The sequence below is a fragment of the Oncorhynchus mykiss genome, chromosome 5 (assembly GCF_057628025.1).
Source record: "Oncorhynchus mykiss isolate SJ-2025 chromosome 5, ASM5762802v1, whole genome shotgun sequence".
In the NCBI taxonomy this organism is placed as follows: Eukaryota; Metazoa; Chordata; class Actinopteri; order Salmoniformes; family Salmonidae; genus Oncorhynchus; species Oncorhynchus mykiss.
The window spans coordinates 79643509-79787687 of NC_143026.1; the positions used below are offsets into that span (position 1 = coordinate 79643509).

The following is a 144179-nucleotide window of genomic DNA, read 5'->3' on the forward strand; positions in this document are numbered from 1 at the left end:
CCGCCTCTGTCTTGTAAAAGAATGTATCATGTACCAATATATATCTGCTACTGCCTCAGGGGAGGGTTAGGGAAGGGCAGACATCAATGTGTTCATCTCATACCATCTATTGTTTTGAGAAATAGTGACAGTATATGAAATGTAGCCTACTGCACCACTGTGTCTATACTGCAATATTCATTTTTATATTAGTGTTGATGAAATGGATATAATATTTATGCTTTAACAGTGTAAAAGAACTGTGCAGTCATTAGAAATCAGAGCAGTGGTATGTCATAATATCATATTATGTTTTGCTGTACACAATTCCAGAGAAGGAAAGTCACAAATCTGACAGAATATGTCTTTGAGAGTCAGCAGCATTAAGTCAGTTGTCTCAGCAAACATAAAAGCAATGAACAGCTGAGGCCTCATTCCCATGCTCACACTGTCACATGGACTCTCTCTCTCTCCCATCCCATGTCATTAAAAGGACCAAGTAATACAGTGACTGTTCTTCCACGCTGCCTGATTAGATGTTTCTTACATACTTTGGGTGAGATCTCAATCCTTTCCCTTTTTTTAATCTTACAGTATTCTACATGACACTCAACAAGAAAAAAAGAAAAACTAAGAATGTACACACAAAAATAACTTACATAGCTAAATAATGACCATAATAATATACTACAGGCAGTGTGTGCGGTATAGCTGTACCAATCCCCCTGACTAAAACAAAATCAGAGCCCAAAAAGATGGAGACTGGCGTGGGTGGTCGGAAAACAGAAACATGTCACAAAGAAACACAAGAGCATAGCTTGTGCGGCCATCAGAGGATGTGTGTGTGCAGAACTGGTCATCTGCAGTCAAATGACCAAATCGTCATCTAGTGGCCTCATGGGTGGAGTGTAATTCCTATTTTTCATTTTTTTCATATTTAATAAACATGATTTCAAAAACCCACTGAAAATCCGGTGATTTTATGTCACCCGTTTTTGTTATATTTCGGTCTTCTCTGATATACACTGAGTGTACAAAACATTTAGAACCACTTCCTAATATTGAGTTGAACCCCCACCCATTTTTGCCCTCAGAACAGCCTCAATTCATTGGGGCATGGACTCTACATGGTGTCAATAACGTTCCAAAGGGATGCTGGCCCATGTTGACTCCAATGCTTCCCACAGTTGTGTCAAGTTGGCTGGATGTCGTTTGGGTGGTGGATCATTTTTGATACACACGTGAAACTGTTGAGAGTGAAAAACCCAGCAGCTTTGCCATTCTTGACACAAACCGGTGCGCCTGGCACCTACTATACTACCATACCCTGTTCAAAGGCACTTCAATCTTTTGTCTTACCCATTAACCCTTTGAATGGCACACACATAATCCATGCCTCAATTGTCTCAAGGCTTAAAAATCCTTCTTTAACCTGTCTCCTCCCCTTCATCTACAATGATTGACGTGGATTTAACAAGTGGCATCAATAGGGGATCATAGCTTTCACCTGCATGCACCTGGACAGTATATGTCATGGAATAAGCAGGTGTTCATAATGTTTTCTCTACTCAGTGTATATAAAATGCAACATTGCAATGCAAACACAAAATATGATATATTTCAACTCTATTTATCCGACATGGTACAGGTACATGTATATTAGTATTTTTAAGCCCTTATTAACCATGTGTATGAGGTGTATACTTTTGTTTCAAAGTTTTGTTTAAGACTACCAAGAAACACTCTGTGTGACCCTGATTTAGTCCACTGCAGTATTAATGTAGGGTGATGAATCTAATTGGTGCAATATCAGCTATTGCTATCAGCTGATGCAAACACTCTGGTTTCCTGTCTGAACTGGCTTCGCTTGATAAGAAGCAAAACAAAAGCCCCTCTTCACTTTACTGAAATAGAGCGTATTCTATCCTTAGAGAGAACGTCCTCGATCAACAGTTCCCATCCGATGCTCTATGTTTTATGGTTCTAAAAGGAGTTGTGTGGGGCTAGGCCTGCTGCTCTGCCCCCACCATGGTGTGATATTTGACAGGACTGTTAGAGGCTGCTGCTGTCATTACTTTTAATAACTGGAATTATATTACAGAGAATCGTGTTAGCCAGGGCAATATTGTCTCATATGAAATTAACAAATGCATTGCCATGGCAATTTACATTGTACAACTGATCACTACTGCAAATAATGTAGCTAGTTGGGTTATTAGCATTTTCTATTGTATTCCAGTTGGTTTGTGCAGCATGTACGATCATGTGGTCTTTCAAGACTGTGGTTTTACCTATATGGCGGATTAATAGGTCATCCGTATAACATACTTTAAATCATTCATTTCATTCAATATTAATCTCTTGTTGGTTTATGTGTTTGGTGGCCATGAATAGAATTTAATAACATAAAATAGCATCAGAACATGTTTAGATAGCTAAATGTCTTGGCTGATAAGAGAGCTCAGCAGATGTTACTCAGTGTAAATGTCTGGTGCTGAAACACACAATCCCCCTCAGGTATTTTCAGTGTGTGTAGGTGTGTGTGTGTGTGCGTGCGTGCGTGCGTGTGTGCGTGCGTGCGTGCGTGTGTGTGTGTGTGTGTGTGTGTGTGCAGACAGGAAGAGCTAGGACACAGCTCTGCAGCTTGCTGGCTTCACCAGGGACTGTGGGAGAAAGAGTCTGACATGTCACTGTCAGTACAGCTCAAACTCAATATGCTAAACAGCTGTATTCCAATGAGCTCAGGTCATGTGTATATTTTTTTGTTATTCTTGTTATAAAAATAAAACACTTGGCCTGATTCTAGAAAAAAATATATATGATAAAGCACATTCATCTTAGAACACTGTTGGGTTTTAGGGAACATATATGATTTGATAAAAAATGGAAGTGCATTGCTACTCTAGACAATTTTCACCTATATTCCATACCAACAAATCTCTTTTTTTAATCTGAGTGCAAATCTAGCTTCCTGAATAGTACAGCATTGTTCATACTTAACATCCACACTCAAGAGCCTGGGCTCTTCCTCCAACATGATCTCACAGTGTGAAACTGTTTGACTTCAGTATTCAAGGGTCTTTTTTTGGGGGGGGGGGCAAACATCACATTTCGACAGTTATGTTTAGGCATTAATTCCAAAATAGTTAAGTTAAAGGTTAAGGTTTAGGATAGGGTTAAAAAACCAAAAAACCAGGTGCCTAGCACTGGGATTGAACACTCCATCTCCATCCACAACACCCTAGAAATCCGTAAGCCTTCTTGATGGTAATAGCGCTCACCGTTGGTTCTAGTGGATGGTCTTGAAGGCATCTTCCGACGTTCTGTGAACCTGGGCAAACATTGAATATCGCCTTGGATCTGGAGTGACCTGGCTGCTCCCTCCCCTCCCCTAGCTGTGTATGCCCACTAAAGCAACAGGAACAGTGGTACTATTGACTGAGGGCTGTGATTCGGGCTGTGTTCCAAATGACAAACTGTTACCCATAGGGCTCTGGTTAAAAGTCGTGCCCTATAAAGGAAATAGCGTGCCATTTGGCACACAGCCCTGTGCTGTGCTGCCTGGGCCTGAAGGGCACTTTTCAGCCTGGCCAGACACACATGGGCCTTACTGCTTGGCTGCGCACCATGGGTCACCGGCTTACATTAGGAGCGCCCAGCCAAACCCAGCCATGCGCAGCCCTCCAACATACAAACAACATCTAGGCCTACCTACCTGAAATAACATAAACAATGTGAGGGCAGTGTGCATTCTCAATGCACCACAATTCAAGTGTAAATATCCACTGAAATAGGAATGGTTATGGGCTACTCTAATCAAATGTTACATTGTATCAAACTAAATATGAATAGCCTATTATTGTAATAATGTTGTTATGCAATTTTTGCCTAATATATTTCAGTGTGATCATTCTACTTTAGTAAGTGGATTCTTCTTCTCTGGCATACATTTTTAAATAAGTACCTTATCTATCTACAATGAACAAAAATATATACACAACATGTAAAGTGTTGTTCCTATGTTTCATGAGCTGAAATAAAAGATCCCAGGAATGTTCCATAGCGCAAAACGCTTATTTCTCTACAGACATTGAACAGAAATGCACAGAGATACTGTGAAGAGATCCTGAGGCCCATTGTCGTGCCATTCATCTGCCGCCATCACCTCATGTTTCAGCATGATAGTGCACGGCCCCATGTCATAAGGATCTGTACACAATTCCTGGAAGCTGAAAATGTCCAAGTTCTTCAAGAGCCTGCATACTCACCAGACATGTCACTCATTGAGCATGTTTGGGATACTCTGGATTGACGTGTAGGACAGCGTGTTTCAGTTCCCACCAATATCCAGCAACTTCTCACAGCCATTGAAGAGGAGTGGGACAACATTCCACACGCCACAATCAACAGCCTGAACAACTCTATGTGAAGGAGATGTGTCGCGCTGCATGAGGCAAATGGTGGTCACACCAGATACTGACTGGTTTTCTGATCCACACCCCTAACTTTTTTTAAGGTATCTGTGACCAACAGATGCATATCTGTATTCCCAGTCATGTGAAATCCATAGATTAGGGCCTCATGAATTTATTTAAATTTACTGATTTCCTTATATGAACTCTAACTCAGTAAAATATTTGAAATTGTTGCATGTTGCATTTATATTTGTGTTCAGTAGAATACTTTTCCTTAAATGAAGGAGATGGTCGATTGTTTTGATTAGTGTAGGCTACTGCAGTGGAATAAGTCTGCTTCTTGGCAACAGGCAGAGGATTAAATGGACTGGTGTGGAGAGGAAGTGTTGATGCTTGTGTGGTCAGAGGGGGAAACTACCGCAGACCTCTTGTGTCAACCCACTATTATTTATTTGTAGTTCAGGTTCTATCCATCACAGGGTTGCCACTCTGAACTGTCCCAGTGCTTACAGCTGGCCACATCTCCAAGCTTTGCTCCTTCACACAGCGCTATGATTGACGTTTCACGAGAGGCACCTCAAGGTGGGGCTAAATGGTCTCTATTCCCAATCATGTCGCGTAGGCGGAGTCTGACTTTTATACTCTCGCTATGTGCTGCCTTCCAGTGACTGCCGTTCCGTACTGTATGCAACAAAAGCAAGCGGATGGAATAAATCGAAATAGCCTTGAAATTCAGGTTTCCATAACTCACCTTAGATACGGCGCTGTCTCTCGGAGAAAACGGGATTGTGTTTCGGGAAGACACAGGCTCTGACACATGAAAGGAAGAAGCGTCCAGATTCATAGTTGTAGTTGAAGTCTGCTTATCTTTTACACGCAGTCTGATCTGCACAAGGCAGCATTTCAGATCAGATTTCAGATTCACTTCAGACCAGCTGGAAGAGCAGAGAGAGCGAGAAAGAGGGCTTCCCCTCTGACTCTGTGTCTTGGAGAACTCCGGAGCGCGAGAGTGCGAACCAGAACGTGGAACCCCCGGACCCGGGTGGGAAGGAATTTGGTCAAGGATTCGCTTTTGCGAGATTGACGCGAAGGTGAGAGTTTATAAATAGATCGGAAGAAATGGACGAGCAGCCGCGGTTAATGCACTCTCATGCGGGAGTAGGGATGGCAGGGCACCCCGGCCTGTCGCAACACATGGAAGGCACGGGAGGAACGGAGGGCGATGGGAGAAAACAGGACATTGGAGACATTTTACAGCAAATAATGACCATCACAGATCAGAGTCTGGACGAAGCTCAAGCCAGGTAAGGGGCCAGCTATGCGCAGTAACCTACCTTGTCAACATGGACAAGGAATGTGTGGCAAACTACTGTATGCATTCAATTACGATCGATAATAAGACATTTGAAGTCAGTCAGATTTCTAGTGAAAAATATTATATTGATGAAATGGAGAAGAATTGCGCATTCGAGCCCATCAGCCCATAATGATAAACGGGCGAGCGCGCATTTGGAGAAATAATAACACCCACAGTGCAGCAGACTACATTTCAACTTTGAAGTTATCTTATTATTAGTACAGTGGACATATCAATTGTTCCTGAATTTCCCCAAATTGTATAATATTGCAGCAGTATAACGTATAACGTAGATTCAAAGTGTTTTCACTATAGATTCAATGTGTTTTCACACTTCTGACAAATCAATAACGACGTACAAATCTGACATCTCAAGTTTGTAGATGCGATTTGTCATAACAATAACCAGCATCACAATGATTGACAACATCATAATTTCGATGAACTTTTGTGCAAGCACAGCTCTCTCTCCCGCTCTCTCTGTCACTCCAGTCAAAATTCAACAACTGATCATAGCCTACATTTAATAGAAATCTAGAATACGCTATTTTGTATTTTTTTATTTTTTATTTCACCTTTATTTAACCGGGTAGGCTAGTTGAGAACAAGTTCTCATTTGCAACTGCGACCTGGCCAAGATAAAGCATAGCAGTTCGACACATACAACGACACAGAGTTACACATGGAAAGAACAAAACATACAGTCAATAATACAGTATTATAGGCTATAATTTGTTATTTACATGGGCTATACAATGGGCCATTCATAGTAATTGAAGATAAATCATTTGCATCCAGTTATTAGATATTCAGTTGACTCAGAAGCTAAAGCGAAGTGCTTTGAGGCGCGGTGCGTGTAGGCTGTGTTCAGCCTTTCACCGTGGAGGGCGAGCAGCTGAGAGGAATCTTTCAAAATACAATGAAACTCTTTGGACAACCTTTTCCCACTGTCCCGTGTTGCACTGCTATGAACATGACTGTAATTTATACAAATTCAACAACAAACAAGACATTTAATAATTGTTGATAATACTTAACCATTCTAAACAACAAAATACATATTCAAAATTGTTTATAAATTATTGTTGCTATTGCTGCTCAATCAGTCCAGAACCTAAAAATGCGTTGCATTACATTTTTAGGTAGTAACAAGTATCTATATATTCCAGTTAACTTTCTTTACTTGCTTCCAATAATAATAATAATATAAATATTAACATGTGATTTTAAATAGTACATATGCTATCTTAAGCACGCATATACAAATACAGCAGGTTAGCAATAAAAGGTTGACGCGATCCGCAACATTTGCATCACATATTTGCCTGTCTACATAATTTGCGTCATAGGCTACATGCGTCAATAAAACCGTTCTAACTATGTTATAGGGCTAACGCTTTTAGGATTGATGTGATTTGTTGAAGTTACTTGATTTTGTTTTATAGGAAACACGCCCTGAATTGCCACAGAATGAAGCCTGCTCTCTTCAACGTCTTGTGTGAAATCAAAGAGAAAACAGGTAGGCCCAATGCGGTTTCTAAAGTTATCTACTGGGATATTGAATGCACGTCAAATACAGACCTACACAATTTGAACAAAAAACTATAGGCCTACTAACCACTTAGAAAAACTAAAAGTGCCTTCTTCTTCGGCGACAGAAGCCCACGTAAAGGGGACATTGTATGCGCTCTGTGTAGGACTCATTAATATCTCCAGAGAAAGCGCGTTTTGCCTACAATTCACAGCCATTCACCAAGATGAACTTGTAGCAGCCAGGGCAGGCATGTTTTTCAATGTGCTTTGAATTACATTCTTGTCTGAGAAGAGAAATACAAATTGGCCTATTTTTCAGACCTGTGTTTTTACAATTTGCACATGTTTTGGGAGTGCAATCCATTTTGTGCTATTACACAGCCCTACAGTCAGTGCTACTTCATTGAACATCTTTTCCAATTATAGTGTCAAACATCTAAAGGTTTGATGGTGTTGATGATGGAAAGTGTTGAAAGCTAAATTACCGTCTTCATCATAATGTTTCCCCCTTGTGTGCTAGCTGTCAAATCTCTCTGCTGTGTGTCTCATTTCATTCACTTGTGTGTGTCTCTCCATTTGTCTGGGCTGTTGTGAGAGACCTTGTCGCCAGAATAATTTCACTAAGAGCAGATGTAGTGACATCAGACTTAGGGAGAGGCAGAACATACCTCGTCTTTCCAGAATACAAACCCCTTTTCCCATTGACATTTCTGAAATTGGCACAGATAGAATTCAGAGCTGCTCATGAGCGATAGTGTGTATATATCTCCTCTGTTATTTTCCCCTTCTAAGATATGGCGTGAAATGAGGACTCCTTTAAATTTGTACTTGTGAGATATTGAGATGCTATCGCTGTCTGGGTTTGATGTGGAAGCGACTCCACTGTGTTTCACAGTCATTAGTGCATGAAATAAAATGGGATAGATAGAGGATAAAAGAGAAATCATTTTTATTATCTCTCCGCTCTCACTTGGTCCATACATCACGCTTCACTGCTGTGGAGCTGTGTGTGGAGGTGATGGGTTGTGTTGTATATTTTATTCCCTGTGTGTATGTAATTCTACTTTTACATGATGTTTTCATTTTCAATGAAGTTCAACCCCCCGCCACCCTCCACCTCCACTCCCCAACGACCCAGTCCTCCTACCCCATGTAGTGCACCCTCAATTGGGCCAGTGTCTAAGGGGAGCAGGGGACCTTTTGAGGCCTGCTGGCTCTCTTTCCTTTCTCTGTTGTCTTGGTAGGGTTTTGGAGGGGGAGTGAGTGACACAGTTATGCATAGAGGTTTACTCCCTGGCGTTTTTCAGAGTTCATCCAAAGTTTGTCTCCACATGGAGTACAAAGTCACTTGGATCTGGTCCTGTCTGGGAGTGCTGTGCTTTCTCTCTCATCTCTCTCAGCTGGCTACGACCCGACATCCCAATAGCCCAGGTTTCTGTTTCTCCTGAAGGAGAGTGTCTCTGAGTCTGACCACCTCTTCTCAGAGGAGATTTAGTTACACATACCTGCAGTGTTTGAAGGAAATGAAGTTTATTATATCAATTGAATATAGATGTATGATATACTACTGTATATACAGCACATGGTTCTGAACATCTCTACCCTTTCATGTACTGTATGAGACATTGTTCCATCCGCCCTCTAGTGTTGCTGTATAAGGTGTTAGAATTAACTTGTCAGAAGTAGTTTTGAAAATGTTTTTGAAAAGGGTCAGCTGCTGAAGCCTAGAGCACATCTCTGTTAAGTAAACCTCGACTGGGTCCTCTCGTCTGGGTGCCAAAGTATTAAAAACCCTATGATTCTCTCAGTAAAAAAACACACCTGTTTTTTAAACATTATTACAAGTCTGCCTGTCACAGTACAGACTACAGACTAGCCCCAGTGAAGCTGTGTTGAGTTGAGGACGGTTTCTGTTAGGTCTTAAAGTAAATAAAGCTCAGAGCAGAACTCACTGACTGTCTTGTTTTTCACCATTAAATATGTCTGAATGCACCAGAGACATTAAGGCTATTTCTAGAGTGTTTGTTTTACACCACATGATATTCACTGAGGATAACTGTGTTGTTAATGGCTTATTGTAACATATATGTTTTTCTTTCTGACAAGACTATCATTTGCCATTTTTATTTATTTGTAGAATTTTGTCATAGCAACATTTGAGAGCTTTGAATTGATATAATAACTGCATATATTACATTCAAATATATATATTTTTTATTAGTAGTATTATTTTTATTGAATTAGGTAGCTTTTATTTCAAAACCTTAATTTACAGTTTTTTGTTTTTATAAATATATTTATTTTTGTATTTGGTTTTAGTAAACAGGATTATCTCTCCCCTCCATCTCCACTACGCACTTTACGTCTCTGACTGTCCCCAGTACTAGAAAAACTGACATCACCTGCAGGCGTCAGGAAATAATATAATGCCATACTCAGGCAGGCAGGACAGGCAGCCAGCGGTGAGTAACTCCTGAACTCCTGACCCACTCTGTGTATTTGTACTGGGATACTGTGGTGTGGTGAGCGATCGGTGCCCAGCAGAATGACTACTCACTATAAACAAGCACACTGCTGTGTACTGCTCGCACCCGGGAGGAAAGGAGAAGGAACACTTTATTTCCACCCAGGGTAGGCATCTTTCTTTTCTTTTCTTCTTTCAGACACTGGTCTCTTTTTTCCATCCTTGACTGCTTAGTTTCATCCTGATCATATTTTGGTTTTCTTTCTCAACTTAAAGGAAAGTTACTTTTCACTCAGAGGCGTACGGTGTGTGTGTCTGTGTGTGTGTGTGTGTGTATACAATACTTGATAAAAATAGATTTACACCTCACCTGTATGGATTATTACATTTAAAAACAGTTAGATTTTGACACACACTCCTAAGGTTACTGTTGGATTAGTGGATTAGTGTTCACTGTGAGAAGAATAAGAAAGAGAAGTTGAACTCAGTGTTAAAGGTCTTGTCTGTGACAGTAGGCTACAAAGTATCCACCCTGAGCCACGTTATAAGAGGTATTGGCACAGGGTGCTTTCCAAAAATACACCCAAATAATTTGACTCCAATGCTACTGCGCCATGAAACCTTAACCTTCTGCAAACTCAATGCATTATAGAATATACGAATGTGACACAACTCAATCTTACATCATGTTTATACAAATATTTCTAACTTTATTAATCATGAGATGAATGTGGCAAAATGGGAGATAAGTGTAATTAAACCCTAACCATGCCTTCAACACAACATTCTAAAACTAAATGTAAAGGATTGTAAAAAAATATATGTTTTAATCATGCTTTTAAAAACATTTCCACAGGTGGTTTTTGGAACTGGTCTAAAGGACCTTGCTTCTCCTTTTGATGAGAAAACTGTTGACATCATCCAAAATGGTGCTTAAGAAAATTAGCTAAAATGAATTGACTTCTATAAACACCTCGTCAACGTCATAAATCTCCAACAGTGTCAAACATAACCTCTCTGCGACACTGAGACACTTGCTCAGTAAATGTAGGGATGTGTACCAAATGACACCCTATTCCCTATATAGTGCGTTACTTTTGACCAGAGGCCTATGTGCCCTGATCAAAAGTAGTGCACTATATAGGGAATAGGGTGCTATTTGGAACGCAATCCTGCTGCTCTGACTGGCTGTTTTTTTTTCTCTCTCAACCTCAACAAAAGGCCAGTTTTCTGGTGGCCTTGTTTGAATAGTGTAAGGTTTCACGCCTGGGGGATGCTCCATTTATAAAAATGACTAGCGGAGTGATGTAATGTTATTTTTTGAATGGTGAAATGTAGTTTTTCTCAGAGGGCAGCAGAGTAATATTTAACACGGGTGAAATTAGCCAGAGATCTGATTACAGAGGATATGTCTCAAATGACAACATATTCCCTATGTAGTGCATTACTTTTGACCAGAACCATATGGCCTCTGGTCAAAAGTAGTGCACTACACAGGGAATAGGGTGCCATTTGGGACGTAGTCATAGAAGTGTATTGGGATGCAGTCAGAGAGATACAGTACACTACACTACATTGAGTTGTCAGTCCATTCAGATGGCTTGGAATCTGCATATTTTTACTCTAGAAAGTGCCTCCATTCCCCAGAGTCCAGTCAGAACCCTACAAACCCCAGCACACCATCGTAATATAAACAATTTATGTTAGCCGTCATTATCCGCAGAAGCAAACCTGTTTTTAGCTTTGAACCCCAATGTGGTATAGAAACCCATAGGGATTTACAGTTTGACTGTATATACAGTATATCTTTTTTTTAGATTAGCAGATGAGTGTATTTTGAGAGTGCATTGCCAATGCCAAACTGCTGGTAGTCAAAAGGCTAATATTGACATATCAGTTCGCTCTCTATCTAAATCCCTCTGGTGTCACTTTAGTAGTATGCTTTTTGTAAGTAGCAGGGAACATTTACTATACAGTGCACTATGGTCCCTATGGGTCCTGGTCAAAATAGTGCACTATCAAGGGAATAGGGTGCCATTTGGGACGCAAGCATAGGCTTGGCTGGGGCCTGTTCAGAGCTAATGTAAACGATTCATTTTATGTATCCTTTATTTAACTAGGCAAGTCAGTTAAGAACAAATTCTTATTTACAATGACGGCCTACCCTGGCTAAACCCAGACGATGCTGGGCCAATTGTGTGCCACCCTATGGGACACCCAATCACCAGGTACTGCAGTGACATCTCTTGCACTGGGATGCAGTGTCTTAGGCCACTGCGCCACTCGGGAGCTGAGCGTAACAGCTTATTTCCATCCAATCAAAACAGGAGGACGTCTACTCAGATATAGAATGTTGTGTTGCAGTGATATGCATCCCCCTCCTGTCCTGGTCTGTTAGTGCACTGACTGGGAGTGTTGATGTTAATACATGCAACAGCTTTTGTCTTTTATCCAGCCCGCTCCTCTATGCTGACACAGCAGTATTCAGAGAGAAAATGTGTGTGTGTGTGTGTGTGTGTGTGGGAGAGAGTGTGTGTCTGTGAGAGTGTGTGTGTGAGAGTGTGTCTGTCTGTCTGTCTGTCTGTGTGTGTGTGTGTGTGTGTGTGTGTGTGTGTGTGTGTGTGTGTGTGTGTGTGTGTGTGTGTGTGTGTGTGTGTGTGTGTGTGTGTGTGTGTGTGTGTGTGTGTGTGTGTGTGTGTGTGTGTGTGTGTGTGTGTGCATATGTGTGTGCATATGTGTGTCTCTGTGTGTGTATGTATGTGTGTCTCTGTGTGTGTGTGTGTGTGTTCTCCACAACTGTTTCCCTCCTATCTCTCTGTTTAATCATCCAAATATCTCTCTGTTTAATCATCCCCCATACCCTTGCAACCACTGCTGAAAAAATGAAAAAAATCCTGATGGTGGTGACCGTGAAATTGATCTAGCGGTTTCACGTTGAGGTGTTGTTTCTCCCCCTCAATGTTTTCCTGTGATGTTATCCCAGTGATGATGACAGGGAGCAAGTGTCTATGTTGCGTGTGAAAGCGAGTAAGACTGAAAGACAGCGAGGACTGAGAAATAAGAAACACAAGAGGAAAGACCCATGTAAGTCAAATTCCTCTTTCATAGGCTTGTGAGCTAGCTACTAAAATTACTGTCATTTTTCCTGTTACGGCATCAGGGAAATGTTAAATGCTATTCATTAAAAATGAAGATTATGCGCTTGTGGTCTCCAAAATAAAGCATATCCTAGTCATTGGGGTGAAGGAAATGTATAAAATGAATAACTGGTTGGATTTAGTCCTCATGCCTCACCAGACAGAATTAACAGACCACAGCATCCACTGCTGTAAGATGGGATATGGTGGTGAACATCTGACTCTGCTTGCTTTTTTTACTCCTTTTTTCAATAATGATCTCTGTAAAGATGTGGTCTGCCTTGGCTCTTTTTTGTGTGCTGCTAGCTTCCTCTAATATTTATTCAAATCCACAAATTTGTTATGTACATTAAATTGAACATGCAACGGCACTTTTGAATGTGGTTGCCATACCAACCCCCCAGGAGTTCATTTTCCTTAATGCAGGGCTCTGAATCTAATTTCCTACACACTCCCCTGCTGCTAAGAGCTGCTCTGAGCAGGCGCTACCTCCAGTCTTCCACTGTACCGCTGATACAGCACCGCTCCACCGACACAGCCTTCAAACGCTAGAGCTTTTATCAAGAGAGATGGAGAGAGGGAGGGAAAGAGGGAGAGCGGGAAAGAGAGGGGGAGAAAAATAAAACAGAGAGAGAGAAAGAGAGCAGGAGAGAGGGAAAAGGGAAAGAAAGCGCGGGAGAGAGGTAGACAGAAAGGGAGAGGCCTCTCTCCGCGCAGTGGAAATGACACAAATTAATATACACTACTTAAACCAGACTAAGATTAATGGTTGCCTTTCGCGGCAGCTTAGTCCCACTGTCAGTTGCCGGGTGCTCGTTGGATAAAATCAACACTAATCAACATTTATTCCCCTTTTGCCCTGGGCCCTCAGGATTCTGGCGGGCGGCAGGACTGTGTTACCCCCCTCCTTCTCCCCCTCTCTCTTCCCCTCGCCTCCCCCGTCTGTCTCGCTACGCTTTTCACCTCCCATCCAGCTCCTCCATACATCACCCTGCTCCCTCCTCCCTCCCTGCCTCTTTCCGGCCTGGCTCCTCACAGGGGAGAGCCCACTCCCATCAGGACACATTACAGTCATGATAGATTTTCTCTTTTCATTTGCATCTGATATTTAACACTAAAGCAGTTGCTCTGGCACTTTACAGTACAGGAGCTGCGTGTGGTCTGCGTATGGTGTGTACGGTGTGTATATTTTTATGTGTGTGGGCATTATCTGTTCTCAATCTGCTATTGCATTATCACTAACAAGATATGTGTTGTGTTGTGTGAATGCATTATGTACATATCTGAGTGGGTTTTCCTGAAAACAGAATTATGTATGTGTGTGGCCCATTACTAGGAGACTGAGCTCTTTCTCTCCCAATAACCTTGTATTTCCTTCAGGGGGAAAGACATTGCAATTAACATTGTATATTTTTGTCCTCATTTCAACGAAACATAATATATTATACATTTCTGTGAAGTTTATCAGATTATGATGCTACCTTTTACTGTAGTGTTGACACTATTGTGTTGTACTACATATTGTACATGTATGTAGACCTAGACCAAAGATCTGGCCGTGTTTGACTAAACTGGAATTATTGTAAGATTATTGATTATTTTAGCATTCATTAGGTTAACCACAACCAGACTGCCTCTCACATCACCTGTAGAATGAATCATTGTACAGATAATATTGTTGTCACGTCCTGACCGTAGTTCTTTTTTTATGTCTCTATTTTGGTTTGGTCATGGCGTAAGTTGGGGTGGGCATTCTATGTTTTTCATTCTATGTTTTGTTCTGTGTGTTGTATTTCTATGTGTTTGGCCTGGTATGGTTCCCAATCAGAGGCAGCGGTCAATCGTTGTCTCTGATTGAGAACCATACTTAGGTAGCCTGTTCCCACCTGTGTTTGTGGGTAGTTGTTTTCTGTTTTTGTATTCTGTACCAGACAGAACTGTTTCGGTTTCGTTCATTCTCTTTTGTTGTTTTTTCATTCAGTGTTCAATTCATAAATAAAGATGAACACGTACCACGCTGCACCTTGGTCCTCACCTTCTTCAACCCACGACAGCCGTTACAATTGTTACTGTTTCATCTGTGTTAATGTGGAGCAAAGATGAAGAGATTCCGCCTAAATCTCCTCCTTGGAAGAACCCACCCGTCTAACTTTATGCAAATCTCATAATTATACAGTCTAATATATGGCGGTAATCAGCTTCTGTTGCTCATTATATCTTCCTCGACTCCCACTGTGTCACTGGGAAGCATTCTCACAAGGAACATTTTATCTCTACATTTCAGTCTGTAAATATGCTAGAGGAACATTTGAGTCTCTAAATATGCCGGAGGGTATTTTCAGTCTCTAAATATGCTGGAGGATCATTTCAGTCTCTAAATATGCTGGAGGATCATTTGAGTCTCTAAATATGCTGGAGGGTCATTTGAGTTTCTAAAGATGCTGGAGGGTCATTTGAGTCTCTAAATATGCTGGAGGGTCATTTGAGTCTCTAAATATGCTGAAGGAACATTTGAGTTTCTAAATACGCTGGAGGAGAATTTGAGTCTCTAAATATGCTGGAGGGTCATTTGAGTCTCTAAATATGCTGGAGGGTCATTTGAGTCTCTAAATATGCTGGATGATCATTTCAGTCTCTAAATATCCTGGAGGGTCATTTGAGTCTCTAAATATGCTGGAGGAACATTTGAGTTTCTAAATATGCTGGAGGAGAATTTTAGTCTCTGAATACGCTGGAGGAACATTTGAGTCTCTAATTAGGCTGGAGCAAAATTGTAGTCTCAAAAAATGCTGGAGGAACATTTTTGTCTCTAAATATGCTGTATTTGCTATAAAACAGAAAGGAATCCAAATGAATTAAGGCTGATAGTACACCTGAATGTCATTTTATTTTCTTACACATTCTTTGACTACAAAATACGTTTCTCTAAGAAAATGACAGTGAACAAAAATATAAATGCAACATGCAACATGTAATGAGAAAGAAAATGTATTTCACATTACTGGGAATACAGATATGCATACTGTTTGTTGGTCACAGATACAGTACTTAATAAAAAGGTAGGGGCATGGATCCAAAAACCAGTCAGTTTCTGGTGTGACCACCATGTGCCTCATGCAGCGAGTTCGCATGGAGTTGATCAGGCTCTCTGTGGAATATTGTCCCCACTCCCATTCAATGGCTGTGTGAAGTTGCTGGATATTGGTGGAAACTGGAACATGCTGTCGTACACATTGATGCAGAGTATCCCAAACGTGCTCAATGGGTGACATGCCTGGTGAGTATGCAGGCCATAGAAGAACTGGGACATTTTCAGCTTGCAGGAATTGTGTACAGATCCTCGCGACATGGGGCTGTGCATTATCATGCTGAAACATGAGGTGATTTTATTTATTTATTTTATTTCACCTTTATTTAACCAGGTAGGCTAGTTGAGAACAAGTTCTCATTTGCAACTGCGACCTGGCCAAGATAAAGCGTAGCAATTCAACACATACAACAACACAGAGTTACACATGGAATAAACAAAACATAGTCAATAATACAGTAGAAAAAAATAAAACAAAAAGTCTATATACAGTGAGTGCAAATTAGGTAAGTTAAGGAAATAAATAGGCCATAGTGGAGAAGTAATTACAATATAGCAATTAAACACTGGAATGGTAGATCGGCAGAAGATGAATGTAGAGGTAGAGATACTGGGGTGCAAAGGAGCAAAATAAATAAATAAATAAATACCAGTATGGGGATGAGGTAGGTAGATAGATGGGCTGTTTACAGATGGGCTATGTACAGGTGCAGTGATCTGTGAGCTGCTCTGACAGCTGGTGCTTAAAGCTAGTGAGGGAGATGTGAGTCTCCAGCTTCAGAGATTTTTGCAATTCGTTCCAGTCATGGGCAGCAGACAACTGGAAGGAAAGACGACCAAAGGAGGAATTGGCTTTGGGGGTGACCAGTGAGATATACCTACTGGAGCACGTGCTACGAGTGGGTGCTGCTATGGTGACCAGTGAGCTGAGATATGGCGGGGCTTTACCTAGCAGAGACTTGTAGATGACCTGGAGCCAGTGGGTTTGGCGACGAGTATGAAGCGAGGGCCAACCAACGAGAGCATACAGGTCGCAATGGTGAGTAGTGTGACAAAAGGCTTTGGTGACAAAACGGATGGCACTGTGATAGACTGCATCCAGTTTGTTGAGTAGAGTGTTGGAGGCTATTATATAGATGACATCGCCGAAGTCAAGGATCGGTAGGATGGTCAGTTTTACGAGGGTATGTTTGGCAGCATGAGTGAAGGATGCTTTGTTGCGATATAGGAAGCCGATTCTAGATTTAATTTTGTATTGGAGATGCTTAATGTGAGTCTGGAAGGAGAGTTTACAGTCTAACCAGACACCCAGGTATTTGTAGTTGTCCACGTATTCTAAGTCAGAGCCGTCCAGAGTAGTGATGCTGGACGGGCGAGCAGGTGCGGGCAGTGATCGATTGAATAGCATGCATTTAGTTTTACTTGCGTTTAAGAGCAGTTGGAGGCCACGGAAGGAGAGTTGTATGGCATTGAAGCTCGTCTGGAGGTTAGTTATCACAGTGTCCAAGGAGGGGCCAGAAGTATACAGAATAGTGTCATCTGCATAGAGGTGGATCAGAGAATCACCAGCAGCAAGAGCGACATCATTGATGTATACAGAAAAGAGAGTCGGCCCGAGAATTGAACCCTGTGGCACACCCATAGAGACTGTCAGAGGTCCGGACAACAGGCCCTCCGACTTGACACACTGAACTCTATCAGAGAAGTACCAGGCGAGGCAATCATTTGAGAAACTGCCAATAAGAATGTTGTGATTGATACAGTCAAAAGCCTTGGCCAGATCGATGAATATGGCTGCACAGTAATGTCTCTTATCGATGGCGGTTATGATGTCGTTTAGAACCTTCAGCGTGGCTGAGGTGCACCCATGACCAGCTCTGAAACCAGATTGCATAGCGGAGAAGGTATGGTGGGATTCGAAATGGTCAGTAATCTGTTTGTTAACTTGGCTTTCGAAGACCTTAGAAAGACAGGGTAGGATAGATATAGGTCTGTAGCAGTTTGGGTCTAGAGTGTCACCCCCTTTGAAGAGGGGGATGACCGCGGCAGCTTTCCAATCTTTGGGAATCTCAGACGATACGAAAGAGAGGTTGAACAGGCTAGTAATAGGGGTTGCAACAATTTCGGCAGATAATTTTAGAAAGAGAGGGTGCAGATCTAGCCCGGCTGATTTGTAGGGGTCCAGATTTTGCAGCTCTTTCAGAACATCAGCTATCTGGAGAAATGGTGGGGGCTTTGGCGGGTTGCTGTGGAGGGTGCCGGGCAGTTGACCGGGGTAGGGGTAGCCATGTGGAAAGCATGGCCAGCCGTAGAGAAATGCTTATTGAAATTCTCAATTATAGTGGATTTATCAGTGGTGACAGTGTTTCCTAGCCTCAGAGCAGTGGGCAGCTGGGAGGAGGTGCTCTTATTCTCCATGGACTTTACAGTGTCCCAGAACGCTTTTGAGTTAGTACTACAGGATGGCAGGCCTCAGGATCTCATCACGATATCTCTGTGCATTCAAATTGCCATCAATAAAATTAAATTGTGTTTGTTGTCTGTATATTATGCTTGCCAAACCATAACCCCAACCCACCATGGGGCACTCTGTTAACAACTTTGACATCAGCAAACCGCTCACCCACCCTACACCATACTGTCATCTGCCCGGTACAGTTGAAACCAGGATTAATCCGTGAAAAGCACACTTCTCCAGCATGCCAGTGGCCACCGAAGTTGAGAATTTCCCCACTAAAGTCTGTTACAACGACGAGCTGCAGTCAGGTCAAGACCCTGGTGAGGACAGATGGACAGACACGCAGTTGAGCGTCCCTGAGACGGTTTCTGACAGGTGGTGCGTAGATTCTTCACTTGTGGAAACCCACAGTTTCATCAGTTATCCGGGTGGCTGATCTCAGATGGTCCCGCAGGTGAAGAAGCCGGATCTGGAGGTCCTGGGCTGGGATGGTTACACGTGGTCTGCGGTTGTGAGGCCGGTTGGACATACTGCCAAATTCTCTAAAACAACGTTGTAGGTGGCTTATAGTAAAGAAATTAACATTTAATCATCTGGCAACAGCTCTGGTGGACATCCCTGCAGTCAGTATGCCAAATGTAAGCTCCCATTTTAGAGATGCATTTTATTGTCCCCAGCACAAGGTGCACCTGTGTAATGATCATGCTATTTAATCAGCTTCTTGATATGCCACACCTGTCAGGCGGGTGGATTATCTTTGCAAAGGAGAAATGCTCACTAACAGGGATTTAAACAAAATTTGAGTAAAATACGCTTTTTGTGCTCATGAAACATGGGCCAAAACTTTACATGCTGCGTTTATATTTTTGTTCAGTGTACATTTTTGTATATGAGCCTCCGTTTAAGATTGTTTCCATGTTTCCGGTAGTGTGCTGCTGGTATCTATCATTTCTATAGTCCATCAACACTACACCATACACACTCTCAGCTGTAGTGATATGATTGATTACAACCATACTCATTGTTGTGCCACCAGTTGGGATACTTGTAGCGACATCAACCAAGCGCTTCTCTATGGATATGTCCCAAATGGTACCCTATTCGATATATAGTGCACTACTTTTGATGATAGCCCTGGTCAAAAGTAGTGCACTATATAGAGAATAGGGTTCCATCTGGGACGGACACTATCTCAGATGCCAATCTGGGCACCCAGAATAGATCAGCAAGCTTCATGGCATGGCCTCCTAGCAGGAGAGACGTTTATGTGTGTTTTGTGTGTGTAGAAAAGTAGAAGGAGCATGTTGGTCCTCCGCTGCAGAAACGCAGCGCCGTGCTGGTTTTGGATGGCTTCCCTGTGCACAGACCACAGACACAAGTGACATTGTGGGTAACTTTTAGAACTGGAAGAGGGGGAGGAGGATGGGGGGGAGGGGGGTGCTCAGTGTAGCACTGGATAATGTGGTAAAGGAGGTTTCTGAAAAGTGTGTTTGAGGATATGTAGCTCATGTAATCATAATGTGATAATAATGTAATAATAATATTATAATAATGTAATCATAAAGCTCACTGACCAGGGGAGGCATTTTGGGCATTTTAGGCTACCCATTTTATTTTTAACCTGTTAGAGCTCTAGGGGCGCTATTTCATTTTTGGATAAAAAACGTTCCCGTTTTAAGCGCGATATTTTGTCACGAAAAGATGCTCGACTATGCATATTCTTGACAGTTTTGGAAAGAAAACACTCTGAAGTTTCAGAATCTGCAAAGATTTTGTCTGTAAGTGCCCCAGAACTCATTCTACAGGCGAAACCAAGATGATGCATCACCCAGGAATTAGCAGAATTTCTGAAGCTCTGTTTTCCATTCTCTCCTTATATGGCTGTGATTGCGCAACGAATGAGCCTACACTTTCTGTCGTTCGCCCAAGGTCTTAGCAGCATTGTGACGTATTTGTAGGCATATCATTGGAAGATTGACCATAAGAGACTACATTTTCCAAGTGTCCGCCTGGTGTCCTGCGTCGAATTCGGTGCGCAATTGCCAGCTGCTTCTACTTTACCATTTGATTCAGGGGAGAAAGCATGTGTCCAAGAACGATGTATCAATGAAGAGATATGTGAAAAACACCTTGATGATTGATTCTAAACAACGTTTGCCATGTTTTCAGTCGATATTATGGAGTTAATTTGGAAAAAAGTTTGCGTTTTGAGGACTGAATTTATGGATTTTTTTTGGTGGCCAAATGTGATGTATAAAACGGAGCTATTTCTAATACACAAGGAATCTTTTTGGAAAAACTGAGCATCTGCTATCTAACTGAGAGTATCCTCATTGAAAACATCAGAAGTTCTTCAAAGGTAAATGATTTTATTTGAAGGCTTTTATGTTTTTGTTAATGTTGCGTGCTGGATGCTAACGCTAATGCTAACGCTAAATGCTAACGCGAAATGCTAACTCTAGCTAGCTACTTTTACACAAATTATTGTTTTCCTATGGTTGAGAAGCATATTTTGAAAATCTGAGATGACAGTGTTGTTTACAAAAGGCTAAGCTTGAGAGATGGCATATTTATTTCATTTCATTTGCGATTTTCATAAATAGTTAACGTTGTGTTATGCTAATGAGCTTGCTGATAGATTTACACAATCCTGGATACAGGGGTTTTTTCATAGCTAAACGTGACGCAGAAAACGGAGCGATTTGTCCTAAACAAATAATCTTTCAGGAAAAACTGAACATTTGCTATCTGAGAGTCTCCTCATTGAAAACATCTGAAGTTCTTCAAAGGTAAATGATTTTTTTGAATGCTTTTCTGTTTTTTTGTGTAAATGTTGCCAGCTGAATGTTAATGCTAAATGCTACGTTAGCCATCAATACTGTTACACAAATGCTTGTTTTGCAATGGTTGAGAAGCATATTTTGAAAATCTGAGATGACAGTGTTGTTAACAAAAGGCTAAGCTTGAGAGCTAGCATATTTATTTCATTTCATTTGCGATTTTCATGAATAGTTAACGTTGCGTTATGGTAATGAGCTTGAGTCTGTATTCACGAACCCGGATCCGGGATGGGGAGATCAGAAAGGTTAATAACGTATGCATGTCATGCAAGTGTATACCAACACACAGAATTGTACTACATTTCTGATTGTGGATTTTATCCTTAACCTTTCTGATCTCCCCATCCCGGATCCGGGATCGTGAATACAGACTCAAGCTCATTACCATAACGCAACGTTAACTATTCATGAAAATCGCAAATGAAATGAAATAAATATGCTAGCTCTCAAGCTTAGCCTTTTGTTAACAACACTGTCATCTCAGATTTTCAAAATATGCTTCTCAACCATTGCAAAACAAGCATTTGTGTAACAGTATTGATGGCTAACGTAGCATTTAGCGTAGCATTTAGCATTAGCATTCAGCTGGCAACATTTACACAAAAAAAACAGAAAAGCATTCAAATAAAATCATTTACCTTTGAAGAACTTCAGATGTTTTCAATGAGGAGACTCTCAGATAGCAAATGTTCAGTTTTTCCTGAAAGATTATTTGTTTAGGACAAATCGCTCCGTTTTCTGCGTCACGTTTAGCTATGAAAAAACCCCTGTATCCAGGATTGTGTAAATCTATCAGCAAGCTCATTAGCATAACACAACGTCAACTATTCATGAAAATCGCAAATGAAATGAAATAAATATGCCATCTCTCAAGCTTAGCCTGTTGTAAACAACACTGTCATCTCAGATTTTCAAAATATGCTTCTCAACCATAGGAAAACAATCATTTGTGTAAAAGTAGCTAGCTAGCGTTAGCATTTAGCGTTAGCATTTAGCGTTAGCATTAGCGTTAGCATCCAGCACGCAACATTTCAACAAAAACATAAAAGCCTTCAAATAAAATAATTTACCTTTGAAGAACTTCAGATGTTTTCAATGAGGAGACTCTCAGTTAGATAGCAGATGCTCAGTTTTTCCAAAAAGATTCTTTGTGTATTAGAAATAGCTCCGTATTGTACATCACATTTGGCTACCAAAAAAACCCGAAAATTCAGTCCTCAAAACGAGAACTTTTTTCCAAATCAACTCCATAATATCGACTGAAAACATGGCAAACGTTGTTTAGAATCAATCCTCAAGGTGTTTTTCACATATCTCTTCGATGATATATCGTTCGTGGAAGTGTGCTTTCTCTCCTGAATCCCAGGAGAAAATGCCCGCACCTGAAGATTACGCACAAATTTAGACAAAGGACACCGGGCGGACCCCTGGAAAATGTAGTCTCTTATGGCCAATCTTCCAATGAAATGCCTACAAATACGTCACAATGCTGCCAAAATCTTGGGGAAACGGCAGAAGGTCTAAGCTTATTCCTGTCGCATTCACAGCCATATAAGGAGACATAAGAAAACAGAGCTTCATAAATTCTGCTCATTTCCTGTTTAACGTATCATCTTGGTTTCGCCTGTAGAATGAGTTCTGGGGCACTTACAGACAAAATCTTTGCAGATTCTGAAACTTCAGAGTGTTTTCTTTCCAAAACTGTCAAGAATATGCATAGTCGAGCATCTTTTCGTGACAAAATATCGCGCTTAAAACGGGAACGTTTTTTATCCAAAAATGAAATAGCGCCCCTAGAGATGCAACTGGTTAAGATTTTGACTGTGAACTTGTAGCCTTATAGAAGCCTCAGAGGCCTTTTGAGAGACTCTTACATGAGCTATGTATACTGTATATTATAACCTCTGCTATGTTTACTGTAGCTTTCTAGATTTCTCCCAGTACTGAGGAGTAATATTTGCTTGTTTAACAGGCATTGAATGTTATGTCAGAGGCCCGATACATTTAATGACATAACCTAAAATTCATTTCTGCAATGTGGAATTTTTAATTTTTACTCAGGGCTGTGATTAGGCTTGGTGTAAGCTCTGCTTTGTCTAGGAAGCTGTTGTCTTGTTGTATTTTTCTGAACATAACATGAGATTTTAGGAAATCAAATCAAATCAAATGTTATTACCTTACGGTATGGGGGGGTTAATGTAAATAGTCCAGGTGGCCATTGATTCATTACAAGCAAACCTTGGCCCTGTTAAATGATTTGACAGGTCTTTGTTATCCACACACGGAGGGCCTTGTACAGTAATATGAATAGTTAGTTTTACTGAAGTCCTCTTTGTGTTCTATAAATGGCCATCGTTTCCTTTCTGTGATGCTGTGCATTAATACACACCAGCACCTTTGATCCGGAAGGAGAAAGAAAAAAAGCAGATGTATGATTTGATTGATGACTGAAGTCACATTCCGCGTTCATCCCAAATGCACCCTATTCCCTTTATAGTACACAACTTTCAACCAGAGGCCCTGGACAAAAGTAGTGCGCTGTAGGGAACAGGGTGCCATTTGGGACGCACTCTCAGACTTCCTTATGGGAATGGTTGGGATGGTGTGTCATATTTGGAGACTGTCAGTTGGCACGTCTACAAATTGCAACCACTGCGGCCTCACCTCTTTTCCCTGGACATGTGGCCTTGAGCGTGTGATTCCTGTTAGAATTGAGGCAGCATCCCAAATGGCACCCTATTCCCTATATAGTGCACTACTTTTGACCACGGTCCATAGGGAATACAGTAGGTTGCCACTGAAGGTACAGGGAGTCAGACTGAGGGTCTGAAATGGAGGAAGTGTAGTTCTATAGCTATATCTATAACAATGATGGCCAAAGGACTAATCATACAGACAAAGGATAATACTGCTCTCTGTCCCTGGGGACAGTGTGGACTGTCTATGTACTGTACTGTATGCAACTCTACTCTATGCCACACTTCATTCTACATACATGTGAACTAGAGAGCTGGTCAGGGAGGTAGACTTTTTTGTTGGTATTGTAGGTCATAATGTGGATTCTGTTGTTAGAGTTCAGATGGATGGATCATTGGAATTTCATCACCGCTGCATATGTCAAGACATGGCATCTGTGGGTGTGGTGAGATTCCCAATGGGTTGGACAATATTATTTTTGTCACTTATATTGAAGAAGCTATTACTTAAATACTGGAAGTCAAATCATACTCAAACGTTAAGAGAATGGAAGAATCAAATGCTTTATGATTTAAATATTGAAAACAATCTGTCTACAGACAGAAACAACATAACACAATTTAAAGACATATGGGGCAGGGTCCTACAAGCATTAGAAACAACATAACACAATTTAACCAGTTAGAGCTCTAGGGGCGCTATTTCATTTTTGGATAAAAAACGTTCCCGTTTTAAGCGCGATATTTTGTCACGAAAAGATGCTCGACTATGCATATTCAGAATCTGCAAAGATTTTGTCTGTAAGTGCCCCAGAACTCATTCTACAGGCGAAACCAAGATGATGCATCACCCAGGAATTAGCAGAATTTCTGAAGCTCTGTTTTCCATTCTCTCCTTATATGGCTGTGATTGCGCAACGAATGAGCCTACACTTTCTGTCGTTCGCCCAAGGTCTTAGCAGCATTGTGACGTATTTGTAGGCATATCATTGGAAGATTGACCATAAGAGACTACATTTTCCAAGTGTCCGCCTGGTGTCCTGCGTCGAATTCGGTGCGCAATTGCCAGCTGCTTCTACTTTACCATTTGATTCAGGGGAGAAAGCATGTGTCCAAGAACGATGTATCAATGAAGAGATATGTGAAAAACACCTTGATGATTGATTCTAAACAACGTTTGCCATGTTTTCAGTCGATATTATGGAGTTAATTTGGAAAAAAGTTTGCGTTTTGAGGACTGAATTTATGGATTTTTTTTGGTAGCCAAATGTGATGTATAAAACGGAGCTATTTCTAATACACAAGGAATCTTTTTGGAAAAACTGAGCATCTGCTATCTAACTGAGAGTATCCTCATTGAAAACATCAGAAGTTCTTCAAAGGTAAATGATTTTATTTGAAGGCTTTTATGTTTTTGTTAATGTTGCGTGCTGGATGCTAACGCTAATGCTAACGCTAAATGCTAACGCAAAATGCTAACTCTAGCTAGCTACTTTTACACAAATGATTGTTTTCCTATGGTTGAGAAGCATATTTTGAAAATCTGAGATGACAGTGTTGTTTACAAAAGGCTAAGCTTGAGAGATGGCATATTTATTTCATTTCATTTGCGATTTTCATAAATAGTTAACGTTGTGTTATGCTAATGAGCTTGCTGATAGATTTACACAATCCTGGATACAGGGGTTTTTTCATAGCTAAACGTGACGCAGAAAACGGAGCGATTTGTCCTAAACAAATAATCTTTCAGGAAAAACTGAACATTTGCTATCTGAGAGTCTCCTCATTGAAAACATCTGAAGTTCTTCAAAGGTAAATGATTTTTTTGAATGCTTTTCTGTTTTTTTGTGTAAATGTTGCCAGCTGAATGTTAATGCTAAATGCTACGTTAGCCATCAATACTGTTACACAAATGCTTGTTTTGCAATGGTTGAGAAGCATATTTTGAAAATCTGAGATGACAGTGTTGTTAACAAAAGGCTAAGCTTGAGAGCTAGCATATTTATTTCATTTCATTTGCGATTTTCATGAATAGTTAACGTTGCGTTATGGTAATGAGCTTGAGTCTGTATTCACGATCCCGGATCCGGGATGGGGAGATCAGAAAGGTTAAAGTCATATGGGGCAGGGTCCTACAAGCATTAGAAACAACATTGAGTTTGGATACCATGGGAACATGTGGGTCTGAGCAAATGTGAAATCATTCATGTTTGTGAAAATGTATGTAAACGTTAAGTTGTTTATCGTTTTTTTGTCTAGGTACGTTTTTTGTTGTTTGTTAACAACAAAACAGTAAAGAAAAAGTTAAATAAAATATAATAAAATGTTTTTAAAAAAGGCCCTGTGCTGTTTGTATTAATATTGTTTCACTCAAATAAATGAAAGTGTCCATTGACAACATTGTCATTGGTCGCCTGCTCCTCTGACATTCACATCACCACTCCAGTGTTTTCATATTTCCCTCCTCTATGTATCAATTGTGTTGATAGCCTAATATTCTGTCAACAGAGGCGAGATAAAGAGGGTTTTAGGAGTTTGGAGGATAGGATAACCTTGATAAAACGTTCATCTCCATCTGTCGTCATCCGTTATGAAGTATGCAAATGACCTGTGGGATGTGAGCGGATGGGAAGTACAGTGCTGTAAAATGGGCCGTTTCAAGTGTTCTGTGTACCATGCTGACTTCCAAATTTACCACCATTGCAATCCAGTGCATACTCGTGATTTTCCTCTCTCACTCTCTCTCCTACCCCTTCACTCTCTCCTTTATCCTTTATCTCCCTCTCTCTCTCATTCCCATGGTCCGGTCTTCTCTTCCCCCATCACTCTGTCTTTCCATCTCTCCTCGATGCTCCCCATCTTTTTCTCTCCTACTTTGCCTTGCTATACAAATTAGCGATGTACTGCACAGGTTCAGAGGGGCTAATCATAAAATATTAACAGCATGTAGATGATTGCACGTTGCCACTTACATTTTTTAAACTGTGTCAGCACAAGCTGTGGCACAGTTATTTGTGTTTTCATCTGTTTTGATACTGGCTATATATGAGTCCATTGTTTTATATATATATATATATACAGTTGTGAATATATACAGTTAAAGTCGGAAGTTAACATACACTTAGGTTGGAGTCATTAAAACTCGTTGTTCAACCACTACACAAATTTCTTGTTAACAAACTACAGTTTTGGTAAGTTGGTTAAGACATCTACTTTGTGCATGACACAAGTAATTTTTCCAACAATTGTTTACAGACAGATTATTTCACTTATAATTCACTGTAACACAATTCCAGTGGGTCAAAAGTTTACATACACTAAGATGAATGTGCCTTTAAACAGCTTGGAAAATTCAAGAAAATTATGTAATGGCTTTAGAAGCTTCTGATAGGCTAATTGACATACTTTGAGTCAATTGGAGGTGTACCTGTGGATGTATTTCAAGGCCTACCTTCAAACTCTTTGTTTGACATCATGGGAAAATCAAAAGAAAAATTATAGACCTTCACAAGTCTAGTTCATCCTTGGGAGCAATTTCCAAATGCCTGATGGTACCACGTTCATCTGTACAAACAATAGTACGCAAGTATAAACACCATGCGACCACGCAGCCGCCATACCGCTCAGGAAGGAGACGCGTTCTGTCTCCTAGAGATGAACGTACTTTGGTGCGAAAAGTGCAAATCAATCGGAGAACAACAGCAAATGACCTGAGAAGATGCTGGAGGAAACAGGTACAAAAGTATCTATATCCACAGTAAAACAAGTCCTATATCGACATAACCTGAAAAGCCGCTCAGCAAGGAAGAAGCCACTGCTCCAAAACCGCCATAAAAAAAAGCCAGACTACGGTTTGCCACTGCACATGGGGGCAAAGATCGTACTTTTTGGAGAAATGTCCTCTGGTCTGATGAAACAAAAATAGAACGGTTTGGCCATAATGACCATCGTTATGTTTGGAGGAAAAAGGGTGAGGCTTGCAAGCCGAAGAACAACATCCCAACCGTGAGGCACGGGGGTGGCAGCATCATGTAGTGGGGGTGCTTTGCTGCAGGAGGGACTGGTGCACTTCACAAAACTTCCACAAAATGTATTGTGGGAAGCTTGTGAAAGGCTACCCGAAACGTTTGACCCAAGTTTCAACAATTTTAAGGCAATGCAAACTTCTGATCAACTGAGATTGTGATGAACGAATTGAAAGCTGAAATAAATCATTCTCTCTACTATTATTCTGACATTTCACATTCTTAAAATCAAGTGGTGATCCTAACTGACCTAAAACAAGGATTTTTTACTTGGACTAAATGTCAGGAATTGTGAAAAACTGAGTTTAAATGTATTTGGCTAAGGTGTATGTAAACTTCTGACTTCAACTGTATATGTATGTATATGTTATGGGCCCTAATAATTGTATATTTGTGGCCATTTGTGATTTAGGATACGTGTTTATTGGGAGTTGAATTATCTCTGTATTTATGCTTTTGTGAGAAAGGATAAGACTAGACCGTTTTAGAAACGTGTGGCTGGTAGTTGTTAAAACGTCTCCATGGTGTGATACTGTTGAACAGATGGGATTCGACATATTATGATACACATAACCTTTAATAGCCATTATAAAAAAATATATGGGCCCAATTAAAAGTTGTGAACGCATAATAGGCAACAAATCTATAAGGAGGAAGATATTACACAATATAAAGTACTGTGATGGTGCTCGATGCTCGTGGATGTTTCAGGAATTGTTTTGTACTGAGCTTCAGTTTAAGCTGAGTCTAAATCCCAAATGACACCCTATTCCCACAAGCCCTATTGATATAGTGCACTGCTTTTGACCAGAGCTCTGAGGGCCCTATGGGCACTATAGGGAATAGGTGCCATTTGGGACATATCCTGAGTGTCTGTGAGGGAGGTTGGACTTTTATAGATTTATCTGCTCAAGCTAAGATGATTGATTCAGCGTCTCTATTTTATCTCTGGTTCATGACTGGCCTTCCAGCACATTGGCCCTGTGGGCGGGTCGAGGGGATGGCCTCTGTGTCTGACTCTGCTGCTTTGTTGGATGGTGGCCTTCTGTAAAAACAGAGCTGTCAATCAAATGAAGGGATTCCCAAATCCTATATGCGTCCCAAATAGCACCCTATTCAGAAAATAGTGTACTATGTAGGGAGTAGAGGTCGACCGATTTCAAGTTTTCATAACAATCGGAAATCGATATTTTTGGGCTCCGATTTCCGTTTTTTACATTTTTTTATTATAATTTTTTTAATACCTTTATTTAACTAGACAAGTCAGTTAAGAACACATTCTTATTTTCAATGACGGCCTAGGAACGGTGTGTTAACTGCCTTGTTCAGGGGCAGAACGACAGATGTTCACCTTGTCAGCTCAGGGGATCCAATCTTGCAAACGTACAGTTAACTAGTCCAACTCTCTAACCATTGCACTCCACGAGGAGCCTGACTGTTACGCGAATGCAGTAGAAGCCAAGGTAAATTGCTAGCTAGCATTAAACTTATCTTATAAAAAACAATCAATCATAATCACTAGTCATAACTACAAATCCAGTTTAACAGGCAATATTAACCAGGTGAAATTGTGTCATTTCTCTTGCGTTCATTGCACGCAGAGTCAGGGTATATGCAACAGTTTGGGCTGCCTGGCTCATTGCGAACTAATTTGCCAGAATTTTACGTAATTATGACATTACATTGAAGGTTGTGCAATGTAACAAGAATATTTAGACTTAGGGATGCCACCCGTTAGATAAAATACAGAACGGTTCCGTATTTCACTGAAATAATAAACGTTTTGTTTTCGAAATGATAGTTTCCGGATTCGATCATATTAATGACCAAAGGCTCGTATTTCTGTGTGTTATTATGTTATAATTAAGTCTGATTTGATAGAACAGTCTGACTGAGCAGCAGCAGGCCCGTAATCATTCATTCAAACAGCACTTTCGTGCGTTTTGCCAGCAGCTCTTCACAAGCACAGCGCTGTTTATGACTTCAAGCCTATCAGCCTAATGGCTGGTGTAACCAATGTGAAATGGCTAGCTAGCTGGGTGTGCGCTAATACCGTTTCAAACGTCACTCGCTTTTAGACTTGGAGTAGTTATTCCCCTTGCGCTGCAAGAGCCGCGACTTTTGTGGAGCGATGGGTAACGCTGCTTCGAGTGTGGCTGTTGTTGATGTGTTCCTGGCTCGAGCCCAGGTAGGGGCGAGGAGAGGGACTGAAGCTATACTGTTACACTGGCAATACTATAGTGCCTATAAGAACATCCAATAGTCAAAGGTATATGAAATACAAATGGTATAGAGAGAAAGTCCTATAAATACTATATTAACTACAACCTAAAACCTCTTACCTTGGAATATTGAAGTCTCATGTTAAAAGGAACCACCAACTTTCATATGTTCTCATGTTCTGAGCAAGGAACTTAAACGTTCGTTTTTTTACATGGCACATATTTTACATGGCACACATTTTTACATGGCACACATTTTTAAATGGCACATACATGGCACATATTGCATATTGGCACATATTACTTTCTTCTCCAACACTTTGTTTTTGCATTATTTAAACCAAATTGAACATGTTTCATTATTTATTTGAGGCTAAATTGATTTTATTGATGTATTATATTAAGTTAAAATAAGTGTTCATTCAGTATTGTTGTAATTGTCATTATTACAAATAAATTAATTAATTAATCGGCCGATTAATCGGTATCTGCTTTTTTGGTCCTCCAATAATCGTTATCGGTATTGAAAAATCATAATTAGTCGACCTCTAGTAGGGAGTAAGGTTGCATTTGGGACACATACCTAGACAGGAGTACTGCTTTGTTCTGAGGCTGTTCTGCTATAATAGAGAGAAAGACTGGAACAGAGCAATGACTTGTGTTGCCAGCAGTGCATATCTGTATCAGTCTGATGGCTTATATGGCCATATCAGAGGGTGCTATGAATGTATCATTTCAATTCAAATGTATCATAATATCGCAAAGACAGACAGAAAGGTTGGGGGATAGAGTTAAATGGATGGAGGTGATATAGCGATGTAGATTTTGTCAATACATTAGGATGTAATGACATTTATTCGGTTTTTCATTGATGTGTTTTAAGGAGGAAAAGGAATGAGGTTTGGTTTTTAGCCAATGTGTGTTTAAAAATTCATAATAATGCTTGATGCTTGGTAATCAGTTGTGTTTGTGCTGTAAAAATGGCATGATTTATTTAGTCACTCCAATGTCTGCAGTTAGTTGATGCCTGAATGGATTGCATGGCTAGAGAAGTGACCCTTTAAGCCCAAGATGTCAGAAGACATTGCAATGGGGATGATAGGATGAACTTTAACCTGTTGCGACGAGCAATCCCGTATCCAGGAGTGTAATTATAGCCTCAAGCTCATTACCATAACGCAACGTTAACTATTCATGAAAATCGCAAATGAAATGAAATAAATATATTGGCTCACAAGCTTAGCCTTTTGTTAACAACACTGTCATCTCAGATTTTCAAAAAATGCTTTTCAACCATAGCTACACAAGCATTTGTTTAAGAGTATTGATAGCTAGCATAGCATTAAGCCTAGCATTCAGCAGGCAACATTTTCACAAAAACAAGAAAAGCATTCAAATAAAATAATTTACCTTTGAAGAACTTCGGATGTTTTCAATGAGGAGACTCTCAGTTAGATAGCAAATGTTCAGTTTTTCCAAAAAGATTATTTGTTTAGGAGAAATCACTCCGTTTTGTTCATCACGTTTGGCTAAGAAAAAAACCTGAAAATTCAGTCATTACAACGCAAACTTTTTTCAAAATTAACTCCATAATATCGACAGAAACATGGCAAACGTTGTTTAGAATCAATCCTCAAGGTGTTTTTCACATATCTATTCGATGATAAATCACTCGTGGCAGTTTTGTTTCTCCTCTGTTCAAAATGGAAAAATGCACGCACCTGGAGATTACGCAATAGTTTCGACGGAGGACACCGAGCGGACACCTGGTAATTGTAGTCTCTTATGGTCAATTTTCCAATGATATGCCTACAAATACGTCACAATGTTGCAAACACCTTGGGGAAACGACAGAAAGTGTAGGCTCATTCCTTGCGCATTCACAGCCATATAAGGAGACATTGGAACACAGCGCATTCGAAATCTGGCTCACTTCCTTTATGAAATTTCATCTTGGTTTCGCCTGTAGCATTAGTTCTGTGGCACTCACAGACAATATCTTTGCAGTTTTGGAAATGTCAGAGTGTGTTCTTTCCAAAGCTGTCATATTATATGCATAGTCGAGCATCTTTTCATGACAAAATATCTTGTTTTTAAACGGGAACGTTTTTCATCCAAAAATGAAATACTGCCCCCAGAGGTTCAAGAGGTTAATGTCCCCAAGGGGAAATTTGCTTAGACACACAGTACTGCTGTATACTTTTTCAAAAGTAGTGCACAATATATGGCATATGTTTGGGTGGCGTAGATATCGGCAGTGCGGTGCGGAGGGGAGGCAGTGCAACATGTCTTGCTCTCTGACCCGCCACACAGAGTCACAGGAAGAGTTGTCCTTTTAATCTGTCATAGATTCCTGACAGCTACCTATGCTACACATCATCATTAGCAGAGAAGAGAGAGAGGAAGACCCGTCCACACGTCCAGATAAGAGAGGAGGATACACCTCGTTAATTCATTCCTCTGTTTATTGGCTTTATTTATTATTTTACAGTAATCACAGACACAAGATTTTCTAGGGCTGCAGCGTCATTATAGCGTGTGATTTGATTGGCTTTGTTATGCATCACTGGAGAAATGTGGCTAGGTCATATGAGACCATAGCATAGCATAGCACTTACACTAATCATGGGGAAAACACATAAGTACAGTACCAGTCCAAAGTTTGGACTCACCTACTCATTCCAGGGTTTTTCTTTATTTGTATTATTTTCTACATTGTAGAATAATAGGGAAGACATCAACACTATGAAATAACACATATGGAATCATGTAGTAACCAAAAAAGTGTTAAACAAATCAAAATATATTTTATATTTACTTATTCAAAGTAGCCACCCTTTGCCTTGATGACAGCTTTGCACAATCTTGGTATTCTGTCAACCAGCTTCATGAGGTAGTCACCTGGAATGCATTTAAATTAACAGGTGTGCCTTGTTAAAAGTTAATTAGTAAAATGTCTTTCCTTTTTAATACGTTTGAGCTATCAGTTGTGTTGTGACAAGGTAGGGGTGGTATACAGAAGATAGCCCTATTTGGTAAAAGGCCAAGTTCATATTATGGCAAGAACAGCTCAAATAACAAAGAGAAACGACAGTCCATCATTACTTTAAGAAATGAAGGTCAGACAATTCGAAAAATGTCAAGAACTTTGAAAGTATCTTCAAGTGCAGTCGCAAAAATCCATCAAGCGCTATGATGAAACTGGCTCTCATGAGGACCGCCACAGGAAAGGAAGCCCCAGAGTTACCTCTGCTGCAGAGGATAAGTTCATTAGAGGTACCTGCACCTCAGATTGCAGCCCAAATAAATGCCTCACAGAGTTCAAGTAACAGACACATCTCAACATCAACTGTTCAGAGGAGAATCAGGCCTTCATGGTAGAATTTCTGCAAAGAAACCACTACTAAAGGAAACCAATAAGAAGAAGAGACTTTAAGAAGCAGAAACACAAGCAATGGACATTAGACCAGTGGAAATCTGTCCTTTGGTCTGATGAGTCCAAATTTGAGATTTTTGGTTCCAACCGCCGTGTCTTTGTGAGACGCACAGTAGGTGAACAGATGATCTCTGGGTGTGTGGTTCAAACCGTGAAGCATGGAGGAGGTGTGATGGTGTGGGGGTGCTTTGCTGGTGACACTGTCAGTGATTTATTTAGAATTCAAGGCACACTTAACCAGCATGGGTACCACAGCATTCTGCAGGAATACGCCATCCCATCTGGTTTGCGCTTAGTGGAACTGTCATTTGTTTTTCAATAGGACAATGACCCAACACACCTCCAGTCTGTGTAAGAGCTATTTGACCAATAAGGAGAGTGATGCAGCAGATGACCTGGCCTTCTAGGCAGAGTTGCAAAGAAAAAGCCATATCTCAAACTGGCCAATTAAAAGAAAAGATTAAGATGGGCAAAAGAACACTGGACAGAGGATCCAGCATCCCGGAGTCGCCTCTTCACTGTTGACATTGAGACTGGTATTTTACGGGTACTATTTAATGAAGCTGCCAGTTGAGGACTTGTGAGGTGTCTATTTCTCAAACTAGACACTCTAATGTACTTGTCCTCTTGCTCAGTTGTGCACCGGGGTCTCCCACTCCTCTTTCTATTCTGGTTAGGGCCAGTTTGCGCTGTTCTGTGAAGGGAGTAGTACACAGCGTTGTACGAGATCTTCAGTTTCTTGGCAATTTTTCACATGGAATAGCCTTCATTACACAGAGAGATAGGGACTTGACATTGAAATATAGATGAATGGGATGCTAGCTAGTTTTTTGTATAAATTCTTAAATTGAATAGCTGGCTAGCACTGGCAAGATTTGGTTCTGGGTTCTGAGATGAGGTATTCAAAGGGATACAAATGTTGTGATCACAGTCATTGGCTAATTTAGTCCATAAGCAACACTCAGAGCAAGGCCATCAAGCTGCACAGTTTGAAGCTAACTATCTAATGTTCAGCCAACAAAGTCAGAAGAACAAGTAGTTTTCAGCACAGTGTTCGGCAGTTTGAAGCTAGACAACGCAGAAGGAAGGAAAATATTTCATACATCTCAGTGTTTCTCTAGGACTGCAGTGTCTTAGCTTCCCTTCTCAGCACACAGCCTGGACCCTTTCATCGGCACTGTCATATCTGTCTCAGGTCTGTTCCAATAGCCAGCAGTAGGCCCCCAGCCCTCCTCTCCTGCCCCACACATTGCAAAGGAGGACTCGTCCCAGGAGAGAAAGGTGTCAGCGGGCTTGTCCTCCCCAACTGCCACACTGGACACCCCTCTGGTCCAGCCAGATGCCTTCCCTGCCGCAACAATACTGCCACACCATTTGAAGCTGAGCTACTAGGAAAGAAAGGGTAATCTCTGTCGATGTTCCACGGAGTACGCCATATCAGAAGATGCCAGAGTTCCATCATTGTGTGGGACTTGCTTATGTCAAATAGGAAGATACAGAGTGTCTTGGAGATGAGAGAAGTGCTCTCTCTTCCAGTCCGAAGGCACTCTGACATTGTTTTCTTCTCCCAGACACAGACACTGTCAGAGGAGAGCAGCACTGTTGGGAAGAGCCAACGGATGCCATTGAAGGCTCAGAAGACAGTGAATGATGCAGATGAACTGCTGGATCTAGTGGCTGGATGGAGATTTTTTATTTTATTGAATTTCACTTTTCAACAACCTACCTTTTTGTGAGGAAAAAAAACACCCCAAAAAGGGTCCATCATTTTAGAAGCAATTTCATCCACATCTCCCTGCTGTTCCACCTGCCAGTACCTGACACCTTTATTCAAAGAGGTGACATGAAATAGTGAAAGCCAAAATGAATAATGCTATTCACCCCCCCAACCCCCTCCACAGCCACTTCATGTTTTTGATTTAACTGACCTGGAAGACCAGGTGTGTTGAATTTAGGCAATCACTGAACTGATCAATTAGCTAAGTAGCTCAGTGTGGTACCTAGTTGGGACAAAATCCTGCAATACCTGTGGCACTCCAGGAACAGGGTTGCCTACCCCTGATCTAGGGAATAGGGTGCCATTTAGGCCGCAGTCATACACTCACATTTTCTTATTCTGTGGCTAGTGGTCCTCTTACCTCTCCACCTATTATTTTTGGAATCATTTGAATTGATCTTTGGTGAAGCCAGACAAAGCTTGCTATACTGTATATTTAATGTCTTTGACCAGGCAGGCATGTTGAGAGCTGTCAGTTGAATAGTGGGGTTACTGGACATTCATGATTTAATTGCAGCCGTGTATCTGAATGCTGCTGGAGTGCAAAGTGATGGATATTTGTTATTATTTAAATGAAGAACGAAGACTGAGTGGATCAATGACTGCACATGTCAACACATACACACAAGACACACACACACGCACACGCGAACACACACACACCACTATCGGTACATATTTAAGGGCCTGAAATACGAAGACAAAAAATCTCCAAGAATGTATTGTTTGGGTACTTCAGCCGTCTGCCGTGATCTTTGGGACTGATGGTCTGAAGGTCTTCAGCTCAAATGACTCTGTCCCCTTAGCTGCTGCTGTCAGAGGATGACAGACCTCATGTTTATTTCATCCTGCGTCTGCCTGGGCTGTCTCCTTTCCCTATCCTCCCATGTCATTAACGCTGGGAGCAAAGAGGAGCAGGGTAGGAGGAGGAGGAGTGAGGAGGAGCAGGGTTTGAAGAGGAGCAGGGAGGGAGCGGAGGGGAGTAAGGAGGATCAGCGTCTCTGCAGTGGCTGGCCTAATGAATTCCACCCCCCAACTAGTTACCCCGGCTCAAGGTGTCAAATTAAAACAGCCTGGGAAAAGAGAAAGCGAGAGAGAGAGTAGTGTGTGTGTGTCTATGTGTTCACATTTGTATGTTCACATGTGTGTGAATGTATGCTTGTGTATACACCAAAAATGGTTGAACCAAGGCGTTCCAGGGGTTAGGATTTGGATTAATAGAATGAATGGCTACAGCCTGTTGACCAGTAAGTTGGTGGGAGTAACAGAGGATATACATACAGTATATGCAGGTTAGCATATTATTATTATTATTTTTTTTCAAATGTCTCAGTCTTATTTCCTCGTCACATGCCTGGGAGGCTGGAACAGTCAGAGACAACATATGCAGGTTGTTTTCTGTTATTTTTTGTCATGAATCTTGTTCTGGAGGCAGCTCTGCAGAGTTGTCACAAGCTGACACAGCCACAAAGTCATAAAATCTGATTTTAAACCTAACCTTAACCATACTGCTAACACTAATGCCTAACTCTAACCTTAAATCAAGACCAAAAAGCACGTTTTTGTTTTCATACATTTTTACAATATAGCAATACAATACAATATATTACTTTACAGCTGGCCTATCTAAGGGGTAATCGCTCAATTATGCCTCCAGAACAAAACTCATGACAATAAACATCACCCTGCATAATACAGTCGTGGCCAAAAGTTTTGAGAATGATACAAATATTAATTTTCACAAAGTCTGCTGCCTAAGTTTGTATGCTGGCAATTTGCATATACTCCAGAATGTTATGAAGTCCCTCTTTGCCATCCAAATGAACTGAATCCCCAAAAAACATGTTCACTGCATTTCAGCCCTGCCACAAAAGGACCAGCTGACATCATGTCAGTGAGTCTCTCGTTAACACAGGTTTGAGTGTTGACGAGTACAAGGCTGGGGATCACTCTGTCATGCTGATTGAGTTCGAATAACAGACTGGAAGCTTCAAAAGGAGGGTGGTGCTTGGAATCATTGTTCTTCCTCTGTCAGCCATGGTTACCTGCAAGGAAACACGTGCCGTCATCATTGCTTTGCACAAAAAGGGCTTCACAGACAAGGATATCGCTGCCAGTAAGATTGCACCTAAATCAACCATTTATCGGATCATCAAGAACTTCAAGGAGAGCAATTCAATTGTTGTGAAGAAGGCTTCAGGGTGCCCAAGAAAGTCCAGCAAGCGCCAGGACCGTCTCCTAAAGTTGATTCAGCTGTGGGATCGGGGCACCACCAGTACAGAGCTTGCTCAGGAATGGCAGCAGGCAGGTGTGAGTGCATCTGCACGCACAGTGAGGCAAAGACTTTTGGAGGATGGCCTGGTGTCAAGAAGGGCAGCAAAGAAGCCACTTCTCTCCAGGAAAAACATCAGGGACAGACTGATATTCTGCAAAGGGTACAGGGATTGGACTGCTGAGGACTGGGGTAAAGACATTTTCTCTGATGAATCCCCTTTCTGATTGTTTGGGGCATCTGGAAAAAAGCTTGTCCAGAGAAGACAAGGTGAGCGCTACCATCAGTCCTGTGTCATGCCAACAGTAAAGCATCCTGAGACCATTCATGTGTGGGGTTGCTTCTCAGCCAAGGGCTCAATCACAATTTTGCCTAAGAACACAGCCATGAATAAAGAATCGTACCAACACATCCTCCGAGAGCAACTTCTCCCAATGCATTTTCCGGCATGATGGAGCACCTTGCCGTAAGGTAAAAGTGATAACTAAGTGGCTCAGGGAACAAAACATCGATATTTTGGGTCCATGGCCAGGAAACTCCCCAGACCTTAATCCCATTGAGAACTTGTGGTCAATCCTCAAGAGGCGGGTAGACAAACAAAACCCCACAAATTCTGACAAACTCCAAGCATTGATTATGCAAGAATGGGCTGCCATCAGTCAGGATGTGGACCAGAAGTTAATTGACAGCATGCCAGGGCTGCCAGAGGTCTTGAAAAAGATGAGTCAACACTGCAAATATTGACTCTTTGCATCAACTTCATGTAATTGTCAATAAAAGCCTTTGACACTTATGAAATGCTTGTAATTATACTTCAGTATTCCACAGTAACAAAAATACCTAAAGACTCTGAGGCAGCAGACTTTGTGAAAATTTATATTTGTGTCATTCTCAAAACTTTTGGCCACGACTGTATATGTGTGCAGTGGTCAGAATACACCTAAAATGAAAGATTATGGCTGTGTACTTGGACAAAGAAAAACATCTTTATAGCTCAACTGAAAAGCATGAGTCTGTTGTCAGAGGCTCCTGCCATAAAATTGTGCTGCTTCAGATTTTTATGTATTGTTTTAACCTTTTATTTAACTAGAGATGTCAGTTAAGAACAAATTCTTATTTTCATTGATGGCCTACGTCGGCCAAACCCGGACGACGCTGGGCCAATTGTGCACTGCCCTATGGGACTCCCAATCACGGCCGGTTGACGACCTGTATTAAAGTTCCCTTTATTTATGTGCTTACCATCAGTTTTATGATGATGAAAGCAGGGAGTTGCAACCAACAGCTGTATCTCTCAGAAAATCCCATAGATTAAATCATAAGCATCGACAGCGTCTTAATTATGGTTATTTAGATGTCATTGTGATAAGCGTAACGAGGGCAGACGTGTGTTATTGAGCTGTGAGCTGCCTGCGACAGGCGGTTCCTCTGGCTGGGACCACCTACTACAGAATAGGGTTACTTATTGGAAGGTTGCTAGTGCTTTGTACAGTACATACAGTGGGGAGAACAAGTATTTGATACACTGCCGATTTTGCAGGTTTTACTACTTACAAAGCATGTAGAGGTCTGTAATTTTTTTTATCATAGTTACACTTCAACTGTGAGAGACGGAATCTAAAACAAAAATCCAGAAAATCACATTGTATGATTTTTTTGTAATTCATTTGCTATATCAGTATTTGATACATCAGAAAACCAGAACTTAATATTTGGTACAGAAACCTTTGTTTGCAATTACAGAGATCATACGTTTCCTGTAGTTTTTGACCAGGTTTGCACACACTGCCTCAAGGATTTTGTCCCACTCCTCCATACAGACCTTCTCCAGATCCTTCAGGCTTTATTGCTGGGCAATACGGACTTTCAGCTCCCTCCAAAGATTTTCTATTGGGTTCAGGTCTGGAGACTGGCTAGGCCACTCCAGGACCTTGAGATGTTTCTTACGGAGCCACTCCTTAGTTGGGGTCGTTGTCATGCTGGAAGACCCAGCCACGATCCATCTTCAATGCTCTTACTGAGGGAAGGAGGTTGTTGGCCAAGATCTCGTGATACATGGCCCCATCCACCCTCCCCTCAATACGGTGCAGTCGTCCTGTCCCCTTTGTAGAAAAGCATCCCCAAAGAATGATGTTTCCACCTCCATGCTTCACGGTTGCGATGGTGTTCTTGGGGTTGTACTCATCCTTCTTCTTCCTCCAAACACAGCGAGTGGAGTTTAGACCAAAAAGCTCTATTTTTGTCTCAGACCACATGACCTTCTCCCATTCCTCCTCTGGATCATCCAGATGGTCATTGGCAAACTTCAGACGGGCCTGGACATGCGCTGGCTTGAGCAGGGGGACATTGCGTGCACTGCAGGATTTTAATCCATGACGGCGTAGTGTGTTATTAATGGTTTTCTTTGAGACTGTGGTCCCAGCTCTCTTCAGGTCATTGACCAGGGCCTGCCGTGTAGTTCTGGGCTGATCCCTCACCTTCCTCATGATCATTGATGCCCCACGAGGTGAGATCTTGCATGGAGCCCCAGACCGAGGGTGATTGACCGTCATCTTGAACTTCTTCCATTTTCTAATAATTGCGCCAGCAGTTGTTGCCTTCTCACTAAGCTGCTTGCCTATTGTCCTGTAGCCCATCCCAGCCTTGTGCAGGTCTACAATTTTATCACTGATGTCCTTACACAGCTCTCTGGTCTTGGTCATTGTGGAGAGGTTGGAGTCTGTTTGATTGAGTGTGTGGACAGGTGTCTTTTATACAGGTAATGAGTTCAAACAGGTGCAGTTAATACAGGTAATGAGTGGAGATCAGGAGGGGTTCTTAAAGAAAAACTAACAGGTCTGTGAGAGCCGGAATTCTTACTGGTTGGTAGGTGATCAAATACTTATGTCATGCAATAAAATGCAAATTAATTACTTTAAAATCGTACAATGTGATTTTCTGGATTTTTGTTCTAGATTCTGTCTCTCACAGTTGAAGTGTACCTATGATAAAAATTACAGACCTCTACATGCTTTGTAAGTAGGAAAACCTGCAAAATTGGCAGTGTTTCAAATACTTGTTCTCCCCACTGTGGGGTACAGTGTTAATTTGCTAAATTGTAATTTCTTGCCTATTTATTGCTTTACCTCCTCATGCCATTCGTACACACTGTATATAGACTTGATTTATTTTTCTATTGTGTTATTGACTGTACCTTTGTTTATTCCTTGTGTAACTCTGTGTTGTTGTTTGTGTTGCACTGCTTTGCTTTATCTTGTCCAGTTAGCAGTTGTAAATGAGAACTTGTTCTCAACTGGCCTACCTGGTTAAATAAAGGTGAAATAATGTTTGTTTTTTAAATAGTCTGTTTAGGATAGGGGTTGCTATTGTTATAATACCAGGTAGCGCTTGCTATTCATGATATCAATCGTTCACAAGGGAGCAAAGTTGCACAATTCTAGTAACTTTCCCACAGGCTTTCCACAGATCCTGATTGGAATCAGGAGGGAAGAGGCTAACCTGGGTACCAGTCTGTTAAGATATCATTCCACTCTTTGTCATGCCAAACATGGCTTGGCAAGGAGTCGTATGTTAGCACAAACAGACAGGATTTCTGTTACCCTATAAACACATCTGACTGCTTGTTGTAGCTACAAATAAGTGAGGCTAGCTCTGTGAAGTCTGTGCATTTCCAAGGCTAGCTCTGTGAAGTCTGTGCATTTCCAAGGCTAGCTCTGTGAAGTCTGTGCATTTCCCAGGCTAGCTCTGTGAAGTCTGTGCATTTCCAAGGCAAGCTCTGTGAAGTCTGTGCATTTCCCAGGCTAGCTCTGTGAAGTCTGTGCATTTCCCAGGCTAGCTCTGTGAAGTCTGTGCATTTCCCAGGCTAGCTCTGTGATGTCTGTGCATTTCCCAGGCTAGCTCTGTGAAGTCTGTGCATTTCCCAGGCTAGCTCTGTGAAGTCTTTGCATTTCCCAGAGGACTGAGTTAGAACCCATCAGAAATTACAGCTACTGCCATCTGAGGGGGAGGAGGCCTCCCTGTGTGTGTTTTGTTCTCTGACAGTACGAGTCGATGGACAATGGTGTCAATCAATTCAACAGAGGAGCATGGCTCTGTCTCTACTGGGATGTCTCTGTGCTGTGTGGAGGGGGTCATAGGAGGTGCAGATACGAACTGCCTGGCCTGCAGGCCATGGGAAGACAACTCCAAATACAACCTCAATGACCAATCCATCCTCTAACACTGATCATACATGTGGGACTGGGGAAATAACTATTTTCCCATGACAAGTGATCATTATTTAGAGTGATTCATTACAATGTTTTGATTGTGATTGTCACTGTTATGACTGCAGCAGTTGTATCTGATCTGAATATGTCTTTGAGGACTGGACAAACATGGAGCTTAGATGACATAGCATTATGTTTTCCTCCTGTGGACTGTCTACGAGTAAGTTAACAACAGTTGATATTCAAGAAGCACAGTAAATAGTTCCAACCAGAAGAACCCATTGGCTACACATTTCTTGAGTTTTCCAGAATGAGGCTCCAGTAGGTGTGGATGTCTGACATCCCTCCCTAGCGGTCCCCTCATCATATTACCCAGAGTACATTGGCGTGGTGGATCACCTTGGCCATCCCATCAGCCCCACGGCTTGTTAGACTGAAAGAATGCACTGCCTTAATTAAAGATCTGTAAATATCCTTCAATGGACTGCATTTGCACATTAAGAGAGACTTGCGGAATCGGCAGTGTAATACATTTTAATTAAGGATTAATTAAAAAATGATGGGGATTTCAGTTTGCCTGGCTGGCAGTCTGGGCTGGGTGTGTACAGCTGTACTGTAGATGGGGATGCTGCCTGGCTGGCAGTCTGGGCTGGGTGTGTACAGCTGTACTGTAGATGGGGATGCTGCCTGGCTGGCACTCTGGGCTGGGTGTGTAAAGCTGTACCGTAGATGGGGATGCTGCCTGGCTGGCAGTCTGGGCTGGGTGTGTACAGCTGTACTGTAGATGGGGATGCTGCCTGGCTGGCAGTCTGGGCTGGGTGTGTACAGCTGTACTGTAGATGGGGATGCTGCCTGACTGGCAGTCTGGGCTGGGTGTGTACAGCTGTACCGTAGATGAGGATGCTGCCTGGCTGGCAGTCTGGGCTGGGTGTGTACAGCTGTACTGTAGATGGGGATGCTGCCTGGCTGGCAGTCTGGGCTGGGTGTGTACAGCTGTACTGTAGATGAGGATGCTGCCTGGCTGGCAGTCTGTGCTGGGTGTGTACAGCTGTACTGTAGATGGGGATGCTGCCTGGCTGGCAGTCTGGGCTGGGTGTGTAAAGCTGTACCGTAGATGAGGATGCTGCCTGGCGTCTGCTGTTAGAGGAATATTGAGCACCGTGGCTTTCTGCTTAATGCTTGCTGCTTGGCTTTGACAGGAGCTGAGGGAGCATCTTAAGGTCTCCCTAAAAACAAAAAGCTTTGCCTCTCTCTCTCTCTCTCTCTCTCTCTCTCTCTCTCTCTCTCTCTCTCTCTCTCTCTCTCTCTCGCCCTCTTTCTCTCTCACCCTCTCTCTCTCTCGTTCTCCTTCTCTCTCTCTCTCCCGCTCTTTCCCCTCTCACTCCCGCTCTTTCCCCTCTCACTCTCTCACACTATCTCCCTCTCACTCTCTCCCACTCCGAATAAAGAAAAAAAAAGGCACATTTACAGGAGGTGGGAGGGTCTCTCACCTTTCTTTGGCTTAATTAAATTTTCTCATCCCCCATCCGCTCTCTCTCCTCACCTCCCCTTCCCTCTTTCCTGTCTCTTGTTTGCCTGGTGGAGCAGCGGAGTGGCTCTGAGACACGGAACACTAGTTGTGCTAGCAATTATGTTAATGGGTTGCTATTAGGCCATGATTCCGTATGAGCGATCGGGGAGAGGAAGAGCCCCGGCGGCAGAAAATGATAACAGAGCGTGCGCCTTGTTGATACCGCTCCAGCAGGATCATTTGCATAATGAACCCTCCCCACTAACGAGGGGTGTGGCCTCAACAGCAGCAACGAGCTCATCAGGATGCTGAAGAGTCTCATCGCAGCATGAGGCGAGAATAGAGGAGGATAGAGAGGAATCACAATGTGACAAACAAGATGCATGATGCACTAATTATTGTGAAATGAATGGGGGTAATGTACTACAACTGTAGCGTGTTTTGGCCTGTTTCAGGTGATACCATCCATACAGAGGATGACACACCTCACCCTTCCAATATCTTACCTAGACAACTGAGAGAGAGAGAGAAACAGAGAGGAAGACATACATACACACATGCATATTAATAATTATAGCTCCCATGGTGCTGCAGTGATATTTCTCTTCAATAATCACCTCTGGTGAATTCCAGGTATATATCTGATCCATCGGATAAAATCCACAAAGCATCGTTCATCTGACTGGTATCACCCTGGGCCTCTGTGGATGCCTGCCTAGCAGAAATAAAAGGAAGTTGAGAGGGGAATGCTCTAATTAATGTTGCTATGTTGAGCTCCTTTTCTCCCATCGTATTAATACTGTTGGAGCTTATGTGCTGATATTATTGATCCCAACCTTCACCTTCCCAAACTTTATTAATCTGCTGGAGCCGAGCTACAGCTTTATTTATGCATTGTTCATTCCTCTCTTTCTTTCTTTCTTTCTTTCTTTCTTTCTTTCTTTCTTTCTTTCTTTCTTTCTTTCTTTCTTTCTTTCTTTCTCTCTCTCTCTCTCTCCCTCCCTCCCTCCCTCTCCCTCCCTCTCCCTCTTTCTCTCTTTCCCTCTCTCTCCCTCCTTCTCTCCATCTCTCTCTCCCTGTTTTCTCTCTCTCTCTCTCTCTCTCTCTCTCTCTCTCTCTCTCATCTCTCTCGCCCTCTTTTTATCTCCCTTTCTCTGTGTCTCTTTCTCTCTCTCCCTCTTTCTTGCTGTCTTCATGTATTATTTGTGCCTTGCTATGTGTGTGTTTCCACAGTCTGTAAGGCCTGTCGGCTTTAGACCCAGCCTCAGGATTTGATCAGAATGATCCTGTGGTCCTGGGGAAGACATTAAACACCCGAAAGGCCCAAGGGCTATGCTCCCGCTTCTCTCTATCTGAACCTTTCATTTCCCCTTAATGAGAATCCCTCCTAATTATATTAGTGGCTGGAGCAGTGTGTACGTGTGCGTGTGCATGTGTGTATTTGTGTTTGTGTTTGTGTGTCTGTGCATGCGTCCATGTGTGTGTGTTTTTGTGTGTGTCTGTGCGCGTGTGTGTATGTGTGTGTGTGTGTGTGTGTGTGTGTGGGGGTGGGGGGATCTGGATCCTTAGTGCTCCCTCTGCTCCCTCTGCTCGGACGTGACTGCTATGCTGATAAGGCGGGGGATCAATAATTTAGGCCTAGGCCTTAATGGTGGGGTGAAGAGAAACCGATACATCTGAGTCAGAGATTACATTTTGAAGGCACAGCCTTGCAACCAAGATCAAGTGAAACACTAGCGGGCAGCTGGAAGGATAGTTAACTGCAAAGGAAGAGTCTGACTGTGTTTTCCCGTAAAGGCCTGCATTCAGTACATTACACAAGGCTATGGAGGTATTGGAAGTCACTATGAATAGGAGCATCATGCAGCCAAGTCATTTGCATTAAAAGTAAATGTAGTAACATTGACTGTATATGAACATGATCATATCCAACTCAACCGGTCTATGTGGTAAATAACTCAACCCGTCTCTGTGGTCAATAACTCAACCCGTCTCTGTGGTAAATAACTCAACCCGTCTCTGTGGTAAATTACTCAACCCGTCTCTGTAGTAAATAACTCAACCCGTCTCTGTGGTAAATAACTCAACCGGTCTATGTGGTAAATAACTCAACCCATCTCTTTGGTAAATAACTCAACCTGTCTCTGTAGTAAATAACTCAACCCGTCCATGTGGTAAATAACTCAACCGGTCTATGTGGTAAATAACTCAACCCATCTCTGTGGTAAATAACTCAACCTGTCTCTGTAGTAAATAACTAAACCCGTCTCTGTGGTAAATAACTCAACCCATCTCTGTGGTAAATAACTCAACCTGTCTCTGTGGTAAATAACTCAACCCGTCTCTGTGGTAAATAACTCAACCCGTCTCTGTGGTAAATAACTCAACCTGTCTCTGTGGTAAATAACTCAACCCGTCTCTGTGGTAAATAACTCAACCCGTCTCTGTGGTAAATAACTCAACAAGTCTCTGTGGTAAATCACTCAACCCGTCTCTGTGGTAAATAACTCAACACGTCTCTGTGGTAAATAACTCAACCCGTCTCAGTGGTAAATAACTCATCACGTCTCTGTGGTAAATAACTCAACCCGTCTCTGTGGTAAATAACTCAACCCGTCTCTGTGGTAAATAACTCAACACGTCTCTGTGGTAAATAACTCAACACGTCTCTGTGGTAAATAACTCAATACGTCTCTGTGGTAAATAACTCAACACATCTCTGTGGTAAATAACTCAACACATCTCTGTGGTAAATAACTCAACCCGTCTCTGTGGTAAATAACTCAACCTGTCTCTGTGGTAAATAACTCAACCCGTCTCTGTGGTAAATAACTCAACCTGTCTCTGTGGTAAATAACTCAACACGTCTCTGTGGTAAATCACTCAACCCGTCTCTGTGGTAAATAACTCAACACGTCTCTGTGGTAAATAACTCAACACATCTCTGTGGTAAATAACTCAACACGTCTCTGTGGTAAATATCTCAACCCGTCTCTGTGGTAAATAACTCAACCTGTCTCTGTGGTAAATAACTCAACCCGTCTCTGTGGTAAGTAACTCAACCCGTCTCTGTGGTAAATAATTATCTTTAGAGACTTTTTCAGGTCATCTTCCTTTAGAGGAGCCACACATAATCTTCAAGTGTACAGAGCAGAGCCTTAGCTCTGAGCTTTGTGCAGCCCTCTACACATCCCCCCAGGGAAACATCCATGCATCTTTTAAATGTTCCCTCCACATCACATCAGCAGGGCCTAAGCAGAGTACCCTGTTCTGCTCTCTGCTGCAGTCACTCCCTCAATTATTCAAGAAAGCCTGGGTTCTGACGCTCTGTTTTAACTTGTCCCTGGAACAGAGGACAGAGGAGAAAGGAGACACATGCATAGGACAGTAGCTCCAGCCAAGCATCAGTTATATCCCCCTCTCCCCAGACCCTGAGGGAAAAGACAAAGAGAGAGATGGTGACAAATTTCCATTCCCTCTGTTTCTGTGTATAAGGAGATCATATTTTTGTTGGAAACTTGGAACGGGTTTTGAAACATTCATATGGATTTCATATTTCAGACGTTTCCCTGTTCAAACAGAATGATGTATTGCGGGTTGTGTTAGAGTTTTCCATCACTGCATGCACTGTCACTGGAAGTCAGAAAAAAAAGGGCTGTATGCAAACAATTATACCAGGGACACATTTGGTCATGATGTTTTCTGTGATTGATGTGTGAGGGCTGTGGTTTCAACCCTAATGAAGTCCAAATGGTCGTGATTGAAACATTTTGTTATTGAGTTGGCTCTGACAAACACCAACACTAACAGACGTCATTGTATCTTCAGTACTTCAGTCTTTGGGGCTATGTCCCAAATGGCACCCTATTCCCTCTTGAGTGCACTACTTTTGACCTGAGCCCCATAAGTAGTTATATAGGGAATAGGGTGCCATTTGGGATACAACCTATGGTAGTGAGAGAAATGAGAGAAATTAACAATAAACAAAGAAATCATGAGAAAGGATTCCACATTATTCCGGTTATAATTTGTAATATGAGGAGGATTCAGTTACAGTATATCTTCGGTGTTAGAGCCTTAGGGGGAAGAATTCCTCTCGATTTGATTTGATGGGATCGTTTACTTTTTCATTAAAATACTGAAGGAAACCGACAGAAAAACTATTCTGGCTCTAGGCAAAATTATTATAAACTTCATCCATTGTCTGTCTGAATTGATGCTGTCTCAAAACTGCAATTAAATATTGATGTCCATGTAAACACACGTCGCCTATTGAGCAGTTTATTCAGAATCAAAGCCGTCACACTGAGACTGCCTCCCAAATGGGACCCTATTCCCTACATAGTGCACTAGTTTTGAACTGAGCTCAAGGTTAGCCCATAGGGCTCTGGTCAAAAGTAGTGCATGATATAGGGAATAGAGTGCCATTTGGGATGTACACTGAACTGGAGTCAGGAACGACTGAGCAGCTATTAGCTTGAATAATAGGACCATTGTTGTCTCTTGACTTGGGCTTCAGTGATTTACAGTGACAAACATAAGTGTTCAAACGCCAAATTGAAATGAAAATTCCTTCAATGCTGTCAATAAAATTGAATAGATCTGTAAGTAGAGCTAACATACAGTATATGTTGATGTTTGGAGACGTGTAATGGAAACAATTGTTCAGTTCAGTTCAGTGAAAGTGTCAATCATTCCTTCATCCCAATAGACATGAATAATATTCCTTCATTCAGACAGAAGACATACAGATGGATTAGCAGTGGATAGTTGATAAACAGACACAGTTAGATTTATTCAGCTTCATCCGCAATCAATCAACACAGAACTCTGAAGTGGTTTTGTTGTTTGAAAGAAACATACGTCTTTGAATGTAATACAGAATCCACATGTCTGTCATCATTTTTTAAAATTAAAAAACACTCTAACCACTAGGCTACGCTGCTCTAGATAGTGATGCGCCAATATGACATCTTTGACCGATACCGATATCCGATATCAAACGTTTTAGCGGCCTTTTAAGCATTCTAGTACAGTTAAATAGTTAACACACACACATGGACACAGCGGTCTAAGGCACTGCATCTCAGTGCTAGAGGAGTCACTACAGTCCCTGGTTAGAGTCCAGGCTGTATCACATCCGGCCCTGAGTCCCATAGGGCGGCTCATAATTGGACCAGTGTCATCCGGGGTAGGCCGTCATTATAAATAAGAATTTGTTCTTAACTGACTTGCCTAGTTAAATAAAGGTTGCACACACACACACACCAAACTGACCAAAAAGTTATTTTGTTGGCATTTACGTATGTTCCCATTACCAGCAAAACATAACAAAACCTATATCTTTCACTTACTTGCTGTGCTGTTTGGTTGTTCATTTGTTCAGTCATTTCAGTCTCAACCAGGATTTCATCATACATGTCAAGCAGTTTCAGCTCTGTCTGTCCATGGCCTCTCTTCCTCGGTGCGCACTGTCACCGTGTCTGTTTCCATCTTGTCCAGCTGTGTCTGTAACATGTCACGTAAGCCCTGTTTCTTGTCTGTCTCGAAGTAGCGGTCCTTGTACCTAGCATCGAGCATGGTGGCGACACAGTAAAGACAGAATGCCACCGAATCGCTTGTTCACAGCCTGTCGGCAGTTTTGTTGAGCAGGCTTTTCAATGCCATGACAGAGGGTATCACGTCTGCTGCAGGCGCAGTTGATGAGCTTATTTCTCCAGTCAGTTGTTTGAATGGAGCTAGGAGTGTGTTCATGTTTCCAAGTTTCAAACATGTTCTCAAATGCCATTGAAATGGCAGCAGCGGTATGACAACCAGCACATTCATGAGCATGAAATATGACTTTACTCAGTACGAAATCCTCAACGACCCACTGTGCTGTCAGACTCAGCATGCTCATGGAGCTCATATCACTGGTCTAAATGTCAGTCGTGAAGCTAATAGCAGTGAAGCTATTACTGTGTAACTCCGGTAGGGCAACATCTGAAAAATAGCACATTTGGTAGTGTGTACCGGTGCTCGACCAGTCGGCGAAATCCAACTTCACCCGTGACAGAGAACGGTTGATTGTCGAGGGCAATGATTTCCATTATCTTGGCGTTAATGGATTTCGCCTTTGAGTTGTCTCGCTGAAATTTTCGTACTCTATCCAATGACTGCTGGACTTGTTGACTGCTTGATCCACACAGCAGACATTGTGGGCTAGGTTAGGAATGCTGTGGAGGTCAGGAATGTTGGCATTTTTAGCTAATATCGTCCGATTCCGATATGTTCACCGAAATATCGTGCATCCCTAGTTCTGGAATTCTGGTGGAAAGAGATTCTATGTACTGTCTGTGAGTCCAGTATTCTCAATCTGTCTTGCCTTGTTGATAGTCTGTCAACTAGTTTTATGAGAATGGCTATTCTCTTTGCTGAATGTATTGTTGTTGCAGTAGAACTCGGCTTGTGCGATCCTCAAGAATGTGTGAACATCAGCCACATGGGGCATTGACAGTCAGTGGCTGCATGCTAAAATGTACGAAGGAATTTCTGAGGGAATTCTTTGCTCAAAAGGAGAGGCTTCAGTCTTTTTCTTCTATTTTTCTCTGTCATCCCCCCCACCCCGCCCCTCTCTCTCATTCTCTCGCCCCCCTCTTGCTCTCTCTGCTTATCTCTGAATTATACAGTATATCTCCCGGCAGCAGCCAGGGTGGTGTTTTTTATTTTTTTCATCTTCGCCTGATATCTCAGGGTCGACTCAATGGCTTTGTGGAATAGAAACATTATAGACTTTTACTGTCGGAGTGTTAACTGCAATGCATAGAACAACTAAAGGGGAGGGGAGGTGTGTTTGTGCCGGCCTCCGTGTATGTGCGTGTGTTTCGGTTTACGTGTGTGTGTGCCTGTGTGTGTTTGCCGTGAGCTGTGTCTTGAAGCTTCCTTGCCACCATACTCCTGGGAGAAGGGAAGCCATCCACATATAAGAAATGAATGACGTAATGTGCCGGGAGGTAATGGGCTTATGTAACCTACTGGAACAGAGGAGCTCATTAGATACTGGGGACTTAACCCCAGCCGTGCCCGACCATCCTTCCTCCTGCTTCCTTTGTCACTGCAACCCTGTGGGAAAAAGGCAGGCGATTGAAGATTTTTCCAAATTAGTACCCTGTTCCTATATAGTGCACTCTGTAGGGAATAGAGTACCGTTTGGGACACAACCATAGACTGGAAGGACTGTGGTTGTCTGTGGCTCAGTTGGCAAGCGTGTGGTGCTAGCAACACCAAGGTTGTAAGTTCAATTCCTTCAGGGATCACTTACATACAGTACATACATATCCCAAGTTCAAGAAACATTGGGAAACAGCGGCACTCTGAAAAAACTTTATTTTGCAAAAAGTCGTCACCTCATTTCACCTTTTTATTTTCGGCCGGACAGGCTAAGATATTTGGGCAGTTATGCCTTGATCAGAGCATCAAGAGATGTGCCAAAGCCATTGTTTTTATATACAGGTGCATAGGTGATAATTACAATTGCCCACACCTGTGGGAGGGTGGTACATAGTGGTAATAAAACATCAGTGAACCAACAATTATTACAATATACAGTGCCAGTCAAAAGTTTGGACACACCTACTCATTCAAGGGTTTTTCTTGATTTTTACTTGATTTCTACATTGTAGAATAATAGTAAAGACATCAAAACGATGAATTAGCACATATTGAATCATGTAGTAACCAAAAAAGTGTTTAACAAATCAAAATATATTTTAGATTTTAGATTCACCAAAGTAGGCACCCCTTGCCTATTTGACAGACTTGCACACTCTTGGCATTCTCTCAACCAGCTTCATGAGGAATGCTTTTCCAACAGTCTTGAAGGAGTTCCCACATATGCTGAGCACTTGTTGGCTGCTTTTCCTTTACTCTGCATTCCAACTCATCCCAAACCATCTCAGTTGGGTTGAGGTCAGGTGATTGTGGAGGCCAGGTCATCTGATGCAGCACTCCATCACTCTCCTTCTTGGTCAAATAGCTCAAATAGAACATTGTAGGGATGTTACTGCCTTAATATATGTCATATATTCCAGGCCAACAAAGCCAAACATGGCCCACCGTCCTCTTTGCACTCATCAGAACATACCATGTATCCTCTTTCATGCCTTTGTGAGGGGCAGGCTGGCAGAGACAGGCAGGCTGGCAGACAGACAGACAGACGGGCAGGCAGGCAGGCAGGCAGGCAGGCAGGCAGGCAGGCAGGCTGGCTGGCTGGCAGACAGTCAGATAGGCAGGTAGTCAGACAGACAGACAGGCAGACAGACAGACAGACAGACAGACAGACAGACAGACAGACAGACAGACAGACAGACAGACAGACAGACAGACAGGCAGGCAGGCAGGCAGGCTGGCTGGCAGACAGACAGATAGGCAGGTAGTCAGACAGGCTGGAGGTCAGACATGCTGGCAGTCAGACAGGCAGACAGACAGACAGGCAGGCAAAGGAGGCAGTGTGGAGGATGTCAGAGTTTCCGGTCTATTTCCAGCGCCTCATTCTACAGTAGGTGACTGGGGGGACTGTGTGTCATTAAAGGGCCGTCCTCTGCCTCTACCCAAGTATGAAATGCAGCGCCTTAGAGAGGCTGGTCTGCTTTGTTTTGTTCCACCAGAGTGTCCCAACATGGAAATCTTGGGCAGAGAGATCAAGGATAATCATGGCAGACCTTTTTATTCAAAATTTCTGTCATGATTTGATCATATTAAAACAGACTTTTCTGGACTGTGATAACGACTGTAATAATGATCAACATTGAAAACTACAATATACTGTATGTGCCAAGTGCCCAAAGTCTATACTTCATTGTAGATTAAGAGGAATAAATAGATATCATTGATAATAAGGAATCATATTAAGACAAGGACATACTACAACTTTGTGGTTTCTCTGAAGGTGACTGACTCTGAGCCAGATCGGAGCATAGAGAACAGTCTCCCAGGACCTATAACCATAACAGTAAAACAACCTCAATTATTCCCCAGTTGACCATTTTCAAACCATTTTATAGTTGATTCAAAGATATAAAACTTTATTGGGTAAAAGGAGAAAGGACAGTTGACCGTGTGTAGTTTGGTTTTCCAGACGCAGGTTTATGCTGTCTATGTTATAACCCCTCTGTTACATTTAAAACTTTATTGGACAAGACTTCTGGAGAAAGTATAGAAAATTAGGTGTTTATTAGGTTTTGTGTAGACTGCATGGTGATGGTAACCTATTCCCTACGTAGTGAATTACTTTTGACCAGGGCCAATAGGGTAGTGCACTAAATAGGGGATAGGGTGCCATTTGGGATGAAGCCCCAGTATGTGTGTCTATCTAATGTTCCAATGAGTAATTCATTCAGAACTACAGGCTGTAAATATAAATAGTATTTCTCAGACAGCTGCTGAAACATGATATACAGTATCAATATTTAGCACCACAGATGTTGCTTGGTATTTTACAATGCCAATCATCTCCTGATCGACCCCTCTAAGTGGCAAACAGCTGATTGATATCCTCTAGTAAATTTCCAAAAACACAACAAGGCCTTGATAATAAACTACTGGTGACTATCAAGATGTCTGATTATAACTATTTTATAATTGGCTAGCCTCTTCAGTTTTTAAAACGTCCTGTGTGATTTACTATAATGGAACATTTCATATGTACTGTAGTATTCAACATTTTAAAAATCAAGTCTACTGCATTTAATCTTTTGGTGGCTCTGGTGATACATACAAAAGTCATAGTCATTAAGCGCATATAGTGCTGGTATCTGTGAGGACTGGAGCAGTTATAGAAGCCCTTTGCTAAGACAGCTGTGTGTTCCTGAGGCACGTGTGCATCCTTCCTCAGCCATGTAAAAGGACTGGGTATATGGTCTGCTCTACTCTGCTCTGCTCTACTCTGCTTCACTCTACTCTGCTCTACTCTATTCTGCTCTGCTCTACTGTGCTTCACTCTACTCTGCTATACTCTGCTCTACTCTATTCTGCTTTACTCTGCCGGCTCTACTTCACTCTGCTCTACTCTACTCTGCTTTACTCTGCTTCACTCTACTCTGCTTTACTCTGCTTTAATGAATGAAATATTCTTATTAAATAGGTTTTTCTTTACAAAGTTGAATGTGCTGACAACAAAATCACACAAAAATTATCAATGAAATCAAATTTATCAACCCATGGAGGTCTGGATTTGGAGTCACACCCAACATTAAAGTGGAAAACCACACTACAGGCTGATCCAACTTTGATGTAATGTCCTTAAAACAAGTCCAAATGAGGCTCAGTAGTGTGTGTGGCCTCCACATGCCTGTATGACCTCCCTACAACGCCTGGGCATGCTCCTGATGAGGTGGCGGATGGTCTCCTGAGGGATCTCCTCCCAGACCTGGACTAAAGCATCCGCAACTCCTGGACAGTCTGTGGTGCAACGTGGCGTTGGTGGATGGAGCGAGACATGATGTCCCAGATGTGCTCAATTGGATTCAGGTCTGGGGAACGGGCGGGCCAGTCCATAGCATCAATGCCTTCCTCTTGCAGGAACTGCTGACACAATCCAGCCACATGAGGTCTAGCATTGTCTTGCATTAGGAGGAACCCAGGGCCAACCGCACCAGCATATGGTCTAACAAGGGGTCTGAGGATCTCATCTCGGTACCTAATGGCAGTCAGGCTACATCTGGCAAGCACATGGAGGGCTGTGCGGCCCCCCAAAGAAATGCCACCCCACACCATGACTGACCCACCGCCAAACCGGTCATACTGGAGGATGTTGCAGGCAGCAGAACGTTCTCCACGGCGTCTCCAGACTGTCACGTCTGTCACATGTGCTCAGTGTGAACCTGCTTTCATCTGTGAAGAGCACAGGGCGCCAGTGGCGAATTTGCCAATCTTGGTGTTCTCTGGCAAATGCCAAACGTCCTGCACGGTGTTGGGCTGTAAGCACAACCGCCACCTGTGGACGTCGGGCCCTCATACCACCCTCATGGAGTCTGTTTCTGACCGTTTGAGCAGACACATGCACATTTGTGGCCTGCTGGAGGTCATTTTGCAGGGCTCTGGCAGTGCTCCTCCTGCTCCTCCTTGCACAAAGGCGGAGGTAGCGGTCCTGCTGCTGGGTTGTTGCCCTCCTACGGCCTCCTCCACGTATCCTGATGTACTGGCCTGTCTGCTGGTAGCGCCTCCATGCTCTGGACACTACGCTGACAGACACAGCAAACCTTCTTGCCACAGCTCACATTGATGTGTCATCCTGGATGAGCTGCACTAACTTAGCCACTTGTGTGGGTTGTAGACTCCGTCTCATGCTACCACCAGAGTGAAAGCACCGCCAGCATTCAAAAGTGACCAAAACATCAGTCAGGAAGCATAGGAACTGAGAAGTGGTCTGTGGTTATCACCTGCAGAACCACTCCTTTATTGGGGACATCTTGCTAATTGCCTATAATTTCCACCTGTTGTCTATTCCATTTGCACAACAGCATGTGAAATGTATTGTCAATCAGTGTTGCTTCCTAAGTGGACAGTTTGATTTCACAGAAGTGTGATTGACTTGGAGTTATTGTGCTGTTTTAGTGTTCCCTTTATTTTTTTGAGCAGTGTATAATGTTTACATACCCTACATTACTCATTTCATATGTATATACTGTACTCTATACCATCTACTGCATCTTGCCTATGCCGTTCGGCCATCACTCATTCATATATTTTTATGTACATATTCTTATTCATTCATTTACACTTGTGTGTATAAGGTAGTTGTTGTGAAATTGTTAGATTACTTGTTAGATATTACTGCATGGTCGGAACGAGAAGCACAAGCATTTCACAACACTCACATTAACATCTGCTAACCATGTATATGTGACAAATAAAATTTGATTTGGTTGATGTGGAATATGATACATAACGCAGGATCATTATTTTACCATTTTAGAAACCTGAATGATAATGTTTAAACTTGACTGTCTCACTGTCAAAGTGTATTAAATGTGTGTGTGGCTGACCTCTAGTCTTGCGTGTCTCATGTACTGTCCTCAGGTAGAGCAGTGATTGGTTTGCCCCATGGTCATTCATCTTTGGGGAGATATTTTTTACAGGATCCTATTTAAGCCCAGAGCCTAGTGCAGGGCAGCAGCAATCGCAGCCACTCTCACCACTCTCACCTCCAGTTCTGTCAAAGGCATCTTTGATCAAGTTTTTTTTAAAGTAAATCTCCACTGTGTTTTCACAGGGTCGGAAATAGGTTTTCAACTAGATGCACTATGTGTGTTTGTTCACTGAAGCATCTCCCACATGTGAATAACAGATTCATTTTCTCCAAGTAATTGTACAGATGTTTGGTATATTGCAGACCTTACATTAATTAATACTGTACATCTTGAGAACATAGTTGTGTGCCTCTTTGCTAAGTTCAGCATTGGAAGTGTTGTCAACTCACCTGCTATGCTTCGTAGACATTGTTTATGCTGCAAGATCTGATCTGAACCTGTTCACCTTCTGTGATCCCTGTACCTCTCGAGCTGTCTACCTCCTCTCACTTCAGAAATACATCTAGTGCTTCTGTCTGAAAAACCCAGAGTTTTTCTTTTGAGAGTGTGTCTGAGTTACTGTTGTTTACCAAGCATGGCTCTGTGGATGTTATAGCTTGGTATTGATTAGTGAGACAGAGAGAGAGTGGCTGAGAGAGAATCTTAGCTATCGTTTCTGTGAAGTGAAGCATCTGAGTAAGAGCCATCTGTCTGCCTACAGCCAAACATATCCCATCACGTCATCACCAGCCTAAAGTAATCCCTTCATACTCATAGGTGTCCTCCTCATCTAATTCACCATGCCGGTAACAAAACACATGAAACTGAAACCGGATGAAAAGAAAATACCCAATGCTGACAAAAGCCAAATAACACATGGTACTGTAATTGGTGCCAGGAGGAGGTGTGACATTGAAGTGGTCCTGCTCTGCTCAGTCATGATATCTAGGAAGAGCAGGTGCAGTACACCAGAGAGGTTACCCAGGATGCTCTGCTCTGGTGGCTCTCCTTGCAATTAAAGGGAAGTTTCCGTCAGAGGCTACCTGTACTGTACTGTGGTGTGCTGTGTGTGTGTGTGTGTGTGTGTGTGTGTGTGTGTGTGTGTGTGTGTGTGTGTGTGTGTGTGTGTGTGTGTGTGCGTGCGTGCGTGCGTGCGTGCGTGCGTGCGTGCGTGCGTGCGTGCGTGCCAGTGTGTGTGTCCGTCAGAGGGCTATCTGTGCTCTGTGTGGCCCATATGTTTGGCTGCTGATAGAGCATGGATTACTGTGTTAGGGCCTGGGATAACAGGCTGTTTATAACCTTGGCAGAGTCTGGGGCCTAATCTGGCAGCAGCATATTTCCCCTCAGCTCCTCGATAAAGCCTGTTAGCAGCTTTATCATACGGCCAGATAGAAGCAGAGGCAGAGCGAGACGAGCAGGTTAGAGGCAGAGTACAACACGGAACCAAGCCACAATTTGGCACCGCACACACACCCTCCGCGGTTTTGCTGCACAGTTCTTTTTAGAACCCCTGTCTCCCCTTCCCTAACACACACACTGGCAGAAAGAGCAATCCATTTCTACATCTGCCTTTTGAAGCAACATGGAGACCAGCAGACGGACAAATTAAAAGGAACATGTCCTCATTTGTCATTGGGGCTTTTGTTTACAGGTTGGTAAATAATGAATGGTGGGAGTGCAGCAGTACAGGTTTGTCTGAAACTAAAGACTAGGAAGTTGGAGATGATATAATACCGGCAGGGAAGAACAATAACATTTTTACTTTGCCGTATTTAGTATGCCTTTAAGATATGTGACTTATTAATACTTACTTGGCAAAATAAAACTTGTTAAAACTTATTTACAAACTAAGCTTGTGTTTAGTGAGTCCACCAGATCAGAAGCAGTAGGGATGACCAGGGATGTTCCCTTGCTAAGCGCGTGAATTAGATAAGTGCGTGAATTAGACAATTGTCCTGTCCTACTAAGCAAGTGGAACGAGTACTTTTGGGAGTCAGGGAAAATGTATGGAGTAAAAAGTACATTATTTTCTTTAGGAATGTAGTGAAGTAAAAGTAAAAGTTGTCGAAAATATAAATAGTAAAGTACAGATTCCCCAAAAAACAACTTAAGTAGTCCTTGAAAGTATGTATACTTTACACCACTGGATGCAGTGGAGTTAAAGTTAACTATCATACTATTGATTTAGTTTCAGAGTCTTTGTGTTTCTACTCCATCTGAGGCTGCTAGGCATTATGGGTAAAGCGTATATGCCTGGTATGCCCCCCAAACCCAACTCTACCCCATCCCAGTCACGACAGCTCTGCCTCAGCACAGTTATAAAGCCCTCCTTTCAGAGGCAGGGAAGGAAAATTGTCATCCTTTATAAATTGCCTGTACTTTTCCTGTAGCTTAAAGATCTTCCCTTTCTCGTTCAATCGCTCTTTTGTGCCTACTTTCTCCTTCTCTCTCTCCCTCTTTCAGGAAAATTGCTTTCCCGCAATCAACGGAGTGCTTTCTGCACTTAGGGGTAAATACAGGTAGCCTGAAGCATGAACATACTCAGACAAGTGTCAAGCCTTTAGTAGTTCCCTCTGCATTGGAGCACAGTGTGAGCTAGCAGGGTTATCAGGAATGGGAGGACTAAGGGGGCAAAGACTTTTACAGCAGCAGGACTTCAGTAAATACTTTGGGAAGTTGGTGAATAGTTTGAATTGGCTACAAATGCTGAACTGCTAAACATATGCAACCCTCACCCCCTTTCACCCCTCTCCCAGGCCCCCTCTCATCCCCTCCAAGTCCCCCATCTCACCCCGCTGCCAGTCCCTCTCCCAGGCCCCCTCTCATCCCCTCCAAGTCCCCCATCTCACCCCGCTGCCAGTCCCCCTCCCAGGCCCCCTCTCATCCCCTCCAAGTCCCCCATCTCACCCCCCTGCCAGTCCCCCTCCCAGGCCCCCTCTCATCCCCTCCAAGTCTCCCATCTCACCCCCCTGCCAGTCCCTCTCCCAGTCCCCCTCTCACTCTGCTTTATTATTTAATATTCTTTAGTACCTCTCTCATCAGGGATGGGCAGGCTGCGATGCTGTGATGTGCAGCAGGTCTGATCTCTCACCCTCTCACCAGGGAGTCTTTCTCTCCCTCCCTCTCGCTTTCTCTCTCCTCTTAACCCATCCCTCCCCCCCTCTCTTTCCCTCCCAGCCCCCCTCTCACCTCCCTCCCAGTCCCCCTGCCAGGCCCCCTCTCACCCCCCTCCCAGTCAGTCCCCTTCCCTCCCAGTCCCCCTCTCACCCCCCACCCAGTCCCCCCTCTTCTCTCCCTCATACCAGTCCCCCTCTTACCCCCCTGCCAGTCCCCCTCCCAGCCCACTTCTCACCCGGCTTTATTATTGAATATTATTGAGTACCCCTCTCATCAGGGACGGACGGGCGGGCTGTGATGCTGTGATGTGCAGCAAGTCTGATCTCTCACCAGGGAGTCTTTCTCTCTCCCTCTATCTCTCTCCCCTTAACCCATCCCTCCTTCCCCTCTGTCTTTATCTCTCTCTAACTTACCCCCTCCATCCCTCGCTATCTAACTTCCTCAACCCCCCACCCCAACTCTCATTCACCCCTTTCTTTTTGTCTCTTGATTGACAACAGGGGTTCATCTTGACCTACATTTTCATCTGCTCTGTGAACCAGATAGTGTTGTTGTGTCCTCTCCCCTCATGTATTGAATCAGTCCACTCGGCCATTCACAGTGAATCTTCACTAATTCATATATTATTCTAATATTTGATTTGATACACGCGGGGCCTGGTGTGGGGGGGGGGGGGGGTCTTAGAGCTGGGATGGGTACTATTAGTATTAGTGTCCCCAGGGCCTTCTGTCTGGGACATTGGGACAGAGAGATGGGTTCCCAGCCATAGTGTGTGTGTGTGTGTGTAACCCTTTTTAGATCCAGGTTGAACTCTTTTGAGTTCCATGTAAAACCCTTTCCACGGAGGGGTTCTACGTAGAATCCAAAAGGATTCTACCTGGAACCAAAAAGGGTTCTCCTATGGTGGCAGCCAAAGCACCCTTTTGGAACCTTTTTTTCTGAGAGTATATGACTGACCCTGTAAAACAACCCATTTTACTGCACCTATCCCGTGTCCATTATCATAATATTTATTTCATATTCTTGTTTGTACTCTGAGGCTACTAGGCACTATGGATAAAGCGTTTCCTCCTGGTATACTAATCCCCCATACCACGGCTTCGCCTCAGCCGTATTATCCTTTTACATTTCTTTTTAAATTTAACCCTTATTTTACAGCTCCAGGTCTCCTTTGGAAAATAGGTATTTTGACCTCAGTGGTACAACACTGAGGTCAAACTACCCATTTTCCAAAGGAGACCTGGACCTGTTTAGTCATGCTTGTCAGTAACAATGTCACCTAGTTTTCAAGTGTATAAAATGTTTGTCACGGTCGTCATAAGGAGGAAACCAAGGCGCAGCGTGGTAAGCGTACATTCTTAATTTATTAAAGAACGAACACTTAACAAACTGTGACGCAAATCTGAGTAGTGCAGACAGGCAACTAAACATAGAATAAGAACCCACAAACTACCCAAGGAATATGGCTACCTAAATATGGTCCCCAATCAGAGACAACGATAAACAGCTGCCTCTGATTGGGAACCAATTCAGGCCACCGTAGACCTCCATAAACCTAGACTTACAAAAATCCCCTAGACATACAAAATACCCTAGACAATGCAAAAACTAACACCACCCTCGTCACACCCCGACCTAACCAAAATAATAAAGAAAACAAAGATAACTAAGGTCAGGGCGTGACAATGTTGCTATTGTCATCATTTGGTTTTGTGAATATCTGGCAGAAAACTGTGCAGGTAAAATCTCCATTCTTGAGAAATAATCCAGTCAGAATGTGGTGGTACAGAGAGACAGGTCTGTAACGGCATCTTAGTGTGTTTGATGCCTTCTGTTGTTTCCCTGCAGAATGCCTGGAACAAAGTCAGCATCTTGCACACAAATGGAGGAGAGGAGGGCTCCCATGAGATCTCACTGTTAACAGACAGGCTCTCGCCTCTCACTCTCTCAATTTAATTCAATGGGCTTTACTGGTATGGGAAACGTGTTTACATTGCCAAAGGAAGGGAAAAACACAAAGTGAAATAAACCATCCAAAATGTACAGTAAACATTATATGCACAAACGTTTCAGAGGAATAGAGACATTTCAAATGTAATTTTATGGCTATGTACAGTGGTATAACGATGTGCAAATAGTTAATAAATAAACAATGGTGTTTGTTCTTCGCTGGTTGCCATTTTCTTGTGTTAACAGGTCACAAATATTGCTGCTGTGATAGCACACTGGGGTATTTCACCCAATAGATTTGAGTTCATCAAAATTGATTTGTTTTTACATTCTTTGTGGGTCTGTGTAATCTGAGGGAATGTGTGTCTCTAATATGGTCATACATTTGACAGGAGGTTAGGAAGAATAGCTCAGTTTCCACCTCATTTTGTGGGCAGTGTGCACATATCCCGTCTTCTCTTGAGAGCCAGGTCTGCCTACGGCGACCTCTCTCAATAGCAAGGCTATGGTCACTGACTCTGTATAGTCAAAGCTTTCCTTAATTGTGCTTTCCTCCTTGAAGCCTAACATTGACAATGTAAAAAATAGATCAGGATCCTTTTCAGTAAATTTAGGCAACAACCGGAGATGGGTTGAGGTCAGTGATAAAGTCATCTACAGTACTACTGCCAAGGAATGAGCTGTAGGTGTACCTACCATAGGAGTCCCCTAGAAGCCTACCATTGACTATGTACAGACCCAGCGTGCGACAGAGCTGCAGGAGTTTTTTTTTCTTTATTTTTTCCCCATAGTTGTGTCTAGGGGAGCATATTTGGGAGTGAATACTGTCATCTGTAGGTAGGTGAGTGTCAGATTTTTGTCCAGTTATGGCATTTAGGTCACCACAGACTTCTACATGTTCCTGGGCCTGGAAATAGTTTATCTCCCCCTCTAGGATGGAGAAGCTGTCTCTTCGCTGTGTCACACCTGGTGTCACAACCTGGCTCTTAGATGGTGACAAGCAAGGGAGTCCACATGTTGGCAGTTAACTAACAAAGTACAAATCTACAAAGGAAAACTAACCTGTGAGGTGTGAAAGTGAGGGGTGTAATGGAGATACATGGATGAAGGTAAAATGTGTGTAGGTGTTGAAGGGTGCACCTAATCAAAAAACATAATCAACCAGATCACAAAACAAAATGGTGCTTGTGGAGAGAGAGAGGCTGGACTGGGCACCAGGAACTTTTATCCCCTAGTTGATCCCAAACCCAGGTACAACTTGTCACCTTAATAATGACCCAATCAGCTCCACCTGTCCCCAATCTGAAAATAAAAGCACAAACACAGAGAAGGAGGCAGGGAGAGTGTAACAATGGGGAGTCAAGGCTTCCCGAGTGGTGTAGCGGTCTAAGGTTTTGTAGTGCTTGAGTTATCACTACAGATCCGGGTTCGCACAATTGTCCCAGCGTTGTCTGGGTTAGGGAAGGGTTTGGCCGGCAGGGATGTCCTTGTCCCATTGTGCTCTAGCGACTCCTGTGGCGGGCCGGGCGCATGCATGCTGACATGGTCGCCAGTTGTACAGTGTTTCCTCTGACACATTGGTGCGGCTGGCTTCCGGGTTAAGCGAGCAGTCTGTCAAGAAGCAGTGTGGCTTGGTAGGGTCGTGTTTAGGAGGACGCATGGCTCTCGACCTTCGCCTCTCCCGTGTCTGTATGGGATTTCCAGCGATGGGACCAGACTGTAACTACCAATTGGAGAAAAAGGGGTAAAAAAATATTTTAAATAAATAAAAGTATCGGGATTCTTTTTTTAGACATTTTTATCTGATATGATTTCCTTATTATTTTCTAGCGAGATGTAAAAGGTTTCTGTTTTGACTAATTTAATAGAGTAGGTTAAGTCTGCTCTATACCCAAATTAGCATTAGTCTCTTCGCTGTTTCACACCTGGTCGTTTGGTGTATGGGTCCACCAGCTCTCTGTAACGTAGAGGGGAACCAGTGGGTCCGTCTCCTCTATACCATGTTTCTTGTAGGATGACAATGTCTGTATTTGAAATTTATTTGATGAAGTCTGGGTTCCTGCTCTTTAGGCCGCTGGCAGATGACCTCAGACCTTGTATATTCCAGGATGAGATATACACTCCTCTCTCTCTCTGTCTCTGTTTGTGCCTCAGCTCAGACATGCAGTTAGTTTTAGTGGAGGCAGCAGCAGCTGTCACACCCACAAGAGTTGACACAATTATAACAGCATTAATGTGAGGTATAGTTCCACAATAAAGATGCTCCTTAGTTAAGAGGAGTGGTACAGTAGTGATGATGTTTTTCTGAAGGAAATATATCTCACAATTAAATCCTTTGGTATTGCACTCCAATGGATGTTACATCATAAGGTTTAATATTTATCAACTAGACAAGTCAGTTAAGAACAAATTCTTATTTGCAATTACGGCCTATCTCGGCCAAACCCTAACCAGGATGACACTGGACTAATTGTGCGCCGCCCTATATGACTCCCAATCACGGCCGGTTGTGATACAGCCTTGAATCGAACCAGGGTCTGTAGTGAAACCTTTAGCACTGAGATGCAGTGCCTTAGACCGCTGCGCCACTCAGGAGCCATTTTGCTTATTGGGTTGTAGAATATACTTAAGCTGGGACTCAAACACATTCAGACATTACCTGTGCACCACAATTTACTTTTAAAAGGGATTTATGCTGCTTTGTCACAAACTTGAATAATACACTGTAACTGAGTCAAACAGTGCTGTATGAAGTCAAACTGTTGCACTGAAACTATTTTTTAAAGGGGAAAGGAATGGACCACATTATCCTTGAAATGATTGTTTCTTTTCATTCATCCACTCTGTAGTTCACTCCATTTCATTTCAGACTCTATGTTCGTTCCTATCTACTCTGAACAATCAACAGGGGAACTTTTCCATGGCTGCATTGAACTCTCTTTCATTATCCATGGCTGCACTGAACTCTCTTTCAATATCCATGGGTGCACTGAACTCTCTTTCATTATCCATGGCTGCACTGAACTCTCTTTCATTATCCATGGCTGCACTGAACTCTCTTTCATTATCCATGGCTGCACTGAACTCTCTTTCATTATCCATGGCTGCACTGAACTCTCTTTCATTATCCATGGCTGCACTGAACTCTCTTTCATTATCCATGGCTGCACTGAACTCTCATTATCCATGGCTGCACTGAACTCTCTTTCATTATCCATGGCTGCACTGAACTCTCTTTCATTATCCATGGCTGCACTGAACTCTCTTTCATTATCCATGGCTGCACTGAACTCTCTTTCATTATCCATGGCTGCACTGAACTCTCTTTCATTATCCATGGCTGCACTGAACTCTCTTTCATTATCCATGGCTGCACTGAACTCTCTTTCATTTTCCATGGCTGCACTGAACTCTCTTTCATTATCCATGGCTGCACTGAACTCTCTTTCATTTTCCATGGCTGCACTGAACTCTCTTTCATTATCCATGGCTGCACTGAACTCTCTTTCATTATCCATGGCTGCACTGAACTCTCTTTCATTATCCATGGCTGCACTGAACTCTCGTTCATTTTCCTAGGCTGCATGGGCCTGCAATCATAATGACATTGTCTGCATCCCAAATGGCACCTTATTCCCTATATATACATGTATTTGGTCAGAAATAGTTCACTATATAGGGAATAGGGTGCCATTTGGGATGCTGCCCCTGTCATGAACAATCATTTTCTGAGTTTCCTGCAGGGGACTGTGTTGGATCTAGTACAGCTTATATGCTTTAAAATAAGGCCCGAGGGGGTGTGGTATATGGCCAATATACCACGGCTAAGGGCTGTTCTTAGGCACATTGCAATGCGGAGTGCCTGAACACAGCCCTTAGCCGTGGTATATTGGCCATATATCACAAACCCCCAAGGTACCTTATAGCTATTATAAACTCGTTACAAACGTAATTAGAGCAGTAAAAATACATTTTTTGTCAAACCTGTGGTATATGGTCAGATACCACGGCTGTCAGCCAATCAGCATTCAGGGATCGAAACACCCAGTTTATGATGTATGGACTTCACTGTGATGTGGCTAAACAACATGCAGATGTCCCAACGGCATTGTGTTGTGTTGATGTGTGATGTTTTAATGAGAGAAAAAGAGAGAAAGAAAGATAGAGAGCTGCCTGGAAGGCCCTGCTGCCGTAGAGATGTGATGCTCAACACTGACTTTTCATTTTCATTTTTTTTTTCATTTTTCAGACCCATTAATAATGCAGCTCATTAAAGTGTGTAATTAATCCGTGGCTGTGTAACAAGGAGAGACTGGGGCGCACCAGGGGAGAAGCAGGGAGGGAGTTAGAGCTGTGCTCTCCAAGGGTGCAAGAGAGGGAGGAGGGGGATGCACAAGGGAGGAGACAGGAGCTGTGTAACAGGGAGAGACTGGGGCCTATCGGGGAGGAGGAGGAGGCACAGGGAGGAGACAAGAGCTGTGTAACAGGGATAGACTGGGATCTATCGGGGAGGAGGAGGAGGTACAGGGACGGAAGCACACCAGGGGAGACGGAAAATAGGTCCTGGGACATGTACTAGTCTGTGGAAACCAAAATGCCAGAACTGGACAAGAACCTGACACCCTCAGCACACAGAGGCACAAACACCTGCCTGGAGGTGACAGCATGTGGCCTCCTAGGCACAACTACGACAACATAACCAACCAAAACGGGTCACAACTCCTGCAGCTCTGTCACACCCTGGGTATGTACATAGTCAATGGTAGGCTTCAAAGGGACTCCTATGGTAGGTACACCTATAGCTCATCTCTTGGCATTAGTACTGACCTCAACCCAGAGTCTCTCAGAGCATTCACAGTCAGCCCACTGACACCCCTATCAGATCACAGCAAAGTCCCAGCCTATTTGAACAGAGCAATACTCAATCATGAAGCATCAAAGCCAAAGGAACTGAATAATATTAAGAAATACTATAGATCAGTGTTTCCCAAACTTTCTATAGTCCCGTACTTCAAACACTCAAACCTCCAGCTGTGTATCCACTCTAGCACCAGGGACAGCGCACTCTTAAATGTTGTTTTTTGCCATCATTGTAAGCCTGCCACACACACACTATACGATACATTTATTAAACATAAGAATGAGAGTTTTTGTCACAACCCGGCTCATGGGAAGTGACAAAGAGCTCTTATAGGACCAGGGCACAAATAATAATATAATAATAATCAATAATTTTGCTCTTTATTTAACCATCTTAAATATAGCCCCTTATTTGTTCATTGAAAATTGTGAATAACTCACCACAGGTTAATGAGAAGGGTGTGCTTGAAAGGATGCACATAACTCTGCAGTGTTGGGTTGTATTTGCGAGAGTCTCATCATTAAATCATTTTCCCCACACAGTCTGTGCCTGAGGGCCGAGAATCCACTCTCACATAGGTACGTGGTTGCAAAGGGCATCAGTGTCTTAACAGTGCGATTTGCCAAGGCAGTATACTCTGAACACAGCTCAATCCAGAAATCTGGCAGTGGCTTCTGATTAAATTACATTTTCACAGAACCGCTTGTTGCAATTTCGATGAGGCTCTCTTGTTCAGATATCGGTAAGTGGACTGGAGGCAGGGCATGAAAGGGATAACAAATCCAGTTGTTTGTGTCATCCTTTTCAGGAAAGTACCTGCGTAATTGCGCATCCAACTCACTCAGGTGCTTCACTATATCACATTTGACATTGTCCATAAGCTTGAGTTCATTTGCTCACAAAAAAAATCATACAATGATGGAAAGACTTGTGTGTTGTCCTTTTTAATATAGAATTCTTAATCATAATCATAGCCTCAATTTTGTCCCGCACATTAAATATAGTTGCGGAAAGTCCCTGTAATCCTAGATTCCGTTCATTCGGGTGAGAAAAACATCACCCAGTTAGGCCAGTCGTGGAAGAATCACGTCATCATGCAAGCGGTCAGACAAGTAAAAATGATGGTCAGTAAAGAAAACTTTAAGCTCGTCTCTCAATTGAAAAAAAACGTGTCAATACTTTGCCCCTTGATAAACAGCTATATGTTTATATGTTGTAAAAGCGTTACATGGTCGCTGTCCATGTAACGGTCGTCTTCCTCCTCTTCTGAGGAGGAGTAGCAAGGATCGGAGGACCAATGCGCAGCGTGGTAATTGTCCATATTGATTTAATAGAATAAATGAACACTCAACTGAAAACACTAAAGCCACAACAAACGAAACGAAACAGTCCTGTATACACAAAACACAGAACAGAAAATAATCACCCACACCACACAGGTGGGAAAGTATAGTATGATTCTAGTATGATTCTCAATCAGAGACAACTAACGACTCCTGCCTCTGATTGAGAACCATACCAGGCCAAACACAAAAACACCACATAGAAAAAGGAACATAGACAACCCACCCAACTCACACCCTGACCATACTAAAACAAAGACATAACAAAAGAACTAAGGTCAGAACGTGACAGCCCATATCATTGCATAGTGCAGAAAATACATGAGAGTTCAGGGGCCTTGCTTTAACAAAGTTAACCATTTTCATTGTAGTGTCCAAAACGTCTTTCAAGCTGCCAGGCATTCCCTTGGCAGCAAGAGCCTCTCGGTGGATGCTGCAGTGTACCCAAGTGGCACCGGTAGGAACTGCTGGCACGTGCGTTACCACTCCACTATGTCTCCCTGTCATGGCTTTTGCGCCATCAGTACAGGTACCAACATGAGCAGCAGCTACGTTTGGCTACATACAGACCGTTAGTGGAATTCCTGTGAGAGAGTAACGGTTCATGTAATTGGATGTTAATTATTTGACTAGGCTACCTGTATTTGACATTGTGTTGTTATTTTGCTGAACAATAGATTGTTTAATTGTATTTTTTGGCAGTAAAACAAGGCTACTCAGGCGAGAAAAAAACTCACCCAAATGTATAGCCCCGTTGTAAAATATAAATGGACTGTTTGAAAATGTGAAGAATTTATTTTTTATTTTTTTAATATATATAGATTTTTTTAAAAGTGAACCACATTTTTATTTGGCGTACCTCCAACGGCATTGCTCGTACCCCTGAAGGAATCTAGTGTGGAGACCTACCAAAAACAATTATGCAACAATAAATTAATTTCCTTTTAGGCAACTTCCTGAACAAAACGTTCCACTGTAATAGTGAAGATGTAAACTTGGCAGTAGAAAACCTAAACTGTGCATTTGGCCTCTCAGCTTCCCTATCAAATCTAAAACTGTCAAACACAAAACCGAAAATTAACAACAATGACAAATGGTTTGATGAAGAATGCAAATACCTAAGAAAGAAATTGAGAAACCTATCCAACCAAGAACTTAGAGACCCAGAAAACCTGAGTCTACGCCTTCGCTATGGTGAATCACTAAAACAATACAGAAATAAACTACGGAAAAAGAAGGAAGAGCACGTCAGAAATCAGCTCAATGTAATTGAAGAATCCATAGACTCTAACCACTTCTTGCAAAATTGGAAAACACTAAACAAACAACAACACAAAGAGTTATCTATCTGAAATGGAGATGTATGGGTAAACCACTTCTACATTCTTTTTGGCCCTAGAACAAAGAACAAACAGCTAAAACATATACATGATCAAATAAAAATCTTAGAATCAACTATTAAAGCCTACCAGAACCCACTGGATTCTCCAATTACATTGAATGAACTAAAGGACAAAATAAAAACCCTCCAACCCAAAAAGGCCTGTGGTGTTGATGGTATCCTCAATGAAATTATAAAATATACAGACAACAAATTCCAATTGGCTCTACTAAAACTCTTTAACATCATCCTTAGCTCTGGCATTGTCCCCAATATTTGGAACCAAGGACTGATCACCCCAATCCACAAAAGTGGATACAAATTTGACCCCAATTACTACTGTGGGATATGAGCCTTCACCCTGCACACCCAAATTTAAAAACAAGCAAACAAAAAAAAAAGCCTTTGACTCAAGTTGGCATGAGGGTCGGCTATACAAATTGATGGAAAGTGGTGTTGGGGGAAAAACATACGACATTATAAATTACATGTACACAAGCAACAAGTGTGCGGTTAAAATAGGCACAAAAAAAAACACATTTCTTTCCACATGGCCGTGGGGTGAGACAGGGATGCAGCTTAAGCCCCACCTTCTTTAACATATATATCAACGAATTCGCGAGGGCACTAGAACAGTTTGCAGCACCCAGTCTCACCCTACTAGAATCTAAAGTCAAATGTCTACTGTTTACTGATGATCTGGTGCTTCTATCACCTACCAAGAAGGGGCTACAGCAGCACCTAGATCTTCTGCACAGATTCTGTCAGACCTGGGCCCTGACAGTAAATCTCAGTAAGACCAAAATAATGGTGTTCCCAAAAATGGCCAGTTGCCAGGGCCACAAATACAAATTCCATCTAGACACCGTTGCTCTAGAGCACACAAAAAACTATACATACCTCTTCCTGAACATCAGAGCCACAGGTAACTTTTTATTTAGATTTATTTAACTAGGCAAGTCAGTTAAGAACAAATTCTTATTTACAATGACGGCCTACCCCGGCCAAACCTGGGGGAATTGTGCGCCACACTATGGAACTCCTAATCAAACTCCTAATCGTTACAGCATTGTATATAGACATAATATGATATTTGAAATGTCTTTATTATTATGGAACTTCTGTGACTGTAATGTTTACTGTTCATTTTTATTCTTTATTTTACTTTTGTTTATTATCTACCTCACTTGCTTTGGCAATGTTATCTCATTCCAATAAAGCCCATTAAATTGAATTCAATTGAAATTGAAATACAAATAACAGGGGGAGGAGGGGGAGGAACAGGTGGAGCTCTACCAGTCTCAGATCTACTGATTGGTCTGCAGTTGCCCAAGCACCATGCTGTGCACATTTACATAGTCACTCTTAAGGGGACTCAGGTGCAGCATAAACAGAGACATCTTCAGGCATCACAGACAATCAAGAATGCAGCATGGGCACGACAGTGCAGAGAGCGAGGGGTGTGTTTGAAAGTCTGTGTGTGTGAATGCATGCATGTGCACGTGCACGTGTATGTGTGTGTGTCCTTGTTCAATAATGAATGTGGGGGAACATGCTTTGCTGTGTCTGTTTGCATGCTGAAGGTCAGTATATCATTTATAATGTGGATATGGATTTAAAAGTAGTTGGGTTAAGAAAAAGGGATCTCTGATGTTTTCTCACTTTGGAATCTCTAGAGATATGCTCTCTTGGGACACACAATTACAACATGTTATGTATGTACTCTGAGTGTACAAAACATCAGGAACATCTTCCTAATATTGAGTTACACCCCAATTTGCTCTCAGGACAGCCTCAATTCGTCAGACATGGACTCTGGTGTGCCTGGCAACCTGGTGTGCCTGGCACAAACTACTATAGGTGCCAGGAGGGAAGCAAAAGTCATTCCTCTACCTAATAATGGTAAACCCCCTTAATTGGCTCAAATAGCCGACCGATCAACCTGTTATCAACCGTTAGTAAAGTTTTGGAAAAGATTGTGTTTGACCAGATACAATGCTATTTTACAGTAATCAATTGACAACAGACAGCACACTGGTAGGGAATGACATAAAACAGCACAGCACTTACACAAATGACTGATGATTGGCTGAGAGAAATTGATGATAAAAAGATTGTGGGGGCTATTTTGTTATACTTCAGTGCAGCTTTTGACCATATCGATCATAGTCTGCTGCTGGAATAATTGATGTGTTATGGCTTTACACCCCCTGCTGTATTGTGGATAAAGAGTCACCTGTCTAACAGAACACAGAGGGTGTTCAACATAATCCAGGTCTAATCAGGAATTCCCCAAGGCAGCTGTCTAGGCCCCTTACTTTTTTCAATCTTTACTAATGACATGACACTAATGACACACACAGTGTCTATGTATGCGGATGACTCAACACTATACACATCAGCTACTACAGCAACTGAAATGACTGCAACACTTAACAAAGAGCTGCAGCTCGTTTCAGAATGGGGTGTCAAGGAATAAGTTAGTCCTAATATTTTTCTTAAAACTGCATTGTTGGTTAAGGCTTGTAAATAAGCATTTCACGGTAAGGTCGACACCTGCTGTATCCAGCGCATATGACAAATAAAATGTGATTTGATTTAGTGTATAGCCTATATATAGCTAGCAAGACAATGGGATTACCTAATGCCAAAAGCAATGTGTGTCTGATTGTGTTTGTGCATATACAGTATATGCACGATAGTTCATCAATATGCAGCAACACTTCCAGTACCCGATAGGCTTAATTTCAGTAAAGGTTGCAGGCTAGCCCGGACTCAGACAGCACCTTGGTCTCCCTCTACTCTTGGACTCAGTCAGCATCCCAGCCTTCCTCTACTCTCGGACTCAGACAGCATTCCAGCCTGCCTCTACTCTCGGACTGAGACAGCATCCTAGTGTGCCTCTACTCTTGGACTCTGACAGCATCCCAGCCTGTCTCTACTCTCGGACTCAGACAGCATCCCAGCCTGCCTCTACTCTTGGACTCAGACAGCATCCCAGCCTGTCTCTACTCTCGGACTCAGACAACATCCCAGCCTGCCTCTTCACTTGGATTCAGTCAGCATCCCAGCCTGCCTCTACTCTCAGACTCAGACAGCATCCCAGCCTGCCTCTACTCTTGGACTCAGACAGCATCCCAGCATGCCTCTACTCTCAGACTCAGACAGCATCCCAGCCTGCCTCTTCACTTGGATTCAGTCAGCATGCCAGCCTGCCTCTTCACTTGGATTCAGTCAGCATACCAGCCTGCCTCTACTCTCAGACTCAGACAGCATTCCAGCCTGCCTCTGGTCTCTCTCACTCTCTTTCACTCACAGGCCCTCATCTGCTCCAGATGTGGACTAATTTACTGCGACTTGGCTAATCATGGTGATTAAGGATTAATTACTGTTAATCACTTTTACATAAACTGGTTGGCAGTAAGAGAGCTGTGCTGAATGAGAAATGCCACCCAAGTGTACTAAGTCTGCATCCCAAATGGCACCCTATTCCATTTATATGGCAGTACTTTTGAGAAGGGCCCATAGACATCTGGCAAAAAAATGGTGTACTATGTAACGGGAATAGGGTGCCATTTGGGACCTATTCACAGTCAGATATATGGAATGGTCTGGAACAGATGGAGGAGAGGCAGCCCTGCTCTGGCGTTTCAGAGAGAGGACGGCGTCTTGTTTCCACTTTACCCATGATCACTCCACTCACACTCGTGTGACATCTAAAAGACCCTACCCCACACACTGAGGATACCCTTGTAAACTTTATAAGAACCCCCTTACCTTGTGCAGCAGCACTGTCAGTCTGTAAGATATTGCTAATTATTCTATATCATTAGTTGCCTTCAAACCATCTATGGTGTCCTTCCTAGTATTCCTAAAGAAGGCTGATCCTTCAGTCTCTGTCATTCAAAAGAGTCAAAGAGACGTATACAGTGCAAGGTTTTGCGACCGTCCACTCACACTGAAGGACAGGGAGGAGAAAGAACCACTTGAGCTCCATAAACTCACACTGACAAGAGGATCACAGAGATCTGGTAGAGGCCAAAAATTGGCTGAGTGCTGATCTCTCTGCTTGGTCTCTTTGCTCATGGTGGCAGTGTGCACGGTCACCTTTATCTCTCTGGCCTGGTTTGGGGCATCAGTGACAGTGACAGTGACATGCTCGTCTGATCTCCTCAAGGAATGGCTTTAATAAGGGGTTAATGCGGTTAGGGAGGGGTGGGGAGGCCAACATGAATGACATGGCCCAGTGACATGCCCCAGTCCTAGTCAACACACCCCCTCAGGCCCTTAGATCAGGGCAGGCGCCCCAGTCTGGTGCATGCACCCTGGATGCTAACGTGGACAACACTACAGAGAGTTGATTGACTGGCTCCTCTATTGACTGTCAACTGGGATATGCTGACATGTAGAAGAGATTTGTTGTATTATATAATCTGTCATCATCATCATTTGGCCGCTGAACAGTCGACCAACTGTCAATATCAGCTATTATGACAAATGAAAACAATTTTTCTTGATGTTTTGAACAGCCCTTATTAAAGTGTACTGATCAGCCTTTAATTGCTTCTCACTCAAAACCAGTCAACAGGACTGATCAGATGGATAGAATAGATAGTGACTCCCTTGTTTCCTGGACAACGTTGTCACTCTTAAACATCGCTCCATAGATGTTAACATAGCAGGACTCTCCATGAAGCCTCAGGCTTCTTCTTATTACATTAATGGTAGCCTACACCATTAACTCAATCAGATCAGATCAAGTATCCTAAATCATATATTGAAAGCTTCTTCATAAAAGGAAGAGGAGGTAGACAGAAGAAATCTATTTGGCCCATGGCCAAATATATTGTCTCTCCTTTGAATAATGAACACCATTTTTGTTATGAATGCCTTTTACTTAAGATCCCTGCTCATAGGAGCGGTGGGCAAAGTGTCTCTCCACTGCAGCAGGGACTGCATCATTACTACCCTCCCTTAGGCCTGGCTACGGCTACGGCTTGTACTGATTATAATTACCATTATTAGAGATGGCTGGGCTATAAGAAAAGAAGAGAGGGAGCGGTCGCCCCTAACAAAGTGTAGGAATGCATCCCAAATGGCACTCTATTCCCTATATAGTGCATGACCTTGGTCAAAATAAAATTTGGGACACTCTCAAAGTGTAGCTGGTGCTCGCTGCGATCCACTCACTTTGGAACTGCTGGTCACAAACTTGTGGGACCGCACTAAAGGACAAGAAGGCATCAAAGTTAATGGTTAATGCGACGTCTGTCGCCTCCTCTGCTGCCCCCTGTCACCTTCTGAAGAGCACAGGGGATTATTCTTGTAATTGAGCCTTTATCTTATGATAAATATCACCGTTAGTTCAACACCTTTCGTGTGTCTGATCTAACATCTTCCTAGATGTGACTAATGGGCATTGAAGTGGCATGAGTAGGCTCTTTCTCTCACTGCTGTTACGTTAGGCCTACTTTACAGTATTTACAATTTAATAAAAGTAGGCCTTTATGAATTTTAAATCAAATGTGGTACCCTGTAAAACAAATGCTATTGACTTAACATAATTGATCACGATCTTAAATAGAAGTGTTTTATATGTCTGTGTATTTGTATTTTTCATGGATGTATTCTGACTAAATTATACTGATGATTAATGTTTTATAAACTATTATCTGCATCACCCATGAGCTGCAGCCTCACCTCTGATAACTGGCTCAGTTTACATGCTTCAGCTTTGATAAAGGCACAGAGAGGGAACAGACCACACTACTAAAGGGTTGGCCTGGCCTGGTCATAACAGGCCTGTCGTTGTCCTCCCGGTGTGTGTTGGTTCCCTTTCCGTTCCACTACCCTCATGACTGTATAATGAATTATGCCGATGTTGAATTAGCATGTAGCTGTCGCTTCAGCTCTGCTGCCTCGTGACAGGCCCACCATAACACCCACTCCTCGCTGGCGTCGGGAGAGAGGGGGGAAATGCTGGGATTTATTAACTATTAAAGCCACAATGAAGTGTGCCCACTGAATCACCAATGCAAACACATAGGGCACAATGTTGTCACTGTAAATGAATCTAGACAGGCTCACCACACCACAGCCCGACCACACCACAGGCCGACCACACCACAGGCCCACCACACCACAGGCCGACCACACCACAGGCCCATCACAACACAGGCCCACCACACCACAGGCCCCCAACCACAGGCCCACCACACCACAGGCCCACCACACCACAGGCTCACTACACCACAGACCCACCACACCACAGGCCCACCACACCACAGGCCCACCACACCACAGACCCACCACACCACAGGCCCACCACACCACAGGCCCACCACACCACAGGCTTAATTATGCAAAAGACCACCATGTTGTTGTTGTTTTTTTTGTTTTTTATACTTAATGAAACAGTGATATTTTTATGAGTTGTCTTCAGGAGGGGGAGTGATATTAGGAAACATACACATTATGCCTGTCAATAAAACATTTTTTTTAATCTGATCCTACATATGCTTTTTTTTTAATTATGCTGACCTGACTATTTTTTTGATCTTATCTCCTTTAAACAATTAATATTATCAGATGGAAAAAAGATTTACTCAAAATCATTTGCATATGCAGTACAGTATCACTAATGTGTAGAAATGAATTATATTTACTCTAGTGAACATGACCTGCTTCTTAACACATCCTCACCCTGTTCTCATAATGCTATCCTCAGCGCTATGTATGCTAACTGTAATGTGCCCTAATCATTATTCAGTGTGAGTGGCAGAGCAGAGCATAGTCAGTGTTAAGGCCAAACCAGATGAGTATACATACTGTATATGGGGGTGTGGGTGTGTCCAGTGCATGGTGACTAGTACGGGGCGTATCTGGACCGGCCAGCCGACGGTCACCTGACTGGTGTTGGGTGTCAGTTCTGGCCGGCTCCCCATGCTGCCGACCCTGATGTAACACGCATATCATGTTACAGTATCTTTATGTAAAATGGAGAAGCTCCAAAGGTGTCTGTCAGTCTGTCTGCCAGCTCATGCAGATTGAGACCGCCACATAGCGACTCATCACCTCTGATAACAGAGGCACCGTGGTCCAGGGGGGGCCCTCTGTCACTCACACACACCCTCAGCTTGACCATGCATCACTCTAACAGTGACTGAACAACCCAACATTATTAATTTAACATCAACGTTTCCCACATCATCAGACTGCCATGGCAGGCTTCCACGTCAACCTTCCCTGTTAACATGTCAGATAAATATAGAATGGGATTACATATGGTAATAGCTTTTGACAGCCCCGCTCGCTGTCATTGGTGTTGGTTTGCCTCCCTCCCCTAATCCGTTGGATACGAAATCTGGACCGCGGATGGCGGTTGATACAGGGTGTATTGTGCTGTAACTACCAGGGCCTGGTATTGTTATGCCATTTAAAAAGAGCTGAATCAGTTGGAAAAGGACTGTAGGCAGGCAGGCAAGCAAGCAGGCAGGCAGGCAGACAGACAGGCAGGCAGGCAGGCAGGCGCTGTCCTGGAACATAGCTAGCTAGAGCTTAATCCCCCTTCCAGAATGCTTTGATAAACTCCCAGATATTGTCCAAACACTGACAGACAAAGCTAGTATATTTTTGGAGGATAGAAGTTATATCCTCTAATATTCATACGTATTATATTCCCCCAGTTTGTTTATGTTTTTCAATCTAACTATTTTGATATCTATTAACTGTTGTAACTGTGATAAAACATGTGAAGGATATTTATTTTGTCAATTACACATACAGTGGCCTATAGAGTCAAGTGAATATTTCTCTTACTGTACTAGCTGCCTGGTTATACCCTGCCTCATATAGCCTCCCACAGCTGATCCTCTCCTCTTCTCCTCTCCTCTCTGACACGCTTCAGTCTCTCAGAAAGAGGAGGGAGATGTGTTCCTTGTCCTTGTTCAATTAAGGCTGGTCCCAAAATCAGGGTTAAGCTGAAATGATCTACCCCTCCATTCTAGCACTTCATTGTATATTTCAACATCCAACGATGGTGTCATCACAGAAAGCCACTAGCCAGTCTGGACCTGCGTCTTTTAATAATGGAAAATACGGGGACACAGAGAAAGTGTTACACGTCCTACAGTTCAAAACAAGGATGAGAGAGAGACAGAAATTAGGCCGATACCCGCTATTTATCAAAATACAGAAAAGAGACGTTAAATTCTACAACCACCTAAAAGGAAGCGATTCACAAACCTTCCATAACAAAGCCATCACCTACAGAGAAATTAACCTGGAGAAGAGCCCCCTAAGCAAGTTGGTCCTTGGGCTCTGTTCACAAACACAAACACACCCCACAGAGCCCCAGGGCAGCAACACAATTAGACCCAATTGAGTAAGGCCGCCGTAGGCAGACCTGGCTCTCAAGAGAAGACAGGCTATGTGCACACTGCCCACAAAATGAGGTGGAAACTGAGCTGTACTTCCTAACCTCCTGCCCAATGTATGACCATATTAGAGAGACATATTTCCCTCAGATTACACAGATCCACAAAGAATTTGAAAACAAACCCGATTTTGATAAACTCCCATATCTACTGGGTGAAATTCCACAGTGTGCCATCACCGCAGCAAGATGTGTGACCTGTTGCCACAAGAAAAGTTCAACCAGTGAAGCACAAACACCATTGTAAATACAACCCATATTTATGCTTATTTATTTTCCCTTGTGTACCCTTAACCATTTGTACATCATTACAACACTGTATATAGACATAATATGACATTTGTAATTTAAGCCAAGTGCCCTGAGGTTTTTTATTTTATTTTATCAATTTGATTTGTAAAGGGCCAGATGCTCAGAGGGGTTGAATAAATGTCATCGTCTCCCATCTGTTTAGTTTTAGTTCAGTTTAATTTATTTTCAACGGGTGACATTTGCAGTGACGACAAAACCGACCGATGGTTGTCGTCATTCTGGCCTTCCTGGCTTGATCCATTGATCCTCCACTGCGAACAGAATGCATCCATCCACGCTGATGCCTGCCTGCTCACTGTCTATATAGGAAAACACAGAGACTATCTGTCAATAGGGAATTGATTAGACCTAAACACTGTAGACCTGACACTGTAGACCTAAACAGTGCAGACCTAAACACTGTAGACCTGACACTGTAGACCTAAACACTGTAGACCTAAACATTGTAGATCTAAACATTGTAGACCTAAACACTGTAGACCTAAACATTGTAGACCTAAACACTATAGACCTAAACACTGTAGACCTAAACATTGTAGACCTAAACACTGTAGACCTAAACACTGTAGACCTAAACACTGTAGACCTAAACATTGTAGACCTGAACACTGTAGACCTGAACACTGTAGACCTAAACACGGTAGACCTAAACACTGTAGACCTAAACATTGTAGACCTAAACATTGTAGACCTGAACACTGTAGACCTGAACACTGTAGATCTAAACACTGTAGACCTGAACACGGTAGACCTAAACACTGTAGACCTAAACATTGTAGACCTGAACATTGTAGACCTGAACACTGTAGACCTAAACATTGTAGACCTAAACACTGTAAACCTAAACATTGTAGACCTGAACATTGTAGACCTGAACACTGCTCTCTGACTGTTTTCACTGACACTTTTCATTTTCCTCTATCTCTCCAAAAATAGATAGAGAGATAGCTAGACTGACCCAAACTTAAGGAAAGCTTTGACTATGTACAGACTCAGTGAGCATAGCCTTGCTATTGAGAAAGGCCGCCGTAGGCAGACATGGCTCTCAAGAGAATACAGGCTATGTGCACACTGCCCACAAAATGAGGTGGAAACTGAGCTGCACTTCCTAACCTCCTGTCCAATGTATGACCATATTAGAGACACATATTTCCCTCAGAATACACAGATCCACAAAGAATTTGAAAACAAACCCAATTTTGATAAACTCCCATATCTACTGGGTGATATCCCACAGTGTGCCATCACAACAGCAAAATTTGTGACCTGTTGCCACAAGAAAATGGCAACCAGTGAAGAACAAACACCATTGTAAATACAACCCATATCTATGCTTATTTATTTTCCCTTGTGTACCCTTAACCATTTGTACATCGTTGCAACACTGTATATATACGTAATATGACATTTGTAATGTCTTATTTGCATTGAAACTTCTGTATGTGTAATGTTTACTGTTAATTTGTATTGTTTATTTCACTTTTGTATATTATCTACCTCACTTGCTTTGGCAATGTTAACACATGTTTCCCATGCCAATAAAGCCCCTTGCATTGAATTGAATTGAGAGAGACAGAGAGACAGAGAGAGCGAGAGAGAGACAGAGATAGAGAGAGAGAGAGAGAGAGAGAGAGAGAGAGAGAGAGAGAGAGAGAGAGAGAGAGAGATCTGGTTGCCCTTTAGGTTACAGAGAGCTGGTAGTCCCATCCACCAAATTACCAGGTGTGAAACAAGGAAGGGACTCGGGGGCTATGCTAATTTTGGATAGAGCAGACCTACAGTTGAGGTCAGAAGTTTACATACACCTTAGCCAAATACATTTAAACTCAGTTTCACAATTCCTGACATTTAATCATAGTAATAATTCCCTGTCTTGGGTCAGTTAGGATCACCACTTTATTTTAAGAATGTGAAATGTCAGAATAATAGTAGAGAGAATGATTTATTTCAGCTTTTATTTATTTCATCACATTCCCAGTGGGCCAGAAGTTTACATACACTCAATTAGTATTTGGTAGCATTGCCTTTAAATTGATTAACTTGGGTCAAACCTTCCACAAGCTTCCCACAATAAGTTGGGGGAATTTTGGCCCATTCCTCCTGACAGAGCTGGTGTAACTGAGTAAGATTTGTAGGCCTCCTTGCTCGCACACACTTTTTCAGCTCTACCCACAAAATGTCTATAGGATTGAGGTCAGGGCTTTGTGATGGCAACTCCAATAACTTGACTTTGTTGTCCAATAAGCCATTTTGCACACAACTTTGGAAGTATGCTTGGGGTCATTGTTCATTTGGAAGACCCATTTGCGACCAAGCTTTAACGTCCTGACTGATGCCTTGAGATGTTGCCTCAACATATCCACATCATTTTCCCTCCTCATGATGCCATCTATGTTGTGAAGTGCACCAGTCTCTCCTGCAGCAAAGCACCCCCACAACATGATGCTGCCACCCCTGTGCTTCACGGTTGGGATGGTGTTCGTCGGCTTGCAAGCCTCCCCCTTTTTCCTCTAAAACTAACAATGGTCATTGTTGCCAAACAGTTCTAATTTTGTTTCATCAGACCAGAGTATATTTCTCCAAAAAGTACGATTTTCATCCCCATGTGCAGATGAAAACCGTAGTCTGGCTTTTTTATGGCAGTTTTGGAGCAGTGGCTTCTTCCTTGCTGAGCAGACTTTCAGGTTATGTCGATATAGGACTTGTTTTACTGTGGATATCATTTATACTTGCGTACTATTGTTTGTACAGATGAACGTGGTACCTTCAGGCATTTGGAAATTGCTCCCAAGGATGAACCAGACTTGTGGAGGTATACAATAATTTTTCTGAGTTTGAAGGTAGGCCTTGAAATACATCCACAGGTACACCTCCTATTTACTCAAATGATGTCAATTAGCCTGTCAGAAGCTTCTAAAGCCAATTCTAAAGCCAATTTAGAATTTTCCAAGCTGTTTAAAGGCACAGTCAACTTAGTGTATGTAAACTTCTGACCCACTAGAATTGTGATACAGTGAAATAATCTGTTTGTAAACAATTGTTGGATAAATTACTTGTGTCATGCACAAGTAGATGTCCTAACCAATTTGCCAAAACTATAGTTTGTTACTGTAACAAGCAATTTGTGGAGTGGTTGAAAAACTAGTTTTAATGACTCCAACCTAAGTGTATGTCAACTTCCGACTTCAACTGTAACTCACTCCATTAATTGAATCTAAACAAGAACATTTCACATTTGGCTAGAAATTCAAAAAGGAAATGATCTTACAGTTTTTCTCAGTCGCTTTGGTGCATTTTTCATATCATCGCTAACGTGCAAAATATTAAGTGAATTTCTCAGAAAAATGTGTACAAACTGCAATATACAATAGATATGTTTCTAAAGCTAGTCAGTCACTAAAAATCCTTAGTACATCTCTCAAAAGTAAAAAAAAGTAAAATATTCATGCCAATGATCATGTCAGTGTCATCAGAATGATAAGTCATTGAGTCATTGTTCACGAACAAGGTCGTCAAAATGTTTAGGCATGTTGTCAATGTAACTGTGTACTTTGACAGTATTACCTGATGTAAACTTAGGCTACAGTTTGGATGACAGTTACTGTATTGAAAATGCACAAGGCTGCACTTCTATGGCATATATCAATTTCAACAGTACTATTTACATATTACTGTATGTGGGTTATTGATTGAAAAAGACTGGACAACCCAAGGGGCACAAAGGGGGGAAAAAAATGAAATTAGAAAGAAACACAGAAAACCACCCCTAAGGCACAACTTTGCCCGCAGCACTGTTGTGCTGTCTCTACACATCCAGATGTTCCTGTCTGTCGGCCCACATATTCTCATCCACATCACACCGGATATTTTCCCTTCCAATGCAACGTGGAAAGAATCTTTTGGAATGCCTTATCCATCCTCTGCAGGCGTCTACTGTGATGTCCTCACATGCTGCATCCATTGCAGCCAGCAGGGTCATCTGTGTGTGTGGCTGACGATCGTACACCTTCCACCTCCATGCTGAAAATAACTCCTCAATTGGGTTAAGGAATGGTGAATAAGGTGGGAGGAATTCTATGAGCATCCTCGGGTGGGTCACAAACCATTGCCTTATGATGTTTAATCGATGGAAACTTACATTATCACAAATGACCACATACTTTGGCAAATCCCCTCTAAACAGACCCCTCTCATCATCAGGGATGAGAGCCCTGTAAAGAGTCTCTAAAAAGTTGAGTAGATGCTGGGTGTTGTATGTCCCTATAAGGGGGATATGGGTTAGGACACCATGCTCCGAAATAGCAGCACACGTGGTGATATTTCCTCCCCGTTGGCCTGGCAAATCCACAGTAGCTCTGTGACCGATGATATTCCGACCCCGCCTTCTGCATTTGGTCAGGTTGAAGCCAGCCTCATCCACGTATACAAAGTTGTGAGAGGGTTAACTTGATTCCAACTCCATTATACGCTATATCCCAGAACACACAGTTGAATTTGTTTTGGTAAGGAAGAGTGACATAAAATGTACATATATTGCATGTTCCTTCCACAGCAATGGAAATGTGTGCAGTTTATGCTTACTGTACTATGTATCACTATAAAATGTTGCTGTAAAGTAGTTACATAGATATATGTTTTACCTGTACATACTGGTACCGTAGCTCCTTAACTCTGTCCTCATTCCTTTGGAATGGTACACGGTACAGCTGTTTCATACTCATCTGGTTTCTATGCAGCACCCTGTCGATGGTTGAGATGCTAACCGTACGGAGGTTTTCAAAGACATCGTTGTCTTCTATAATGGTCCTTTGTATTTCCCTGAGTCTCATGGCATTGTTTGCTCGGACGATGGTGCAAATAGCCTCCTCCTGTTGAGGTGTGAAAAGGTGTCCTCATCCACCGGTTTGCGGTAATCTTGCAGTCCTATGTGGGGAAAAATGCAGTGATGCATCGCACACTTTCACAAAGACAAAAACTATGCGAACACACATACCTGTTCTCTCTTCGAACCGTTTGAACTATTGAGGACACGGTTGATCTCCCAATATTCGGCTGCACCCTTCGACCCGCCTCAGCCATTGTAAGGCCACGATTGACAACATGGTCTACAATAGTGGCCCTTATGTCATCAGATATGCACCTATGTCCTCTTCTGCCTCTTCCTCTGTTTTGCCTTCCACCACGCATCCTTGCTCCTCTTCTTCCTCCTCTTGGCTGTTGACCCTGTTCGTTTCCTGGTCCATCCATTAGTGGAAAATTGCAACTCTGTGTTGTGGTCTGTCTATATATGCTTGCCAATTGATTCTTCATGAGATGCAGCTTTGAGCAATTTAGACAACTGGTTGATTGTTGGTTGAACTAACACTTTACATTCCTTCATGAGTGAGGGTCAATTTCACCTGCACGATTCATCAATTCACGTTTTTGTACAAAAGGTCTAATAGAAATGTGTAAAACTATGCTTGACAGTTTATGACAAATAGTTCAACAATTTAGCATGTAATGGCTTAAGCAAGGAACCAATGTCTAGATGTTTTGAGGGGTAAGACTATTCAACAGAGAACCATCTACTATATTTTGATCAACATGACATGAGCAATTGATAATGTGGAAAAAAGCTGACACTTGTACATTATCAATTGCAATTTGTTCAAAGGAAGAATAAATTGCTTTAATGATGTGCACAAGTGACTAGATGATTTGGAATTTGTACAAGTAGTATCAAGAATTGCACTTTTTATCTAAGAAATGCACCAAAGCGACTGAGAAAAACTGTAACATAGAAAAATGTCCTCATGTGTGCTACCTCTATCCCCCCACTAGAATCCCCATACTTTAATGAAGACATCTTCTCCATCCTGGAGGGGGAAATCAATCATTTCCAGGCTCAGGGACATGTACTTGTCTATGGCGACCTAAATGCCAGAACCGGACAAGAACCTGACACCCTCAGCATACAGGGGGACAAACACCTGCCTGGACACTGTATATATACATAATATGACATTTGTAATGTCTTTATTATTTTGGAACTTCTGTGAGTGTAATGTTTTCTGTTCATTTTTATTGTTTATTTCACTTTTGTATATTATCTACCTCACTTGCTGTGACAATGTTAACATATGTTTCCCATGCCAATAAAGCCCCTTGAATTGAATTGAATGGACATTGAGAAAGAGTGCGATCGATAGATAGATAGATAGATAGATAGACAGACAGACAGACAGACAGACAGACAGACAGACAGACAGACAGAATATTATAATATTATACTGTGCAGGCATAAAGGCTGGCTCATTGGGAATTGCATGTTAGAGACACACACACACACACACACACACACACACACACACACACACACACACACACACACACATGCACACACACAAAGAAGGAGGAGGCCGGGAGATAGAAGGAGGAGGGGGGGTGTATAGGAGGGGGGGCTAATTGTTTATCCCTCTGAGAACCCTCAATGGTGGCTAAGTAAGTTCAGCAGCACTATTGGACAGGGAGAGGAGAGCAGAGCAGACCCGGGTTCAAATGTTATTTGAAATCTTTCAAATACTTGTAGAGTTTGCTTTAGCCTGCCGGGAGTTAGCAGTTTTGTGTTGGTCTATTGCGCCTCACAAGCTCAATCAAGCCCAGCTAAATTATTTCAAATAGTATTTTAACCCAGGTCTGAAACAGCAGAACAGACCCATGGCTGGGAAACATTAGGGTGAATCAATTAGCCTGCCATTAGCCAATAAAGTGGCTCTCATTGACTCGTGTAATTACAACCCACAGCAAAGACGGTTTTACAGAAGCATGTTGTTCCCCCTCCCTTCTTTCTTTTCTTTATTCATTTTATTTGTTTAAGATAATCCATTCCCTAGTTTTAATTATGTGCTTTAGGTTCAGGGCGGAATAAATAAATCACAATTTGCCTCCATCAGGGCAGCATCCTCTTCAGACCAGACAGATGCAGCCAGACACAAGGCAGGTCCCAGCTCCCTGGTTCTGCCTGCTGCTCCCATGGGCTTCCTGTCTATGGAAACCAAAAACCCAAATAACTACAATATTGTAAATTATATTACACATACCTAAATATATTCCAATATCCTTTGAGGCAGACACACACTGCAGCAAGTCCTTTGGTTCTGTCTATCATACTGCCCGATAATGCTCCTCTGGGGATCCTGGCTGTGTTAACCAAATGGCAAAATAACTCCAAGGTGAAACCAGGAGACAGATATTAAGGGGGAATTAAGGGGTGGAACAGTGACAGTTTCTTGTAGCTATTGTATCGCTCAAAAAACAATTATGTCTTTGTAGCTAAAGGAATGTTCAGATTATGCTAACTAAATTTCACATTTTGTATTTATTAATACAAAAATATTATTATTCATGTCTCCCTAGCTTATAACCCTCCACAAATAAATACTTTCTACTACAGTATCAACTGCATCTTACATTTTTCTGGTGCGTTTTGTTGCTGACCGTTTTTCGTAGTTCATTCTATAAATGTGAATCAAGTATTTCCCCTCTCTTTTTTTCTACAAGCAAGATCTTAGAAGCTCTGACCTGCAGTGAAACGGTTGCTATCTTACAAGACTGATGGGGGAGGTACTTCAGGCCAAGTAAAATAAACACTGTGAATGTTAAGCTCGAGACTTGGCAGATGAGAATCTAAACATTGCGCGAACGCAGGAGGGAATTCTTGGTGTATGTCCCAAATGGCCCCCTATTCCCTATATAGTACACTACTTGTTCTGGTCAAAAGTAGTGCAGTATAAAGTGAATAGGGTGCCATTTGGGACACACTCTTTATGTTCCATTTTCAGTTGACAGTCTAGACATTTTATGACTTTGGGAAGAAATCGGTGAGCTTTAGTTTTCAGCTGCAAACATCTGAGAAGTGGCAAGGAAAAGAGGATACTCCCTAGCTTTTGTGTGCTCTTTGAGTCCCAAAATGCTGTTAAATGTGTGATTTAGTGTGAACTCTTTATCCCTGTCCTTTAACCAAGGGACAGGAAAGATCATGTGAACTTGCAGTAAACAAAATACTTGGTTTAGTCATCCGGGTTTACTCATATTCCAAAATGTACTTTACCTTGCACATAGTAAGTAGTAACGTATCTATCTGTTCTCTAAATCTTTCCCACTATTCCACAAATGTATTCCTGTGGTATGATCCTATGAACAATTATAGGTGACGATATGGTACTACACATCTTTTCACCGGGTTATAATATTTTACAGTCTTTCAATCCTGTTTCACACTCACTTTACCGATTCAGTATTTATGAGGTGGTGGTAACCACAGGAAATGTGTTGTCTTATGGTAGAGGGGCAGGACCTGTGGTAGGGGAGCATGTCATATGGTAGAGGGGCAGGTCCTGTGGTAGGGGAGCATGTCTTATGGTAGAGGGGCAGGTCCTGTGGTAGGGGAGCATGTCTTATGCTAGAGGGGCAGGTCCTGTGGTAGGGGAGCAGGTCCTGTGGTAGGGGAGTAAGACCTGTGGTAGGGGAGTTGGACCTGTGGTAGGGGAGCAGGTCTTGTGGTAGGGGAGCAGGTCTTGTGGTAGGGGAGCAGGTACTGTGGTAGGGGAGCAGGTCTTGTGGTAGGGGAGCAGGTACTGTGATAGGGGAGCAGGTGCTGTGGTAGGGGAGCAGGTCTTGTGGTAGGGGAGCAGGGCTTCTACATACAGTGGCTTCTACATACAGTGAGGGAAAAAAGTATTTGATCCCCGGCTGATTTTGTACGTTTGCACAATGACAAAGAAGTGATCCGTTTATAATTTTAATGGTAGGTTTATTTGAACAGTGAGAGACAGAATAAACACAACAAAATCCAGATAAATGCATGTCAAAAATGTTACAAATTGATTTGCATTTTAATGAGCGAAATAAGTATTTGACCCCTTCTCAATCAGAAAGATTTCTGGCTCCCAGGTGTCTTTTATTCAGGTAACGAGCTGAGATTAGGAGCACACTCTTAAAGGGAGTGCTCCCAATCTCAGTTTGTTACCTGTATTAAAGACACCAGTCCACAGAAGCAATCAATCAATCAGATTCCAAACTCTCCACCATGGCCAAGACCAAAGAGCTCTCCAAGGATGTCAGGGACAATATTGTAGACCTGCTGGAATGGGCTACAAGACCATCGCCAGGCAGCTTGGTGAGAAGGTGACAACAGTTGGTGCGATTATTCGCAAATGGAAGAAACACAAAAGAACTGTCAATCTCCCTCGGCCTGGGGCTCCATGCAAGATTTCACCTCGTGAAGTTGCAATGATCATGAGAACGGTGAGGAATCAGCCCAGAACTACACGGGAGGATCTTGTCAATGATCTCAAGGCAGCTGGGACCATAGTCACCAAGAAAATAATTGGTAACACACTACACCGTGAAGGACTGAAATCCTGCAGCGCCCGCAAGGTCCCCCTGCTCAAGAAAGCACATATACATGCCCGTCTGACGTTTGCCAATGAACATCTGAATGATTCAGAGCACAACTGGGTGAATATGTTGTGGTCAGATGAGACCAAAATGGATCTCTTTGGCATCAACTCAACTCACCGTGTTTGGAGGAGGAGGAATGCTGCCTATGACCCCAAGAACACCATCCCCACCGTCAAACATGGCGGTGGAAACATTATGCTTTGGCATTGTTTTTCTGCTAAGGGGACAGGATTGGCTGAGAACCTCCTTCTCTCAGCCAGGGCATTGAAAATGGGTCGTGGATGGGTATTCCAGCATGACAATGACCCAAAACACACGGCCAAGGCAACAAAGGAGTGGCTCAAGAAGAAACACATTAAAACCAGTTGCATCTCTAGGGGCGCTATTTCATTTTTGGATAAAAAACGTTCCCGTTTTAAGCGCAATATTTTGTCACGAAAAGATGCTCGACTATGCATATTCGGAAAACACTCTGAAGTTTCAGAATCTGCAAAGATTTTGTCTGTAAGTGCCCCAGAACTCATTCTACAGGCGAAACCAAGATGATACGTCAAACAGGAAATGAGCAGAATTTCTGAAGCTCTGTTTTCTAATGTCTCCTTATATGGCTGTGAATGCGACAGGAATAAGCTTAGACCTTCTGCCGTTTCCCCAAGATGTCGGCAGCATTGTGACGTATTTGTAGGCACATCATTGGAAGATTGACCATTTGAGACTACATTTTCCAAGTGTCCGCCTGGTGTCCTGCGTCGAAACTGGTGCACAAAGCCATGTGCAAGTATTTTTCCATTTGATTGAGAGGGGAAACCATGCTTCCACGAACGATATATCATCGAAGAGATATGTGAAAAACACCTTGAGGATTGATTCTAAACAACGTTTGCCATGTTTTCAGTCGATATTATGGAGTTAATTTGGAAAAAAGTTCGCGTTTTGAGGACTGAATTTTTGGTTTTTTTTGGTAGCCAAATGTGATGTAGAAAACGGAGCTATTTCTAATACACAAAGAATCTTTTTGGAAAAACTGAGCATCTGCTATCTAACTGAGAGTCTCCTCATTGAAAACATCTGAAGTTCTTCAAAGGTAAATTATTTTATTTGAAGGCTTTTATGTTTTTGTTGAAATGTTGCGCGCTGGATGCTAACGCTAATGCTAATGCTAAATGCTACGCTAGCTAGCTACTTTTACACAAATGATTGTTTTCCTATGGTTGAGAAGCATATTTTGAACATCTGAGATGACAGTGTTGTTTACAAAAGGCTAAGCTTGAGAGATGGCATATTTATTTCATTTCATTTGCGATTTTCATGAATAGTTAACGTTGCGTTATGGTAATGAGCTTGAGTCTGTATTCACGATCCCGGATCCGGGATGGGTAGATCAGAAAGGTTTTAAGGTCCTGGAGTGGCCTAGCCAGTCTCCAGACCTTAATCCCATGGAGTGGGACAAAATCCCTCCTGAGATGTGTGCAAACCTGGTAGCAAACTACAAGAAACATCTGACCTCTGTGATTACCAATAAGGGTTTTGCCACCAAGTTGTAAATCATGTTTTGCAGAAGGGTCAAATACTTATTTCCCTCATTAGAATGCAAATCAATTTATAACATTTTTTACATGCATTTTTCTGGATTTTGTTGTTGTTTTTCTGTCTCTCACTGTTCAAATAAACCTACCATTACAATTATAGACTGATCATTTCTTTGTCAGTGGGCAAACGTACAAAATCAGCAGTTGATTCAATACTTTTTTCCCTCACTGTATATATGAACTAGTATGGACATGCCTATTAGAGTTCTGGATCACATCATTTGGGTTTAGAAATGCACCAGACAGGGTCTGAAATGGTATGCTATTCCCTGTATAGTGCACTCCTTTTGACCAGGGCAATATGGTGCCATTCCAGATGAACACAACCAGGGGTTTCCCATTCCAGATTCACACAACCAGGGGTTTCCCATTCCAGATGCACACAACCAGGGGTTTCCCATTCCAGATTCACACAACCAGAGGTTTCCCATTCCCGTTCCCCCTCCCCCCCAGTCCCTAGAACAATGCTCCCCCCATATACTCAATCTACTAGGCAACGCGACTCAATCTACCTCCCGCTGGGCCCACGGCCTGAACCCATGACCTCTTCTTCTCTCTCCCACTCATCAACTATCACAGCATTTGCATTTCCAGTCTAGTTAAAGGGAGTGGGTGGAGGGGGGGGGGGGGGTGTAGGGGACAGCGGTGGGGGTACCCTCCCTCTGGCTGTACAGCCGGCCTCTTTCTCATCCCGCTGACACCCCACACAGCCCTGCCAGCCAGTCAGCTAGCCAGCCCATCCCAGGGCTGGGCAGCGGTCTAGTCTGGAGTTAATGCACCAGGCTACTCCCATTGTCTCTGGATTAATGAAGTGTTCCCTGCCTGTCCCCTTTCATTCAGAGACAATGAGACATGTAAGGAGTGTTACATTTTAAAGGGCAATCGACACACATTGGCCTTAAAGTCAGTAAGTCATATACACACACTGAATAAGTGGCTGTAGCCTTGGAAGTAATGGCATTGTGTTTGCTGCTTTTGATGCACTTGTCTTCCCTGTTAACCATTTGAATTCATGGACAGTGAGACTAGGTGTTTGTAATTGGAATGGATAGACTCATGGCTCTGGAATAGTAGGAGGACGTAGCATCTGTGTCATTTGTGAACATGGAAGGTTGGTCATGTCTACCCTAAAGAACAGCAAGGGAGACCTCTAGAGGAAGGAAAGGGAACAGCATGAATATACCTTGGCTCTGCTACTTCACACACACTGCCAAGTCCAGTGCTCTGTTTCTGACCTCACACTGTCCACTATCGCTCAATGACAGGCTTCAGCTGTTGCCCAGATCCTTACACAACATCACTGTTACGGTATTGTAAGAATAGTAACCTACCACCACTGTAAGAGCATCAATTAGTGTGTGTTTGCAACGATACATTTACAGACTGAACTTGAAATCAAGTACAAAACCACGATTACCCACAGTTCGTTGTGTCCCAATACTGACACGTGGTGTCTACGATACCAATGATGTCACCGACACAGAGTGTGTGTCCCACATGGCACCCTATTCCACAGGCGGCTGGTGGTACCTTAATTGGAGGGACGGTCTCGTAGTGATGGCTGGAACAGAATACATTAAATGTTATCAAACACATCAAACATGTGGTTTCCATGTGTTTGATACCATTCCATTCACCATTAGTATGAGCCGTCTTCCCCTCAGCAGCCTCCGGTGCCCTAGAACCTTATGGGTCCTAACCAAAAGTAGTGCACTATAAAGTGAATGGGGTGCCATTTGGGATGCTATCTGAGTCCTCAGAGAAGATGCCTCGTTCATTCTCAGAGGATAACCCCCAATTATAGTATTGGTTTATTTATTCCTCCAATATCACAAATAGTTTTATTACATACTTTATTGAATATCAAACAGTGTTGGCCTCTGCTCTGGTATTTATTATTGAAGTTGCATTTTAAGTTAATGAAATGATATAAATTGAGTTTTATTATGTGCAGTCTTGCCAGAGTCTTTAGCTATGTAGCCTTTGTTCTGGCAGAGAGATGAGCCATAAAGAGGCAGGTGATTTATCAACTGGATGAACAGCGTCCAGACAGCGAGGTCCTACTGCCAGCTACACTTCAGCTACACTACGTACCTCTACTGCAAGCTACACTACACACTGTACTTCAGTAGTCTCAGTCTGAGCCTGCTCTTTACTCGTTGCCACACATACTGCTGGCTTTTACAGTCCACATGGATGCACCACCAGGTGTTACTGTGGTGAAAAGAAAAGAATTCTGCTGTACCGTTGCTCTTCAGGCCAGAGGAGGAGGATGTGTTAGGTGTGTTAGGCGTGTTAGGCATGGTGTGTGTGTGTGACAGGTGTGGAATCAGACAGGGCATGGAGCGCTGCCTACAGCCGACAGCTTGTTACGGTGTTACGCTGCTGTGATTGGTGACCTGCATGACTGACCTCTAACCTCTGACCCCTTCCTGTCGTTTGTAGTGCTGAGTATCCGTGGCGCCCAGGAGGAGGAGCCTCCAGATGCCCAGCTCATGCGATTGGACAACATGTTGCTGGCGGAGGGCGTGTCTGGACCGGAGAAGGGGGGTGGTTCTGCAGCGGCTGCGGCTGCAGCTGCAGCCTCAGGAGGCGGGGCAGGAGCGGATAACTCAGCGGAACACTCGGACTACAGAGCCAAGCTCTCTCAGATCAGACAGATCTACCACACAGAACTGGAGAAATACGAGCAGGTGAGAGTGGACAGGATACACTCACCCCTCAGAGAACTACTGTCTTTGGTGCCTTTTACCATAATCACATACTCTAACCCTGTAACCCGAACACACCAGCTTCTCCATCATCATTCCCATCACAGTGATTATTTATTAACCTATGACTACCTGCCATCCACATTACTACTTCAGGCTAATGATCCTTTTAAACCCATCCAAGCCCTGCTAACCCCACTGCAACACAGGGTTGTAACCCACTGACTCGTGTCCATTCATGTTGATGACACCTCACTAGTCAGAAACAATAGAAAAGCAACTTCATTTCTGATATTTACATAACAAATTAGGAGACTTTCTACATTTATGGCATCCATCTAAAGATATATTTGACAGATTTTCTCTCATCCCCATTGAATCCCTATGTAATGTGCAGTTTCCTTCTCTTCTCCTCCATGTCATTATGTACCATGCCAATAAATCAGAGTGGATTTTACTGCATAGTGTTATTTCTACTTTCCAAACCAACATGCACACAGTCAAACATGAAGGCCCTGACGGGCTGGAATGAATGCATGCCCTGTTTGATGAAATGCAGATGTATTTTCCATATAGCCCTAGACACTGCTTACATTTTCATTCATATAAAAAAGCAAAGCCAGAGTGTTGTGATGTTAGTCTAGTCTATAGACAGGGTTGCCATCCTGAAACATACATACAGTGGAGTAGGGTGAAGTTCCCTCTAGACGCTGATCTTGGGTCAATTTGACATTTTCCCCACTATTCGTTAAGGTTAGAATTGGGGGAAGGGAAGCGGATCCTAGATCTGTACCTAGGGGAAACTTCACCCTGGAGCCACATACAATAGGCAGGGCTGTAGCAGTCGGGAGTAGTGTGGGAAACAGTCCTGTGACTATGCCACCATCACATGCTGACAATGTACTATATAATAATATACCATATGTAATATATATGTAATATACTGTATTTAAGATGGTATCCCATGGCGGATGGAGGGGGGAGAGTTACACAGGGAGTCATGGCAACGGAAACAAGGTACTCCTCCACTGCAGACCACTGCCCTCCCATACACTAAAGAGATATACTATATTTTATAGTCATAATATCATTAATTTAACATGATTATTCTTTACTTTGGTTAGGTTGCTTACCAAATAGACTAATTTTATTCATAAAGCTGGATTAGTAGTAACTGAATCTATTCAGAATCCAATGTGAACTTGGCTCCTGTGATTTTATTTACAACCCAGAGCTTTCAAAACCAGAACTTTATACCACACTTTCCTCCCCTTGCAATCTCAGCGATAGCGAACAGACTCCCACTGTCAGGGTCAGGATTAGAACTGGATGGCAACCCAGTCTTGTAAAGCAGTAGTGTTGCTTAGGGAGAAAAAAATACTATAACTCACTCAGGATTTATTACCACAATTTATTAGTAGCTTTGCTAACAGCTTTACCAGGGTTTTATTTATTTATTTATTTATTTTCCATTTTCCCCCCCAATAAGTTTATTTGTAATTTATGCAATGCGACAGGCCGTCAGGGGACAGAATCCCAAGCAGAACATTGTACTACCTCAACCATGTTTGCATGCATTTGGTTTCAGATAAGGCCCACATACTGTACACATGAACTAGGATATACGTTTCTGTGCTAGGTCTGCGTGTGTGTCAACCAACGTTGTTATCGTGAAAGTATTCACACCCCTTGACTTTTTCAACATTTTGTTGTGTTACAGCCTGGCCTACAGCCTGGCCTACACACAATACCCCATAATGTCAAAGTGGATTTATGTTTTTTGAAATTTTTACAAAAAAATGAAAGGCTGAAATGTCTTGAGTCAATAAGTATTCAACCCCTTTATTATGGCAAGCCTAAGTAAGTTAAGGAGTACAATTTCACATAATAAGTTGCATCGACTCATGTGCGCAGTAATAGTGTTTAACGTGATTTTTGAATGACTACCACATCTCTCTACTCCACACATACAATTATCTGTACAGTCCTTCAATCGAGCAGTGAATTTCAAACACAGACTCAACTACAAATACCAGGGAGGTTTTCCATTGCTTCTCAAAGAAGGGCACCTATTGGTAGATGGGTAAAAAAAGCAGTCATTGAATATCCCTTTGAGCATGGTGAAGTTATTAATTACACTGGATGGTGTATCAATACACAACTCAGTTGCCGGAGAGGAAGGAAACTGCTCAGGGATTTCACCATGAGACCAATGGTGACTTTAAAACAGTTACAGAGTTTAATGGCTGTGATAGGAAAAAACTGAGGATGGATCAACAAAATTGTAGTTACTCCACAATACTAACCTAATTGAAAGAGTGAAAATAAGGAAGCCTGTACAGATTACAAATATTCCAAAACATGCATCCTGTTTGCAACAAGGCACTAAAGTAAAACTGCAAAAAAATGTCTCAAAGAAATGTACTTTTTGTCCTGAATACATGTAATGTTTGGGGCAAATCCAATACAACACATTACTGAGTACCAGCATACAGTAATGGTGGCTGCATCATATTATGGGTATGCTTGTAATAGTTGAGGACTGGGGAGTTTTCAGGATAAAAAGAAACAGAATGGCACTAAGCACAGGGAAAATCCTAGAGGAAATGTGGTTCAGTCTGCTTTCCACCAGACACTGGAAGATGAATTCACCTTTCAGCAGGACAATAACCTAAAACACAAGGCCAAATCTACACTGGAGTTGCTTACCAAGAAGACAGTGAATTACAGTTTTTACTTAAATCTACTTGAAAATATATGGCAAGACCTGCAAATGGTTATCTAGCAAGAATCAACAACCAACTTGACAGAGCTTGAAGAATTGAAAAAATAATAATGTGCAAATATTGTACAATCCAGGTGTGGAAAGCTCTTAGAGACTTACCCCCCAAAACTCACAGCTGTCATCACTGCCAAGGGTGATTCTAACATGTATTGACTCAGGGGTTGAATACTTATCTAATCGACATATTGTTTTATTTGACAAATGTTATCATTTTTCTTCCACAGTATTATGTGTCGATCATTGACAAAAAATTACTATTAAATCAATTTGAATCCCACTTTGTAACACAACAGAATGTGGAGAAAAAGGGGGTGTGGATACTTTCTGAAGGCACTGTATGTCTCTAATCTATCTGGGGCTGTGCCAGATGGCTTCACTGTCATCCCCATGCATCACTTTATGACACCATGACCACTCTGCACCTTACCTCTCATATCATAACCACCTATTCACTGTCATTTACATTCATTGCACAGTCATTTTTGTGTTTATTGCCTCTCTTCATTCACATCCCTGCTGTGTTTATAACTATTGCTTTCTTGTCAATAAAGACCGTTGAGATGTGTAAAATGACAGACATATTGCACAGTGACAGGGACAGAGAGAAAGGAGAGAGCGATTAAAAGAGAGCGATTAAAAGCAGGAGAATGAGAGAGACAAGGAAAGAGGGAGAGAGAGTTAGAGAGAAAGAGAAAAATACAGGGACCGAAAGAGGGAGAGAGACAGAGGTATACTGTAATATCATGTCAGGTTCACGCCTGGTGCCACACAGGAGGATGAGTATAACATCATGGCATGTTCATCTCTCAAGCCTCTCGGCTGCGATGAGAAGAGAAGGTGTGCTGCTCGTCAGCAGGGACTAGCAGCTGTCAGTTCCCAACGTCTCCTTTTTTAAAAAGACTACACTTACAGTTGCCATCGCCACTTCTGTTTAATATGAAAAATGTCACCACTTATATTCCCAACGTGGAAGCCTTCCTCAGAACAGCATGCATTAAACACTGCTTGATTTCCATCTCATTTTTATTTTCTGTCTATGTGCAAGACATTGATTCATTTAGAATACCATGTATAATTTCACTCTGCATGCTGGCTTTAGTCTAACAGTAAAATATATGGCAAGGTCTTACAATAGCCATGCAGTATTTCTCCACCATGGTGAGGCTGCTATGGGCACTCTCACCAACAACATTTATTTTGACTGTCTAGATAGAATAAACTGAAGTCACGCTGGATAACAGTGTCTGCTAATTGACTAAATGACCATTTATCTGTTTACCTTTTCTCTCTGTTTGTCTCTTCCCCCCCTCTGCAGGCTTGTAACGAGTTCACAACCCATGTGATGAACCTGCTGAGGGAGCAGAGTCGCACGCGGCCCATCTCTCCCAAGGAGATCGAGCGCATGGTGGGGATCATCCACCGCAAGTTCAGCTCCATCCAGATGCAGCTCAAACAGAGCACCTGCGAAGCCGTCATGATCCTGCGCTCACGCTTCCTCGATGCCAGGTGTGTGTCTCTGCGAGTGTGTGTGTGTGTGCTTACAGCTGTACAAATGACCACATACAAAGTCACTGTACCACTGCAATGTTTTGTTGACTTGCTGTCACGCCCTGACCATAGAGAGCCCTTGGATCTCTATGGAGTAGTAGGTCAGGGCCTGACTAGGGGGTGTTCGAGGTTATATATTTCTATGTTGGTACTCTTGGTATGGTTCCCAATTAGAGGCAGCTGATGTTCATTGTCTCTAATTGGGGATCATACTTAAGGTTTCCCTGTTCCCACCTGCTTTGTGGGATATTGTTTTTGAGAGAGTGCATGTTGCACCGCAGTACTGCACGGTCGTTGTTTGTTTCTTGGTTTGTTTTAAGTTTCACTTGGTCTGTCTCTCCACATGATCGTGACACTTGCGTAGCTAGACATGTCCCTACCTGTAACTGCAATATTAACTTTTTTTATTTTTATAGTAGCATACAGAAATCAAGTAATGTCCACAGCAGGTTATTCTACAGCTTACCACCACTCTATACAACATCACAGCTGATTTTCCAAAATCTTCCAAGCCTTTGAGCCTACCGACAGTACATCTCTGGGAGCCATTTGGACCAGCACATACGAGGTTGCTGCTTGGACACTGACAATCCTCTCCTCTCTTAAGGCTCCATAATGCTAAATGTTTCCCTTTTTTTCTTTTGATGCATGTTATGGATTTGCATACATTTCTCCAAGGATATATCTAACTCAGAGTCGGAGTCAGAGGCATAACATTTAAATTAGGCTTTTGCTCTTCTCACAAAAATCCTCAACTATTATTTTGTAAATGATTGTGGCTGTGGTGCTGGTGCAGGGAGGGAGGCAAGGGAAGGGCTTTAAGTGAGAGGGTGAGAGAGAGCGAGAGAGAGAGACAGAGAGAGAGAGTCAACAAGAGAGAGAGAGAGGGGGGGGGGGGGGGCACTGCTCTACCAGTCTCAGCTCTACTGATTAATCTGCAGCCTGCCCTAACACCATGCTGTGCACATTTACATATTCTCATGCAGGCTTTTGGAGTGCAGGGTGGAGATTTCAGCACAAATCTCTCTAACCAGTCAGTTGATTCGATGCACGGAGTCAGACATTTTACAAGGTTCCCTTCCCAGCTTATGTAAAACTCTCATGAGATGTGGCACATGCAGACATAACCTAATAGAGGGTGGAGATGGAGAAAGAGATGGAGTCAGTGAGCTGAACAGGTCATGTTTACAGAACATTGTCTATCTTTAAATAAGGAAGTGTTGTGTTGTTTGTCAGGATTTTTTAATTTTTTAATTTCACCTTTATTTAACCAGGTAGGCTAGTTGAGAACAAGTTCTCATTTACAACTGCGACCTGGCCAAGATAAAGCGTAGCAATTCAACACATACAACAACACAGAGTTACACATGGAATAAACAAAACATACAGTCAATAATAGAGTAGAACAAAAGAAAACAAAAAGTCTATATACAGTGAGTGCAAATTAGGTAAGTTAAGGAAATAAATAGGCCATGGTAGCGAAGTAATTACAATATAGCAATTAAACACTGGAATGGTAGATCGGCAGAAGATGAATGTGCAAGTAGAGATACTGGGGTGCAAAGGAGCAAAATAAATAAATAAATACAGTATGGGGATGAGGTAGGTAGATAGATGGGCTGTTTACAGATGGGCTATGTACAGGTGCAGTGATCTGTGAGCTGCTCTGACAGCTGGTGCTTAAAGCTAGTGAGGGAGGTAAGAGTCTCCAGCTTCAGAGATTTTTGCAGTTCGTTCCAGTCATGGGCAGCAAAGAACTGGAATCAAAGACAACCAAAGGAGGAATTGGCTTTGGGGGTGACCAGTGAGATATACAGTGCCTTGCGAAAGTATTCGGCCCCCTTGAACTTTGCGACCTTTTGCCACATTTCAGGCTTCAAACATAAAGATATAAAACTGTATTTTTTTGTGAAGAATCAACAACAAGTGGGACACAATCATGAAGTGGAACGACATTTATTGGATATTTCAAACTTTTTTAACAAATCAAAAACGGAAAAATTGGGCGTGCAAAATTATTCAGCCCCTTTACTTTCAGTGCAGCAAACTCTCTCCAGAAGTTCAGTGAGGATCTCTGAATGATCCAATGTTGACCTAAATGACTAATGATGATAAATACAATCCGCCTGTGTGTAATCAAGTCTCTGTATAAATGCACCTGCACTGTGATAGTCTCAGAGGTCCGTTAAAAGCGTCGAGAGCATCATGAAGAACAAGGAACACACCAGGCAGGTCCGAGATACTGTTGTGAAGGAGTTTAAAGCCGGATTTGGATACAAAAAGATTTCCCAAGCTTTAAACATCCCAAGGAGCACTGTGCAAGCGATAATATTGAAATGGAAGGAGTATCAGACCACTGCAAATCTACCAAGACCTGGCCGTCCCTCTAAACTTTCAACTCATACAAGGAGAAGACTGATCAGAGATGCAGCCAAGAGGTCCATGATCACTCTGGATGAACTGCAGAGATCTACAGCTGAGGTGGGAGACTCTGTCCATAGGACAACAATCAGTCGTATATTGCACAAATCTGGCCTTTATGGAAGAGTGGCAAGAAGAAAGCCATTTCTTAAAGATATCCATAAAAAGTGTAGTTTAAAGTTTGCCACAAGCCACCTGGGAGACACACCAAACATGTGGAAGAAGGTGCTCTGGTCAGATGAAACCAAAATTGAACTTTTTGTTACGGTGAGTGAATGAGGACCCAAAAGCGAACTAACTTAAACAGAGCTTCTTTAATAACCAAACATAGGTAGGCTCAGATAGACCGGCAGATTCCGACAGGACAGGACAAGGTTACAGCAAACATGACGATAGTCTGGCTCAGGCATGAAACACAACAAACAAGAATCCGACAAGGACAGGAACAAAAACAGAGAGAGATATAGGGGACTAATCAGAGGGAAAAAGGGAACAGGTGGGAAACGGGGTGACGAGGTAGTCAGGAGGAGACAAGGAACAGCTGGGGGAAAGCGGGGGAGAAAAGGTAACCTAATACGACCAGCAGAGGGAGACAGGGTGAAAGGAAAGGACAGAAAGACACAACATGACAATACATGACAGTACCCCCCCACTCACCGAGCGCCTCCTGGCGCACTCGAGGAGGAAACCTGGCGGCAACGGAGGAAATCCTCGATCAGCGCACGGTCCAGCACGTCCCGAGAGGGAACCCAACTCCTCTCCTCGGGACCGTACCCCTCCCAATCAACGAGGTACTGGTGACCACGGCCCCGAGGACGCATGTCCAAAATCCTGCGGACCCTGTAGATGGGTGCGCCCTCGACAAGGATGGGGGGGGGGGGGGGAAGACGAGCGGGGGCGCGAAGAACGGGCTTAATACAAGAGACATGGAAGACCGGGTGGACGCGACGAAGGTATCGCGGAAGAAGAAGTCGAACTGCGACAGGATTAATGACCCGAGAAATACGGAACGGACCAATGAACCGCGGGGTCAACTTGCGAGAAGCCGTCTTAAGGGGAAGGTTCTGAGTGGAGAGCCAAACTCTCTGACCGCGACAATATCTAGGACTCTTAGTTCTACGCTTATTAGCAGCCCTCACAGTCTGCGTCCTATAACGGCAAAGTGCAGACCTGACCCTCTTCCAGGTGCGCTCGCATCGTTGGACAAAAGCCTGAGCGGAGGGGACGCTGGACTCGGCGAACTGAGATGAGAACAGCGGAGGCTGGTACCCGAGGCTACTCTGAAAAGGAGATAGCCCGGTCGCAGACGAAGGAAGCGAGTTGTGGGCGTATTCTGCCCAGGGGAGCTGTTCTGACCAAGACCCAGGGTTGCGAAAAGAAAGACTGCGTAAGATGCGACCAATAGTCTGATTGGCCCGTTCTGCTTGACCGTTAGACTGGGGGTGAAAGCCGGAAGAGAGACTGACGGAAGCCCCAATCAAACGGCAAAACTCCCTCCAAAATTGAGACGTGAATTGCGGACCTCTGTCCGAAACGACGTCTGACGGAAGGCCATGAATTCTGAAAACATTCTCGATGATGATTTGTGCCGTCTCTTTAGCAGAAGGAAGCTTAGCAAGGGGAATGAAATGAGCCGCCTTAGAGAACCTATCGACAACCGTAAGAATAACAGTCTTCCCCGCTGACGAAGGCAGTCCGGTGACAAAATCTAAGGCGATGTGAGACCACGGTCGAGAGGGAATGGGAAGCGGCCTGAGACGGCCGGCAGGAGGGGAGTTACCGGACTTAGTCTGCGCGCAGACCGAACAAGCAGCCACGAAACGACGCGTGTCATGCTCCCGGGTGGGCCACCAAAAACGCTGGCGAATGGAAGCAAGCGTACCCCGAACGCCAGGGTGGCCGGCTAACTTGGCAGAGTGAGCCCACTGAAGAACGGCCAGACGAGTAGGAACGGGAACGAAAAGAAGGTTCCTAGGACAAGCGCGCGGCGACGGAGTGTGAGTGAGCGCTTGCTTTACCTGCCTCTCAATTCCCCAGACAGTCAACCCGACAACACGCCCCTCAGGGAGAATCCCCTCGGGGTCAGTGGAGGCTACTGAAGAACTGAAGAGACGAGATAAAGCATCAGGCTTGGTGTTCTTAGAGCCCGGACGATAAGAAATCACGAACTCGAAACGAGCGAAAAACAGCGCCCAACGCGCCTGACGCGCATTAAGTCGTTTGGCAGAACGGATGTACTCAAGGTTCCTATGGTCAGTCCAAACGACAAAAGGAACGGTCGCCCCCTCCAACCACTGTCGCCATTCGCCTAGGGCTAACCGGATGGCGAGCAGTTCGCGGTTTCCCACATCATAGTTACGTTCCGACGGGGACAGGCGATGAGAAAAATACGCGCATGGGTGGACCTTGTCGTCAGAGAGGGAGCGCTGAGAAAGAATGGCTCCCACGCCCACCTCTGACGCGTCAACCTCGACAACGAACTGTCTAGAGACGTCAGGTGTAACAAGGATAGGAGCGGATGTAAAACGATTCTTGAGGAGATCAAAAGCTCCCTGGGCGGAAACGGACCACTTAAAGCACGTCTTGACAGAAGTAAGGGCTGTGAGAGGAGCTGCCACCTGACCGAAATTACGGATGAAACGACGATAGAAGTTCGCGAAGCCGAGAAAGCGCTGCAGCTCGACGCGTGACTTAGGGGCGGGCCAATCAATGACAGCTTGGACCTTAGCGGGATCCATCTTAATGCCTTCAGCGGAAATAACAGAACCGAGAAATGTGACGGAGGAGGCATGAAAAGTGCACTTCTCAGCCTTCACAAAAAGACAATTCTCTAAAAGGCGCTGGAGGACACGTCGAACGTGCTGAAGATGAATCTGGAGTGACGGTGAAAAAATCAGGATATCGTCAAGGTAAACGAAAACAAAGATGTTCAGCATGTCTCTCAGGACATCATTGACTAATGCCTGAAAGACAGCTGGAGCGTTAGCGAGGCCGAAAGGAAGAACCCAGTATTCAAAGTGCCCTAACGGAGTGTTAAACGCCGTCTTCCACTCGTCCCCCTCCCTGATGCGCACGAGATGGTAAGCGTTACGAAGGTCCAACTTAGTGAAAAACCTGGCTCCCTGCAGGATCTCGAAGGCTGAAGACATAAGAGGAAGCGGATAACGATTCTTAACTGTTATGTCATTCAGCCCTCGATAATCTATGCAGGGGCGCAGAGACCCGTCCTTCTTCTTGACAAAAAAAAACCCCGCTCCGGCGGGAGAGGAGGAGGGGACTATGGTACCGGCATCAAGAGCTACAGACAAATAATCCTCGAGAGCCTTACGTTCGGGAGCCGACAGAGAGTATAGTCTACCCCGGGGGGGAGTGGTTCCCGGAAGGAGATCAATACTACAATCATACGACCGGTGTGGAGGAAGAGAGGTGGCCCTGGACCGACTGAACACCGTGCGCAGATCGTGATATTCCTCCGGCACCCCTGTCAAATCACCAGGCTCCTCCTGTGAAGAAGAGACAGAGGAAACAGGAGGGATAGCAGACATTAAACATTTCACATGACAAGAGACGTTCCAGGAGAGGATAGAATTACTAGACCAATTAATGGAAGGATTATGACAAACTAGCCAGGGATGGCCCAAAACAACAGGTGTAAAAGGTGAACGAAAAATCAAAAAAGAAATGGTTTCGCTATGATTACCAGAAACAGTGAGGGTTAAAGGTAGCGTCTCACGCTGAATCCTGGGGAGAGGACTACCATCCAGGGCGAACAAGGCCGTGGACTCCCTTAACTGTCTGAGAGGAATGTCATGTTCCCGAGCCCAGGTCTCGTCCATAAAACAGCCCTCCGCCCCAGAGTCTATTAAGGCACTGCAGGAAGCTGACGAACCGGTCCAGCGTAGATGGACCGACAAGGTAGTGCAGGATCTTGAAGGAGAGACAGGAGTAGTAGCGCTCACCAGTAGCCCTCCGCTTACTGATGAGCTCTGGCCTTTTACTGGACATGAAGTGACAAAATGACCAGCAGAACCGCAATAGAGACAGAGGCGGTTGGTGATTCTCCGTTCCCTCTCCTTAGTCGAGATGCGGATACCTCCCAGCTGCATAGGCTCAGCTCCCGAGCCGGCAGAGGAAGATGGTAGTGATGCGGAGAGGGGGGCAACGGAGAACGCGAGCTCCTTTCCACGAGCTCGGTGACGAAGATCAACCCGTCGCTCAATGCGAATAGCGAGTTCAATCAAGGAATCCACGCTGGAAGGAACCTCCCGGGAGAGAATCTCATCCTTTACCTCTGCGCGGAGACCCTCCAGAAGACGAGCGAGCAAAGCCGGCTCGTTCCAGCCACTGGAGGCAGCAAGAGTGCGAAACTCAATAGAGTAGTCTGTTATGGATCGATTGCCTTGACATAGGGAAGACAGGGCCCTGGAAGCCTCCTCCCCAAAAACAGATCGATCAAAAACCCGTATCATCTCCTCCTTAAAGTCCTGATACTGGTTAGTACACTCAGCCCTTGCCTCCCAGATTGCCGTGCCCCACTCACGAGCCCGTCCAGTAAGGAGAGATATGACGTAGGCGACACGAGCAGTGCTCCTGGCGTAAGTGTTGGGCTGGAGAGAAAACACAATATCACACTGGGTGAGGAACGAGCGGCATTCAGTGGGCTCCCCAGAGTAACACGGCGAGTTATTGATTCTGGGCTCCGGAGATTCGAAAGCCCTGGAAGTGGCCGGTGGATCGAGGCGGAGATGGTGAACCTGTTCTGTGAGGTTGGAGACTTGGGTGGCCAGGGTCTCAACGGCATGTCGAGCAGCAGACAATTCCTGCTCGTGTCTGCCTAGCATCGCTCCCTGGATCTCGACGGCTGAGTGGAGAGGATCCGAAGTCGCTGGGTCCATTCTTGGTCGGATTCTTCTGTTACGGTGAGTGAATGAGGACCCAAAAGCGAACTAACTTAAACAGAGCTTCTTTAATAACCAAACATAGGTAGGCTCAGATAGACCGGCAGATTCCGACAGGACAGGACAAGGTTACAGCAAACATGACGATAGTCTGGCTCAGGCATGAAACACAACAAACAAGAATCCGACAAGGACAGGAACAAAAACAGAGAGAGATATAGGGGACTAATCATAGGGAAAAAGGGAACAGGTGGGAAACGGGGTGACGAGGTAGTCAGGAGGAGACAAGGAACAGCTGGGGGAAAGCGGGGGAGAAAAGGTAACCTAATACGACCAGCAGAGGGAGACAGGGTGAAAGGAAAGGACAGAAAGACACAACATGACAATACATGACACTTTTTGGCAACAATGCAAAACGTTATGTTAGGCGTAAAAGCAACACAGCTCATCACCCTGAACACACCATCCACCCTGTTAAAATTGATGGGAAGATGGATGGAGCCAAATACAGGACCATTCTGGAAGAAAACCTGATGGAGTCTGCAAAAGACCTGAGACTGGGACGGAGATTTGTCTTCCAGCAAGACAATGATCCAAAACATAAAGCAAAATCTACAATGGAATGGTTCAAAAATAAACCAATCCAGGTGTTAGAATGGCCAAGTCAAAGTCCAGACCTGAATCCAATCGAGAATCTGTGGAAAGAACTGAAAACTGCTGTTCACAAATGCTCTCCATCCAACCTCACTGAGCTCGAGCTGTTTTGCAAGGAGGAATGGGAAAAAATTTCAGTCTCTCGATGTGCAAAACTGATAGAGACATACCCCAAGCGACTTACAGCTGTAATCGCAGCAAAAGGGGGCGCTACAAAGTATTAACTTAAGGGGGCTGAATAATTTAGCACGCCCAATTTTTCAGTTTTGGATTTGTTAAAAAAGTTTGAAATATCCAATAAATGTCGTTCCACTTCATGATTGTGTCCCACTTGTTGTTGATTCTTCACAAAAAAATACAGTTTTATATCTTTATGTTTGAAGCCTGAAATGTGGCAAAAGGTCGCAAAGTTCAAGGGGGCCGAATACTTTCGCAAGGCACTGTACCTGCTGGAGCGCGTGCTACTATGGTGACCAGTGAGCTGAGATAAGGCGGGTCTTTACCTAGCAGAGACTTGTAGATGACCTGGAGCCAGTGGGTTTGACGACGAGTATGAAGCGAGGGCCAATCAACGAGAGCATACAGGTCGCAATGGTGGGTAGTGTATGGGGCTTTGGTGACAAAACGGATGGCACTGTGATAGACTGCATCCAGTTTGTTGAGTAGAGTGTTGGAGGCTATTTAATAGATGACGTCGCCGAAGTCGAGGATCGGTAGGATGGTCAAATTTACGAGGGTATGTTTGGCAGCATGAGTGAAGGATGCTTTGTTGCGAAATAGGAAGCCGATTCTAGATTTAATTTTGGATTGGAGATGCTTAATGTGAGTCTGTAAGGAGAGTTTACAGTCTAACCAGACACCCAGGTATTTGTCGTTGTCCACGTATTTTAAGTCAGAGCCGTCCAGAGTAGTGATGCTGGACGGGCGGGCAGGTGCGGGCAGTGATCGATTGAAAAGCATACATTTAGTTTTACTTTAATTTAAGAGCAGTTGGAGGCCACGGAAGGAGAGTTGTATGGCATTGAAGCTCGTCTGGAGGTTAGTTAACACAGTGTCCAAAGAGGGGCCAGAAGTATACAGAATGGTGTCATCTGTGTAGAGGTGGATCAGAGAATCACCAGCAGCAAGAGCAACATCATTGATGTTAACAGAAAAGAGAGTCGGCCCGAGAATTGAACCCTGTGGCACACCCATGGAGACTGCCAGAGGTCCGGACAACAGGCCCTCCGATTTGACACACTGAACTCTATCAGAGAAGTAGTTGGTAAACCAGGCGAGGCAATCATTTGAGAAACCAAGGTTGTCGAGTCTGCCAATAATAATGTGATTGACAGAGTCGAAAGCCTTGGCAAAGTCGATGAATACGGCTGCACAGTAATGTCTCTTATCGATGGCGGTTATGATGTTGTTTAGGACCTTGAGCGTGGCTGAGGTGCACCATGATCAGCCCTGAAACCAGATTGCATAGCGGAGAAGGTACGGTGGGATTTGAAATGGTCGGTAATCTGTTTGTTAACTTGGCTTTCGAAGACCTTAGAAAGACAGGGTAGGATAGATATAGGTTTGGGTCTAGAGTATCACCCCCGTTGAAGAGGGGTTGCAACAATTTTGGCAGATCATTTTAGAAAGAGAGGGTCCAGATTGTCTAGCCCGAATGATTTGTAGGGGTCCAGATTTTGCAGCTCTTTCAGAACATCAGCTATCAGGATTTGAGTGAAATGGTGGGGGATTAGGCGGGTTGCTGTGTAGGGTGCCGGGCAGTTGACCGGGGTAGGGGTAGCCTGGTGGAAAGCATGGCCAGCCGTAGAGAAAAGCTTATTGAAATTCTCAATTATAGTGGATTTATCGGAATTTGCAGGCAGTGTTCATTTCTATTTGTGAACCTCTGGGAACATCTTTCATACCAGCTTAGGCAGCTGTATTGAATGTATTGTATTGCATTGGGTGGCAGTTGTATTGTTACTGTATGGGGTGCACGTATTTAATGTTTGCCACCATTAGATTGACCCTGTGAACGGTATGTATTGTGCATGGTGTTTCTTCTGGTCCTAACTAACCAATCTCTATCATTCTCCTTGCAGACGGAAAAGACGGAACTTCAACAAACAGGCGACAGAGATCCTGAATGAGTACTTCTACTCCCACCTGTCTAACCCCTACCCTAGTGAGGAGGCCAAGGAAGAGCTGGCCAAGAAGTGCTCCATCACAGTTTCACAGGTGCAGTACAGTACAGCACCACCTGTCTGCAGGAACACCACACTACACCTAGAACAGGACTAGAGATAGTAGTGGGTTATTTATTATTGTTTTATTAATTCAAAGGATACATCGCAGGGACTACATTGATAGTGTAATATGATGATTGATCATATTATTAAGATTGCACTAACAATACCAAGGTAAACAGCAGTAATGTTCTGTGTTTTTCATCCATCATTCGGAAATGGGTAATCTCCTCAAACGGTTTCATTAAGTTTATGCAAAATTATTTTGAGGATGCATCTGGGCATCGTTTGATGAAAACAACGTGCTTCAGGGTCTGAATGATTAGTTGAGCTTTTGTCTGTGCCCCAAATTGCACCCTATTCCCTATAATGCACTGCTTTTGACCAGAACCCTTTTTGACCAATGCCCATAGAGAATAGGGGTCCATTTGGGACACAACCTCTGTGTTCCTGGCTCTGTAATAAAATAACCTACCTTCTGTCTGCGTTCGTTTCAAACTTTGCAACAGGATTGATTATTTTTTTCATTTTAATGTTGTTTATCATTAGCGCTAGCTGGCTTATCCCGGTAGCTTCATCGGGGAGTCCATTAGCTGTAATGGGTGTTAGCTAGCGGGTGTTGACTGATTGGTGCTAGCATGAGCTCTGATTATAGCTGCAGTCATACTGACATAATTAGACTGTTATTGGCAATCATTCCCTTCTGCCACTAATGTGGATTCACAGCACTGGTCTATGTAGCCAGCGGGAGCACTCACTACTACCTCAAAGGCTGTCCCAAATGGCACCCTTTTCCCTTTATACTGCACTACCTTTGACCAGGGCTCATTTGGGATGCAGGAAAAGTCTTGGTTCACTGTCATATATATGATATGCCAGACAGTGGAAGGCCACGCATGCGGAACTCATTCTGATTCTTATTTCACACTCACTATTTGCTCATTAGAAAGAAATGTGGGAAATGATTTGTGTAACAAAATAATTTACAATTGCACATTGTTTGTACAGGTTTCCAACTGGTTTGGAAACAAAAGAATCAGATACAAGAAAAACATTGGAAAGTTCCAGGAAGAAGCTAATATGTATGCTGCCAAAACTGCAGTCAACGCGACCAACGTATCCTCACATGGAAGCCAGGCTAATTCGCCCTCCACCCCAAATTCTGCAGGTAAAGAACAATACCAATGGGTTACCCTTTTTACAGATAGGCTAGAATATTTGGAAGGCTCTGAATAAACTCTCTATATCAGACAGGGATTAAAAAGGCTTTGTCCAAGAGGAGGATACCTGGGCCCCATATCAATGCTTTCTGCCCCTGTTGTTTTTCTTTTCAATTAACACAACCTTTCTCCTATTTTATCTCAATACTTATTCTTTTACACTGTCAGAACATTACATTTTTGTTGTACCATTTTCATTTACAAATTTAATTAATTAATTATTCTTGTTGACCATGAATAACATTTGTACAGAAACACATAACATATCATGACACTAATCATTTTGACTGTAGAAACATACTATCATTCTACTTTCATATTGACAAATGGGCACAACAACAACAACCGCCCCTGATGTCGGTGCTTGACTCACCTTTGACTTGCCCCTGATGTCGGTGCTTGACTCACCTTTGACTTGCCCCTGATGTCGGTGCTTGACTCACCTTTGACTCGCCCCTGATGTCGGTGCTTGACTCACCTTTGACTCGCCCCTGATGTCGGTGCTTGACTCACCTTTGACTCGCCCCTGATGTCGGTGCTTGACTCACCTTTGACTCGCCCCTGATGTCGGTGCTTGACTCACCTTTGACTCGCCCCTGATGTCGGTGCTTGACTCACCTTTGACTCGCCCCTGATGTCGGTGCTTGACTCACCTTTGACTCGCCCCTGATGTCGGTGCTTGACTCACCTTTGACTCGCCCCTGATGTCGGTGCTTGACTCATCTTTGACTCGCCCCTGATGTCGGTGCTTGACTCACCTTTGACTTGCCCCTGATGTCGGTGCTTGACTCACATTTGACTCACCCCTGATGTCGGTGCTTGACTCACCTTTGACTCGCCCCTGATGTCGGTGCTTGACTCACATTTGACTCACCCCTGATGTCGGTGCTTGACTCACCTTTCCCTCAGCTTTATGCTGCCACTCTCTAATCTGTCTGCTCACTTTGGCCCTAGCCCTAACTCTATATTCTAACTTTAGTTCTATATTCTAACTCTAGCTCTATATTCTAACACTAGCACTATATTCTAACTTTAGTTCTATATTCTAACTCTAGCTCTATATTCTAACTCTAGCTCTATATTCTAACTTTAGCTCTATATTCTAACTTTAGCTCTATATTTTAACTCTAGCTCTATATTCTAACTCTAGCTCTATATTCTAACTTTAGTTCTATATTCTAACTCTAGCTCTATATTCTAACTCTAGCTCTATATTCTAACTCTAGCTCTATATTCTAACTTTAGCTCTATATTTTAACTCTAGCTCTATATTTTAACTCTAGCTCTATATTCTAACTCTAGCTCTATATTCTAACTTTAGCTCTATATTTTAACTCTAGCTCTATATTTTAACTCTAGCTCTATATTCTAACTCCAGCTTTAGCTCTATTAACTCTTTGCATGGTGCTTCTCCGGGTCTAACCCTGGACGGGGCGAAGTGGCTGAATCCTGCTCTGCTTGCTCCTATTTCACTCTGCTCTGTGATTCCAGTGCTCCCTCCCTCTCTCCTCTTCCAGGTTCTGCTGGCTCTTTTAACATGTCAAACTCTGGCGACTTGTTCATGAGCGTGCAGTCTCTCAATGGGGACTCGTACCAAGGTGCTCAGGTTGGAGCCAACGTGCAGTCACAGGTAGGGCCCTATAACTAAGCAGTACAGAAGACACTACTATAGAAACAGACCCAGACCCACTTACCGAAGAACAGGCCTTGTAATCTATCTTAATCGCACCACAGGAATCTCAGTACTGCTCTAGTGTCTGGATCACTTTGGGCTCCTAATACCACCAATACATAGGGTTTTAAAGGTATTGTTATCGACCATTGTTACTAAAACATGCTTACAGTGAGTGTAGTGATGAAAATAATGTAATACTCTCTGCAGCTCTTTTTATATGCCACAAGTTCATCCTTTCTACAGTCTTCTAAATACATAATAACATGTTTGGGTTATCTTGCTTTTTCTTGTCAATGGCTGGATGTAGTTCATGTGCGTTTTGTCTGCCTGGACTGTATTATAATACTACTTTCCTTCTGGTCTTTCTGTTTGTCTTGTCTGCTCTGACCTTGCTTTGTCTGTGTTCCTGTGTTGTGTTTCAGGTGGATACCCTTCGCCATGTTATCAGTCAGACAGGCGGATACAGTGAGGGCCTCACAGCCAGCCAGATGTACAGTCAACAGAGCATCAATGTCAGTAGAAAACAACTCTCTTCCCTACCAATTATTTCAAAGCCATAGGGCTCAGAATGACACTTAGTAGGATTTGTCTCAGCTCCACCACAGTCACCTAGTTGATTGCTTCTGTATCGGTCATGCCACGAGCAACGCGCTGGCCGGCAGAACGGCGTTGGGCTGGCCACACACACACGGCACAACCGCCTGAGCCTGTCACGTTCAATCAGCTCTCTCGCAGCACCTGCAGCCACTCACGGCCATGTAGCCGTGCAGGGACGGCACAAGCAGGTGACACCTCCTGCGACTCGCGGCTCGGGTCGCCCCTCCTCCCCAACGCTCCCTCCGACCACCTGACCCTGATTATCACTGCAGGTCCAGAGGCCCGGTTAAAATCCTATCAGAACAACCCCAGAGTAGTCACATTAAAAATAAAAATAAACAAACTGCTAACCCCTAGACAAAGCACTGGGGGCGTAACATGGGGGCATATTTCCATCATGTTATATTTCATTTGTATTTTTTAGGAGATTGGGAAGGAGAGTGTGTGTGTGTGTGTGTGTGTGTGTGTGTGTGTGTGTGTGTGTGTGTGTGTGTGTTTTGGTTGAGGGTGGGGGAAGAGGAGGGGAAGAAGGGGGAGGTTAGCTGGCGGCTGCAAACAGCAGGGAAATTCACAGCGACAAGCCGTGTCGTAAAAGGGGAAATCGATAAGACAGACACAAGAGAGCGGAGTGTGGACTTAGGACAGCAATCCAAGCGAATTGCTCAGATCATGCTCCCACCACTCTAATGGCCCTGACAGCAAGCTGCGGCGGCGTGCTGTGGTGAAAGCTACGACGAGGACGAGAGAGGACGGTCACAGTCACACACAGCCGCGCAGCTCGGCTGCTGGCTTCCTCTCCCGTCCCTAAGCCTCACTCGTCGTGCCTCAATGGCCGTATGATAATGAGATGAAATGTCTCCTGTGAAAAAAAACATGTATGTAGTGTATTCAAATCCCTCCCTGGCTCGCTCTCCGCTCGTCTCCCCCCCACAGAACAGGCTGTGATAACCCTGAGAGAGCAGCACTAAAGTTTTAAAGCGCTGTTCTCAGACAGCACTCTGACCTCATGTATATCGTTATCCTTGGACGCCTGCTTGCTCCACTGTGTCCTAAAATGTTACAATATGTTATTTTCCACACAGGTGCATAGCCTTAAAAGAGCCTCTTACTGCATAACAATAGAATAATATTATCTTATCTGTATGATAAGAGAAGGATATCTATCATCTTATCTGGATGGTAAGAGAAGGATATCATCTTATCTGGATGATAATAAAATAGCACATAAAATTTTTATTTTTAGGATTTTAGTATTCTGGAGTGGGTTTGATTACTATGTAGTTTATTTCCTTTGTCTCTCTGCAGCAATATACTTCAATAGTATTTGTGTTAAAAATGACAGATTTACCTCAGTATCAAACCCATTCACAAAGCAAAGCGCAGGAAAGCTGTCAGCTTAGAAACAGTGAATGACCTTTGTGCTCGTCCAGCTTTACAGACAGAGAAGAGAGAGAGAGAAAGACACGAGAAAGAGAGGTCGGGAATATGTCCTATCTATCTGTTTTACGATGAAAAGCCTCCCCTCTCTGTGTTGATAATGACTGAGCAGATGCATAATGTGATTTGTGGTAGACTAGAGCAGTAATTGCAGTTAGGAAATAGACAGTGTCACCAAAGTCAGACATTTTAAGACTTTTATTTTGCTCCATTTATTATTACATACTTTCTTCTGCCTGAAATAACGGGCTTTGAAATTAAAGGCTGTTGAGGACCATTTCCATTTTTTCTGATGGCATGAAATTTGCTATTCATATCCCAAATGCTCTTTTGCAGCTCATCTCCAGGACTGGAAATGGCCTACAAGTATTTCATTGTGTTTTCATTAAATCTCCCAATGTCATCATTTTCTACCATTGATTCCTCTTAGGACTGTTTTGTGACTTTTGTTTTAAGGTCCTTTTCAGATGTTGTCACTGTTATTATGTGTCATTAAATGTGGCAGGCGTTTACTAACAATCCCAGTGATACAAGATTGCAATCATAACAAAATGTTTTCATAATAATCATTTTAGCACACTGTATGTGATCTGATAGTGATATTTGTGATTTACAGAATTTTCAGTTGCTTCAAACAAGTACAATTGTTATGACAATTTCGTTCTGAAATATGAGGTCTAGTTTACTGTAATTTGAGTGAATTAGATGTTCATCCAATGCAGATTTGGCTTGAGGCTGTAGGGGATTATAGGTTGAGTAGTTTAGGAGTTGTTCTAGCATTAGGACTAAAGCTCATACCGTAGTTACTACATGTGCCCTCAGGACTTCACAGATACAGCATTCAATGCTGCAGATGAGATGGTATAATACTCATATTGAACTGCATAATGAATATGTACTCTGATAGAAAAGAGAGAAAAAAAGCATAGAAAACCTTTTTTATATTTTTTATATCTTTGAACTTGTCCCATTGCTGAAACTCTGCTACGGACTCGGGAGAGGCAAAGGTCGAGAGCCATGCGTCCTCCGAAACACGATCCTGCCAAGCCGCAGTGCTTCTTGACACATTGCTTGCTTAACCCGTAGCCAGAGAAAACCTATGTTATGGGTATATGCCTGTGTCCTTTGCCTGTATTCATCTTTCCTCTCTCCTTCTGTCTCTTTTGTCTCTCTCAGGCAAACGGAGGCTGGCAGGATGCAACCACCCCCTCATCAGTGACATCACCCACAGAAGGACCTGGAAGTGTTCACTCTGACACGTCCAACTGATCCCTCCACCCTCCACCACCATCCAGACACCCCCGACCTCCACCCTCGATCAGCCAGCCCCCAGTCAGCTCCCCTTCAGAACGGGAGGTATCACTAGACTGGTCACAGAGCAAGAGACCTCTCTCTACAGGTGGGGACTACAGGATGAAACGCCATCATCACCACCACAGACAGTTCTTCGTGTCTTATGTCCCGTCTCTACAACCAACTATGACACAGTCAGTCAGTAGCCTGAGTAGGGCTCTGTTCTCCCATTTATCTACGACCTCATTCACTGTCTGTCTGTACAGTTTTCTTCACCAGATATCCATGTTGCCTCTGTGTGATCTGACTCATAACACAGTAGGCAAATAGTTACAACACGTATACACAGTATTGCCCGTATCTTGTAGATTGAAATGCTTTTCTCACTACCTCTATTGAAAATAACAACAAAACAACAACTTCTAAAAAAGCATCGTTTTTTTTTCTTTGTAATAACTGACATTGACAGTAGCTCCCAATCTCCCTTGTCCTGTCTCAAGGCTTGTTTTGAGGACAGTTTTGCCTTTGTGACTAGTTTTACCCTATATAATTACTTAATTCCCAACATTTGTTTTGTCCATAGTGCCAAAGTTCAACACAGGAGGGGAATTTTTATAATATGACATTGTGCTTGTGGAAAAATACATATCCATCTGACTATTCACATCACATACCGTAGCTTAATAACATTTCTTGTTAGTAGCTAACAATGGGATGATTTGAAAGGAGAACCTTGAGATTCAAATGCTCCTCCTCATTTTAGGCATTCTGTTTCAGCTTCTACAATGGTCAATAAAACATGACACATTTTTAGTGCAACAATGGCGTGTGTTCTGTTCATACTGAATGAGTGGTCAACAATGCATAAGCAAAACACAAAAGAGTAACGGTATACTCCAGAATTAATGGAAGGGGTGGTTTGGAAGGTTATAAAGAAATGGATCATGGTGATTCTAGCTTCATGGTGATTCTAGCTTCATGGTGATTCCAGCTTCATGGTGATTCCAGCTTCATGGTGATTCCAGATACATTTTTTAAACTGATACTCAGTCCACACTACAAACAGAGCAAGAAGCTTATAGCTTCATGGTGATTCTAGCTTCATGGTGATTCTAACTTCATGGTGATTCTATCTACTGGAATTCTAATGCATTTCCTGCACTTGACATATTGTTTGTAGTGTGGACTGAGTATCAGTTAAAAAAATGTATCCGGAACACTTAATCAGTGAGTACATTAGCATCAATTAAAATAAGCCAATATAATGTCTTTAAGCACAGTCACTTCCAGTGATTACCCTATGAAGGGTAACATATGTATTTGTCAAAGAGAAGAACACAGTACAGAGAACACACATTCATAATATGCTTGTATCATTTTCATATTTTGAACATACGGTGTGTGTACATACACACATACATACATACATACATACATACACACACACACACACACACACACACACACACACACACACACACACACACACACACACACACACACACACACACACACACACACACACACACACACACACACACACACACACACACATACATACATACATACATACATACATACATACATACATACATACATACATTATCACTGTACATCAGTGTTGTCAAAATAGCCAAATACTGCTGGTAACCAAAACCACTTGTGTAAGGTGTAAGTGCAAAAAAGGCATTTTAATGTAAATGTTCATTCTGATGTTGTGTAACCAGGTGGTAGTCATGGAATACACAACTAAACACAATTCTGAAATCTTTTTCAAAGTTACTCTTTTCCCTCATAATTTCATGTTATTGGTGCTAATTTGTTTCATTTTCCCCCCATTTGTTTTTCAATCGTTTATTTCTGTCCATTAATTATTGTCACTGAGTTTGAACATCCGTCATATCATTCTGTTTTTACATTTTGGTTATCAAGGTTGGTCTCTACTCACTCTTATATTACAGCTTTCTCCTAGCATTTGACTTGAGTCTAAATTACGCAAAAAAATCCAAAATGTGATATTAGATTTATTCATTTTGTTGTAGCTACAGTTTTTGCTTACACACAATTACACATTGCCTTCTTGTGCAATTCAACATATCCACCCTACCATTCCCTTGATACCAAAAAATAACTGCAGCAGCTTCAGCTCTATAGATTGGATTCAGCTTAACCAATTTAGCTTTCTTTGTTTTGTATAATGGTGTATTATCTGAAGTATTCATCTCATAGAAATGTTCAGGTACTCTCTCTGTACTACAAAACCAAAAATACACTAGTGTTTGTTTATAGATATGACATGGAAAAGACTAACCCTGATAGCACACAGACAGATACAGAAGATGTTGGGATATATTTTTATGTCCTCATGTTGTGAATAACTTGCATCATCATTTTTTTCTTTATCGTTTTGCTTTTATTTTGTGTGGTTACAGGATTTACAGTACGTTACATTTAATTTTCTTGCTAGCATAATGTGAATTTGCTAAAGATTGCTCTATAGAGTATAAGTAGATGTGGACAGTATCCATTTTAAAACAAAGCAGCTACAGTAGGCCGTCATTGTAAATAAGAATTTGTTCTTTACTGACTTGCCTAGTTAAATAAAGGTTAAATTAAATGAAAAAGTCATGTTTGACAGACACAGACAGATAGTAGGAAAGAGTTCCTCTCACATTACAGATATAATCCACACACAGTTCATTTTGTACTTTCAATCTAAAGCATTGACAAACAAGCTTGCTTCTAAAATGTTTACTGTCTGTTAATTAAGGGTGATGTGAAAGGTTAGTGTCCAACCAAATCCGTATACCATGGTAACAGATATACATTATACAATGTAACTACAATACCACACAGCTGAATCCACCATAGTCCTTCTTTCAGAAACAGTACATTTTATATTTGATATCATTTTTGAAGACGTGGATGTGTACTATGAGTGAAGCAGAATATTTTTTCAGTTGACAGACAACATGTGTACCCTATGAGTGGACTATGTTGGAGTGGTGTTCCCTGGCCTTTCCATCCAGATGTTTGTTTTTTGTTGTTGATCATTTTAGCCACGTGGCCAAGCAGAACAATAGCTTTTGTGATGCAGTGCCCCTAAAAAAAAACGTTACTCTACTTTTCACATTGCCTGTCCAATATCACCGTATTATTGAAAGCGTCATGTAATGATGCTTTAAGTTTTTGAATATAAAAGGAAAAAATTACTATAAAAAGAAGTAAGAAACTGTAAAATTTGTCAACATAAAACGTTTTCTTTGTTGCATGTATTTTGTTCTTTAATAAAATACCGTACTGCAGTGTTTTTGAATGTTACTTATTTTTTTATAAAGATTTCAGAGTGAAATCGTGGAGCCTTTTACTTGACAGGTTTGAACTTTGATCTCTACAAATGTAAAGAAGGTATAAAAATGGAAACCGCAAAACTATTGTCTTTTTAATTCCTATTTAAACCCGTTTTTCTGTGGAGAAAAAAATAGCTAACAAGGTGTAGTTTTTATGGTCTCTTTCTTTGTACTAGTAATGCATATTCCAAATAAATTGTTTCTTTTGCTGCATACTTTTGTATTGTCCTCATTGATTTTCCTTGTCACACAGATACTATGAAGATGTCCATACATTAAAGGCACAATCCTTAATTAATTTATCCAGCCCCATCCCTCAGCTTTATAGCAAAACCAAGTAGTGGGGCGGCAGTGGACCGAGAAACAAATCAAGGATTGTTGATTTTAGACATGTAAGACATGCCAAGAAAAAAGTTAACTGTCTTTTTATTATGTTTTTGTGTAGTATCTCCTCCAGACTTCAGTAACAGGGTCAGGGTCATCAATTACTGTCGGACACAAGTTTACACGTCTCAGACTTGTCAGTCCTTCACCTCTGGATAGCATCGCACATCATACTTAAAAAACATGGTAAAGCATCAGGCATTTTCTCACTATTGACATAGAGTCAGAGCTGGGGTGAGCTAGAGAGCATGCGATGGGGACATTTTCTCAGTTTTCTAAGTGAGTTTTCTAAAAATCGGTGTGCTTACGGCCAGCAGACAGACACTCGCTCCCTTCCCCCGCTCCCTTCTCTCCTCCCCCTTCTCTCCCCCTCCACACATAGCAGAGGGAGCCTTCAAGGCACGGTTAATGTGCGTTCCCTGAGAGAGGCGGGGTGCTCACTTATCTCTCTCTTCCAGATAAATGAGACAGGATGTCTGATTCTACTCTTCCAATGCATCTGTTTCTTCTTCTACATACTGAAAAAAGGAAAGAGAGAGAAAAGGGGTTGAAATCAACTTTTGGATTAGGAGCTAGGAAGGGTCTCCAAAAGGATCAGAGAGCAGCCAAATCGCAGAGCGTGACAGAGACTGTGGGAGTGACATATGCAAACATGATCAAATATAATTACATGTGGATGTCTCCTTGCTTCTATCAAAGGGTTTCTTGTTAGGCTCTGTTAGCAGCATGAAAGAGAGGAACTGTTGGACGTGTACTGTATGCTTTAATATATTCACCATGGCTTTACAAACCTAAAAGGCATTGTGAGTTTAAGTAATTACTGTAGGTTCTCAGCAACCTCTTGAAAAGGCATAAATCCCATACTGAGTAGCAAATCGGTTGCTCTTTCTATTGAATCATGAGCAAATAGCCTGGTTAATGGTTTACACCTGTACTAAGCGATCCATATATGTTTTTACATTTTCCTTTATTTAACTGGGCAAGTCAGTTACGAACAAATTCTTATTTACAATGACGGCCTAGGAACATTGGGTTAACTGCCTTGTTCAGGGGCAGAACAACATATTTTTACCTTGTCAGCTCAGGGATTCGATCTAGTAATCTTTCAGTTACTGACCCAACGGTCTAACCACTGGGCTTTTTTATGTTTTATTTCACCTTTATTTAACCAGGTAGGCTAGTTGAGAACAAGTTCTCATTTGCAACTGCGACCTGGCCAAGATAAAGCAAAGCAGTGTGACACAGACAACAACACGGAGTTACACATGGAGTAAACAATAAACGAGCTAATAACACAAACAAGTCAATGACACAGTAGAAAAAATAAAGTCTATATACAGTGTGTGCAAAAGGCATGAGGAGGTAGGCAATAAATAGGCCATAGGAGCGAATAATTACAATTTAGCAGATTAACACTGGAGTGATAAATGAGCAGATGATGATGTGCAAGTAGAGATACTGGTGTGCAAAAGAGCAGAAAATAAAATAAAATAAAAACAGTATGGGGATGAGGTAGGTAGATTGGGTGGGCTATTTACAGATGGACTATGTACAGCTGCAGCGATCGGTTAGCTGCTCAGATAGTTGATGTTTAAAGTTGGTGAGGGAAATAAAAGTCTCCGACTTCAGCGATTTTTGCAATTCGTTCCAGTCACTGGCAGCAGAGAACTGGAAGGAAAGGCAGCCAAATGAGGTGTTGGCTTTGGGGATGATCAGTGAGATATACCTGCTGGAATGTGTGCTACAGGTGGGTGTTGTTATCGTGACCAGTGAACTGAGATAAGGTGGAGCTTTACCTGGCATAGACTTATAGATGACCTGGAGCCAGTGGGTCTGGCAATGAATATGTAGCGAGGGCCAGCCGACTAGAGCAGGTCGCAGTGGTGGGTGGTATATGGTGGGTGCCTTTACAATTTCTTATCAATATTCTTTATTCTAGTAAGAGTAACACTTCTTGTAAATATTCAGTAGCGTAATCCCCTTGAAGATCACTTGGTTTTGAGGTGGCAGACGCTTGTTCGGGTATCATGGGCAAACTGAAGGGACATATAGTGTAAAAAGCATGTCATTTCTCTAGTTCTGTCAATACTGTATATACTGCTATTACCAGCTGCACTTCATGAATAAATTCCTTCTGAAACACAAACTGTTTCCGTCATATTGGCTGTTTTTCTGGAAGGTCAGCAGCCAAGGGAGTGGTGTCTGGGAAACATATTAAGTTAGGAAGAAGAACAATGCAAATCAAGGGTCTGCTGTTAATTGCTGGCCAATATTTAGAATCCCTCACGGTCCATCCCAGCAATTCAGAGATAACAAAATTAATAATTATTAATTAATAATTTTCCAAAAATGTTTTAAATTAAATATCCTTGGAATGTTCTCCTGACATTCACTAAAATGTTGTGCACAACATTTTTAACAACCACCACAGAACATTCCCCAAAGAATCTCATTAGGTTTACAGGTAATGTAATAACACAATGTGCCAGTAATATTTTCCCAGCAAACCAAAATTGGTTCTGTGAAAGTTCCCAGAACATTCGTTAGGTCGCGGCCAATGTTCTCATAACACAAACACTTATAGAATGCTTGTATAAAACATGCACCTGATGATGCAAGAACATTCCAGCAAGACATTTTGTCTGTTCTTTAAAGGTTCACAGAATGTTTCATTATGTTGTGGGAACAGTCTGGTGAGGAACAGGAAGGCTGTTTAAGCTCCCAATTCACCGCTTTACTGACAACGTTTTGATCCGAATCATCCGTCAAGTGATGAACAGACTAAAATCAGGTCAAACAGACTGAAATATACACATTTCACCTCACATGACCATTATGCACATGACCCATGGTGGGTGTGGAAACAATTCAATTCACTTTTGTGAATAGTCAATCATAATTAACCACAGATGTACATATCATCATAAAGGATTATATACATACAAATCTAGGTAACATTAAAAATAATAAAATAAAAAAGATTACCTTGAAAAGTGTTGGAATACCCACCCATTTGACCATTACGTGCAGGATTCACGGTGGCCGTAGACATAATTACAGTGACCTACTTCAAAAACCTCTAATAATTTGATATCAATGAGCAGCTACAGAAAATCTAATACATACGTACAAAATCACCAAGTGGAGACCTGGATGGCAAGGCAAATAAACGTAACATATTCATGTAAGAAATGGTTTGATATCAAACTCTTGATTCAGACCTTTAGGAGACATGGCAGACAAACGGTAATTCCAATGCAATTCTCTTCTCACTAATAGATTATCAGTATTTCCACACCACCTAGGACTCTAAACATGTTCCATACCAACACCAAGAGAGCTGATGTTGTGACGAGCCTCAGTCTGGTGATAACATTGTGGTGACATCACAAAAGATGTTCCCAAAACACAAAAACTGTCCAGTTGTGCGAATGACTCCACAATGTTCCTTTTAGAGTGCAAAAAACATTCACCTGATGTTACAGGAATGTTCCCAGAACACTGTTCTTTAAAGGTTTCCAGAATGTTTAATTAGGTTTTGGTAACATTGTGGGGACATGACAATAAATATTTTGGCAAAACACAGAAACTGTCAAGTTGTGCTGACATTCAAATAATGTTTGTATCAGTGTGCACAAAACATTCCTTTTATGTTGCAAGAATGTTTACATGTTTTCAAATATATTTAAAGGATACCAGAACATGCAATTAGGTTGTGGGAACAGTGTGGGTACATTAGAAGAGATAGGTTCCCAAAACACAAAATATGCTCAGTTGTGATGGCATTTATGCAATGCTTAAGTTGCACCGAACATTTCTTTAATTTTGTAAGAATGAAATAAGTACGTTTTTATGATGTTCAATTACATAGCTTATTTGTTTTAGGTTTAACATAACATTCCATTGATGTTCACGCAGTATACATTTTACCTTGTCTTGGAGGTCTTCAGAACATTTAAAAAAAGATATATATATATTTAAGTTTCACCTAATATCACCATAACATTCTCAGCATAGCAAATTAAAGCAGATTGGAATACATCCCCATTATTTCTCTCCAGATTTAATGGCAATTCTTATTTGAGGACTGCATTGTAGGTGATTTCGAGACACATGCCATTTTACTTTCATTTATAGGACATTTGAACAGCATTTACTCACACAAACATATACTGTATTTTATGCTTCATATATTGACAGTCTGCACATGTGGGGTTTATAATTTGCAATGTTTGGGTCCCAAGCCAGGTCTTTTATCCTCTGCGCCACCAGGGAAGCTTTCTTGCATATATTTTTATTTTATATATATGTGGCCATGGCAGTATGGTCAATAAGGAATTCCAGGATTCCTTTTTAGCCTTTAGCCTGGTAACTGGGTTATTCACCATCCTCTTCATATACTGAGTACTTCTGGGCCCATATTTACAACGTATCCAAGATTATGAGTGCTGAGCAAGGATAATTTTGGCTTTTCAGATCATGAAAATTAAGCAAGAGAGGACCATATCAAGCGTCTTAAAATAGGAATTGTATCAGGAGCGGTTAAAAAAAAGTTGAACAGTCCATTTTTACACGTTTTATTTTTTACAGTTGGTCGAAATTCTGCATTTGTATTTATACGTCTGGACAAAATAAAGACATCGTATCTTTTAGTAGATTTTTTATTAAAAAAATTCTAACAAAACATGGCACCCACTAAGGTCGATGTCCGCACCCCGTGGAAATTAATTAGCATAATACAAAATCCCCATAAAAATCTGTCAATTTAAACTCGAGATATGTCCACCGCATCCGCCTAAAAATGTCTGCACTTGTAGTGAAAGGTGACAGAGCTAGAGCTGTGTATTGTCAGACCACAAGACATCTCGAAAATCTGTCTTCTCACTAAATCATCTGTAGTGTCCGAAAGGTTTGGACTACAAATTATTATGACCCCTCTCTGGAAAGAGGAGACTCTCATGAACACGATGGTGTCCTCTGAAGTCGATACAACCTCTCTGCCAACTTCTGTCTGTAGCATCTGAACACTTTGTGATACACACTAATATGACCCCTGTGTGGAAAGGTGAGACTCTCAAGAACACATACATCCTATATACAAAAGTATGTGGACACCCATTCATTTAGTGGATTTGGCTATTTCAGCCACACCCATTGCTGACAAGTGTATAAAATCGAGCATACAGCCATGCAATCTCCATAGACAAACATTGGCAGTAGAATGGCCTTTCTGAAGATCTCAGTGACTTTCAACATGGCACCATCATAGGATGCCACCTTTCCAACAAGTTAGTTCATCAAATTTCTGCCCTGCTAGAGCTGCCCCGGTCAACTGTAAAATTGGCAAAAATGTTTTGCTTTGTCATCAATGTGTAGATTGAAGAGGAGAAAAAAACTATTGAATCCATTTCAGAATTATGCTGTAACGTAACAAAATGTGGAAAAGGGGTCTGAATACTTCCAACATAGTATAATGCACGATGCACACAAATATCCCTTGCCAATGCCCACATTGACTGTCTCAATCGCAAAACAATAAACAATGCACACTCCTCATATCAAGGTTAGTGTTATTCAGAGTGCATATTGTGTTAACAAAACCAATGCCTGCCAGCACAATTGACATACACTGTATGAATACAATACACCGTATGAAGGGCTGCAATGAAAGCCTGAGGGAATGGCTGAGGAAGCAGAGACATGGCAGGCTCTGAGGGGCTGCGGTCTGATTACAGGGACTGTGGTGCTGAAGTGTTGTGGTCCTGGAAGGCAGGAGATAATAGAGCCTCTTCTAGGAGAAGAGATCGGTAAGGGAAGGGCCTCTCTCTGGGTCCTGCTGGGAAGGAGTTGATATGATGATGGGCAGTTGGAGATGGACACATCATGGTGAGGGAGATACTGCAGTGTTGACCAGGGTTGGGGTCAATGCCATTTTAATTCAGTCAATTTAGGAAATTAACTGATTTAAAAAAAAAAAAATTATCCTCCTGAATGAGTTGAAGTCAGAAGTTTACATACACCTTAGCCAAATACATTTAAACTCAGTTTCACAATTCCTGACATTTAATCCTAGTAAAAATTCCCTGTCTTAGGTCAGTTAGTATCACCACTTTATTTTAAGAATGTGAAATGTCATAATAATAGTAAAGAGAATGATTTATTTCAGCTTTTATTTCTTTCATCACATTCCCGGTGGGTCAGAAGTTTACATACACTCAATAAGTATTTGGTGGCATTGTCTATAAATTGTTTAACTTGTGTCAAGCGTTTCGGGTAGCCTTCCATAAGCTTCCCACAATAAGTTGGGTGAATTTTGTTCCATTCCTCCTGACAAAAGCTGGTGTTACCGAGTCAGGTTTGTAGGCCTCCTTACACGCTTTTTCAGTTCTGCCCACACATTGTCTATAGGATTGCAGTCAGGGCTTTGTGATGGCCACGCCAATACCTTGACTTTGCTGTCCTTAAGCCATTTTGCCCAAACTTTGGAAGTATGCTTGGGGTCATTGTCCATTTGGAAGACCCATTTGCGACCAAGCTTTAACTTCCTGACTAATGTCTTGAGATGTTGCTTCAATATATCCACATGATTTTCCTCCCTCATGATGCCATCTATTTTGTGAAGTGCACTAGTCCCTCCTGCAGCAAAGCACCCACACAACATGATGCTACCACCCCTGTGCTTCACGGATGGGATCGTGTTCTTCGGCTTGCAAGCATCCCCCTTTTTCCTCTAAACATTAAGATGGTCATTATGGCAAAACAGTTCTATTTTTGTTTCATCAGACTAGAGGACATTTCTCCAAAAAGTATGATCTTTGTTCCCATGTGCAGTTGCAAACCATAGTCTGGCTTTTTTATGTCAGTTTTGGAGCAGTGGCTTCTTCCTTGCTGAGCGGCCTTTCAGGTTATGTTGATATAGGACTCGTTTTACTGTGAATATATATACTTTTGTATGTGTGTTCACAAGGTCCTTTGCTGTTGTTCTGGGATTGATTTGCACTTTTCGCACCAAAGTACATTCATCTCTAGGAGACAGACTGTGTCTCCTTCCTGAGTGGTATGACGGCTGTGTGGTCCCATGGTGTTTATACTTGCATACTATTGTTTGTACAGATGAACGCGGTACCTTCAGGCATTTGGAAATTGCTCCCAAGGATGGACCAGACTTGTGGAGGTCTACAATTGTTTTTCTGAGGTCTTGGCTGATTTCTTTTGATTTTCCCCTGATGTCAAGCAAAGAGTTTGAAGGTAGGCCTTGAAATACATCCACAGGTACACCTCCAATTGACTCAAAGTATGTCAACTAGCCTATCAGAAGCTTCTAAAGCCATGACATCATTTTCTGGAATTTTCCAAGCTGTTTAAAGGCACAGTCAATTCAGTGTATTTAAACTTCTGACCTACTGGAATTGTGATACAGAGAAAAAGTGAAATAATCTGTCTTTAAACAATTGTTGGAAAAATTACGTGTCAGATGTCCTAACCGACTTGCCAAAACTATAGTTTGTTAACAAGAAATTTGTGGAATGATTGAAAAACAACCTTTGTGACTCCAACCTAAGTGTATGTAAACTTCCAACTCCAACTGGATTGAAATTGATTAAACTCTGGTCTAAGTTTTTGTATATTCAAATTGGTTTAGGTCTACAGTTTTCATTTTTGGAAACTGTTCAGTTTGGCAAAGGCACTAATTGTTGTTCGAAGGAATGCCTGCGTCTTGTCTTTCCTTTCCTTTGCCTCCCACATATCTGTAATAAATTCTTCTGATTCCTCTGGTACTCAAAGTTTCATAAAGGAGACATGTTTGTAAGCGTTTTAATCAGATTTCACAGATCAGTGTGTCATCATGGTCTTTCATGTGACTTAAACCTTATACTTCTGGCCTGTTTTTTGGTGTGGGAGTTTGATGTTGTACTGTAGGCTATAACATTGCTTTATGATGCTAGCCCAAAGCTTTCTTAATGAGCCAGATATGGACCTTATCCTCTTCTTCAAAGAATGTAGAGTCTATTTCCCTCAAACTGTGCCAAAATCAATTATTACAAAGCCAACATTCAAATCCAACCCATAAGAAAAAACATAAATCTTCTCTGGAACATAAATCCAAACCAAACTGAGAAATGCTAAACATTCTCCTCTCTAGATGATCAAGGACATAGATATACTGGCATTGCAATCACCTCGCAGACAAAGCCAGAACCAAGTGAGCATTGCGAGAATATCTTGCTGGGCTAACTACATACAAAGGCCATTTTTAAGAATGTATCTACAGAGGTGTTTTCAGGGGGAATATGGGATTTTCAGAGAGGATCATGGATATGGAGGAAGCTGTCACGTTAAGTATTCATCCAAAAATCTCAGGGAGAAGAAATGTGTAATTATCATGTAACATATGTAAGTATCATGATAATTGTCAGAGAAAAGGCAAAAAATCTCTAAAATATCACAGTGTATGTTTGGACCATGAACTTGCATCCTAAAGACTGAAGGATTTACTGTAGATTGTGGAATATTGTCACAAAAGACTCAGCTGTGAAACACTGCTGACCCCTCATGGTCAGTTCAAAGTTCAACACCATGTCTATGAAGACTAACCCGAAGGAAGATGGCACACCAGCAACGCCACAAACATTTACATATTAGTAATTTAGTAGACGCTCTTATCCAGAGCGTTTTACAGGAGCAATTAGGATGAACTGTCTTGCTCAAGTGCACAACGGATCGGTGATGCTCCAACACTATTAACCGTTATGCTACATGCCACTACCTAGAGATAATGGCTTTATGTTAGGTGGCATTCAATGACATCCTGAAGCTCATTGCATCCTAGAAAAGATTAAACACTCACTCTTAAATGGAAATTGCAGATTTCACCCTATCATTAAAAGATAAGAATCAATTATTGGAGGACGAATCCGAATCAGATTGAGCATGTGATTGAGGAAACAAGAGCAAATTATGAATCTAAAAAACAATCAATAGGAGAATGACAAGAACAATGCACCCTCTATCTAAATTCACCATGACCATTTCATGGCTAATTTTCCACACGAAGGCACTTCTGGTGCACCACGCAATTAATCTTGTGACAAATGTTCCGTACACATTATTACTGAAATATTTAACAGGAGAATTCATCTTTACACATATTATCCTCCAGTACGTGCTAATTGAATGTGGGTAGAGGTCAGCCCAACCCTCAAACCCACTTCATTATCGCAACGCTTCTCATGCTCTACTGAGACAAACAAAAAATGGGATAGTACAAAATATGTAATTTAACAAGGGACTCACATCTCCGGGAAACATTGATTTTTATTGTATAAAGAGTTGTAGCCCTAAATTTCTTTCACATAGAGGGAGCTGCAGTAGGGTCAAAACAAGGCAGTAACAGCCTGTTCAGGAGTCTCTCTCAGTTAGGCCAAATGGACACAATGTCCATCTGCCTATAGTCCACTGTTTATAAGACATCTATAGAAAGTCTGACCCTGTGCATCTTCTAGCTGTCTCAGCAGACTCTCCTTTCTTACCAGGGCATTGAGGCTGACACAGCGAGACGTCAGGCCGGCAGAGGACATTGTGTATGTAGGTCACCCAGCGACCTGTGTCGTATCGTGTGACAGCCACAGCGGTCATTGTCCCTGTGCTGTAGTGCCGGTCGCCCAGCGGGAGGTGGGATAGGGATTAGAGTGGACAGACCACGGTGGGGCTGAGCACAGAGGCCCCCAACACGTCAGCATGAACTTTCTCATTTCCTCCCTTAACGACTTTGACATTATCAGGCCAGGCAGTGCAATGTCCAGCCGCATTACTCTCACCGGGCTTACATTATTCAGAATGGCCGGAATGGTGAAGGGATACTGTAAGAGGCAGTGCTAGGGTTCAGATGACTGGAGAGACAACATGGTGAAGGGATAGGAGGCAGTACTAGGGTTCAGATAACTGGAGAGACAACATGGTGAAGGGATAGGAGGCAGTACTAGGGTTCAGATGACTAGAGAGACAACATGGTGAAGGGATAGGAGGCAGTACTAGGGTTCAGATGACTGGAGAGAACATGGTGAAGGGATAGGAGGCAGTACTAGGGTTCAGATGACTGGAGAGACAACATGGTGAAGGGATAGGAGGCAGTACTAGGGTTCAGATGACTGGAGAGACAACATGGTGAAGGGATAGGAGGCAGTACTAGGGTTCAGATGACTGGAGAGACAACATGGTGAAGGGATAGGAGGCAGTACTAGGGTTCAGATGACTGGAGAGACAACATGGTGAAGGGATAGGAGGCAGTACTAGGGTTCAGATGACTGGAGAGACAACATGGTGAAGGGATAGGAGGCAGTACTAGGGTTCAGATGACTAGAGAGACAACATGTTGAAGGGATAGGAGGCAGTACTAGGGTTCAGATGACTAGAGAGACAACATGTTGAAGGGATAGGAGGCAGTACTAGGGTTCAGATGACTGGAGAGAAAACATGTTGAAGGGATAGGAGGCAGTACTAGGGTTCAGATGACTGGAGAGACAACATGGTGAAGGGATAGGAGGCAGTACTAGGGTTCAGATGACTGGAGAGACAACATGGTGAAGGGATAGCAGGCAGTACTAGGGTTCAGATGACTGGAGAGACAACATGGTGAAGGGATAGGAGGCAGTACTAGGGTTCAGATGACTGGAGAGACAACATGGTGAAGGGATAGGAGGCAGTACTAGGGTTCAGATGACTGGAGAGACAACATGGTGAAGGGATAGGAGGCAGTACTAGGGTTCAGATGACTGGAGAGACAACATGGTGAAGGGATAGGAGGCAGTACTAGGGTTCAGATGACTAGAGAGACAACATGTTGAAGGGATAGGAGGCAGTACTAGGGTTCAGATGACTGGAGAGACAACATGGTGAAGGGATAGGAGGCAGTACTAGGGTTCAGATGACTGGAGAGACAACATGGTGAAGGGATAGGAGGCAGTACTAGGGTTCAGATGACTGGAGAGACAACATGGTGAAGGGATAGGAGGCAGTACTAGGGTTCAGATGACTGGAGAGACAACATGGTGAAGGGATAGGAGGCAGTACTAGGGTTCAGATGACTGGAGAGACAACATGGTGAAGGGATAGGAGGCAGTACTAGGGTACACAATGGGAGAGACATGGTGAAGGGATAGGAGGCAGTACTAGGGTTCAGATGACTGGAGAGACAACATGGTGAAGGGATAGGAGGCAGTACTAGGGTTCAGATGACTAGAGAGAACATGGTGAAGGGATAGGAGGCAGTACTAGGGTTCAGATGACTGGAGAGACAACATGGTGAAGGGATAGGAGGCAGTACTAGGGTTCAGATGACTAGAGAGAACATGGTGAAGGGATAGGAGGCAGTACTAGGGTTCAGATGACTGGAGAGAACATGGTGAAGGGATAGGAGGCAGTACTAGGGTTCAGATGACTGGAGAGACAACATGGTGAAGGGATAGGAGGCAGTACTAGGGTTCAGATGACTGGAGAGACAACATGGTGAAGGGATAGGAGGCAGTACTAGGGTTCAGATGACTGGAGAGACAACATGGTGAAGGGATAGGAGGCAGTACTAGGGTTCAGATGACTGGAGAGACAACATGGTGAAGGGATAGGAGGCAGTACTAGGGTTCAGATGACTGGAGAGACAACATGGTGAAGGGATAGGAGGCAGTACTAGGGTTCAGATGACTGGAGAGACAACATGGTGAAGGGATAGGAGGCAGTACTAGGGTTCAGATGACTGGAGAGACAACATGGTGAAGGGATAGGAGGCAGTACTAGGGTTCAGATGACTGGAGAGACAACATGGTGAAGGGATAGGAGGCAGTACTAGGGTTCAGATGACTAGAGAGAACATGGTGAAGGGATAGGAGGCAGTACTAGGGTTCAGATGACTGGAGAGACAACATGGTGAAGGGATAGGAGGCAGTACTAGGGTACACAACTGGAGAGACATGGTGAAGCAGTTGAAGTAGGTTTTAAATATATTCCTTTTCTGACTGACACTAAAACCCCACAATTGTATTATACATTTCTGAAAGACATGACATAATGCAGACTTGTTTACATTTTTGTTATTTAGCAGACACTCTTATCCAGGGCGACTTACATGAGGTATTAGGGCTAAGTGCCTTGCTCAAGTGCACAATGAGATTTTCACCTAGCCGGCTCGAGGATTCGAACCAGTGACCTTTTCTGCAACAATGACCAAGTTCTCAAACTGTCTTGTCCCTTGAATATAAATGGAAAGACAGTGCTTTCTAGTGTTCACAAATGGAAGCACATCTGACAAATTTCTGCACTTTCACAGTATGATACTTTCTTCGAAAAATTATGTATTTAATCAAAAGATAACATCGCATATATCATATGAATACTTGCATTACTTTACATGGCTCACTCTGTAGGCTTCCTATAACTATGGGATAGAGAGCGGATCTTATCGGTTGTAAGGATGCATTGAGGAGGCAGCCTTGATGTTTGTCTTGATGTTACATGGCATTTTCCCTGAAAAATAAAATAAACAAATCAGTTACAGAGCAGTCTTTTTCTCAATACCTGAATGGTCTGGTACATTTAAAGTCATTTTTTGACAAGGAATAATCTGTGTCTGAAAGACCAACTGCCCTTATTATTCAGGTCTATAGAACCTTTAGTTATGGCCTTAAAGTGAATAAAACACTTAAGTGTAGCAAAGCAAGACTCAGGTCTATATGACATTCAGGATCTTCATACCTGGCTGTCCTTGCTGCTGAGGAGCACCAGGCCCCATGCCTTGCTGCTGGCCTGAACCCCCACCGATGGTGACCTGCTGTAAGGTGGGACCTCCGCTCATCATGGGCCCTTGTCCTGTGTGTCCAGGGGCCACAGGACCTGGAGGCCTGCACTTCGAAAGCCCCTTCCCAAATCCCACCGCTGCCACCAGTGCATTGGTGTCAGCAGGGTTGAAAGACGGTTTGTTTTGCCGTATAGCTAAAACAGAGGGGAGAGTGCATAAGTATAAACTCCATACCATGGATTTTTAGGTTAGACCACCTGTACATCTTGAGTACATAAGCATCAATAAACTCCATAACAGTTCTTACATTAGCGTATCTGTAACTGTTCTCAGGTAAAAAGGGAATCCTGGTTCAATCAGTGTACCTGCACTGTCTGCATCCCTGTCATCGCGAGGATTGTTCAGTTTCTCCAGTAGATTTGAACAGAGTTTGTTCAGTGTCTGGATTTGTTTCTGTTGGGAGAAAAACAAGGTATTATTTTGTTACTCCAACTTGAGTTGTTGGATAGATAGACTACAATGTACATGGGTGCATTACATGACAAGCACCATTTTACTTTGTCTTCCCACCACACAACATGAGTTTGTGTTCATTTGGGCATATGTAACTAACTGTTATAGTACCGTAACCTCATTCCACAGCTTGAAATGTACGCACAAACGTTCGCAAACAGTTACATGTGTTTGAGAGGCAGATGACCCTGGTATGAGCCGTTGTACGGCCCTCTGTGTGCCGAGAAAGGGAGGAAGCTCACCTGCTAAGCAAGCACAGTGACGTCCGTCACGCTGGCTTGAAGTGGCTTCAATATTTTATTATCCTTTTCAGCAACAGGTGGATGTATAATTTCCCTCAGTAGTATGAAAATGATACAGGTATCCTTATGTGAACCAGGGAGCTGCTTTCCTCTCAAACTGCAGTATGATTAGATGAAGACCAAGTCGGTTTACCTGTGCCACCTCAGGTCCTATCCGGGCAGCTTCCGCACTCAGCTGTTTCTCCTGCTCCTCCACCTCAGGATCAGGCTTGGTGCGCAGGTGATCCGGCACAATCTCATGGCTGAACACAGGCACGCGTTGCTCTGTCAGTTTCTGGAGAGAGGGGGCAGTGTGTACGGCAGTAAGCAAAGCCTAGGGTATGTCATCACCAATAAATCCATGATAATCGAAAATTTCAATAAGCATTTCTCTACAGCTGGCCATGCTTTCCTCCTGGCTACCCCAACCCCGGCCAACAAACAGCGCCGCACCCCTTGCAGCTACAGTGGGAGAACAAGTATTTGATAACCTAAAAATCGGCAGTGTTTCCAACTTACAAAGCATGTAGAGGTCTGTAATTGTTATCATACGTACAGTTCAACTGTGAGAGATGGAATCTAAAACAAAAATCCAGAAAATCACATTGTATGATTTTTAAGTAATTAATTTGCATTTTATTGCATGACATAAGTATTTGATACATCAGAAAAGCAGAACTTAATATTTGGTACAGAAACCTCTGTTTGCAATTACAGAGATCATAAGTTTTTGAGACTGTGGACCCAGCCCTCTTCAGGTCATTGATCAGGTCCTGTCGTGTAGTTCTGGGCTGATCCCTCACCTTCCTCATGATCATTGATGTCCCACGAGGTGAGATCTTGCATGGAGCCCCAGACCGAGGGTGATTGACCGTCATCTTGAACTTCTTCCATTTTCTAATAATTTTGCCAACAGTTGTTGCCTTCTCACCAAGCTGCTTGCCTATTGTCCTGTAGCCCATCCCAGCCTTGTGCAGGTCTACAATTTATCCCTGATGTCCTTACACCCTCTCTGGTCTTGGCCATTGTGGAGAGGTTGGAATCTGTTTGATTGAGTGTGTGGACAGGTGTCTTTTATACAGGTAATGAGTGGAGAACAGGAGGGCTTCTTAAAGAAAAACTAACAGGTCTGTGAGAGACGGAATTCTTACTGGTTGGTAGGTGATCAAATACTTATGTCATGCAATAAAATGCTAATTAATTACTTTAAAATCATACAATGTGATTTTCGTTTTAGATTCCATCTCTCACAGTTGAACTGTACCTATGATAAGAAAGTACAGACCTCTACATGCTTTGTAAGTAGGAAAACCTGCAAAATCGGCAGTGTATCAAATACTTGTTCTCCCCACTGTACTTGCCCAAGCCTCCCCAGCTTCTCCTTCACCCATATCCAGATCACAGATGTTCTGAAAGAGCTGCAAAACCTGGACCCGTACAAATCAGCTGGGCTAGACAATTTGGACCCTCTCTTTCTAAAATGATCTGCCGCCATTGTTGCAACCACTATTACCAGTCTGTTCAACCTCTTATTTCGTCCGAGATCCCTAAAGATTGGAAAGCTGCCACGGTCATCCCCCTCTTCAAAGGGGGAGACACTCTAGACCCAAACTGTTACAGACCTATATCCATCCTTCCTGCCTTTCTAAAGTATTTCAAAGCCAAGTTAATAAACAAGTCACTGACCATTTTGAATCACACTGTATCTTCTCCGCTGTGCAATCCGGTTTCCAAGCTGGTCACGGGTGCACCTCAGCCACGCTCAAGGTACTAAACGACATCAATAAAAGACAGTACTGTGCAGCCGTCTTCATCGACCTTGCCAAGGCTTTCGACTCTGTCAATCACTTATTATTGGCACACTCAATAGCCTTGGTTTCTCAAATAACTGCCTTGCCTGGTTCACCAACTACTTTGCAGATAGAGTTCAGTGTGTAAAATCGGAGGGCCTGTTGTCCGGATCTCTGGCAGTCTCTATGGGGGTACCACAGGGTTCAATTCTTGGGCCGACTCTTTTCTCTGTATATATCAACGATGTCACTCTTGCTGCGGGTGATTCCCTGATCCACCTCTACGCAGACGACGCCATTCTGTATACTTCTGGCCCCTCTTTGGACACTGTGTTAACCAACCTCCAGGCGAGCTTCAATGCAATACAACTCTCCTTCCGTGGCCTCCAACTGCTCTTAAACGCTAGCAAAAATAAATGCATGCTTTTCAACCGTTCGCTGCCACACCCGCCCGACTAGCATCACAACTTTGGACGGTCACTACTCTGGACGGTTCTTACCTAGAATACGTGGACAACTACAAATACCTAGGCGTCTGGCTAGACTGTAAACTCTCCTTCCAGACTCATATCAAACATCTCCAATCCAAAATCAAATCAAGAATCGGCTTTCGATTTCGCAACAAAGCCTCATTCACTTACGCCGCCAAACTTACCCTAGTAAAACTGACTATCCTACCGATCTTCGACTTTGGCGATGTGATCTTCAAAACAGCTTCCAATACTGTACTCAGCAAATTGGAGGCAGTCTATCGCAGCGCCATCCCTTTTTTATACCAAAGCGCCTTATACCACCCACCACTGCGACCTGTATGCTCTAGTCAGCTGGCCCTCGCTACATATTCGTCGCCAGACCCACTGGCACCAAGTCATCTACAAGTCTATGCTAGGTAAAGCTCCGCCTTATCTCAGCTCACTGGTCACGATAACAACACCCACCCGTAGCATGCGCTCCAGCAGGCATATCTCACGGGTCATCCCCAAAGCCAACACCTCATTTGGCTGCCTTTCCTTCCAGTTCTCTGCTGCCAGTGACTGGAACGAATTGCAAAAATCACTGAAGCTGGAGACTTACATTTCCCTCACTAACTTTAACATCAGCTATCTGAGCAGCTAACCGATCGCTGCAGCTGTCCATAGTCCATCTGTAAATAGCCCACCCAATCTACCTACCTCTTCCCCATATTGTTTATATTTACTTTGCTGCTCTTTTGCACACCAGTATAACTACTTACACACCATCTGCTCATCTATCACTCCAGTGTTAATCTGCTAAATTGTAATTACTTTGCTACTATGGCCTATTTATTGCATACTCATGCCATTTGCACACACTGTACGTAGACATTTTTTTCTATCGTGTTGACTGTACGCTTGTTTATTCCATGTAACTCTGTTGTTGTTTCTGTCACACTGCTTTGCTTTATCTTGGCCAGGTCGCAGTTGTAAATTAGAACTTGTTCTCAACTAGCTTAACTGGTAAAATAAAGGTGAAATCAAATAAATAAATGTGTGTCTGAAAAACTATTCTCCTCTAGCCTGGTTAAACCAGACTCAATGCTGTTCTCACCATTGTTTCACTGCCTGAGTACAGCATTCAGTCTGGTTTAACCAGGCTAATCCTCATCCACAGAAAATATACTCACAGCTAGTTCTTCATCCCTGTCTGGAGACAACAGCAGGGGGATGATGATCTGCTGGCGGAAAGATGGCGTCTTCTCATTCCGCAACAGTTTATTGATGGTGTTCAACTGACCGGACAAGAGGGCAAAGTTGTCCAACACAGAGGGCCTATTGTCCAAGTATAGAGAGACAACAACTTCATGAATTAACTATTAGAGTACATTTATTTTCATACAATTATATTAATTTATCCAAATAGGTAACCAAGTCTCGCAATTGCTTTCAGCAATGCCATCCAAAAGCAACACTGGGTCCTAGTTAGCTTACGCCAAACGTATCATATGCAATTTATAAACAAAGCCATTTTTACATCAGCCGATCAGATGACGATGTGTGAAAATATGGCATAATTTAACAGCTCGACACCCAAATGCGCATCCAAAAAAGTATAATGCATAATTATGGAAGAATCAATCAAATGTATTTAAAAGCCCTTTTTACATCAGCAGATGCTTATACAGAAACCTAGTCTAAATCCCCAAACAGCCAGCAATGCAGATGTAGAAGCACGGTGGTTAAAAAAAATCCCTAGAATGGAAGGAACCTAGGAAGAAACCAGGCAAGCATACGAACTAAAGTTAGCTAACTAACCTTAGTATTTAGCTCGTCACTTGCTAGGCATCAGATTGTAACCGGCTAATGTGATGCTGTCAGCCATCTGGGAACAAAGCAGCGTCTCACTAGACGATATTTTTAATAATTATAGCAGCTAAGTTAGTCACTTACCATGTCAGTCGTTCATACTCGTTTTCCAACTTGTAGATGAAACTGTGAAGAGCATTTTTTAGATGAGCTACGCGGGTAATAAGCGATTCCACGGATGCGTCCAGCAATTTTTCTTCCCGTTGCTTGACAGAAACAAAAAAAAGACAGATTTGATTAATAACGCGTTAACATTTAGCTCTTAGTGAGTCGCTAGCAGGAACTTGGGGCAACGTTAGCTGAATACAAATAAGCATGTCATGCGCTATGAGGAACTGTACTTCATTTAAGACAATTGACTGGTTCAGAATTTAACATTTTGTCGAAAAGCCACCTTACCTGCATTTTATTAGGGTAGCGAACCTGCTGGCTAGCGAAATAAATATCTACCGGAAGTAAATAATGCGTGCAACAGTGGGCATGCTCCGCTCAGAATCATTTTGCTTTACGTTTTAAGTTCCAAACATTTGTAATTAGCCAGACAACCGTGTGTTACTTTGAGTCGTTATGCCGTGAAATTCTCAATAAAATATTTTATACCACTTATCTGCACTCTTTTTCAGAAAGCTGGCATATTGGAATCAAAAGTAGAACTACAAAACCGTTGAAGGCCTAGCTGTTGAACTCCCGTGGAGAAACGAAGACGGAAGCATCCAGGTCACGTGTGGTTTATAACTAAATAAACAAAATACAACGACTAGCCTGCAGTCGTGTATGAAAACAAAGTGAACAAGTCAGTATGTCAGCCGGGGCCTGCCGATATCAACGGTCTTTCATAGAATCCACTAACGTTAGTTATGCCATACAAGGCCACGCAGACAAACAGGACAATGAGATAATTTACTGAGGTTCATGTGTTTGGAACTCTGAGTTGCCACTAGCTTGTTAAACTAACTAACTAACTTATCCAATTAATTTCAAACAGTCAGCAGAGTAACTTGAGCTAGGGGTGTTGCAAAACGCTCGCGCCTGAACTGACCTAGCAGACTAAACTCCACTCCATGGTGAAGGAAGTGGAGTTTAGTCCGCTAGAAGTGAGCATACCAAAGATGTCCCCTGTATTTGCTGTCAAATACAAGGGGCAATTACAACAACTAGCTAGCCATATCAAACGTATCTTATGCATTAGCTGGACAGGCCGTATAAAGCTATAGACCGGTTGTTTTGCCAGTGTCATGCAGTGCGTCACACGAGTCGAATTGGGATCAGATTGCTGCTCATTTAGCTTTATTTTATGGCATATGATACTGTCAGGAAGACACAGAATATGCAAACTGATTTAATGTAGTTTAATGTGATTAAGCCGTGTTGTGACAGAAGTCCAGTATCTGGCTAATATGTAGGCTATTAAACCACATTACTGAAAAAAGGGCACAGAGTCCTTCCCTTGCAGACCAGATAATTGAATATTTTAGTTCATGAGGATGTCAAAGTTCATCAATATGTTGGCAGAAGCAGGGTCCAGGACAACATCCTGACTCTTCTCAAAGGGCTCTGTCATTTTTTTTCTCACAAGATAACACCAAATGTTCTAATTCTTACTCTTTATCTTCTTCAGGTGGAGGAGCCAGACCAGGTGTACCTGCTAATGAAGGAGGAATACCGTATCTCACGCAACGTACGTCTGGCCTGGTTCCTAGGCAAGCTCAATCGGGTCATCTGGCCGGTCCCAAAGTCTGAACTGGTGGGTTAACTAGCTCTACTGGAGGAGATGTAGCTAGACTTTTGTGCTGTCGCTCCAATGATAACGACTCTAAGTGTTGGCAAAACAGCGTAAACAGATCTGCGACCAGCCCAGAAATCATGTAGTAACCACAAAGTGTTAAACAAATCAGAATATATTTTATGAGATTCTTCAAAGTAGCCACACTGCCTTGATGACAGCTTTGCACACTCTTGGCATTCTTCTCAGCCAGCTTCACCTGGAATGATTTTCCAACAATCTTGAATTGTTCCCACATATGCTGAGCACTTGGCTGCTTTTTCTTCACTCTGCGGTCCAACTCGCCCCAAACCATCTCAATTGGGTTGAGGTCGGGTGATTGTGGAGGCCAGGTCATCTGATGCAGCACTCCATCACTCATTCTTGGTAAAATAGCCCTTACACCGCCTGGAGGTGTGTTTTTGTCATTTTCCTGTTGAAAAATAAATGATAGTCCCACTCAGCGCACACCAGATAGGATGGCGGATCGCTTCAGAATACTGTGGTAGCCATGCAGGATATGTGTGCCTTGAATTCTAAATAAATCACATACAGTGTCACTAGCAAATCACCATCACACCTCCTCCTCCATGCTTCACGGTGGGAACCGGACATGCGGAGATCATCCGTTCATCTACTCTGTGTCTCACAAAGACACAGCGGTTTTGAAAATGTGGACTGGTCTAATGTCAATTGCTCATATTTCTTGGCCCAAGAAATTCTATTTTTCTTATTGGTGTCCTTTAGTAGTGGTTTCTTTGCAGCAATTCGACCATGAATGCCTGATTCACACAGTCTCCTCTGAACAGTTGATGTTGAGATGTCTGTTACTTGAACTCTGGAGCATTTATTTGTGACTGCACAAACTTTTAAAGTTCTTGAAGTGTTCCTGATTGACTAACCTCCATGTCTTAAAGTAATGATTTATTTGAGCTGTTATTGACATAATATGTATTTGGTCTTTTACCAAATAGGGGTGGTAGCCCTATCTTCTGTATATCTTATCACAACACAACGGATTGACACAAATGCATTACGAAGGAAAGAAATTCCACAAATTAACTTTTAACAAGGCAGACCTGTTAATTGAAATGCATTCCAGGTGACTACCTCATGAAGCTCGTTGAGAGAGTGCCAACAGTGTGCAAAGCTGTCATCAAGGCAAAGGGTGGCTACTGTGAAGAATATAAAATATATTTTTATTTGTTTAACATATTTTTTGCTTACTACATGATTCCATATGTGTTATTTCATAGTTTTGATGTCGTCACTATTATTCTACAATATTGAAAATAGTAAAAAAAATGAAGAACCTTGAAATGAGTAGGTGTGTCCAAACTTTTGACTGGTACTGTATATATAAATATTGGCTCATAACTCCACCTATACAACAACAACAGGCCTAGCACTATACACCCTTTAAGCAGGATTCATTAAGACAAGGGCATGTCAAATTCAAGGCCTTTCAGGGCCTTTTTCAATCACTTAATTGGACTCAGTGTTATACAATTTCATCATTTATATAATTGTACATATAGGGCCTAATATAGACCCCCCTACACACACACACACACACAAATAGAATGCAAAAGGTGTTTTAAAAAAACATTCTAAAATACTGTATTTGAGAATAATGTGGACTTGCCTGACTAAATACGTTGGATGCATGCAGACTGTTTTAAGGACAGCTTTTTTCCATCTACGTAACATTGCAAAAATCAGAAACTTTCTGTCTAAAAATGATGGACTTGAGTGGGTTGAGTCACTGATGTGATCTTCCTGTCTGGGTTGGTGCCGAGATCTGCCCTGTCTCAGGATGGTAAGTTGGTGTTTGAAGATATCCCTTTTTTATCTTTATTTAACCAGCAAGTCAGTTAAGAACAAATTCTTATTTTCAATGAAGGCCTAGGAACAGTGCGTTAACTGCTTTGTTCAGGGGCAGAACGACAGATTTGTACCTTGTCAGCTCGGGGGATTAAACTTGCAACCTTCCGGTTACTAGTCCGGTTACTAGTCCAACGCTCTAACCACTAGGCTACCCTGCTGCCCCAGGGTAGCCTAGTGCTTTGGCAAAGTGGGTAGCGTTATATTCTTCCTGTTTGGCCCTGTCTGGGGGTATCATCGGATGGGGCCACAGTGTCTCCTTACCCCTCCTGTCTCAGCCTCCAGTATTTATGCTGCAGTAGTTTGTGTCGGAGGGCTAGGGTCAGTTTGTTATATCTGGAGTACTTCTCCTGTCTTATCCGGTGTCCTGTATGAATTTAAGTATGCTCTCTCTAATTCTCTTTCTCTCTTTCTTTCTCTCTCTCGGAGGACCTGAGCCCTAGGACCATGCCTCAGGACTACCTGGCATGATGACTCCTTGCTGTCCCCAGTCCACCTGGCCGGGTTGCTGCTCCAGTTTCAACCGTTCTGCCGGCAGCTATGGAACCCTGACCTGTTCACCGGACGTGCTACCTGTCCCAGACCTGCTGTTTTCAACTTCTAGAGACAGCAGGAGCGGTAGAGATACTCTTAATGATCGGCTATGAAAAGCCAACTGACATTTACTCCTGAGGTGCTGACTTGCTGCACCCTCGACAACTACTGTGATTATTATTATTATTTGACCATGCTGGTCATTTATGAACATTTGAACATCTTGGCCATGTTCTGTTATAATCTCCACCCGGCACAGCCAGAAGAGGACTGGCCACCCCTCATAGCCGGGTTTTTTCCTAGGTTTTGGCCTTTCTAGGGAGTTTTTCCTAGCCACCTGCATTGTTTGGTGTTTTAGGCTGGGTTTCTGTACAGCACTTTGAGATATCAGCTGATATAGGAAGGGCTATATAAATACATTTGATTTGATGTTGATTCTTCTGTAGCCCAAGTAGCCATCGCAGGCACATAATAAAGCCATGAATAGCCGTGGCATTATTCTCACCATTTCAATCACCATTTTATAATCAGAAAGCAACCAATAAAAGGTTCCTTTTGTAATGGAAGGATTTGTATGGAAAGTGAAGGTGAAGCCTGCATTAGATATATTGTCGTTCTCATAACCACGTGGTTTTACCGCAACAGAGTAGTGGTGGGAAACAAACAAAAGTGGCCACGTCTCACACAAAATGGATAAATAATGAAATCACAGATAACTAAAAGTGAGCAGGAGAACTTATAAATTGTCTACAATAATTACAACGACTTCTCAAGCACCAAATTGAGTAAATGTCTGATCTTCATTGTAAGCCTATTCCAGTACTTGAATTTCTGAGCTCAGTATTCAATTTCAAGAAGCCTACTTCAAGCCCCTTGTAATTGTTCAAAATTGCAGGTATAACCACGGGTGATAGTAAGGTGGTACGGTCCATTACAGCGTCCCTGCAAAATAAATAGTGGGGGTACGCCGTACCAGTAAAATATGAGCCTATCACAATAATGAAAACAAAATGTCAAATCTATAGGCTATTACACCACTATTTATCATTACCGCATGCCAGAGGAATAATGAATTTGCGAATGGACTTGAAAACAGGTGGTATAACCTACACACCAAAATGTGGTGGTTCGACGAGAACACTGACATTTTGTCAAGGCAGAGATGAGTGGTCGACAATGAGACGCGCGCGGACAGCAGTGGAGGCATACATTCTGTGAAAGATGTGGCTTTCTATTCACCACTGTTTGGATGTAGGAAATATGTTGCAGGTGGATGAATTTGCACGGGTAGTCTAGTAAAGGAGGCATTTCAAGTGATTGTTTGACAATCAGATGAAAACATCATGACTGGTAGTGTTTATGCCACAATAAAAGGTAATACGTTTAAAAAAATGAAGTGACAAATCTTTACGACTAGGTCCTATTGAATAGGGATTATTTATGTCATTCTATGATTAGGCCCATAAAAGGTATTGTACCGGGAAGAAATTCAATCTACTTTCACCCCTGGGTGTTACATAACATAAATGTATTTGTCATGCTATTTCATTACCAGATCATATTGTGAATAAATCCATTAGGCTATGTAATTTGTTGTCATTATATCCAGAATAATTAATAGGAATAGTGTTGGGTGTTGCACAATAGTCTATCCTACACAATTGTGTACAGTAAACTCTATCCAATCTGAGGCTAAAAAACATATGAAAACGTGTACTCATTACCTTGATGCTTTCTCTGTTAAATCTTGCGAGACCCTGCTGTAAATCAAGCAAACAACCGATGAACATCAATTCGCTAGGGATATTAGATTGAACGTGGATCCAGGACCAGCTGTCTTCACCGTCATAAAAAATGAGACACCAAAATATTCTAGACGTTCCTCACCAACACTTTTTTACAGCACTTGGGCTGTTGTTGCAACAGCTGTTCTTCACTTGACTGTCATTCAGAAATTCCTTCCTGGATCAGATGATGATGTGGGAAAATATGGCATAATTAAACAACTCGACACCCAAATGCGCATCCAAAAAAGTATAATGCATAATTATGGAACAATCAATCAATCAAATGTATTTAAAAGCCCTTTTTACATCAGCAGATGCTAATACAGAAAACCAGCCTAAAACCCCAAAGAGCAAGCGATGCAGATGTAGAAGCACGGTGGCTAGGAAAAATTCCCTAGAAAGGTAGGAACTTAGGAAGAAACCTTGAGGGGAACCAGGCTCTGAGGAGTGGCCAGTCCTCTTCTGGCTGTGCCGGGTTGACATAAGAGTACGTGGCCATTAATGCCAGATAGTTTTTTAAAAGATGTTCATAGATGACCAGCAGTGTCAAATAATGGTCAAAATGGTTGTAGAGCGTGCAACAGGTCAGCACCTCAGTAGTAAATGTCAATTCGCTTTTCATAGCCAAGGATTCGGAGGTTGAGACGGCAGATGCGGTGGAGGGAGAGAGAGAGTGTCGAAACAGCAGGTCCGGGACAAGTTAGTCCTGCATGTCCTGTGAACAGGTCAGGGTTCCATAGCCACAGGCAGAACAGCAGAAACTGGATCAGGGACGGTGACAGCCAGGAGTCGTCAGGCCATGTAGTCCTGAGGCATGGCCCTAGAGCTCTGGTCCTCCATGAGGGGAGAGGTCACACAGACACCAGACAAGATGGGACAGATTGACCCCAGACTCCCGGCACATAGATGAGGCTGAGACAGGGGTGATTGGGGGACACTGTGGCCCTGTCCGACAATACCCCCAGACAGGGCCAACCAGGCAGGATATAGCCCCATCCATTTTTCCAAAGCATAGCCCCCACACCACCTGAGGGATATCAACAGACCACCAACTTACTACCTTGAGACAAGGTGGAGTATAGCCCACAAAGATCTCCATAAAAATGTAGCTCTATAGGAGAAAGTCCTTCCTCCAGCTGTTTGCTTAGAAATTCTAGGAACAATAAGGAAGCCTGCGTCTTGTTATCGTAGCGTACGTGTAGGTACAGTGCATTCGGGAAGTATTCAGGCACCTTGACTTTTTCCACATTTTGTTAAGTTACAGCCTTTTCCTAAAATGGATTAATTAGTTGTTTCCCCTAATCAGTCTACACACAATACCCCATAATGACAAAGTGAAAACAGTTTTCTTTTTAGGAAATGTTTGCAACTGTAGAGGTGAGGGAAAAAAGTATGTGATCCCCTGCTGATTTTGTACGTTTGCCCACTGACAAAGAAAATATCAGTCTATAATTGTAATGGTAGGTTAATTTGAACAGTGAGAGACAGAAAAACAACAAAAAAAAAGCCAGAAAAGAACATGACAAAAATGTTAGATATTGATTTGCATTTTAATGAGGGAAATAAGTATTTGACCCCTCTGCAAAACATGACATTTACTTGTTGGCAATCACAGAGGTCAGACGTTTCTTGTAGTTGGCCACCAGGTTTGCCCACATCTCAGGTGGGATTTTGTCCCACTCCTCTTTGCAGATCTTCTCCAAGTCATTAAGGTTTCGAGGCTGACATTTGGCAACTCGAACCTTCAGCTCCCTCCACAGCTTTTCTATGGGATTAAGGTCTGGAGACTGGCTAGGCCACTCCAGGACCTTAATGTGCTTCTTCTTGAGCCACTCCTTTGTTGCCTTGGCTGTGTGTTTTGGGTCATTGTCATGCTGGAATACCCATCCACGACCCATTTTCAATGCTCTCGCTGAGGGAAAGAGGTTCTCACCCAAGATTTGACGGTACATGGCCCCGTCCATCGTCCATTTGATGTGGCAAAGTTGTCCTGTCCCCTTAGCAGAAAAACACCCCCAAAGCATAATGTTTCCACCTCCATGTTTGATGGTGGGGATGGTGTTCTTGGGGTCATTGGCAGCATTCCTCCTCCTCTAAACACAGCAAGATGAGTTGATGCCAAAGAGCTCCATTTTGGTCTCATTTGACCACAACACTTTCACCCAGTTGTCCTCTGAATCATTCAGATGTTCATTGGCAAACGTCAGACGGACATGTACAGTGGGGCAAAAAAGTATTTAGTCAGCCACCAATTGTGCAAGTTCTCCCACTTAAAAATATGAGAGAGGCCTGTAATTTTCATCATAGGTACACTTCAACTATGACAGACAAAATGAGAAAGAAAATCCAGAAAATCACATTGTAGGATTTTTAATGAATTTATTTGCAAATTATGGTGGAAAATAAGTGTTTGGTCACCTACAAACAAGCAAGATTTCTGGCTCTCACAGACCTGTAACTTCTTCTTTAAGAGGCTTCTCTGTCCTCCACTCGTTACCTGTATTAATGGCACCTGTTTGAACTTGTTATCAGTATAAAAGACACCTGTCCACAACCTCAATCAGTCACACTCCAAACTCCACTATGGCCAAGACCAAAGAGCTGTCAAAGGACACCAGAAACAAAATTGTAGACCTGCACCAGGCTGGGAAGACTGAATCTGCAATAGGTAAGCAGCTTGGTTTGAAGAAATCAACTGTGGGAACAATTATTAGGAAATAGAAGACATACAAGACCACTGATAATCTCCCTCGATCTGGGGCTCCACGCAAGATCTCACCCCGTGGGGTCAAAATGATCACAAGAACGGTGAGCAAAATTCCCAGAACCACACGGGGGGACCTAGTGAATGACCTGCAGAGAGCTGGGACCAAAGTAACAAAGCCTACCATCAGTAAGTAACACACTACGACGCCAGGGACTCAAATCCTGCAGTGCCAGACGTGTCCCCCTGCTTAAGCCAGTACATGTCCAGGCCCGTCTGAAGTTTGCTAGAGAGCATTTGGATGATCCAGAAGAAGATTGGGAGAATGTCATATGGTCAGATGAAACCAAAATATAACTTTTTGGTAAAAACTCAACTCGTCGTGTTTGGAGGACAAATAATGCTGAGTTGCATCCAAAGAACACCATACCTACTATGAAGCATGGGGGTGGAAACATCATGCTTTGGGGCTGTTTTTCTGCAAAGGGACCAGGACGACAGATCCGTGTAAAGGAGAGCATGAATGGGGTCATGTATCATGAGATTTTGAGTGAAAACCTCCTTCCATCAGCAAGGAAATTGAAGATGAATTGTCGCTGGGTCTTTCAGCATGACAATGATCCCAAACACACTGCCCAGGCAATGAAGGAGTGGCTTCGTAAGAACCATTTCAAGGTCCTGGAGTGGCCTAGCCAGTCTCCAGATCTCAACCCCAAAGAAAATCTTTGGAGGGAGTGTTGCCCAGCAACAGCCCCAAAACATCACTTCTCTAGAGGAGATCTGCATGGAGGAATGGGCCAAAATACCAGCAACAGTGTGTGAAAAAACCTTGTGAAGACTGTCATTGCCAACAAAGGGTACATAACAAAGTATTGAGATAAACTTTTATTATTGACCAAATACTTATTTTCCACCTTAATTTTCTTCTCATTTTGTCTGTCACAGTTGAAGTGTACCTATGATGAAAATTACAGGCCTCTCTCATCTTTTTAAGTGGGAGAACTTGCACAATTGGTGGCTGACTAAATACTTTTTTGCCCCACTGTATATTGTCCTGAAATACGAAGTGTAATGTTTGGGGCTAATACAACACATTACTGAGTACCACTCCATATTTTCAAGCATAGTGGTGGCTGCGTCATGTTATGGGCCTTGAAAAATAGGGGTAGGGTTGTAGAGAATTGAAAGACCATGAATGTAATAAGAAACCTTAGGTGCTGGCTTAAGACCGATAGTAACCACTACAGAATGTCAGGTCAGAACAAGGATTAGGCGGATGTCCAGTTTAAGGGGAGTTTAATGGAAGATGTCCACACACATCACACACACACACATCTATCCACTCATGGTTCAGATAACTGAGAATCATATCCAGTGAGAACTGACATTAACTATGTGGTCTAGATGCACACACAATTAAACATCAGACATACAGGGATTAAGTCCACAGGAGAAAAAGTTCAGCAGGAGGGAAACTGGGGAAGTGCTCATCAGGATGGGGAAGCATGTTTTTGACCACACAGCGTGCTCGGGTCATAGACTAACTGAAACTGAAGTCCCGGGAATCAAGGCAACTGATGGGCTGAAGGAGATGTGGTGATAAATATTTGGCGTGACCTGGACCAATAAGACACTGACAAAAGTGGGGGTCCTCTGAATGGGAGACTAAGCTGCCCGACTACAACTAACCAGGATGGCTAGAATCAGCTGGCTGCTTTAACAGGTATGCTAAAGCAAACGAGAAAATCCTAGAGGGAAACCTGGTTCAGTCTGCTTTCCATCAGACACTGGAAGATGAATTCACCTTTTACCAGGACAATAATCTAAACACAAGGCCACATCTACACTGGAGTTGCTTACCAAGATGCCGACTTTCAGTTTTGACTTACATCTATGGCAAAACCTTGAAATGGTTGTCAAGCAATGATCAACAAACAACTAATTTGAGAGGTTGAAGAATTTAAAAAAATAAAAATGGGCAAATATTGCACAATCCAGGTTAGAGACTTACCCAGAATGACTCACAGCTTTAATCACTGCCAGAGGTGCTTCTACAAAGTATTGACTCGGGTGTGAATACTTATGTAAAAGAGATATTTCTAAATTTCATTTTCAATAAATTTGCAAACATTCCTAAAAATATGTTTTGACTTTGTCGTTATGGGGTATTAAGCAGTGCTTAATTTGAGCCGGATCCTGCTAGAACCAGATCCGGGACCTCTCTGAGTTGACTTTGTTCATTCAGACACCTTCTTTCTCGGATCCGGTACCTCTCGCGGCATTATTTATAAATTATTTCACTGTTTGCAAATACATAAATAAAATATATTTTTTACTTTTTACCCATTTTTCTCAATATCCAATTGGTAGTTAGTCTTGTCTCATCGCTGCAGGTCAGAACACGACCCTGCCAAGCCGCACTGCTTTTTGACACTGCTTGCCTAACCTGGAAGCCAGCCGCACGAATGTGTCAGAGGAAACGCCATACAACTGGCGACCGAAGTCAGTGTGCATGCGCCTGGCCCGCCACAAGGAGTCCGATGGGACAAGGACATCCCGGGCCGGCTAAACCTTACCCGGACAACTCTGGGCCAATTTTGCGTCGCCTCATGGGTCTCCCGGTCGCGGCCGGCTGCAACAGCCTGGGATCAAACCCGGGTCTATAGTGACGCCTCAAGCACTGCGATGCAGTGCCTTAGACCGCTGCGCCACTCGTGAGG

At 42.7% G+C, this 144179-nt stretch overlaps 3 protein-coding genes and 1 long non-coding RNA gene across 8 annotated transcripts in view; 3 read left to right on the forward strand and 1 right to left on the reverse strand.

Moving 5' to 3' along the window:
- Window positions 1-5021: 5021 nt before the first annotated feature.
- LOC110524620 (pre-B-cell leukemia transcription factor 1) lies at window positions 5022-114922 on the forward strand. Of its 4 annotated transcripts, XM_021604449.3 has the most exons (10): window positions 5022-5698; window positions 7197-7270; window positions 90341-90588; window positions 91561-91623; window positions 94707-94897; window positions 104994-105129; window positions 106146-106305; window positions 107875-107987; window positions 108455-108544; window positions 111243-114922. In XM_021604449.3, the coding sequence occupies exons 1-10, from the start codon at window positions 5514-5516 to the stop codon at window positions 111333-111335; spliced, it is 1353 nt and encodes a 450-aa protein (XP_021460124.3). In that variant the 5' UTR covers window positions 5022-5513; the 3' UTR covers window positions 111336-114922. The 4 variants fall into 4 exon arrangements, with proteins under 4 accessions (XP_021460124.3, XP_021460126.3, XP_021460125.3 ...); XM_021604451.3 differs by lacking the exon at window positions 107875-107987; XM_021604450.3 differs by lacking the exon at window positions 91561-91623.
- Window positions 20652-33986, forward strand: LOC149983593 (uncharacterized). 2 transcript variants are annotated; one of them, XR_016496328.1, is made up of 4 exons: window positions 20652-20790; window positions 21159-21220; window positions 25718-25779; window positions 33973-33986. It is a non-coding gene; the product is annotated as an uncharacterized LOC149983593 (long non-coding RNA). The 2 variants fall into 2 exon arrangements; XR_016496327.1 differs by lacking the exons at window positions 20652-20790; window positions 21159-21220 and adding an exon at window positions 25210-25349.
- A 9468-nt stretch (window positions 114923-124390) lies between the features above and the next one.
- LOC110524621 (mediator of RNA polymerase II transcription subunit 8) lies at window positions 124391-133727 on the reverse strand. The gene is made up of 7 exons (XM_021604453.3): window positions 133188-133727; window positions 132873-132994; window positions 132110-132254; window positions 128829-128969; window positions 128246-128333; window positions 127838-128074; window positions 124391-127609 (listed from the first exon to the last, which is right to left on the reverse strand). Exons 1-7 carry the CDS (start codon window positions 133191-133193, stop codon window positions 127542-127544), a joined length of 807 nt encoding a protein of 268 aa, XP_021460128.3. The 5' UTR covers window positions 133194-133727; the 3' UTR covers window positions 124391-127541.
- Window positions 133728-133849: 122 nt separating this feature from the next.
- Window positions 133850-144179, forward strand: part of LOC118936475 (KICSTOR complex protein SZT2) — a 131340-nt gene continuing 121010 nt past the window's right edge. The window contains 2 exon segments of the mRNA XM_090236706.1: window positions 133850-133882; window positions 134407-134532. Of these exon segments, the coding sequence (XP_090092832.1) occupies window positions 133850-133882; window positions 134407-134532 (159 nt within the window).

Bases quoted from the DNA above. Each gene is read 5' to 3' on its own strand.
- LOC110524621 (XM_021604453.3), bottom strand. The intron at 128,970-132,109 runs GTGAGTATATTT...CCCTCTCTCCAG, and splicing joins ACAGGGATGAAGAACTAGCT to AAACTGACAGAGCAACGCGT. The intron at 127,610-127,837 runs GTATGAAGATCC...TTTATTTTTCAG, and splicing joins TCAGCAGCAAGGACAGCCAG to GGAAAATGCCATGTAACATC.
- LOC110524620 (XM_021604449.3), top strand. From the start codon at position 5,514: ATGGACGAGCAGCCGCGGTTAATGCACTCTCATGCGGGAGTAGGGATG. The intron at 90,589-91,560 runs GTGAGAGTGGAC...ACTGTATTTAAG, and splicing joins AACTGGAGAAATACGAGCAG to ATGGTATCCCATGGCGGATG. The intron at 106,306-107,874 runs GTAAAGAACAAT...CTCCTCTTCCAG, and splicing joins CTCCACCCCAAATTCTGCAG to GTTCTGCTGGCTCTTTTAAC.